General features: G+C 35.5%; 2 protein-coding genes across 6 annotated transcripts in view; one reads left to right on the top strand and one right to left on the bottom strand.

The window, feature by feature from the left end:
- Window positions 1-8,752: 8,752 nt before the first annotated feature.
- On the bottom strand, window positions 8,753-86,858 carry LOC150107783 (WAP four-disulfide core domain protein 1-like). Its single transcript, XM_090392187.1, has 8 exons — window positions 86,724-86,858; window positions 50,084-50,285; window positions 43,242-43,295; window positions 33,092-33,130; window positions 26,178-26,321; window positions 25,775-25,831; window positions 18,588-18,672; window positions 8,753-11,975 (listed from the first exon to the last, which is right to left on the bottom strand). The coding sequence occupies exons 1-8, from the start codon at window positions 86,856-86,858 to the stop codon at window positions 11,933-11,935; spliced, it is 759 nt and encodes a 252-aa protein (XP_090248313.1). The 3' UTR covers window positions 8,753-11,932.
- A 37,331-nt stretch (window positions 86,859-124,189) lies between these two features.
- The window catches only part of LOC150107782 (eukaryotic translation initiation factor 4 gamma 3-like), a 949,069-nt gene continuing 942,941 nt past the window's right edge, over window positions 124,190-130,317 (top strand). For 2 of the 5 annotated variants that reach the window (XM_090392050.1, XM_090392046.1), the window contains exon 1: window positions 124,191-124,407. The gene's annotated coding sequence lies outside the window, so the exon portion shown is untranslated. Of the gene's footprint in view, window positions 124,453-124,635; window positions 124,836-130,317 lie in introns of those variants that run through there. The other 3 variants (XM_090392049.1, XM_090392048.1, XM_090392047.1) reach the window with 3 other exon arrangements.

Below are 130,317 nucleotides of genomic sequence, written 5' to 3'. Positions count from 1 at the left end.
GCTACAGGTTGGTGATGCAGGAATGTCATTTCTTGCAGGCTACTCTCTCAAGCTTTGACCACAATTTAAAGTCCAATGGATTCAGATGAGAACTTTCAGACAGCCAATCAGATAGTGATATGTGGTCAGGCACATTTGTCTCCATTGTTGTGTGGTCCTCGCCTTGTTTTCAGAGTCCGAGTCCTGTTGGAAGGTCCGCTGCCTACCATAAAACAAGGTATTGTTCAGGGACCATACCACAGATTCCAGCATGTTGTCTTGATACACTTTGGCATTTGACTCCTTTCTCACAGAAATGCAACTTTGATACCACCAATACTCTTACATCATCTCTTCTCTCCTACGACCAAACCCATCACTGACACAGAGTGATAACCTCTCTGAATCTTGGGTGCTATGCCACATGCTGTGCAACCATCTGGTGCATACACCCAATCATATGGTGGTTAAATGATCTTTTCAATAGTGAAAATCTTCTCATCTGTGAAGAGGATATCTGTGTGTTGTTTGCATACCACCAGAAAAGTGCCTTGGATTTTACCACCCTCTGCTGCTTAAGTTGTAGTGTTAGGAAGTGTCCAGTAAAACGACGATAGGCTCTCAACTCGAGGTCATCAGCTAGTACATGTTCTCTGAAAAACTTTCATCTCTTGTGATGTCACTTTCTGCATTCTCACAGGATTATGGCAGAAATGTGCCTTCACAAATTGTTGCGTCTTAATGCAGTGGCAGTCAGATGCATCTTCTGTATCATTATAATGGTTAATAGTCTGATAAATATCCTGCTGATTCATAGCACTTTTTAGCATGTTGAAAATAACAGATGCCTGCATTCCAACCTTGCAAGGTGCTATTATAGCTACACAGTCCTAATAATCTCCTCACAGCATATTAACCCATACAGATAGATAACTCTCTCCCTACTGATAAATAAGTGAATGTTGGTTGTGCAGAGCATCACTAACAGAACCGAGCTCACAGTTCTGTAGGCAGCCAGCATGGCAGTGTGCAGAAGTTATAACAGTATTTATAAGCAAGACTGTGTATACTGCAGTAAAAAAATAATAACAACACTGCCATTATTTTGTAATTAATTTTTTTTTTGGGGGGGGGGGGGGTCATGATGAAATTTAGCAAGCATTCAATTATGCCAGTATTCTTCCTCTTGAAGATTAAATGAATGTTTTGAATTTTAAAGCAGGTACTAGTTGTGACCTGTCAGTCCTATATTTCAGTGTTTTTCATGAATTTTATGGTAGCCTGCTTTTCTGTTATATCAAATATATGTGGTTTTTTTTTTTTTTAAATGTGAATCCCACTCACAAATGGCTGTTGGCCTATTACTGTTAGATGGCTAAGGGTTAAATAATCTGGAAACTCTTACTCTAGTGACTTTATAAATATGAAGCTTTCAAGCTACTTCAGCCTTCCAAATAAGTTCGCTGGTCTCACACTGGGCAATGAAATTCACCTCCTACATAAAAGATGGTATGAAGCTCTAATGTACAATGGTATGAAGAAAGACCATTGTACATTAGAGCTTGTTATTTGTACAACATCTGTTGTACAATAGATGTTACCACACTGGTGTGTGTGTGCGTATATATATATATATATATATATATATAAAATAATTATTATATTATTCCAAACTGCATTATTCAAAGTAAATAGGTCTCATTAGTACATGTAAACAGTTTCATAATAAATGAAAGTCAGACTAAAAGGTTTTAGTTGAGCATGCATTATGGCAGATATATTTATGTTCAAGACAGATGCTGGCAGGTTTTCATTTGTCCATAATGCAGTAAGTTGTTCTTGAAACTTGTTAAACATGAAGACCTTCCACCATCCATCGTGAACATAAATAGATCTACCACCACAATTATTGTCAGTCAGGTCCAGCATACCATGCCTCTTATGCCACGTGAATCAAATGGGGTAAAAACTACTCTGCTTCTCATAGCAAATCCAAACATCAAACATTTGGAACTAGCAGCTCATCTAAAAAAAACCGACTGCAAAAGACATTCTTGGCTGTGGGATTGCATGAAGCTTCCCAAGATACAAAAACAGTATTTCTTAGATCATGCTTAACAGTCAATGCCACCTACCAACAGCCATCGAGGTTAGGTTGGTGTAGTTTGCGAGAGTTACAGGTTTTATATTGTATCCCATAGAATTGAAATATTGGGAACATTAACCTATTTAATTCATTTAAGCCATAAGCCTAAACACACAGTTCGCCCACTACATCCATTACTCTGAATTTGGCCAAGACTGCCATAGAGTGACTTGTTTTGTCATGGGTGAAGTGCTGGCCTCGGAGGCAATTATATAATAAGATATTCCACTCTTGCTGAAGCTGAAATTAATTAGTGCATGAATTCCAGATGTTGTAAATGTCTATATATTTAAAGTTTTAATTCAGACTTACTCAAACAGAAGTTTGAGTTATTTTTTCATCTTTTGATGTATGTGCTCATATATTTGTATTTTACATTCTTGGCCTTTTAATAAAGAGGTTATTAATTGCAATCTTGAGTTATGTGAAATTGAGAATGTTTGAAATGTAATATCCTGCACAGAGTTAGGTATCTGCCCTCCCACCCATTGAGAATCACATTGCCAGTAGTACAATCAGACCACCTTGTCACACCTGATAAGCAGCCATTAATGTGCTTAGTGTGATGTGAAATTGGGATTTATCAGGTTTCTAGTAGTGTATAAAATTTTTGTTCTGGTTTAAGCAGCATTGTTAAAGTAAATGAAGGCTATAAAGCATTAGGTTTATATTTGTCATATTGTGAACATACCGCATTAGAGTTGGCCCTATAATTTTTTTTCTACTGAAGTGTGTGTATAAACATGAATTAAGAAGCAAAGTTATAAGTCTGTATTTCATCCAAATAGTAAATTTTGGAATCAAAACATACAGATATTCCATCAAATTCCAACCTTGAATGTAATAAGAAGTTTGTTTCTCAACAGGTTGATCTACATTTTATCAAAAGCTTAGGAATGCTCTCAAAAATGTCAGTGTAATGATTTCTAGAAATCAAAGTGATATAAAAGAAATTTAGAACAAAGATTTTTTTTTTTTTTTGCACATTATTAATTCACAGTAATTCAGAATTCATTCATTATTAATTTAGACAGAATGGTACAGGAGTGTTTGCCTAGAGGAACTATAATGTGACTATGGCAATTAAGCAAGGTGAAAGAGGGGATGAGATGATTGTGATGGTGGGCATGAACGGCTTGAGAGGCAGTGTGAATCAGGTTGCAAGAGATCTGAGGTTCGTGCTTGAAGTTGTATGGAAGAAGACAGAGAGAAAACATAGCATGTTGCTCAGGTATGGTAATGATAGTATAATAGCCAGAATGTGTTGAAAGAGAGGCTTGCATTATTATTACAACACCTCTAGGGAGTCCAAACACTCATCGAGGGAGGATACCTTCTCTATAATTGTCCATCTCCAACTACCTTCATCATCTACACCAATGCCATTTACCGCTCACCACCACTAGTATTTTCACAAACAAACATCCATGCCCACAGCGGGATTTGAACCCGCAGCCTTTTGGCTGGAGAGCAGATACGCTAACCACTCTGATTATGTGGATGATTGGAGGGAATTTGAGGGCAGAAAGGAACTGTATGTGAGAGACTATATTTGAGAGTTGGTAAGTTCATTATGTTGCCCATCCAACTCTTTTGTGGTCTTCCTCTTCTCTTTTCAATGATTCATCAGCTCGCATAATATGTCAAAATTACATTAACTTCTATTTAGTGATAATCGCCTAAAAGGAGCATTCTGGTCTTTATACTTTCTAAAATCTTATTGGTCATTCTCAAAGTCCACAGGATTCTTAATAATCTCTATATCCATATTTCAAAATAAATCAATTCACTTTGTCTTTCTTCTTAATAATCTTATATAAGAATATTCTTTCTTATAAAGAAGAAATATTTTTTATAAATATTTCTTCTCCATAATCTAGCACAAATGCATCAATTCCTCAGCCACCAGAAAACTACTTTTCTCCTGCTCAGCTTTCAACTCTGTAAATCCCAACCAATCTATTTAACCATAGAATATTGTTATTGCATTTGAGAAAGTATATCCAAAACCTCCCTAAGAATTCTCATTGTACCTGTTAAATAAAAAGACAAAATGTGTATAAAAATCCATGTAGTAGTGGGTTTCAAATCCTGTTTCATGTTACCAAAGTTATGCTTTGCTAATATCAAACAGGATGTTTTGTTACTAATAAGCTGATATTTTTGAACAGTGTCTGCCTTCTAGTATATCTCTTATCCTTGTGCCTGTAAAAATATCAGGTTCTGATAACAAAAATTAATTTTCACTAGATGTTTATTTTTTTCTATTAACAAAAAAAATCTTGGCAATGGTGGGATTCAAATCAAATCCCATCTTCTGGTAGCAAAGCTGATATGTTTTGCTACCATCAAACAGGTCTGCACAGTTAGCCTAGTGGCTTTGCACTTCGCAACCATATGCCTGGTGAAGGAGTGTCCTAGGTTCGATTCCCATCAATGACGCGAGAAGCTCAAGGATCTTCCTCAATCAGTCAAGTTAGCCGGTCTTGGGTGTGGACAGAAGGGTTTTTTCCGCCAATTTATCTGGTTTTTTTCATCCTGCAAGCAGGCAAACTGGTCCAAGGACACACACACATGGATTACAGTCAGGAATACTGACCCAGCCATAGGTCTGATTCGTCAGCCTATGCCAGTTCCGGAGCCCAGATAAAATTTGGGGGGGGGGGAACTAGATGGTACTGTGAACTCCCATATAAAGGGGGAACACTGTATCATCACACAGAATTTATTTATTTACCATCAAACAGAATTTGGGTCCCACTGTTGCATAGATATTTTTGAAGATCTTTTAGGTGTCTTAGATGTAATTTTTTTTATGAATATTCTCAAGAGAATTGAATTGGTGCATTTTAATATTCTCAAGTCAGTCTTATTTCCCAGGAGAAAGAGTTTACTTTATTCTCTCTTACTTTCGATAGTTCCAATTTTCTCTTGCATTGACTCACATCCAGCTTATCCTAGCACAAACATTATTCCTCAGACTTCAAAAAACTACTTTTCTTCTGCTCAGTTCCCAACTCTAAATTCCAAATCCATCCAATCTTGCACTCGAAAAAGTATATCCAAAATCTCTCTAAGAGTTCTCATTGTGCCTGTTAAATAATGAGAAAAAAAATTGTATAAAAAAATAAAGAGCAACTACAAGAAAATAATTTTCAAGATCTCCCTTAACTTAAACTATGAATGATGTAAACATTCGATTTACCTCAAAACATCGCTGTAGACACCTAGAGGTACAATAATCTGTTTATCCTTTGAACATTTTCAATTTCAGAAACAAAAAAAAGTCTGCTGGTGGCAAATATGATGTGTGTTCAAACATTGTAGTACATATGAAAGCAAGAAACTTTCATATTTAAGGCAATATTGTCATGCAGTACCAGCCAGCTATTTGGTTCTCCTTTTACTCATCTTGTGCATTGTTTCAGACATAGTACTGATGAACTGTTTAATCCTCCAGAACAATCTTCAGCTATGTGGCCAGTTGGTGGAGAAACGATTGTGGAAGAATGACATTGCAGGAAAAAATGGGAATAGAGCGACTGATGCAGAGGACATAGTGGAGTTGTTCAATGAGCACTTTATTGGAGGATTTCATCCTGGAGGAGGTTTTAATACTAGAGGGATAGGGCAGGTTCGGGGTTTAGAGGAGAGTGCATTTCAAATACTGAGTACTCTGGATACCAGTAAAGCTGTTGGATTGGATGGTATTTCACAATGGGTTTTGAGAGAATGTGCTAAAGAACTGACAGCTCTGTTGACCTGGCTTTTCAATAAAAGTCTGGCTGTGGGAAAGGCACCCAGGGAATGGAAGGAAGGTAAGATAGTGCTGCTGCATAAAGGTGGTAGCAGACTGGAAGTGTCTAATTATAGGCCTGTTTGTGTGTCATCAGTAGTTGTTAGTAGTTGTTTAGTGAGGGACTATATACAGCATTGGGCAGATGAGGGTAATGTTATCTGTGAGAATCAACATGGATTTGTTAAGGGGCGCTCTTGCTTTAGTAATATGATTGCCTTTTATAATAAAGTGACAAGAGCAGTTGATGAGGGGAAAGGCATATACTGCCATTTTTTTGGATTTTGCAAAGGCATTTGACAGGGTGCCACATGATAAGCTGATATCTAAGTTGCAGCACATGGGTTTAAATGTTTGGTTAGTCAAATGGATTCAGGATTGGCTGACTGATAGGTATCAGAGAGTTGTGTATGGTGGGGCAATATCAAGGAAGCATAAGGTTACAAGTGGAACCCCACTTGTAACCGGGGTTCCACAGGGCTCAGTACTGGGACCTGTGTTGTTCAACCTTTATATCAATAATATTGTCAATGGATTGCAAAGGGACATTAAGTTGTTTGTGGATGATGTGAAGGGTTATCAGTAATAGTGCAGATGTGGCAGCCCTGCAAGAGGTTTTCAATAAACTAGACATATGGGCAAATGAATGAGGTATCAGTTTAATGCAGTAAAAGTAAAATGTAAAGTCTTGAGGTTTGGGATCCATTGATGAGAGGATGCATACTCGATTGGAGGAGGTAGGGGAGACAAGAGATCTGGGGGTGATGATTGATAGAAAACTGAAATTCAGGAAGCATATTGCAAAGGTGGTGAGGGTAACTCAGAGGATTGCTGCAATACTGAGAAGGACGCTGACCTGCAGAGATAAAAGAGTTATCATTCCATTGTATAAGGCCCTGATTAGACCACACTTAGACTATTGTTCTCAAATTTGGTGCCCAGGATTTGAATGGGATAAATTGACTGTGGAAAGGGTACAGAGGTGGATAACAAAGATGGTTTCAGGACTGTACAATATGAGTTACGAGGATTGACTGAGGGAATGTGGACTGCAGAGTTTGGTGGATAGAAGGAGAGGTGATATGATTGAGGCTTTTAAACTGTTGAGAGGCAGTTACAGGGCAGACATTGGAGAGTTTTTTCACTTGGTGGAACAGCGGGAAGAAGCAATGACAAGGGGCCATCCCTGGAAGTTACGAAAGGAGGCTGTGTGCAAGAGGGCGAGGAGTGGTTTCTTTGCATGGAGGGTGGTTGGACCTTGGAATGCATTGCCTGAGAGAGTGGTTGGAGCAGGAACGGTCAATGGGTTCAAGGAGTAGTATGATAAACTTTGTGTTTCCTAAAAACGACCTCCCACGATGATTCTTTCGACTCCATGGAGGCCTGAATAATAATAATATGAAAAAGAATATGACAAACACCATATTCTCAAAATACCAAATCCATTGAAATAAAGTACAAATTCCTTTATTTAAATCATCCCACATATTCACATATTGCATGTTGTTTCTCCTATATGTGGGATATGTCCAATCACATGCAATAGTCCTTCACAATTGATCTAAAATCTAAACTTACTGCAATAGTAGGCCCAAACTTGGCTATTACTTTTCTTTCTCACTTTTTTTAGTAACTATCATCTTTAATATGCAATAATAGGTTTGAAGGTTGGTGAGTTACAAAGTTTGATGGTATGCAGAAAAGAGGATACAATATTGTATGTCCACAGTTTATAGAACTGGGGCTGACAGATCGCCAAGAATAGTCAATTCATGTTGAAGGGAAGAAAGAAATAGAGGATGTATGAATTGGTCACCAACATGTGAAATCGCATGCTTTATATATAAAATTTTCCAACTGTTGTACAAGCAAAATAGTTGCTACTTTAAAAACTAGAATGTTCATAAAAGAAAAGCTAATTTTCCGACCTGTAATAATAAACTCATCCCACGAAACTGATCGATTACCCTATTATCAGATATCGGAATGGATTCTCCTTCTGTCATGCAGAGAAGTGTCTAAGGGTCTCACATCTGTGGGCATACAGTAGAAACATAGCAAGTGGAGTGGTTTTATTGAGTAGGTGAAATTTTTCTACATGACAGAAAAAGATAGGAGAGAGAAAGAGAGGTCAATCCAATGGAATGTATAAAAATTTAGTCCAATCTTATCAAGAATGAAGACATTTCTTTTATTATACACATGTATTCACAAAAATATAGTAATTTTATTACTGCAAATATTTCAACCAGAAACTGGTCATCAGTATGTCATTACAATCATAAGGTGAAGCTATAACAAAAAAACATTAATCCTATTTACAGAATTGAGCCACATGCCACCTAGCAGGTAGTTGCAATGATATAAGATTATAATTAAGGCCCAAATTTAAAAATTAAGTGATTTGAAATAGAAATAAATTTAATTACATAATGAAATGGCAAAGCATTATATTAAATGTTAAAAAAATTAAAAAGAATGAAGACTATTTTTTGCTTGGAAAGTGGAAAAGGTTGCTAGAGATGATCAGTGCTGTCAGTGAATGAAATATATTGTATGAATACTGTGAGTCTCCTGGGATAAATGTTTTGCGATTTCTACTTTAATGTATCTCCCAGAGAATGATTGTTATGAATTAAAATCATTATCAGCTGTAACTGTCAGAAAATCAACCTTCCTGTTTAAAAGAAGCACACACTCCATTTAAGATGTACAATTTGAAAGTGCTGGATTTAAGCTGCTAAGATATGCTCATCCCCTTTTCTCAGACATATGAGTTAATGCATATTAAGAAATCAATTTCAACGATCTTAAAACTGGAATCTGTGATGCTTTTGGTTAAAGACTTTTTTTTTTTTTTTGCCAATACAGTACTTGTTATAATGTTGAGCAGTTTTAATCCTTCAAGAAGGCTTTATACAATGTTAAATTACAGAATTTTTCTCCATAAGGACTACATGAGGCTGTGATAAACTAAAGTGTTTGTGAAAAAAAAGTTGCTCTATAAAAGTGCTCTGTACAGAAATATAATACACATTAATTATATGAATGGATTATGTTTTAATTCAAGTATTATGAAGATGCCTATTTAAAACATTTAATTTATAACAATAAAATTACTCAAATATAGAAGAAAGCTTAAGTAAAAACAGATATGCCATATTAAATATATATACACATATATACACAGATGAAAAATGATATGTGGTCTGGTCTCGTTCAGTAGTCTAACCAATTCACTTTGCTCATATGAGGACAGCAGTTGGTTTTTATATTTACCAACTCGAAAATGACTAATTTCAAAGCTGCTAGTCTGAATAACTGAGCAGATAGCATCTCCACTCTTCAACAGGCTGTGGGGATTCCAGTCCCACTATAGTCACAGATGTTTGGGGATGTCTTTAGGTAACAAATGATTTATTACCTAGCACAAGGCAACCACCCTGCATATTTAACATATCTGCAATGATTTGTTTGCAGTGAAAGTGTTCCATATTTGGTCTCTAGAGCAGGAGAGGTTTTGTTTATCCGATTCTTAACCCATCCATAATACTACGCTAATGTACTTAGAACTTTTCATTCGTGGGATTTACATTAAAATTTCAGGATCCTTGATTATCTTATTTTACAAATGCAGATGAGCCATTAGTAAATCATCAAGTTTAGATTTTTTTTTCCTGGGTTTTGTGCAGTAATCTGAAAATTTTTTAATTTGACTAAGATTCCATTCAAGATACCAAGTAATTTTATATAAACTTGGTTTTTAATCCTATTTCCCAAGTGAGCAAACAGACAAGTAAATCAAGTTTGCACCTGCATGTAGTGCAAGTCTGAGGCAACTCATGGTAGTGCCACTCTAGGCAACTTGTGGTAAAGGTGGATTAAGCTCTGATCACTTTCCTTAGTATTTTTCCCTTAATGTAAAGCACATCCGCTTTGCAGAGATGTATGATGCTATGCATTAAAGGCATAGCATCAAACGGGGTCCGTGAAATAATGAAAAATTTTAAATGTTTTAAGATTAAATAGATTTTTTTTATTTTAAAAGAAAAATGTTTAATTTTTATAATTTATTTCTTTTTTGCTTTTTTTTATATTTTAATGGAAAAAAAAATTGGACATTGGTGCAGGTTCACAAATTTTGCTTCCTACATATTTCGATGCTTAATGAATATTAGTAAATATATGCTTATTCATATAAGTTTCATTTCAAAGCAGAAATCTAAGAATTGCAGTTTCACCTGATATTGGTGTAGCAGTGTTGAAACATATCCATCAAATTAAATTGTTATTAAACTTCTTTTATGTTGTTTAAGAGAAAAAAAAAAAAAAAAAAAAAAAAAAAAAAAAATCAGCTAACATCTTTTTATTCCCGCATATAGGGAGTAGGCGAGGCTGTTTTTAGCCCTATCTAATTTTTGGAGACTGAGTGGGCAGTTCAATCTCCACCGGTAGCCAGAGTTAGCTGGCCCAAGGCTATCACTAATTAAGCAGCACGCAGTGAAGAGAGACGGCTCTACGGGTGCCGCCATCTCATGGTCCCTAACCCTAACACTCGTATTTAATGTCTGAAATAATGTGGGTTTCGGTCAATTTTCTTGAGTTTACGGGGCGAAAAACCCAAGTTCTGGGAGAAAAAACCCACTTGCCCATTCCAGAGATCGACTAACTCGGGAACCAGTCGAAAAAATGCTCAGAAAAATTTCTTCTAGTCACCGATTAGACTCGAAACCAAGTCTTCCTTCATGCAGTCAAGCGGCGTGGTATGCAAACGCCACATCCACTGAGCTACACAGGCTCATAATTCTTTTTTTCTTACTAATCATTTTACGTTTCATGTGCTTGTACTGCAAATGTTCAATAACAATACATCTATCTATACACAAATATGAAATAATGTTCCATGTCAAATGTGTATGTAAGATGCTAAAATGTAATATTTGCATTTGATTTTTGCAATATTTGCTGCGTATGTTTTGTACTGAATATAAATACAATAAATATTATAATATTATATATCCATATTATGATTTTTTTTCGAGGGGGCCATGAAATATTTTAATTTTTCCAAAGGGGCCCTGACATCCAGAAGTGTGGGAAGCACTGTGTTACTGCATCTATATTTAAAAATACTGTATCTAGAAATTTGTTCATTATCACACAACTTGCTGTCCTCATTTGAAACTGGTATATAATTTATGCAAGTGCAAGGTTTAATTTTCAAAATATTAAACCTTGCTACTCTTGGAAAGACAGACCAACAAAATACATGATAAATGTGATAAAATACATCAGGTTATATATTGCTTTTGTCAAGATGTCCAAGTTAAAGCTGTTTAATTTAAATCTTGTTTTTTAAAAAGGAGCGAGGGAAAAAAAAATTAAAGCTTGGCATATTCTGTGAATAGCAAATTATGCTTTAAGATGAGACTATTAAATAGTTTCTCATGATTACTCTTGTAGATGAACTTATACGTTGGTAATACATAATTGTCAATTTTTAGGGAAAGACAACGTATACCGTTATATTAATTTAGAAAAAAAATTCTCATGATTAGGTGTGAGAGTGCACCAGAGGGGGATAGAGAAAAAGATCTTTGTAGAAGTGAATTTAAACTATAGGGTATTTAAGTGATCAATTCTCTAATCAAAGTGTAACTGAGATTGCAGCTTTTCAGTTAGCTACCCCTACCCTATCACTTGGACCCATTTATGCCAGTTAAGCATTTGAAAAAAAAAAAAAGAAAAAAAAAAAAAAGCGATTTTAACAGTGAAATAGCATAACATTATGACTAAAGTGAAAAATTGCAGTGTTTTTTTTTTTTTTTTTTTTTTAAGGGAAGGGGGGGGGTGTTAAGAAAACGCCAACATCCTCAGCACACAGTGTTAAAACAAATTGCAGTCTTTCCTAATTGCACAGCATAAAGAGACATTCATCTCAATTTAATGACTCACTATTGATTATGACTTATTCCACTGTATGGTCAGTATTTACAGATGGTAGAATTTACTCATAATGATACTTGACATTCTACAGACCCTTCAATACAGAAGCTACAAACAAAAACAAGAAATATTAAGTTAGTGAAATTGATCATTGATATAGATACTTTTATGAATCAAAAGCATTTGAATGTTGTTATAAATATGGTTAAGTTTAAATTAAATTAATAAATAAAAGTTGGAGTTTTATAAACTTTATATATAAAGAGGAAGAATTTGCTCCCAAATCACTGATATTAGTGAAACATGAAGGATAAGGTTAATGTTACTGATGAGAACAGAGATGGAGGTATATGGGGTTTACCATTAGGACAGAAAGGATAAATGTGTTGGGGAGGATTGCCAGTGATAGAAGAATTAGTTATTATTATTACTATTATTTCGTGACACCTATAAGGAGTCCAAAGATTCATTAAGGGAGAGCACCTACTCTACAACTCTGTGTCCACCACATAATCCACCAAACTTCCACTACCATCATCATCTTCAAGAACACCATCTACTGCCCACCGCGACCTATTTTTTGTTTGTAAATTGCGTGTGTTCTCAAGGCAGATTTGTCTATATTCAGGATGAAAAATTCGCGTTTCCAGGAGAAAAATCCTGCCACCTCCGTATGAGTTCGGCTAACTTGCCTTTAATTGGGAAAAAAAAAAAAAAATTAAGATTCCTCCCCCATCACAACGAGAATCAAACTTAGGCCTTTTCCAATCGAAGGGTGCAATGTACCGTCATTGAAGGTTGGTTGATTGGTAGAGCCTCTGTTACTAATGGCTCAGTTAAGTAAGTTTGAGCGTGGTTAGTAGTTGGAAGGGGTACAATCATTCGATGCTGTTGGCACACTCTCCCCAAGTCTTTGCACTCCCTGGAGGTGTCAAATAATAAAAAAATAATAATTTCAATTGTGCTATGGAAGTGTTTAGAGGCAATTATCTGAGGTGGACATAAGAGGCAAGGGAAGTGGCACTAGCTTTAAAGTAAAATGGTGCATAGATGTGTAAGTATAGGCCTGAAAATGTGGACAAGAAAATAAAGAAAATTGATGTAGCAGATAAAGAGGATGATTATTTTTATGTAAATTGTAGAAATAATATCAGAATGAAGAAACAGCATCAGGTAAATAAATTCGAGAAACAACTGTTGGCAATACATTATGGAGGACAAATGAAAGTTAAGAGTCTTGGATTTTTATCACTGATAAATCAATCAGCCAATCCTTACAGGGAACTCTGCATATTATTATTATTATTCCTGATACCTTCAAGGAGTCCGAAAATTCATCACGGGAGGACACCTACAGCTGTCTCAACCACTACACTGAACCTCTACTACGAATCGTCTCCATCAACGCCATCTACCACCCACCTCCACCATCACAACTAGCATTTTTTGTCTGCAAATTGCGCGTGTTCTGAAGGGCCGATTTGTCTGTATGCGGGATGAAAAACCAGAGTTTCCAGGAGAAAAAACCCTGCTACCTCCTATATTACACCATTGTTCTCAATCCTCCAGGACTCCACGTCCCTAAGAAACTCAGACAATTACATCTGTAGACAGTGATCCAGATGTGGGGCTGTATCAAAACCTTAGAAGAATAATCTCTCCTTGTCAGTGTTCTTCAACATCCAAGTGATTCTTTGTTATTTTGTGCAAATTTGCAGTATGCTCTCTGAACTTTGATTTCCTCTCCATTGCCACTCATTAGTCCTGCCTCGATTTATTACAATCCAGTGCAATCATAATACACAACATGCAATCTTTTTACCCAAAGTATGTAACTTTTACACTTTGCAACACACGTTAACAACCATTATCCTTTGAGCACACTGCCAGTCTAAGTCATCTTGCAAATATTTCTACACACTCTTTATTTACTCTCCTCAGTTTTGCATCACCAGAAAAAAAAAAAATGGATATTTTCCTTCAAATCATTCCCTATATCATTAAGTAGCCAATCCAATAAGTATTTTGTCTCTGTCACCTCACTCATGTAATGGTTCATAATTTGGAAACATGGCATATGTAAGTAAGAAGATAGCAAAAGAGAGCATTGCATACATACAGAATTCTGTTTTCATGTAGGAAGTACCTAAAGTTATGCAGTGTTGGAATAGTTTCAATACCTGTTAATTTCAATAACTCAAAGGTTTTAAAAATTGGCTCCGGAGCAAACTGGTTTGAGGTTGGATAATAGGAAAAAAGGCCAGTTATGGATTTCATTGCAGGTATTCTCTGGCAGTTTGTGATTGAGAAGCCTTATTACTTTCATGTGAGACTCTCAACTAATCTTCAAATGACTCGCCTTCAACTAAAAAAGTTCCTGGTGTTTTAAATTACATTCAAGCCCGTTTTTTCTTTTCACTCAGAATAATGTGTTGGGATCTTCACTATGCTATAGATGCTTTTGAATGAATGATTTAGGTTCTGTAGGCACATTAGTGGAAAGGAATATAACATCAAAGGAAGCTAATATATCTGACAACTCTTTGATCTATATTTCCTTTATTGTGCATTTATGTTATTATTATTCTGTGACATCTCCAAGGAGCCCAAAAACTCATCGAGAGAGGGCACCTACTCTACAACTCTGTCTCCACCACTCACAATCCACCAACTACAACGAAACCATAACCTCTAAACCAGCGCCATCTGCCGCCCACCACCACTAGTATTTTCATAGACAATCACAAACATCCATGCCCATGGATGTTTGTGATCGTCTATGGTGGGATTCGAACCCGCAGCCTTTTGGCTAAAGAGCAGATACACTAACCACTTGGTCAACCAGGCTGGCATATATAAAGCAGACAATATTTTTTGCATATGATGAATTTTTTTAAATATTTTTATAGTAATCCTATTAATGATTATATTTTAGAAAATATGCAAGAGGGAAGTTTTTTCCCAAAAAAGCAATAAAAGGAACTAACAGGAAGAAAATTTTGTTCAAACTTTGGAGGGTGCAACTGTTTAGTATTGATTAGTTTTTTTTTTTGTTTTTTTTTTTAACAGATTTAGTGGATAGAGAGAGAGTAATTGCCAAATAATGATTCTAATGAACAAGAATAATCTAAATATTTGCAAAAAAAAAATACAAGCAGAAGAAACACTTTGTGGATGTGGTAAACAACAGTTCATTAATCTAACTGCTCTTACCAAGTGAAAATTATTATTTTCTTGAGCTTTTAGGGGCACCAGCACAAATGAGAGAATCATATTCAAATTGTTGGACAGTTTAGTTAATATTTTTCATTTACAAAATGAAAAATATTACAAGCAAAACACAAAAGGGCTAATTTTTTGGAATGCTAAAAAGCAAAAATGATTAAAAAGATTAATTAATCATTAATTATAATCATTAAAGTTTGTTTTTTTTTTAAATTTTATTTCGTATCCAAATACAAGTGGTACAACATAATGTACAACAAATCAGGATACATTACAATGAGATTAGCTTAGATGTCGTAGATGAATTATACAGGGAAATAATAATTAAATATGAAAAAAAGGAAACTATACATAACTTATATACAATCATTAAAGTAAAAATGGTTAAATTATCAAAATCCTACTGAACAATGGTTTGGAGATCAGAATTAAGGATTGGAGGATGATATTCAAGTTAGTTCATGGTCCTTAGATTAGAAACAATAGTAATTATGCTGGAGAAAGTGCAGAGGAAAGCGACCAGATTGATGTCTGGAAATAGTGGTTACTCTTATGAAGAGTAATAACTTTAGAAAAAGTGGGCTTTTGATTGAACAGTTAAGGGAATCAATAAGTTAATTATAAAGATATTCTCCTGAAAAAAAAAAAAAAAAAAAAAGTACTAGGGTACAGTTTTACACCAATAAAGGATTCTTCTAGGTTAAACTGAAGTACTGCACAAGCAGATAATACTTTCAACAAATTTATGAAAACAGCAGAAAAGTATTTCTAAAGCATTAAACGTGCATAACACTCATCATTGTTAATACTTTGATTTTTTTCTTAAAAAAATTTTTTTTTTGGAAAAAAAGTACAATAATTTTGCTAGGAATGGTTTTATTTTGATGCAGTATTTATTATAAACATGTAGCATTACTTTTATTTTTACTATTAATTATAAGAGACCATTAAAAAGGTCAGTTTGCTTCTAAGGATTGTGTCCTGAAGCTGTTATATGCTTTATTTTCTTGAATAAGATTTTTACTTAAGAGCGATTTCATTACATCCAAAAATGCATTGGCAATTTGTTCAATATTCTTGCACGAGGATTTTCAACAAGCCAAAAAAAGGTCCTTACGAGTACCATTATTATTACAATGTGACACCTCCAAGGAGTCATCGCAGGAGGATATGCAAAACCTCTTTGCCGCACTCATCTTGCCGTCTCCCCTACTATTTGATTCTCCAAATTAAAACAATGACACTACTACCACCATCAACGCTATCTATCGTCCATCACTAACAATTATTTTATCTGTAAAATGCGCGTGTTCTCATGTGTATATTCTCTCGACTCTGGAGTTCGAATTCAAAATAGGATTATCAAAATAAGGGGTAGAAGGGTTTCCCCCTCCAGGGAAACCCTTCTACCCCCCCCCCACAACACCAGGATTTTTATCATGATAAGAGACCATTAAAAAAAGGACAGTTTGCTTCTGAGGACTGTGTCCACAAAAGACTAGAAAATGCACGCTATTAAGAAATAATACAGTGGTCCTGCAGAAGTAATTGCTTGAATCACAATTCCAGACAATGCAATCCATCAGGCACTTACAAGGATAAGTTTCTTTTGCCGAATAAAGTCCCTGGCTTTATTCACTACATCAGTGTTTGCAAATACCCAACTCCAAAAAAGTCACTCCCAGCTCACATAAAGCAAATATTCCATTACGTCCTATGGTGAATTGCATTGGCTCCCCATGCTACAAAATTGCTAAACACCTTTCTGAACTAGATTACTAAAATTGAACCTATAATGGTCTTGGTGATAGTTTCCATGATCGTAGGTCTGGACCTTAACTAGCTGCATGAGTAAGTTTCAGTTTCTCTGAAATACTGCTGCTCCTCATTTACGAGTATTAACTCGATTCTTACAATCACTCAGAGCTGTCCACTTTTTCGCAAGAAAGTCGCAATGGAAGGATAGTAAACATGACTTGTAGGTAACTTTTTAATCTCAGAATGCTGTCTTGTCTGGATGTGTCAAGTGAATAACACATCTCCTTTCTATAACCAGCCTATTCAGATCATACTCTGGCATGAACATGCAAGTTTTTAGGTTAAAAATTTTCATTCTTCCTTTCAGTGGCTACATCTGGAGTTCTGTGCACAGAAATATCGTGAAAATATCTGGTGATAAGCAAACAGATAAATGTCCATGACTAACTGTCTGAAGTCTGTGAACAGCATGTTGAATACAAGGACAGATTAAGGACCGCCCCCCCCCCCTCTGGAGAGTTTGAAAGTTAAAAAGATGGTATGATTTTGGCAGAAGTTAGTGAAAGGAAACATCAAATAGATATTGAGAAATTATTGCATAAGGGAATTAGTGGTGGGAGAATGAGAGTCATCCATTAAGGATAATAAAACGTAAATTTATTATTATTATTTGATACCTCCAGGGAGTCCTAAGACTCATCGAGAGAGGGCACCTACTCTACAACTCTCCGTCTCAACCTCATCCACAAACCGCCTCATCTACACCAACGCCCCTCTACTGTCCACCATCACCACTATTATTTTCACAGACAATCACAAACATCCATGCCCATGGTGGGATTCGAACCCAAAGCCTTTTAGCTGGACAGTGGATACGCTAACTACTCAGCCAACCAGGCTGGCAAATTTTGCATGGAAAGTGATCAGTGAAATGCATTGCTGGAGCTGATAGTGAGTGCACCAGCACTTAATGTATTTAAAAACAGGACACTGGATGTATCGTGGCCTGTATAAAAGTTATCACTGGCGATGAGCCTTGCGACTCCATGAATGCTTGGATAATACCAGTACTTTTAATGAAATAAAAAAAAGTAGTCAGTGTGATCAGTGATGTTGGTAAGGTGGTACATTCTTTGCGCGAGTTGAATTTTTTTTAAATCTCATTTAAGAGCTTTATTATGAACATGTATTTAAAAAAAAAAAAAAAAAATCAGCTAATGCCTTTTTGTTCCCATATAGGGAGTAGGCAAGGCTGTTTTTAGCCCTATCTAACTTTTGGAGACCAAGTGGGAAGTTCAATCTCCACTGGTAGCCAATCAGAGATAGCTGGCCCAAGGCTATCACTAATTAATCGGCATGCAGTGAAAGGTGGCGGCTAGCAAGTGCCACCATCTGGTGGTCCCTAACCCTAACACAATTTTTTTTAATGTCTGAAAATAGTGTGGGTTCGACGGCCAATTTTCTTGGGTTTACAGGACGAAAAACCAGAGTTTCCTGGAGAAAAAACCTGCTAGCCCGTGCCAGAGATAGACTAACTCTGGAACCGGTCGAGAAAAGGCTTAGAAAAAGTTCTAGTCGGCGACTAGATTCGAACTCCTTTCGTCGTGCGGTCAAGTGCTGTAGAGTGCAAACGCCACATCTACTGAGCTACACAGGCTCTCCTAAATTTATATGTATTTTAAGATTAAAGTACAGAAACTTAATTTTTAATCAAAATCAGTATTAAAGGCTGCTTACCAATCAACTACATAACTACGAAGTAGAAAATCTTGCATATGTTTATACTGTTCTCCAGTAAGAGCACATCCACCAGGTAGATAAACTGTAAGAATAATCACCAGTTAAGATTTCAGTCAAAAAGTCTCCAAGTAATTTTTTTTTAAAAAAGGTCTGCATTGTTTCTGATAAAAGCTATAATTTAAAAGATAGGAGTAAAAATCGTTTTATTCTACTAGTTTATTCAACATGATAGCATACTTCATCAGGAATAAAGGATTTTATTGTGAAAACAAATAATAATAAAAAAATAGGCATGTGTCCCAAGAACTATTTTAAATGCCATCCAGGGAAGAGGGTGACCACGAGATTGGGGTAGACAACTGCAGCAATCTTGTGGTCACCAACTCTATATTGATGTCTGAAACAATGAGTACTGTCGATTTCTTGAGTTAATGGATGAAAAACCCGAGTTTCTGGGAAGAAAAATCCTACATGTCCAGCGATTGACTAACTCGGTAACCGGTCGAAGAAAGACTTAGAAACGTTGCTCCAGCCGGTGACTAGTACTATAGATGCAAACGCCATTTCCACAGGGATATACAGGCATACGTGTAAACTTTTTAAAAAAGATGACTATCAAAAGATATTACACAAAACCAAAAATATGGCTATGTCAATATTTGTCTCATCTGGATCTGAAGAATACAAAGAAAGATTATGGCTTTAATAGCTTAAATCCTAAAATCCCTTTCACAGAGGAAACTGGAGAAAATCGGACAATTTCTTTTCGGGATGTCGTAATCTCTGGACAAAAACTCTCTGTACACAGAACTTCAACACAGGCAAATACTTATATAGTACTTTTTACTCATCCAGCTCATGTTATACACTATATGGCATGGATCTCAAATATATAGTGCATGTTTTGATAAGGGAACAAATGGATTGTTTTAGTGTGGCTTTAGAAGTAAGCCATTCTTGACTGTAACCAAAAACTATCAATATTGTGCTAAAATCACCAAATATCTCTGCAGACATGCAGGAAAATATAAAGTATACATAGGTGCAGTTATTTTACCACATAAAAATGTAACTGATAAACTAATATTTTAAGACAGTATGACGTAATGGTTGCTTTCATACCTATTACAAGTGTTCATGTTACTTTGCTCACCAAAACAACCTTATTCACGGATTAACACCAATTACCATCTTAGCGATATAGTAAGTGGCTCCCTTATAAACAATCAGCTAGTCTCTTCTCAAACCACACCTTTTCTTTCTTTACCATGCTTATCTTAATAGCCTGCACTTCAAAATGATTATCAAGTAGGACATTACTGTTGTAACAATTTGTTTGCCTTTCAGCTAGACTTATTTTTGCTGTCAAAATATTTCCTTATTGATTCATCCACTGAATTCACTGTTGCTTTTAGTGATTTTTCTGTTTCTTTGAAAGTCATTAACATCACCGTCATCCTGTGGTATTCGTGGTTGCTATGATGTGCGTATGCATACAGGTATAAAATACCAACTGCAACACGATAACTTAGTAAAAATTGCATACAAATTTATACTACGTTATCGTGTTGCAGTTGGTATTGAATTGATGTTCAATAATAGATAGCAACAAGAATAGCCAATTCCCCAAGTTTTCTCCTCCCTCTCTCTCACACAAAAAATCTGTAGATCTATGAGAAGGCTGAGGGAAGCATAGTTTTTCAATTATTCAAATTTACTAACAGTTTGTAAATCTTGGCCTATTTCAAAAAATACTTGATTTCCATCTTTGTATACTTTTGGTTTATTATTTTTGAATAAATTATATTTAGTTTCATTTAACAAAAAGGTATGCAGTTCTAGCCACTTTCGAGAACACTCGAAAAGTAAGGCTACGATCTTAAAAGGGGTGGAGCTACTGGCTCCTTCAAAAACTCAGCCGCGTGTAATTCGAGAGAACTCATTCAAAATGTTAAACTATTTTGTGACCATGGTTTGGTGAGAACTTAATTGAAGTATAAAGATAATCCAGATAATATGTTAAAATTTCAGTTTTTAATTGTACTTGCATTTAAAAAAATTGTCCACAATTTTTAAAACTATGTATTATCCCCCCCCCTGCAATGTTACGAAACATTTTTATCTTCCGATACGCTTAATCATCTCTCAAATACGATTTAATACTCCCTAACCCATCTATTAATGCATTTGGCATGCTACATTTACAAATACGGGCTGAGAGCTGCATGCTGGCGTTGCAGAAAAACAGCCTTCCCTTTAAAAACTGGTTAGGAAAAGTCACTCCTTTGTCCCTGACCTGATCTGTGTGTGGGTTTCAGGTGACAGTACAGCTTTTCGCTTAGTTTACCAAGACACAAATTGTCTGAAATAGGGTTAACCCAGTGCTCTAATTTGAGACAGGATATTAACTGCATTTGCCGTTGGACTGTCTTGTTAACAGTTTGTGTGTGGTGAAAACTGCACACTTGCTTTGTTTTGGTAAAAGTGGCAGGATAATGGAATTTTACTTTGTAAACAGCACCCACAAGTTAGCTTGTTTTTTTTTCCCTTTCCCTCCCTGGGGTTGTTTCTGTTACCAATTATCGACATTCCCATCGAGTTACGAGACTGTTTTTCTTTTTTTCCCATTAATATTTATATGAACAAAGAATAGCTATGTGCAATTTCAAATAATTTAAAAATGAGTTTTTAGAAAGCTCATGATATTTTTGAAATGGTTAATTTCAAAAACTAGAAAGCAAATTACAGACAATAAATAATGCGAAAACAGATAATCTTGACCTGAAATCAACTCCTATCCTCTTCGCCTATGCTATTGGACTGTATACTACCGCCTCTAGTGGTCAATGAAGCGAAGCAGAAATCATCGGTTTGGATCGAAGAAAAGGACTGCGTGTAACAGTACAATTTATCTGGGCCGAGAGCATAAATTAGGTTGAAATTCATTATCGAATATGTGAATAATCACAATGCAGTCTGATATATGGTGGAGGTAGTTGAAAGAATACCAGAACGAAATATTTGGAGACATGAATTTAAGATACCAGACGAGACTTTAGTTTCTTATTTTGAGTTCAAAAGTCAACTTCGAAGTGTGGAATGAAAAAAAAGTCATTTGAGGCTGTTTATGGGCTAATTCCGACGCATTTAATGACACGATTAGTCAAGTAAAGAACATTTCACAAAGCGTTCTTTAACGTCATGAAACGCTCTTCCCATCCCTTCCCCCCACCTCCCTTGTAGAAAGTTTTCTGCTTGGTTACAGAGTAAATCATCTTTGTTTTATACTGGAGTACTGTATAAGTAAAGTTTGCGCGTTAAGTATCTTCGCGAGTATTCCACTGTAACAGGGCTGTTAATTTTGCATCGATAGCACTATTGCAAAGTACACTTAATTTCGTTAGTCCATATTGCTATGCATTATGGGAAGGGTCACTACCCAGACTAAGTTCCACTTGGGATACAGCATTTTATTACTTGTATATGGAAAATTACTCGTGCATTGATTTAACTTGGTTCCTTCGTGGGTGTAGCCTCCCACGGATGAGAACTCAATGAAGTCGAGATTAATCTGGGTAGTGACCTTAGTCATAAAGTTATTTCATATGCAAATTTTAAAAAAGCCTCGTTAACAAATGTAATAAATCTCAGTAAAATTTGCATATCGATAAGTAAACTTATCAAAAGCCAAAGTCATTGCAACTGGTGACATATCCCTATTCCACTGACATCAAAGCACGTAGTGCGACGTTATGCATTGGATGTTTGTCCTGGTTATCCTCTGGTTCATTATCGTGTCCTATTAAAAGGAAAAGTGACATGCCGCGAAATCTCGCACTGCGGAATTACTCGATTTGTGCCGGTTGCAGGGAAGTCTAACAATCATAGTTGAGTTTCATTAAGTTCAAGCTCAGAGAATATGCCCATCTTATTCATTAGTATAATTTCTTTATACTAATATTGTAGCTGACGGCGATAAAATATAAGAGCTCTATATGACTTCATCTTATCAGATGCATTTTAATTAATAAAAAATATCGCGTTAATGCCGTGTTTAAAATCACGATTGTTTTCTTTCGTGAAATGTGAATATGTTAAAAGTGATAACATTTGTTTCAACAACATTTTGTTACTTATTGTTAGAGACAACAAGATAGCGGGTGTTGTCTGCTGCACTTCTCCTCGATGTACTCCTCACTAAGTTCAAATTATTGATAGTCTTGGGCTAGCTATCTGTGACTGGCTAATATCGGAGAGATTGGTCGCCTTCAGTTTCTAACTGTTAGGGCTAAACGGCCTCGCCTACTTCCTTTAGGGAATAATAGGCATTAGCGTATTTTATTTTTTGTGTAATAGTATTGGTGTATAAATTAATTTTGTCTTGCATGCCATTTTAAAAATAAAGATTCATCTAAAGAATGACCCTTCGATTACAAATGAAGATTTACCTGACGAGTGATTATTTTAGTTACGTATAGTAGTAGAATTCATGACAGAAAAACTGCATTCTAATTATATTAAGGGTGTGCTGGAAGACTGAACATCTGGAAGTGGGAGACATCTAAAAGGGGAAAAAAGGTTCCTCTACCACACCCAAGCAAGCGTCTGTTGGTTTTGAAAGATGAGCATTCCATTATACGATATTTTTGTAATAGCATATATGATTCCCATTTTAGAAGAATCTGGAATAACAAAATGTGATAGTGACTTAATTAAACTAAAAGCAACTAGGATATTTTATATTTATTTATTATTGTTTTTTTTTTTTTTTGCGAAAACCACTTTGGACAGTGAAGCTGTGAAAACAGACATTTCGATTAGGCTTCGCAAAGAAAGACATTCACGATTTAAGATTTCTTGGAAGTAGAGGATTGATCAATCCATACCCGCTATTCCCAGTTGTGGAATCTTTCATAAAAGAAGCTCGAACAGTAGTTCATTTATTTATTTGAAAACAGATGTATGCTGACGCTGTCAACAGCTTCATTTCAAGGCTCCTTTGGTTGCTTCTACATATTCAGGAAGTTCCGAGTAAACAGCTAGCTCTCTCACAAAAATGCTTCCGGAGTTCAGATACGAAGATCTATTTCCATGCAGTGATAATCATTAAATTGTAGGCTCAGCGCCAGTTCTAAATAGTAAGCACTGCGTTGGGGATGCCTACCTACGTTTAGGTTTTGGTTTTTAATGTTTTGGGTTAGGTTTTTAAAAAGTACAAAAAAAGTTCTTTTAAAAACCAAAACCTAAAAGTTCTTTTAGGTTTTGGTTTTTGAAAAGTACAAAAATCTTTTGAATAATTTTAAGGGATACTTTTTTCAAGTTTTAAATTGATGATGCTCTTATGAGGACAACATTTACATTAAATGAGTAAGTATTCCCTAAGTTAACATTAAGATTCATTAATTTATAATAATGGAATCGCAAGAAATATTAAAAGCGACTACGAACAGTGGAACAAGGATGCAGTGCCCCCCCCCCCCAATTGATTGCAGACGTTTATGTGGAAGTGGGCTTGCTGAAGCGAATATTCCAATTGTTACTAATTTTAGAAAATTCCTCTAGTGATTGCGAGTGGACGTTGATAATGTGAAAACTTTGCATGGAATCCAAAGTGGCGTTTTAATAAAATAAAATGCATTACATATTAAATTTGGCTTGATTCGGAATAAATTATTAAGTTTACTTCCGTATGATTTCTTTAAACATTAAACGACTCTTCAAGTAGAATCGTTTAATGTTTAACGATTAACCTCAGGGAGACAGACAAAAACGACATTCAGGGAACAAATTACAAAGACAATCCAGCGAATTATTATAATGGGAATGCTAGAGAAGGGTATAGTGGCTCATTTATGTGAAGTCGTGACCACAGAATACTGAGCATAGATCTAGAGCTTTATTCTTGTAAGGAATAAAGCTTTAGAAAAGAACGGTGGGTAACAAAGATGATAGATATTGCAATGTTTGGCTATGAGGGTACATGTGGAGAGTATAATCAGATGAGTTTGGTGAATGAGAGAAGCAACAGTAATATTAACCCGTGTAAAGTTGAGGCACTTAATGGATACTGGAGAGATATGGGGAGGACCATCAGAAGTAGATTTTTTTTGTTTGGGTTTGTGTATATGTGTGTGTATTAAGTGGTGCGTGAAGTACATTTACTTGAATGGAGACGATGAGAATACAGATGGTGACAAGTTTAAAAAGCAGTACGATATATTGTGCTTCTTGGAGTGGACCTTCTGAGTTAAGTCCCTTGATCCGAGGAGGTCCTCTGATTATCAATGACTATTCAAAACAAATACATATAAATAGGAATTTATGTAAATGATGCTTATATTTTAAAAGGGAATGCCGTACGATGCATTTCGTGAGGTGGCAATAATATTTGTGGCAACTAAAGTTTTAATTAGCTCCTCCCCGCCCTCCGAAGAGATCAAAACGACTATGGAAACTGAAATAAGGAAAAGATATACATTTCTCACACCGTCTTAACCTATGTGGTTTTTGGGTCCTTCTGCAAAGTGTCCCTTGCAAGCCCTTGTTGCCTCCCCCACCCGCTATTTGCAAGGTACATTAGCGAATTGCGCGTGGCAATCTTGTATAAGATCATGGGAATATTAAATTATGAATCTATTTTAATATTGTACACTGTTTATTGTCATTTGTAAATATTTCGTGTTTTGCCTAATTCTGAGACTAAAAGTGCATCTATTTAAACCAAAACAGAATTACGGCAGAAGCAACTAACGTTGGTTATGAAGCCAGTGGATTATGGGTGTAAAATTACGTGTTCCAACAGATTTACCTATGTTGTGGAATGAAAACCAAATTTGCGGAAGAAAATCGCTGTCACCACGTGTCTGAAACTGGGTAACTTACTTTCGGTTCAAAACGTCCTTAAAAGGTTCCTCGCATCTTAGATGGGGAATTCAACCTTAGGCATATATAGAAAGGATTCGCAAATATTGTAGAGATCCCAATAACAGAATTTTCTTCAATCACTCTGGCTGGGAAAGAGACGAAATCCTTCCAGACAGAGTGGATTATTATATGCATATGTACGTAAGGAGACAAAAGAATTGTAATAGCACTTATGCATTTCGAAAAATATACTTAAATAGGAAAACAAAAAACATTTATTCCAGCCATAATGCAGAATATTAAAGCGATATTTTTATTACCGGTTTCAGTCCGAGTTTTTTCTTTAAAAGGATTCCCATCTTCTTTCAATTGCTGCTCTGTAATAAAACAGAGTTAGAGAATCAGAGAACGAATTCAAATTTTCAAACAATTGTCAGCCATGAATTATTTACATTAAAATACAAACAGTTTCATTACAAATCTAAATGTGAATTTAGCTTTAAAAAAAGTACATAGAAATGGGTTCTTTTAGAAAGAAAAGGGCTAAAACTATTACAACTGATCTAAATTGGTAGAAACAAATATTCATATTCAAAATTTTACTGCAAAGTGAAGGGCATGCTGGCAACAAATATTCGCTCAGCTTAGGATAATTGAGTTTTAACTATTATTTTACTGATTAAAAATGAATTAATCTGATGCAGGCCCTGTGATCCTACTCACCCCTATGAATATCCGGGACACAAATTCCTCGACTCAAAATTCCATTTAATGGATCGCCTGGTTCCTGAATCCTGCAGGCATATCCTACTGGACATCCAACTGGTTCCGAGGGCGCCGGTCGGGGGGACGTTGTACACCATCGTACTACTCAGTAGTGTTTTTCAGGATAAAAAAAAAGGTAAAAAATACTGAAAATTATGCTTAGCATTTCATTACAGGCATGTACAGTTAAAATACAATACATAAAAGTATAATTCTAACTAAAGAGAATTACTGCCTCCCCTGGAATTGCAGGGTTCTCTTTTTTAGGAACCGAGGGAGAAAATACTTTATATATGAGCACTCCTGGTACATCTCTTAGCTGCAGTTATTCTATGCTCATGTATTTATTTTTTTTTAAATTCTTCTACAGTAATTATTGTGTTATTATTTTAACTGATATACTTGCATTAATATTTCGTTTGAGTCACCTTTGAGTCAAATGATATGAAACAATATTTATACCTTGTATTTATACAACAGATCTGGGGAAAATTTGCCCACCCTTACAACGCCCATATTCAAACACTGTACTGTATTTCCTCTCGCAGAAAATACACAATCGTTAGAACAACGTAAATAAGTTGGTTCCCAAGAGACGTCTCTGAATTTTACCCCTCCTTTGTAGTAGTATTATACACTACTTGGAAAGACGTCAAGAAACACTATATGATGAGGGAACAAATAACCATGGAACTCACCTTAAGATGTAGAACCTGCTTTCGCTGAGATGATTGCATCAATCCTATAGGTTTTTGACCATTCTTCCATTAGGCATGTAATGAGGTCCTGGAATGTTGTGGAACGGACATCTCTCGACGCTCCTGTTCATCCTACAGATGTTCAATAGGGTTGAGATCAAAAGCTCCGTGGAGGCCAATCAAGTGTGGTGATGTTCAATATCTGAAAACCACGCAATTACAGCAGTACCTTATGACGCAGTGCATTGTCTTGCTGAAATAGACAATGTTTGAGGTCCTACCACGGAACCCATGTTGTGAGTCTCGGTTCTGAATGTTTTGGGGCAGATTCGTGTTACAGTCTATGGACAGAACTCTGTAATTCAATGTCTTTCATAGTACCTCTAGGGTCACGTTCGGTAAGTATGGTGGGTCGCACTTATAGTTCACTACCTACAGTTCTATCCCGGTATGGTATCACTGATTGTTTACCTGGAATGACCCAATTTGTTAACAATTTGCCGAACAGATACACCTGCAACATGGCATCCTATCACAATGTCTCTCTCAAATTCCTCAGTTCCCTCCTCGCGGGCAAGTCTGTGCGATCCGGACACAGTTGCACCGCGTTGGGAGCATCGTATTCCAATTTATACAGACTACAAACACTTGACTCGTTACATGGCACGATGCATCTTGCCCATGAAGATGTCCGTTGACTTCTTTCCAAGCAGTATAACATGTGAGAAAAAGTCAGAGTCCAGAACTTACCAGTATCCTTTATCACTGTTCTTACCATAAAATCTTATCGATGTCCATTCCCATCTCCAATCTGTCAAATTACAATTTTCTTTTTCTTTTAAATAGAAATTTCGGCTTCTGGGGTCTCCAATCATTTTATTTTTTTTTCCCAATTACAGATTTCTTGAACACTTTTCTTGTAAAAAGGTAGATTTTCTTGTAAATACACCGGTCCAAAAGTGTCGAACTTAATCTCATTCTGTCAGATTCATTTGCTCTCTCTATTGCACTACCATTCTGAACTTTATGATTTTTTTCTTTAAATGCTGATTTTCTCTAGTCTAATTTCCCTAATAAGTAAGGTCATCTTGAATATTTTGATGTTTACAACTTCAGCTAGCTGTCATTTTCCATTTATGCTGACTTTGCAAGTAGAGATGCTGAAACATTCATCATCAGCAGTGATATTACACAAATTGTTCACTTGCCTCCCAGAATACCAGATAAACCTCATCACTCTCTGAACACTAAATATCTTTAAAAGTATGCTGTGAATATTGTTTCTCCTCCAGACAGTAAAGATCACACTTTCGTGTCATGAATGTCTCAATAACTTGGAAGCCATTTATTAAAAAAGATAAATGAGTAATGGTAGTTATTTATATACTGTGTAGATGAGTATATACGGGGGGGGGGGGTTCTGATAAACATCTGGAACAAAATATGATATGAAAGCAACTGATATAACCACAAGAAAGAACATACTAGTAGCAGGTAACTTATGCTCTTATATCCTCGTATGTTCAAGAAAGAACATATGAGGATATAAGAGCTATTTTGATATTAATTTGATATGATGTTATTTCTTGTTTTTAGGTGTTTATCAGAACTTTCCAGGCCTCCTCCTCGCGTGGGCACGTTCACGGAGTGAAAGAGGCATCGAGAAGTTAGCCATTATGAATTTAAAGAACTAGAATTGCGTAATAGTAGATTGACAAATATACAACACCGCTATGGGAATTCGTTTAATGATTGCAATTTCCTCTTCAGACATTCGAGACTTCTTTGACTCTTCTGAAATAGATAGAAAGACTGAATCGCACTACACCAGACCCTAACATTTAGAATACCCGGCATCCAGTCAATTCCTAAAGTGCTGAAATAACCTATTCGAATTGAATTCCTCCAATCTCAATCCTGTGTTTTTTCGTATTTCTACTCTATCCGTTCTCATTTCTAATAACACCCACATTTCAAGAATTTCCCTTCACGAAATAGTGATAAGACGTCTGACCATCAGTAGCTGCCTGAATCTAAAAAAAAAAAAAAAAAAAAAAAAAACTGGGCTTTATTCTTTTGGATGTTTTTCTTCGTTCGAACAGCTTTTCATCCACTATGAATTCAAATTTTCCAAACTGATAAAATACAGTTCTCACATTTGTGGAGTCCCCCCCCCCCCTTCAATTTTTGCTTAATCTTAATATTCTGTTCGACGGCGGAAATAAACTTTTATTCGTTTAGTTTTCTCTACGGAGAAATTCCTTCCCCACCCTGAAGCCGACGAAAAGGTTACGGCAACCAGTCATTCATTCTAAATCCATCATCTAACTCTTGGTATTGACCACTTCTGCAGAAGCTCTCCCCCTACCGACATTTTGCATAACAACAAACTGCAGTCATTTTACTCGACTGTAACTTCCTAACTGTTGGACTAACCATGGTAATACAAGTCGCGAAACCCTCTATGGGGTAAATAGAACTCTCAAGAAAAGTTTCGTGGGTACACTTCATAACGGCACTGAACAACGATCCATGGAGATAAGTACCATCAATAATCTTAGTTCTATAGGATGGTCCTTTGCTAATAACCAGTTTGCATAAGTCATCACGAAAGTTAATTAATCCTTTATGCTGTAGTGTAGATCTGCTAAGTCACGAAATTCTAATGGATCTTTTCTCGCAGCATTCAGCAATACGTGTTCATCAGTAACACCGTGCAAAATTTTAATTACAAAACATGCCCTTTGATGCAGGACTTTATATTCGCAGGAGACATGATTATCGCTGAAGAAGTGAGGTGCCTGTATTATCGTAGGCTCATTATATATTTTTTAGCCTATTTTGCCGAGTTAAAACTCCGCAGAGCTCAAAGAGAGCTAACGCCAAAAAGACAGTATTAATTTCGCTGGCCACTGCCGCTTCGAAAGGGGTTTCGCGATAGTGCGAGACTTAACGTAGGTAAATGATATGCGTGTTAAACTTCGGAGTTGGAAAATCTGATTCTAAGACGGTTTGATTACAATAAAATCAAATGGATACAGTTTAAATCATAAAAGGGATACAAACTATTTCTTTGATTTAAGAGGGATAGTTTGTATTTAAGAATATTTGTTTAAGCTTTTAAAAATACATTTTACGGTACAAATGAACGTATGCTAGTTCCTTGCAATTCCTTTTTTTTTCCCCCGAATGTTTAAAGCTGGCTTCTAAAATTAGTGATTTGTTTGGCCAAGGACAGAAACTTGCAAGGATCTTCTGGGGAGGGGGGGGGGGAGAAAAACAGGAAACAGCGAAGTATTTGAAAAGGAGGACAACAAAACGAGTTATTTGCATAACTTTCAAAGACAGAAGAGTGAACAAGGCTGAAGTACTTGAAATAAAAATTATAGCTGCTATCGGGATACAAGATTACAGTGCACGCTATCTGCGATATTTCTTTTTCATCCTAAGTTGTCAGCGTATTGTTTGTGATTCACTAAATTTTTGCGCAGTAAAAGAAAATCTTACGTAATCTTTGAGTGTAGCATTTAAAAATCGTAGAATTCTAATATGTTAGAAACGTATACTATTCTAATATGTTAGAAACATCTAACTCAAAATGATTTCCTTCTTTAAGTTGCTGTAGATGCAACTGACACAGATTCAAATCCCAGTAAATCCCAGTTGGTCGATTGGTAGCGCCTCTGCTACTAATGGCTCGCAAAAAGTTAGCAAGTTTGAGCGTGGTTAGTAGTCGGTCAATCTCCCACGATGAGTCTTTGGACTCCCTGGAGGTGTCACATAATAATAATTTAGGAAGCGAAGAACCCCCCCCTTCTCCTCAAGGACTTTTCTGCTGAAAGTGAATTTAGTTATACGAAAGCGGGCAGGATTTCTTCTCGGTAGACCTCATTTTCATCCCGTTTAACAGTAGTTAAACTGACAAATCAGTCAGAAAATACACGCATTTCGCTTCCATTTCGAGATTTTCAATGCAATTACTTCTCTCCCCCTCCTTCAGTGTACTTGGTAAGCATCCATACTAATAAGACGTGCTGAAAACATGCAGAAACAAAAGTTAGCTGTTGAATATTGACCAGATTTCTCTGAAATGCACTATCAAACAGCTTTCAAACGAACTGCAATAGCTTCCCCAAATATTTCCCTCGGAAAATTTCCTAGTTAGAACTAGAATATCTTGTTTGGTTTAGGTTAGTTAAGGTCTATCAGACTTTTCAACCACGTTAACCCCTTTGAACTGCTCGCTTTATAAAATACTATAAGTATGACAGTAGTTAAACGAGTTTACATGTTTAAAAAAAAAAATAAAAAAAAAAAGCTGTTGAAATGAAGGGTTGTGTAGTCTTGTGGCTGTTATTGATTCTATAATGCTAGGCCAGAATAGAATGACCGTTACAGGATCCATTCTAATTGCCGACTACAGCTTTTTCTAGGCTTCAGTCGGATCCCTAGTTAATCCATCTGGTGTAGGCAAGTTTTTTTTTGTGTATGTTAGCTTATACAGGCCTTCTGCTCATAACTAGACCCATGTCTCGCTACGTGCAGTTAACGGTTGCCATTCCTTTCAGTAAATCAGTTTGCGATGCGTACACAGGATCTGTTCCAACCTGCAACAGACGGTACGTACTGTCAGAGCATTTTTAAATTCGGCAACAAAAAGTAATTTATTCATGCTCTACAGCAATCCAGATCTGATCATCTGGAGATCAGTCTGCATCGTTCCCATGCTCGATGGAGGGGGTGGGGTCTTAAAAACACACGATTCTTTTGCCATGTTATCGGATGTTTCCAACAATAGTAGAGTACTTTTAAAATGTATATTCAATGAGTATATTAGAGACACTGGTAAATGTTTTATGGTTGAAAAGGAAAACTTATTCAGATGTGAAGGGAAATTCTTTGTTTTCAATGTAGAACTTTCTGAATAAAAGACATTCGGTGTTCATGCTAATCATTGAACCTCAAGTGCAGATGACGCATAATTTCTTTTAAGGAAGCGTAGCTAAATGAGGAAAAAAATGGACCTAAAACAACTGCGCACACAATGTGTGCGCAGTTAGAAGTGAGTGGGAAGGGAGGATGTACATCACTTACTGATTAGCAATCACAGAACCACGATTCAGAAGGGTAAAACTCTGGAAATCAGCTAATCTTGGGTGTGTTCATGCTAATCATTGAACGTCAATGATTAGCATGAACGAGATTAGAATTCACCCAAATAGCTTCTTACTTGAAGATTCCACAGCTAAATTCTGAAATCCGTTTTCTAGGCGGAAAGGGTTAATTGGATCGGTATTTAACAGAAGATATCAGCGATGTCTAGAAAAGAGGATTTTCCGATATTTTGCTCTTCAGAAAAAAAAAAAAAAATTCTGAAACGAAGCGCTCGTATCAAAAGGGAAAAAACAATTACACTCGAAACAGGACATTAAACAGAAGGTTAGTAATTACAAGGGGGAATAGTAATTGAAATCATAAGAATAGGAACTGTCAAAGTTGTCTGAAAATAAAATATGGTGTTTAAATACCATTAATGTTCTTGATAATGAAGTTAAGTAGTTCAAACCACATTTCAGAAGACTCACGAATGACTACACTTGATAGCCAGAATGACGTCTAAATAGAATGCAAATATTTCTATTCTTGAAACATTACCGGAAATTATTCTCTGAAAGATGAAAGAAAATTCATTACGAAGCCCAGTTCATTATACTTACGGAAGAAGGCGATTGACTAAGTTGTAGTGAATCATATTTTAAGTAAATATAAGGATAGTAAAATAACATGCATCTTAAAATTAGCGCCAAGTATTGATAGATGAACACAGAAACTTAAAGACAATAAGAGGGAAAGTTGTTATACTTGTGTTTTGGCCACTTACCAAGCACTACACTTCTGAATGCTCTGTGGTTTTGTCCAACTTTTAAATTTGAAAAAAATTATTTTTGAAAAATTCATATTATATCAAAGACTACTTTTTTCCAGTGATGTCATGTAACTTTATCGGTGTGTTTGTCCCAGTTTTGAGAGAACCCTTCATTCTCATTTGTAATTCCCTAGTGTGTGTGTGTGAGAAAGTGCTGTTTAAACAGTCACGAATGAGTGGCGGAGCTGCATAATACCAGTTACAGAGACAGCTCTTGAAGCTATATATGAATATAATGTGCCTCTTACCTCCAATAGGGGTCATTTTACTTTGCTCCTCTTGCGTTCCTAAGAAGAAAAGAATAAACGTTAGAATGCCAACGTGGTATTTACGACTGTAAGGGAAATAAGCAGCTATTAAAAACAGGTTGAACGAACACAGAAACACGTTCCTTTGTATGTGGCTTGTCAAGTTCTTCAAATAGCACAACTGCAGGTTATTGAGACTCCAGATATTCGTGTTAATTTTATTACAATATTTTGCACATTGAGCAATCAGCCAAGTAATTACTTGGTTCTCTCAGCAAAATAAATTTGTTTTACGGTCTACTAAAGGACACTAAAGTCAGTTATATCGAGAAATCACATACATATACAAAAAATGGGAGTGGATTCTTAAGAATATTAGTTATAAACAAAGATTTGGAAAGGTAAAATCCTCTCCCACCAGAATAGAGAACAGTACCTTGGTAAGTTTGCTATGCAAGTTAAATCTCGCCGACACTTTACATTCTTTTGATCAAAAAAAAAAAAAAAAAAAAAAAAAAAAAAAAAAAAAAAAAACATTTACAGGTTTAATATTGCGCAAATTCGTACCTGATATGTTAGCGCAACTTGGTGCAAGATGAACAAAGACAACCAGCAAAATCCAAGGAACAGTCGAAAATAAATGCATTACTGATGAAAATAAGTGGTAGCGATTAAGGGGTGGTTCCTCTTTGGAAAACACAATACCGTTCATGTTGATGACTTTAGTTGTCAAATCAGTCCTCAGTGAAGTTCATACCAAAGAAGCGAGAGGGTAGAGAAAGTACCGCTTTATCCCCTCCGTGGCTCGTCACTAAACATTGAGATTACCTTTCTTTGTACGGCATTCAGATATAACCGAACGAGACTTAGAGGTTACAGAATAAATTGCACTCATTAACAAAAACAGCTATGATTGTGACGCGTCTATTCATTTCTCCTTAAATCGCTACGTTGGACTATTACTGTGTTTCCCAAGTTAGTTGTTTTATATGAACATTAAATTAAGCAATCAGTGAATATATTCCCCATGAATTTTTCATTTCTAGCTTTGAATATAACAAAACTGAATTGATCCAACTAGTATTGGATCTTACCCTTTCACGGATAGCACAAAGACATTCATCTAAATTCAACAACGATTATTCTTGTTGTTCATATTTGAAAAAAAAAAAAAAAAACACTGAATTTGTATTATGCATTCATAGGTAGTTTTAATATACCGTTGAATTATATGTAATGGGAAAAATTAATTTTAAAATCATTTTTCGAAATCGGATTGTTTTTATTCTTAAATGTAAGCTCAGGAACGAACATTGCGTTAATTAGTTTAAAATTTTTCAAACTAAAATAAAATAAAAATAAATAAAAAAACATTCTAAAGGTTCGCGTTCTAGACGAGAATCGTAATAGGATTCCTTGTGTGTGTGTGTGTATATATATATATATATATATATCGAAAAGATGTTCGTGTCTTTACCGCGAACCTTTAGAATGGTTTTTTATTTATTTTTATTTTATTATATTGAGGGTAGTACTTGGGCACTTACGGAGGTGGGAAAAGAAACCATCCCTCTCGAAAACTTACTTCCTCCAAAATAGGGAGGCATGCATCACCTGCATTTGACAGATGAAGTGCACTCTTTAGTTGTATCAATATTTCCAACCAACCCAGTTAATTGAATCCTCTGATGGACTTAGCAGAATCTAAATGTCATCTGGAGAGCTCTGTTCTTAAACAGAGGACGAATAATCGACAACCGTTCATGTGTTACTTCAGATTTCTAAAAGCGATTTTCCATAACATCAAATGATGGAGCGGGGACTACTAATTGTACCAACCTTTATCGATTCTCCAAAAATAAATAAGCAGCTGCTGTACCAGTGAAGAATGTCGTAACAGAACGTTCTAGAAACATCGAACAAGTCTCCCTGTTAACGGCAGTTCATTTTGGTTCGTTATTACTGATGTGATTCTCGTTACTTCGGTCTCTATTTTGACCCCCCCCCCAGCCCCGTAATTTACGATTAATGAATTTGGATAATGAAAGAGATGTGTGTATGTGTTGAGTAAGCTCAAGAATGTAATACAATAAGATGAGGGATGTGAAACTAATGAAAAAGTAGGCGTTTTTTTCATTAAAAATGCTCTTCAAAAATTGACTATATTAGAACTACACAAGCAGCTAAGTCGGTGAGGCGAGTATTATGTTAACTGCCCCCCACAGTTTGCTTTGCTGGGATTTAAAAAAGAGTGTGCGGATTGGGGGGGAGGGGCTCGCATCCACATGGGAGCTACCTAACTCGTCTTCAGTAAAACATCCGAAATGAGCAAAAATTTATACGATTTGCTTTCCATATGTGATCAACTAACGTAATTTTATCTGCTTTGACTTTCATTTTAAATATAATCTCATCAAGCCTGTGATGTAACGGATTTCACGCAGTGTTTTTGAATGCAACCTTCAAACAATTCGGTGTAGTCAAAGACTGTTGACTAATCTAGAGTCAACACTGCTGAAGCATCCCTTTCGCTTCACACCAACATATTCCGTATCCTTGAAAAAAAGCAGAGGACTTTTGAAATCCATCGAGACTCATACCTTTCAACTTTGCTATGCACATTCGAACTCAAATAAGTTCCCTTCGTCAAATTTTAGGTGCAAATAAATTACGTACATTCCATGTTTTTTTTTGTTTTTTTTTTTTACTATACACACACACACCTTTATGCTCACGTGACTTATTATTTCAGAAACAACATGGTGGCAAAAACTTGACAGACTAAAGTTCCTTTTTAAGAGGCACAAGCTATCAAAATTGCACGTGCACACAGAATTTTGTTGTCGCTTTCTACATATGTAATCATACATTTACAACTCCAGATGGGATGAAACTTAACAAATATAATTATCTGCATGAAAAAAAATTATGAAATTCTGTCCGCTAGAAGGCGCTGACAATATGAAATTTTCATATTTTAATATTATTTAGAAAGGTGTTTATTATCAGGAGATGTAAATGCATGTACATTGTTAGGAAATGCTAACAGCGTATACTGTAGGTGCGAAACTTTTATAGGATTTTAAAACCATATGTTATTGCTGGTTATTTGAAGATGACGTTGAACATTCAACTGCTCTTTTATATAACGTAATCCAAAGAAGACCTTGAATGTGTGTGTGTAGATACGTTAGCTGACTATCTTGAGCGTGACTGCATCACAAATGCTGTATCATTTTAGAAAAGAAATAATTCACATGCAAAGTAAATAAGAAAACAGCCTTTGCCTTGACAACTGTGATATCTTCATGACGCTGAAGGAGGGGGAAGTCACGTCTGCTTTTGCATCTCTTCGCTGGAAAAAAGAAATTTGCCGTGTTTAAATTGAAACTTAATCGAATTTTAATTCGTTTATCGTGCATTTATCTGATGAACTAGCTACGGTTATCTGGCAGCAGAAAAGTGAATAAATGAGGCCGTCATAACATTGCACGCCAGCACGTCTCCATTCTCACCCTTTGAGACTTACTGTTAGAGCAGTTTGCTAAGCACTTCGGGGAAAGACTCCCAGGTTTATGCTTTTAAGTTATGTGTGGCCTAATTATCTAAGAGTGGAAGTGGTGACAAAAATAAGCGTTAAACTCCAGTCCTTTCTTAGATAAACAGAAGGAATCTGTATGTAGAATGAGAGTAAAGAAAATGGGATGTTGAGAAGAGGCTTACACTGAATGTAGAAATGTTTCAAAAATCGAAGGAAAGTAACATTTTTTTCCTTCTATACTTCTTTCAGCATAATCAGTGTCCATCTGTATAACACTTTTTTCCCCCAGTCGTTCCAATTTGAAAAATTATATGAAGGGCAATGTTTGCAAGAGGTGTGCGTAAGACAACCTGTTTGTAGCTGTCATCATTTTTGCGAAGAGGTCAACAAGTCATGCGTTCCGCTTTCATGACAGGGACTCGTGTCAACGGAGTAGGGCGGACACTCCAGTGCTTCGCCATCCGTTAAGTTGCCTGACAGGTCTTTCGTGCACTGTCATATTACATGATGAGCAGAGTGACAGTTTATCTCTGTTTGTGATATGACTTAAGTCGTACGCAGTACCGGAAGAAAGCAAAGGGTACAGTACTTTGACTAGTGCCCAGGCATGTAAAAAAAAAAAAAAAAATCACCTGCAAACGGAGGCGGATTCAGGTTATTAGATGCGTGGAGGGAGAAAGATTGACAAAGATTTGGAGGGCGCTTGATATCTGATTAGAGATGAAATATTGATGATTTTGTTATGTTAATAAATTGTCATTAACATTCAGAATTTCCTTCGTTTGGTTTCTTAAATGGGGTGATCCTTTGTTCCATTCTCAGATCACCTATTAATAGCTCTACAAGTAATACATTAAGCAAATATCGATGCTTTATAAAGAATTCTGCACAAATAATGTGCAAATAATATTTCATTGTGGTCGTTAATTTTTTTTTAAAATTATCTATTTTAATCGTACTCACACTTCAATTGATTCTGATAGTATCGGATTTAACCTGGCTGTCTCGCGACCGCATATTATTTATTATTATAAATAATAAATTATTATTTATTATATGAGCACCTTCGTGGAGTCTGAAGACTCATCTCGGGAGACCCAATCTATCACAACTCTCCTTGAACCATTGACAGAACAAAGCACTCACAACTGACTCTGGCAACCCATTCACAACTCTCAAAGCAAAAAATCTAGTCCTCACATCCCTACTAACAACACCTTATTCAACTTTCATGGATGACCTCTTGTTATGGCTCCTGTAGCAGAGTGCTGAAACATTTCCCTTGCATCAATCCTATAAATCCCTATAAGCAACTTGAATGTTTCCATCACATTTTTCATGTTTCTATCATCTCTTTTCCTCCTGTTAACCAACTTCTGCATCCACACACCTTCAATCTATCCTCATAGGGAACATTCCACAGACCACTCACCATCTTGGTCACTCACCTTTGAATCCTCTCAACCGCTTCCTCATCCCCAAGAAACCCAGGGGACCAGACTTGAGCACAGTAATCCAGATGTGGGCGTATCAAGGCCTTATAAAAAATTAACTTATCTACATCCCATATAATGAGAGATTCCATTCTCCATATACGAGGCTCGTTCAGAAGGTCCGTTCTGAATTTACTGCCAAATAAGGCATGGGAGAGGGGGATCGCGCATGCGTGATAGCAGAGTTATTCATTAGCTAGCTGTTGATCATTTTACGAGTACTTTCGTTCCATTATCGCTTGTTGTCTTCTGCGAATAATTTATGAGTACTGTGATAAAACAATCCCACCAGTTGCAAGCTTTGTAGCGTGATCCGGTTTCTGTTGGCGGAAAACAATAGTGCTGCAGAAATCCCCCGACGACTGTGTAAGGTTTACGGGCCTAACGTAATGAGTGTCAGTAAAGTTAGGCCAGTGATGGCAAACCTATGACACGCCATGCCGTTTTGGGTAGCATGCCAGCGTTCACTACAACATGACAAAAATAAATTTCAATAAAGGATCAGTTTGGCGGAAGATTTAATCAATTTAGAACACACAGTTAAAATAATCAAGTATCCGGATGTAGCAGCATAGACTACTATGGAATTAAATTTTTTCCAATGGCTACAAATTGAAGAATTAGAGCTGCAGTTAGCAGAGTTCCAGGCCAGCATCTGGACTCAAGTGTTTGTTGACCTGGGGGGCTCAACTAGAGGATCTGGAAACAAATCGCCTGCAGAATGCCAATACGAACAAGAAATTTTGAATGCTTTTGAATCTTGGATGTTTTATTCCTCACTGCGTGTCCTCCACCCCCACAACAATTCAGTATCTTAATTCATGCATGGGACCGCTGATAGTTTTGATTACTTTACAGTTTTTATTAAATGCAATAACACTTAAAGTCCCATCGAATAACGAGTTGTTTTTATTGAACTACAGTTTCGCCCTCTGATGCGAAGTTTTGATTGATTTGTCAACATACGAAAACATTGAAGAACAATGGACTTCACGACAGATAGTGATCGAAACCACCTACAGTCACAGCACTTTTTCCCCTTATCCAGTGGCTTCAATTCCTGAACTGATCCAAGTACTGCCACACGACATACCTGCGTGTGCAGAGAGTTTTCCAAGACTCTTTGAAGGTGAACGTTACAACACATCGTGTACTACAGTCACTTTAGCCTCAGTCAAAACGGAAGGTTCTCCATGCCGCTGTTTGACTGCAACTGATCCAGTTTCCCAAAAGCGTTTGATTCATCTCGTAATCGTGGAATTTTGAGGAACAACAGAGTCGGGATACTTCTGAAAATCCTCCACAACATTTGTGTAAGACCAATAGCAAAATAACTCGTTGCTCCTGGGAAAGTACCATTTTGCTTTCCTCATAAACAAAAGTACGCAATGGCCCCCAATGCCCGACACGTGGTGGATATATTACACGATAGCGGCATGCAGTCCTCGTGCGCCATCTATAGGAGAAACGAATAATTAGAATTGAAACACTTCGATGCAGCTCAGCTTCAACTTTGATCAGCGCAAAAAATTCTTAATTTTCACTCCATTCTCCAAATTTAAAATTATACATTTCACATTTTAATTATAAACATGATTAAGATTTTAATTCATGCAAAATAAAGAATTACGTGTTTTTTTTTTCTTCAAACGTTTTAAGCTTGGAGTTTCATACTGAAGAGCCGTTCTCCCCTCCCCGTCGAGGTTCAGCACAAATATTAGGTGAAAGTCGATAGTTCAAAACTCACATAATTTTCTACTCTGCCTTTTACTGTCTGACCATAGATCCGAGAACCTAGTCTGGCAACCTCCCAAGAAGAGTCAATTCATGCTGAAGGGGAGAAAGAAATAAAAGATGTACGAATTGGTCACCAACACGCAAAACCACGTGCTTTATACGTGAAATTTCCAGCTGTTATGCAAGCAAAATAGTTATCGCTTTAAAAACTAGAATGATCATAAAAGAAAAGTTAATTTTCCGACGTGTAATAATAAACAACTCATCCCACAAGATGGATTGATTACCGTATTATCGGAATGGATTCTCCTTCTGACATGCGCAGAAGTGTAGACGAGGTCTCGCATCTGTGGGCATACAGTAATGTAAAAGGAACAGATCCTTAAAATATGCAACTATTGAGTGTTGGGTCTCATTTCAAAGAAAGTTGGCACTTCTTATTCCGAAATGATGGGAACCGCTCTTCTAAGGCATCTTTCGTGATTAAATTCGTTTCCCTGCTTAGATGGATGCGACTGTTTATTTTCCTCTGATTCGTATTCAAAATACAAAACGCTTAGCTTTCTTCAAATCAGTGTTCCTAAGGTGACCATTTGAAGCCGATGCTGAGAAAAGTGAAAGGGTTGGTTTCGTGAGTGCGAAACCGTCTTGTTAAAGTACTGCAAAGAACCGAAAAAATCCCAACCCACATTTCAGAACGGAAATGTGTTTTGGCATTGTATGTGCACCCAAACACGTACTCAAGCCGATTTAATCTGACTGCAAGTATTATTAACTGGAAGGATGGTGCTGACGATTTCCACGGACGGTATGTACGGAGTATAACGAGCGATCCTTACTCATTATGAACGAACAGTTGGATATTCTTTGAATATCGTTGTGTCATCTTCAGACTCCGTTCTGAGTAACCCAATCTGTGGGTCGGATCTACTTATAATATAAAGAGAACTGTGCTCCACGCTTGTTACTTGAAACTGGGAGATCCTCGAGACCAGAGTCCTCTCGTATAACATTACTGATTCGGCTCCGTTTACGGATCTGAGGTTGTCTTGAAGGGACAGAAAGAAAATTTGACAGAGCGATTTCTTTATTTCTTGCAGGTAATCTTAACAAGTGAGGTAGACGAACTTCCTGAACTTTCTTCTGGATTAAACTGATAACTGTATTTCTGAATTTGTAATTTAGAACGGAGCTTAATAGTTAAAATATGCCTAATAAACAGCAACTCTTTATTAAAATTCCTTTGCGATAACAAATAGAGCAATCCGTTGTTTTTGCAATTTCGAGCACAAAGTTTTACAAGAATTTATAAAGCAGTCAAGTATATTCGCAAATGCACAGATAATATGGAAGGAGTTAAAAGCCGAAACAATTTATGAATCGTTTAACGAACGCACTATTAACAAGAAGGAAAAGTGCACTCTATAAATAAACTCTCGCTTTAATGGAGTAATAGGAGATAAGGGTCCGTTAAATCGCGAATTTTTTTTTCAAATAAAAATATTATTAACATTATACTGCAATTTTATCAATAACAAAAAAAATGTTTTACACACACTTTTAGATATATAAATCCTTTATATTGTTTTTTTTTTTCTGATGAAGTCTACAAATCGGTAACATTGACACAACTTGATAGCTGAAGGTTACTGTGAACGTGTCGGCTGGAAGAATGAATCAATCTTCAGTTGCTTCTCACTCGCATGTTCTTTCTTAATAATAACTGGACGAAACAAAAGAACCAATTACAGCACGATTGGTGTGATCACTTGCTAATCAATCGCCGAACATATTTTGTGAGCGGTGACTCATTTATGTCGGCTAAATTACTACAGTGTTTTTCCAACATATGATGGCCTATTCGCCAAAATTTGTCAAAAATAACAGGAAATTAATTTAATTATAAGAAAATCTTGGTTAAAAGCATTTTAAAATTAACAGGGTGTTAATTTTCACATGTGACATTTCGTTAAATCGAGAGTTTACTGTATACAGAGCTCTCAAAAGGAATTTTAATACATTATTTTATTCTCGCTTTGTGAAACTTGTGCGGCTTGTTAAAACTTCCTTCTGGATTTTGATTATTGTAATATCGAGCTTTTATTAGGAAAAAAAGCTTTCGTTTCTCTTACACAATAAGAATGAAGACCTTCAACTTTGCATTTGCTCAGGTAACAGCTTACGCGGCATCTATCCAGATAAACGGTTTCTCATTTGATTGATTTTTAATAACATTAAAAATATATTGATTTTTATTTATCGAATTTACTTTCTACAATATTGCCAGTGATCTCGACGAATCTGTTTTATACTTCCTCCTTCCCTACCCCGAATAATAAAACCACCAAAAAATAGAATATCGTAAGAAATTCACAGAAACTAAATCTCAGCTAATTTCTCGTTGGAGTCGATATTCTGACCTAATAAATAATACTTGCCCTTAGTTCGTGATACTGAGGCGAGGAAAAAGATTTGCTCACAACTTCGCTCATTGATCATAACAAAGATGTTGCGCCTTTCTGTTATTACCACAATGCAAAGCAGTGAACCCAAGGAAGGCTCTGAGGGGAGCAATGAAAATTTTGCTTTCAGACCGTATCGAAAACTTGCGGAGGTGAAAATTGTAGCTACGCCACTCGTACGAATCCCCCCCCCCCCCACACACACACTTTATAAGTCATCTCCCATAATAGCCTGGGAAGCGACTTGACTTTTTTCAATTTACAGTTTTGGATCCGTTTAGGTAAGAAGGTGCATAATAATTCTCACTCACCCACAGATTGCTTTGGCTTTCTTTTTATCTGGCAAATTCATTTTTATTATAAAAAAAACTAAACTGCAATAAACCACATTAATCACGGTTAATATGAACTGGTATTTCTGTATATACAGCAAGCAAGTACTGGGAGACATTTTCTTTTAAATTTTTCATTTAAAAGAGAATTTTTAACCTCAAAAGGGGTTTGAAGAGGAGTACATATCCCTTAAAACGTTTGCATATTTGAGATATATATTCTATTCATTTCTTATGAGAAACAAACTGCAAAGCTAATATACATCCACCGCGACAGGGGAAGAAAGAATCGAGAGCTTTGAAAAAAGCCTTGAGAAGGTGTCTATTGAAAGCTTGATGTTACGGAAGGAGATGTTTGTCCTCCCACAACATCAAGCTTTCAATAAACACCTTCTCAAGGCTTTTTTTTTTTTTTTTTTTTTTTTTTTTTTTTTTTTTTGAGTCTAAGCTCTCGATTTTTCCCTCCTCCTCTCGCAGTGCATATTTTCAATACGGCAGTTACGCCACTTGATGCACGGAAGTATCATGTAGTAATTAGAAAGCAAGAAATTCAGAAATAAAAGGATTAAACATTTAACATCTTACCTGACTTCTCTCTCTGCAGTGGTGCTGGAGACGGTTCCTCTAGCCAATCAATTACTAAAAAAGAGTAAAATATGTAAAAACATTAAATTAATAATGTTAAGAGTTGATCTCTTTTTACCGAAATCATTTTAAAATAACATAATGTGTAACATTTTCAACCGCCTCGAGTGAATATCCAAAAGAAAAATTTACTCAACTTTTAATCTAATATCGCTGGAAGTGGGAGCAAAATAAAATGATAAATCTAATCTAATCTATCTATCTAAAAATATTAATATAATACAATATTTTGTCACAAAGTACTAAAATAGACGATAGTTGGCTTGTATTTAGATATTTACGTAATTACAATAGGCCAACTATTGATGCATTTCTCTCCAAGGATTTACAGTTAAGTGGGAATCATAAGAAAGCTGAAGAGACGAGATGGGATCCATTTGTATGTTATCAAGGTAACATAACTTTGAAAATGTTTCTCGTATCAGAAACTTGGTATTAAGACGTCCATAATAACCCATTGAAGGAAGAATTTTCTACAAAGTTCTGATGTCTAAAGAAAATTAAGACGTAATGCTTTACAATGAACAGGATGTTAACGAAGTGCAATCAGAAAGTCTCATTAGGAAATAAGATATCTTCCAACAATAGGCTAGTCACGGACAAGTAAGTTGACTACTCATAAACATAATTGCTAATCAAAGAGAGGATGAGAAGGGAGATCGTAGCTGCGATGGCTGGAAATTGCATGTTCATCTGGCCGGGTTGCCTGTTTTGCTGGATTAAAACCCTCCACCTCCGTATGAGACCGACTGATTCACCTTCAGTCGAAAAGCCCTGATCAAAGTTTCTTCGCACATCCTAAACGAGATTCGAATCCAGTCTTTTCCACCAAAGGTCTTCGTCCATACCGATTGAGCTATGAAGGTTCTCCCTAACGAAGTTAGCTATGTTGATGTAATTTAAACGACTGCGGATAGACCGGTCATTCTTTGGAAGTTAGAAGAGAAAAACTAGAGCACATCCCTCTCGCGTGAAAGTCATGCTTTGGGTAAGAATTATATAAAGTGATTAACACCGTAGCTGTTTCCAGTTTACATATCCTGGATCATTTTTAGATTCGAATTTTTATTATCCGTAATAAGACAAAGTAAATTATTTCTTTCAATTACAAACACTAATAATTTGCCTCTCTTATTTTTCTGCAAAAACGCTGCTGCTATTGGGGGAAGCCCCCAATAGCAGCAGCATTTTCTTGGCGTGGCCACCGAAATAAATTTTGTTATTCAAGTGAAGCTAACTGCTAAAAAATATAAGCAAGTAATTAGAAAAAAAATTAGTGTCTTGTACCGTTAAATTAGTCATTTTCAGACACATCAGCGTTAAGCTATGTATGTATAAAGATTTTGAAATTTGGATTCTCTTAATTCTAGGTTGTTGGCATAAATTCTCTTTTGGAACTAATTTCTACAAACGAATTTTTTCAATTTATTTTCAAAAGGAAACCACTGACATCACGCAGAGGTTGATAAGCAACTTAAAGGAAATGCAGAATGTTTTCTGCCTGAGGATTTCAAATAACCGGTAAAAAATGGGTCACAACTTGTTTAATAGGCGAAATGAGTTTTAGATAAAACTCATTTCGCCTTACTAAACGAATCCAAATTCTTTTTATTTATTTATTATTATCAAACTTCCATGCAGGTCAAGCCTCATTAGGGAAAGGAAAACGTAGGAAAGAGATAAGATAATGCTGGTTAAATATTATTGCGCGAAGGTCAGCCTAAATATCGCTGTATGCGTGCTTTTTTTTTTTTTTAAGATAAAATAAGAGACGGGAGAAAGCGACAGTAGATGAAATGATTAATTATCGTGCCTTTACTACAAAAGATAGTTCACCAAAATTCGAAGTAGTAGATGAATGAATAAAAATGTTATACAAAAAAGTTATTTTATAACTTAATCAAAAAGCTTCAGAATTAATATCCGAATCGAATAAATATATTCAATGAATAGCCAGAATGATGTATTATAATACGCTTAATAATACATTTAATATATATACACTGACAAGTAATGATGTCATGATGTTGTTTGTATAAAAGATGATGAGGCCACACTTCGACTACTACATACAGTCTTATATTCTGAAGACATATCTAGAAGACACGATCAAGTGACATCGTATGAAAGTTGCCGAGTATAAGGTTCGAGTGAGAAAGTGAGGTTTGCACAGCTTATCAAAAAGACACAGGGGAAGTGGGCGATAAGAGAACAAGAAGTCCTCTCCAGAAGCTGTGTAAAAGGTGCTGTAAACAAGGTAGTGAGCAGAAGTTTCGATACATGCGTTAGTGAAATTGACTGATAACTAACGACACCTTCGAGAGAATAACGAGAGGGATGATGAGTGTTGTGTAGAATCGAAGAACTTCTCGTAATGAGTTTCTAATTATAATACCTGTAGTGAATTCCCGTTAATCCAAAATCTGTGGTCAAGTAGATAACTCAACTGTTATGAGAAGTTTCAAGTTCGCATCCCACAGATGTCATAGACAATGGATGATTTCCGTTGTTGTTTATAACACTAGCATCTTTCTTATCGGAAAGATGTGCCTAGTAAAAAAAAAAAAAAGTCTCTAGAACAGCGTTTCACAGGTTATCTAACTCTTGGCCAAGCTGCGGTAATAAACAAGGTTCCTTATCTTTCTCTTGGGATCATTGAAAAGGTCTTATTAGTGAATGATGATAGCACTCAAAACAAGTTTTTGAAAACGATCTCTATGATAACTATTTGAGAAAGTACAGAAATAAATGAAATATTTAAATAGATCTAATATATAAAATATCTGAAATAAAATGAATTTTCCACCCATATTTTTTCCCGAGGGTAATAAGTGTTTCTTGTCGATAAAACAGGCTGCGTAGGACCTCTTACTCCAGCTGATAAATATTTAATACGCAGTTTACCAGATGTTAATTTCGACCGCAAACTGCTTCAAGCTTGTCACCTTAGACCTGTCGAACTTAATACTGAGCCTTTATAAATTATTGTAATTTATATCGATAACGAATATAATATCGAAAATTATTACAATAACTATTTTCTGAATTTAAAATTTTGAGAAAGTCCACGAATAGAGGGCGGAAGATGGCGTAGTGTGTGTGTGTTTGGTGGATTAAAAAGTGAAGATGGTAAGTAGAATATTCTCCTGGTGAGCCCTTAAAAGTAGGACGTAACAGTAATAAATATGGAGATTCAATCCTGATAATCATACTTTTCATTTAAGTGCGCTCTAGTTTGAACAAGCACTAGAAGGAATCGTTCCGGGATCAAGGGTTAGGGGACGACCTCGATTAAAATGGGCTGATAACATCAAAAAATGGACAAATTCCTCCCTTTCTCAACCGACATCAAGAACAACAGACCAAGATGATTGGAGGAGGATAACAAAGAATATCACTTACCAGCCATGAGTGACCCAATTGTTGATTTAGGACTGCGGGAGAGAAGAGTTTGAACTTCAAGAATCTTTTCAAGAAAGTGTACACAATCTATGGGAAAATCCTTCTGGCTCTTATTAGATGAGTCATTATCCTAACAGAGCGAGTCTTTTTCTAAGTAGGCTGTCAAAATCACAAAATTTGAAAGTGGGGAATCGAAATATATCTCTATATAGTATATATATATCTTAATGTCATATATTGTAACTGCATGTTTACATTTTTAAACCGATTAAATTTTCATTTTAGTTTATAAAATGAAGAACAAAAAATCTGAGTACGAAAAATCTGCTTCCCCTTCAGATATTGAGATATAATCGAGGGAAATATTTAAATCTAACAGAGAACTTTAAATAATAATAAAACTGGAAATATCAAGTTATCCTTATAATCACATAATATCCACCGCAGTCTGTACGTACAGTCGAGTATCCGAATAATTATTACATTTTCTGAAAAAATTTTCATACTGAATTACTTTCAAAAAGTTTCGTTCACTTAAGTAAACTAACCTTTAGAAATTTTGAATATGCAAATTTTAATAAGAATAATATTCTTGACTGAGCTCCCGAAGGGACGCTACATTAGTTCAGAATTTGGAAAATTTTACTGTACGCAAATTGAAACAAACCAGTAATTTATATGATGGCTTTTTAATCAAGTTTGATTTTGTCAAAATCAAATTAAACACGTATAATTACTGGACTTAGTTAATTAGTACTATTTAATTTTATTAATTTTTATGGCTATTTTGCCTATTACTATTTATTTAGAGAAGTAACATGGAAAATTTCCAGAAATAATATCTATAGTACTATTTAATATTTCGATTCCTGCAATTAAATTAGTTAAGTGTGTTATCTTTTAGTTCTTTAGGACATCAAAAAACAGGAATGAAATAAACAGGAAATGAAAACGGGAACAAGTTGAAAAGCCGAAGGAAATAAATACCTGTAAGATGTGAACGAGGTTGGAAAAGAGGCCACGAAGATGAACTCTCTGGCTTGCTAAGACTAACTCAGAACAAAATACTCTAGAAAAGACGAGGATGGAATAAATCTAATAATGTTCGTAAGATACCAACTAAAATAACGAGCCAAAAGGCATCACTTCGGCAATGGAAAATTATCTTCGTAAGATACGCCTATAGAGCTTTTAATATAAAAGCAAAAGTTCCGAGTTATGATTGCGGCTAGATTTGAAAGAATGGTGCTACGTACAATTTTATTCTCTCTCGCATAGTAATCATGAAGTTAAGGCTCGGATTTCATTGGGGATTAAGGAGAGATTCAAGGGTAGTGATAATACAAACTGCTGTTGAATGATATATGCACGTAAACACAAGAAAGATATTTAATTAACTAAATATTTCGGTCTGGAAATAGCAGACCATCCTCAGTGGTATTACAAGAACAGTTTTAAAAAATACAAGCTAGAATACTTACAATAGATCGTTAAAAAAAAACGGGAAAAAAAGCACAAACTGCTGTTTTTTTTTTGTTTTTTTTTCCCTCAGATAGAAGAGGTAAAGAAATTAAAGATGCAATAAATATTGAAACCTTTATGAAATTAATACATTACAGAAGATTATCAACTTATATAGGAAAAAATACAAAGCAATTACATTAAACAAGAGCAGAGGAAGATGCAAGAAGAAATGCATCAATGCAGATCCCATGTCGAGAGGCTTGGCAGTTGCTGAAACACCGACCATTCCAGGACAATAAAAAGAAAATATGTACAGGAAGAGGAAGGACGAAATGGATACTAGAGTAGAAAAGATATGGAAGTTTAAAAAGACAGAACCATATGGCCCTCTATAGAGTGCCTAAACTCTGAATGCTAATAGAACCATAATTAGGACTATCATATTTCGAAATCATTGAGATGAATCAGATTCTGTTTGTATTCACACATCCTCGCTGCCCATTTATTTATTGTTTCAGGTGTTAAAATTGTTAAAGGAACCACGCTTTTCTGATCACGAAAGGTTTTAATTCAATTTATTATTAAATCTAAAGGTTGACAATTGAAACAGTTTCGCTGAGAACGCATTTTAAATAAGCTGTCTTGATAACCAAGAAACTTCCGTAGATTGCCATTATTTTGGGATGCCACTTCCCATCGTAAGATGTTTAAATTAGTTCTATAAACAGACCAATCTTTTCTTAACCTTTAATTAATGATTTTCCAGAACTTTTAAAAAGAAATTCTATATCAGGGAGAACAGCTCCTCCTCTTCTTCTCCCCCCCCCCAAAAAAATACCCCCGACTCCATATGGAAGAAGCAATTAAATTGATTAATGACTTCTTCCCACTGCATCTCCCACCGAACTCGTTCAGGGTTTTTACAAATAGTCCCTGTTCATCAGTAATTTCCCCTCAATCTCTTAAACAGCAACTAGCCACCATCCATTTATAATTTAAATTTCAACATCAAGCAAGAGAAAACTTTCTCCTAGTTCCTTTTTTTCTCTGTCTGGTATACCTGGATAATTATTTATTAACAGGGGTCAGATTAAACAAGACAAAACAATCTATTGCGTGTTGTACTAGAAGAGAAAAAAAAAGTGATTTTCTAATATTATTCCAAAACTTCTCATTAGAAACATCAGAAAATATTCAATTTTACAATTAGAAATATACAGCAATATCTCTAATCGCCTAAGCATTCTGTCCACACACAGCACTTTGCCCTTATGGATTTTGTTTTCTGTGCGAGAATGATATTAAGACCGCGTGACATTCTTTCTAGAATCATCACGAAGTACACGATAGAGAGTTGTTCCAATTCTCATTTAGGAGTACAAAATATGAGTTCTTAAACATTTTCAATTTAACTTAATTTAATCAACTGATGAAATCCGGATAAGAAGACTATGTACGGATATCGCATGAATATCGTAAGAGACATCCGAGAGGTTAACATGTATAAAATGAATTAAAATATGTCAGTGATAAGAATGAAGTAGAACAAACGTATCGAAGAATAACAGAAGCATAAAAAAAAAAAAAAAAAAAAAAAAAAAAAAAAAAAAAAAAAGGTAAGGGAGTTTTTAATCAGGCCAAAAAGAAACGAAGGCCATGAGCAGTATATTATGTTAGTATCGTGATTACCTGTTAGTTCGTTTAGCAAGAGTAAAAACAATCGCTTATCGATCGTGATCGGAGCGATTCGTAAAGATACTGTAGACAGGCAAAATAGGAGCAGAAAAATAGAAAATGAGATGGACATCAATAAATAATAATAAAATTTCCGGATTATGTCAATTAACATGATTTTTAGTGCCTAAAAAATCCCAAGTTGGAAGCCTCAAAATCTGAACCCGGTTTTGGACAATTACCTGGAGGGGGCTCCACTTTAGAAAGGCACGTGAAAACACACCCATTGAAGCAACAACTCTCGTTGGTGGAAGGGCAGTCGCTGTCGTTGTTGCACTGTTTGATTTCGCACTCCAGAGGAGAGACGGGCACACGAGGAGCAGGACACCGCCACGACGTAAGGTTGCGACCGATGATTCTTGTTAAATAACTCTTCGTTTCTTTCTGAAAAATAGAAGAATTTTAAATTCTGGATCCAGGAAGGCTCTAAAAAAATTTAAAAATAAAATCAATACTCCTGTTATTTGCGAATTCCTTACGGAGCAGGAACGAACTTTCAAATGTTTTTTTTTCAAATTAATGAACTTTCAAAAGTTTAAAAATATCAAAGGAATACAAAACAGTACTTAATGGGTTTTATTTCATATTTTCATCATTTTAATGATGAAAGCAACTGCTCTTCTAAACACTGAGTATTTTTAAACGCTATAACTTTTCTTCCGAACATCAGTTCACGGTACTCCTTGTCTTATTAATTTTAATAGAAAAGCTTTAACACATCGCCACCTGCCCGTGGCAATCAAGCAAGGTTGGTTGACCATCACAAGTCATTATTGAATATATTTTAATATTTTTTTTTAACCTCAGATGTAGGTACGTTGATAACATGCAAGACCACGCGCTTTTCATACATTTCCTCTAGCTGTTACTTTAATATTCGTGTCAATGCTGAGCACTGTCCTCAAAACAAGGAATTCAAGTCGGAACAACCAGTCACTTTTTTTCCTCCATATCTTCGTTAAAGAGTCCCTGAACACTTTCCTCCAGAGAACGAGACCTGCTCTATTAATGCAGATAATTATCAATACAGATTGATGTCTGGTTGGCTCAAGGACTGAAATCTCACTGAACGGTTCAGGGACTTGGGAATTCTACAAAGTAAATAGTTGATGGAATAAATGCTCTTACCGGTCAGGCATTCATATTAGACACGACTGATTTTTTTAATTTTAATTTTTTTTTGGGGGGGGGGACAAACCACGTCGATGCATTTAGCTTAAGAAATAAATGAATAACTATAAATATATAATACATTAAGACATCTTGAGGAACTTTGAAAGTTACAAAAGTTTAAAGTCGACTAAATCTTTTGTGAATACATCCACATTTAAGGAAAACTTCTGCTTTAAAATAACGAAAAAATTTGAAATGCTAAATTAAAATAAAATGTTATACTATTTTTGTCGTGTTATATTCAAAGGCAAATCTTAAAAACGGATTCGCAGAGAACTATTATGTACAAGTCTGATAGTGCATTGTTCAAAATTTTCACCCATTTTGCTTGTTGGCTTCAATGCTTGATAATACAAAACTCCCTCATTTATTTTGAAAAGTTGATTCTAAAATTATTTTAGAATCGACCAACAAAAGCACGTTTCCTGTGTTACCCTACAATCATCTTTAGTTGGTTTAAGACTAAGAAAGCGACACGGAAGGTCATTTCATGCGATTAATTGCTGTGTGAACTAAATTTAGAATTTCAGGAAGTTAGAAATAAGTCATTGCACGTTGTTAACATAATTAGAGTGCGATGATTGCTTAAAAAATAAATAAATACAAGCCAAGAATACATCTAATGTTTAGCAAACTAATGGTAAAATAACATTTAAAAATAAAGTTGTTACCGCTTACACCTAGACATCTCACGATCTCTAGGATGTCAAGGCCCTCTCTTAAAGGACCTTTTGAATTCTAGAGATCATACGATCACCAGTCTTCCCCATCGTCAGTATCAGCTGAGATCGTAAAGCCAGGAAACTAGCCATTCTGAGAATAAAAAACGACAGGCGAAAAAGACAGCAGAGACGAACCAAGTAGTTATTCAATTAGCAAACACCAGATAAACAAGTAAATTTCACACATTTTAATTATCCCCGCAAATTACTTTCCTTCGTGTGCAAAAAAAAAAAAAAAATTATAAATTTCATGTATCACTGGTTGCAGTTGTGACAAGGGAGATACGCTGATAATATCAACACTCGCGTAATGGTAGCATCAAACAGGATTTGGAAAGGTAAATTACTATCATCTTAAATCAGGGAGTGAGAGGTATGATTGAAGTCTGATTAACAGACTAATGAATTACTGACCATTTAAAACTATATATGTAGAAATGTATGTACATTTAATCATACAAATACAACATTTATTTTACAAATGATATTCTATCTTTTGCAATTTAGCTACTTGAATACAAATTCTACCCTACGGTTCTTCTTTATGAACTGGTCAATAACATCGTCATAAAAAGTTGGTTGCAACTTAATTTTCCCAAGCAACACGCACACTTGTAAAAGCTGGCTGAAGCTCACTGGCTAGAGCTACGTTGACTGCGTATGCCTGTATTTAAGACGACGTGAAGGGAGCGGAAATGGCTATGCGCGCGCATGAAATCACAGTGTTGCTGCGAGGACCTGGAAGCTCCTACAACCGAACAAGCCTATTTAGCTTTGACTAGACGAGCAAGCATCGGCCTTCGATACAGAACGCAAAGCTCAATTATTGCCGGGCAAGTTTAAGACGTCTTCTGTCTACAAAAATAAAAGCCTAAATGGAATGCTTATAAATGCATGCATTTATTAACAAATAAATATGACTTCTTTCTCAATTAATGAGCTTGCGGAGCAAACATGGAGAATTCGCTCCTGATGAAGTGCAGCTTCGGTGAGCATGTGATCATTAATACTGGATAGGTGACGACTGGAAAAATGCCGTCAGGTCTGACGAGTCCTAGTTTGTGCTGTATCATGCTGATAGCAGAACTAGAACATAGCAGCAACAACATGAGGCCTGGACCCAGTAGTGGGCTATGAAAATTTTAACAAAGGGCTCGCATCGTCGAGGAAGAAAAAAAAAAAAGTCTAACTTAGCCCGTATAATACTTATATTGCGACTTTGTAGAGCTTCTGACAGATATGATAATTCCTGTAGGGCATCAATCATTAATGCTAGTTCTTTTAAAAATTCCAAATTGAGAAGTCGGTTTAAAAAGCCCTTATATTTATCGTTCGATGCAAAATGATTGCATAAAGCTCGGTAATTTCTCCACAAAGCAAGAGTTGTTCGTAAACTCGAAGCTGCCCATCGTGGTCCAAACACACAGCTAAGATCTTTAAAATTTCGATACCAAGGTCTTTTGCAATCGTATTTAATTCTCGTTGATTTCTTGGTGACTAATGATAAAAAGCATATAATTTATCCGCAAATATTTCAAACTGATTTATTTCTTTAATGTTTTTTATCGAATCATCTAATGCTAATTGTAAACGATGAGCGCAATGCCAAATCACAATGTTGGGAAATCTTTGTAGAAGTTTGATTGCAACCTGATTTGTTTCCTAACATTACACTAGCTCCATCAGAACAAAATGCAATGAGATGATTTTTTAAATAGTTATCAAAAAATCCATATGAATTTAAAGTAGCAATTATAGTACCATGTATACATTCTGCGGTGGTATTTTCTAGTTCTACAAGATTATTAAACAAAAAGAACAAGGAGCTCGCAAATTTGAGAAAAATTTAACAAAGGGCTCGCGCGAGCCCTTTATAGCTCACCACTACCTGGAACCTTCCTGCCAAGTAGCGACACCTGAGATTGGTTGCAGGGACGTAATGGTATAGGGAATGTGTTTCTTGGCGCACGTTAGGTTCCCTAATACCACCCGAATGATATAGACTACCTTAACATCGCTGCAATTTACCCATTATCAAATGGGTACTAAAGTAAGATAATGGGCAGCAACAGCAACGTGCCACCATCCAATCTGTAACAATTAAGCAAGGCCATGGAATAGCGTGGACAAACATCCCAAAGGAACGTTTTGACAGTTGAATCAATGCCACAGAGAATAAGGCAAAAGGGATATTTCGCTCGCTATTAAATGCTTTTCTCAATAAAGTGGCCACTCAGTGTATACTGAATCGTGATAAGTCACCTATTAGCGACTTTTCACGAAGAAAGTTTTATTTCTTTCATCGCAATAATGATATTTATGTTCCTAATTAGGAACAGTGATTCTATTAACAAAATACAAATCGTGTTATAATATACTGTAGCTGCATGTTGAGAAACAGAAGGCACGCACCTAGAAGTAAGACAGCTGAAAGACATTAACCGTGGTCACTGCCTGAAGTATTTATCTGCTGCAAATTCCGGCTACAACTAAAAAAATAAATAATAAAAAAAATAAATAAAAAAAAAAGCCAATAGTCGGAAGCGAAATTTAATGAATCTAAACATCATATAAAAATAAACAAAAAACAAGTTAAAAATAGCAGACGCGCGGTGAAAGGCTTAACGCACTGTACTTGGTTACGCGAAACTGCTACAAATCACTCTTGAACCGATGTTATGCTTTCATCCGCAGACAGCGCGGAATTATTTTAATTTTTATTACTTGCCGAGAGTTTACGAGAGCAGTGATGACAGCTACCTTAAGGGTTGTCTGAAATCACGACAACGTTTATGTACGATCTGTTTGTGTTCATTGCGCCAAACGCAATTAACGATTTGCTTACGAGAAATCAGGCCATGAATAGAAAGAAACAACAAAAGTGATCGAAAATGTAAGAAAAGATAGTGTGGACCAATAGCCGTTCCTTAGTAAAGTATCTTAACCCTGCGGAGGTCGCGGTCGAAAAAATTGCAGCGTAGTTCGCGTGTATCTGAGAGATACGTTCATTACTAGTATGTGCTAAAATGCGATAAAACTTAAAAAAAAAAAAAAAAACTGCAAATATCATGCATGATGGTTTATTTATTTTCAGTTACAATCTAGAAATTATTGAACAAAGAAACAAAAGAAAAAGAACTAAACCAATACTATACTAACATCGGAGCTCGCGGTATCTTTCAGATACAATTTACTATCAAATATCACATACCCTTACATGACACGTGTTAAGTCAAAACTGACTGCATAAACAGTGTGGAATATCACTCGTAATATATGCATGCGCAGCTACTCATGACCTCCAAGCTATACACTGGACATGTGTAAGAATATATATATAAACAATTTGTTTGTATCTGTCAGATCAGCCGCGACCTCTGCAGGGTTAAAACAATTATATAAGTATAAAAAATATACAAGTTCAATAACTACAAGTGATTATTTTTGAATAATTAATTTTACTCATTTTCATTTAAATTGATTAATTTCTTTAATTATAATTTTTCAAATTCTAAAAACTAAGCTAAGGTGGCGCAGTGAACTTGCTTAGATTCCCAAAGTCTTAAAACTTATTTAAAAAAACTCACACCTGAAACTCGGATAATAAATTTAGCAACAAAACAAGTTCTCAGGTTAAACTTTTTTTTTTTTTTTTTTTTTTTTTTTGGCGTCAGATGCTTCAGAATGCTATTCAGAAACTATGCCAGACAAAATAATATATTAGTCTGGGCAATTGTTTGAATTGATCGTGCAATTTAAGCTCTTTGGTGCATTCTCCATTTCCTTCCCCCAGACGGGGTGAGGGATAGGAAACTCGCCCCACATAAGGGAGCTGAAGTCAGTGACACCATCTCTTATCCTCTGTGACCGTAGTAATAGTGCCGTATAACTGCTTGACCTTGGCTTCAAACATGAAGTAATTTTATCTACGAGTTCTACGTAAGGGGTTAGGTTACGTAAGATGAAAAAAAGACAGAATCATTAATAAGACAGGCTTATTGTGAACTTTGCTGAAATGCATCTTTATTTTCACCCGTTAATCAAAGAAAATACCATGAAGGATGAGGAAGCAGAGAGAGGAATTACTTGGGAGCGAATTATAGGGAAAAACCAGCACGCATATCAATTCTTTGTAGAACTTCCAAATACATATTTCGAATGCTACTCCGCTTGTTGAAAACGAAATCGTTTAATTCGAAAATTTTCATCGGAATTTCGACGTTACCAACCAACGAACATTTCATTTCATTTGCGGTCTATGTGTGTGTGATTATATAATTTTTGCTGTTGTTTGGTTGGAATTATGTGATCGCTGAAGCAGCTAATGCGTTATACGACCAGCGTAGACTTTAATAGACTGCAAATGAATTTAAATGTTCGTTGGCTGGTAACGTCGGAATTCCGATGAAAATTTTACGAATTAAACGATTTTGTTTTCACCAAGTGGAGTAGCAAAAAATATAATTATTTGAAATTGGGTCATTCTCTTTGAAACACCCTGTACTACAAGCCTATAACAGGTGCTTCAAAGAGAATTTCAAATAATTATATTTAATAATTAAAATGTGGTACAGTTATGAAACAAAAACTATGAAGTAAGGCCTAAAGTTTCACTCACCACAATTACAAATGCTCAATGTGCCCTCCACCTGCTGCACCATAGCTAAATTCATCCCAAACGCGTCTGAGAGTGTCTCCTGTCACAGAATTTAATGCAGCCGTGATTCTGGTTCTGAGCTCATGCAAGTCAGCGGGTAATGGAGGAACATAAACAGTCTTTTACGTCTAACATTGCCTCAGCGTTGGTTTCTGGAGATCTTGGAGGCCAAGAGTGTAGTGCCAAGTCGTGGGGGTCCAGTGCGTCGAATCCAACGCTGAGGCAATGTTTCGTTTAGAAACTGACGAACTTGGAGGTTCCAATGTGGCGGTGCTCCGTCTTGCTGAAAAATGTGATCTTCAGATTCTTCATTCAGCTGTGGAAGTAGCCAGTCCTGCAGCATTTCAAGACAGGAGTTTCCAGTAACAGTGTTTTCCTCAAAAAAGAAAGGGCCATAAACTTCTGACAGAAACCGCGCAAAAAACATCAAGTTTTGGTGAATCACGTTCATGTACAATTTCATGTGGATTCTCAAGTCCCCATATGCGAACATTGTGGAGCGAAACTTTACCGCTTAGATGAAAGGTTGCTTCATCACTAAAAATCAACCTTTGTAGGAAGGAGTCGTCCTCCATGTTCTCTAACAGATTAGCACAAAAATCTGTTCGTTTTTTTTTTTTTTGGTCACCTACACGATGAACCAGGGGAGAATGCTGGTCGTGAAATTTACGCTTGCTCTTGTTATCATTCAGGGAATGAGAGGTGTGATTGAAGTCTGATTAGCAGAATAATGAATTACTGACCATTTAAAACTATATATTTAGAAATTTATGTACATTTAATCATACAAATACAACATTTATTTTACAAATGATACTCTACCTTTTGCAATTTAGCTACTTGAGTGCAAATTCTACCCTACGGTTCTTTATGAACTGGTCAATAACATCGTCATAAAAAGTTGGTTGCAACTTAATTTTCCCAAGCAACACGCACACTTATAAAGGGTGGCTGAAGCTCACTGGCTAGAGCTACGTTGACAGCGTATGGCCTGTGTTTAAGACGACGTGAAGGAAGCGGAAATGGCTATGCGCGCGCATGAAATCAGTGTTACTGCGAGGACCTGGAAGCTCCTACAACTGAGCAAGCCAAGATAGCTTTGATTAGACTAGCAAGGCACAACGCAAAGCGCAATTATTGCCGCGCAAGCTTAAACGTCTTGTGATTACAAAAATAAAAGCCTAAATGGAATGCATGCATTTATTAACAAATAAATAGTACTTCTTTCTCATTTAATGAGCTTGCGCAGCAAGCAGAGCAAGCATGGAGAATTCGCCCCTGGTAAGTTCTCGGCTAGCACGACGAGTGAACTTGCGCGGGCTTCGCTGAGAAGCCTCTTGAATTCGTTGCACATTCCCCTCTGATGTACGTGGTCGTCCGGGACCGTTTTCCTTATATAAACACCCTGTTTCTTGAAATTGTCGATACCAACGACGAATGTGTTTTGTCCAGTGGTGGATCAATTCCGTAATCATGGACTCAGTCTTCCTAAATTCGAGAACACAAAACGCCTTCTGTTGACTAGCGCCATCTTCTCATTAACTAAGAAATACAGGGCGTTTCAAAAAGAATGTCCCGATTTGAAAATTGTATATCTTTGCAACCACAAACGAATGAGACTTTCTTCTGGTCTTATAATAGACCAGAAGAAAGCGTTGTACAATAGGTTCGATTTAGTTTGTCGACTACACAAACTTTTTCTAATTTTTTTATTTTATTTTTATTATTATTATTTTAGTGCAGCCAATTCTCCAGTTAGTTGAACTGTGCATACAAGTTAGGGTTTACAGAGAACTAATTTCCAACCACGGATCTCAGAAAAAAAAATCGACTGCACAATTTACTATTTTAAGAAATACTAGCATTACGGTTTAGGATCACAAGATGGCAACAGCCGACCAATTTCCAAAAAAAAAAAAAAAAAGTTCTACATATACTTCCTCTGAGGAATAATAAGTTAAGATTAATTTTCAGGCTGCATGACCCAACTAAGAACAGTTCGGTGCATAGGAATAATGATACGTACAAAAAAAAAACGTTTAACTAGGTGGATGCATTTCTTTCATCTGAGAGTTCATTAGGTAATTAGAATTATTATGAAACGTATATTTCAATGGGATATTGATTCGAACACTCCGAGAAGAATGGGTTGAATAAAAAACCCACATAAATCAGAGGTAAAAGACAAAAATTATTTAAATTTAAAATGCTAATGTTTAAAAAATTACATAAATTTAAATTGCTTAAAGTTTCTTTAATACATGATTTTCGTTTGAAAACAGGTTGGCAACCAACACTAACAAGAAATTCATCAATAAACGTAATATTTATTATTATAAAAGGCCTATGCCGACCCGTTCGGTCAGACCACGACGAACACCAGAAACTTGTTAACGAAAAAGTGATTAAGTTTCTGATGTCCGTTCATAGATCAGTTTGTCTACCAAGCAGACAAACTGATCTATGAACACACTTGACTTAAGCGGTATCTGCATTAATTTAAAAACTTTCAACCAATCCACCTTTCTGACAGTGTCTTATGGCAATGTTTGTCAATAACTTTTCTAATCATGACCCACTGCAGAAAATATATTTTCCACTGCTACCTAAATTTTGTCTTATGAAGATATAACAGAAGGTTAATATCACACATGTATTTATTAATAATTGAATCACAATGCCAAAAAGAGTCGATAAAAAAATTAATTTTTTTTTAATGTCATATTTTCTGCCGCTTCTGTCAAACAGCAAGAGTCATGCGAGAGTTTGTAGATCGATTCTGAAACTTTTTTTTTTTTTACCAAGTGATTGCGATGTCCCATTTAAAAAGAACGAAAATATCACTGGTCCTTCCAATTAATGAATAAGACCTGTATAAAAATTCATTTTTGGTAACCAATACAAGCTGGCGTGACCTGTAGGAGACCTTGACTTTCTCTTTAAAGTTGCACCACCTGGTGCCAGATATTTCGACAATAAGGGAACGATCATCTTTGTATAACTGAAGATTTCAAAAAGACAAAACTGTACCCAAATATAATTATGGCAGTATTTTTGATTAATTCCTGATTCTGTTACATTTCAATCGTGTCAGTAGTTTCATGGTAAAATGTGAGCATACAGCGGAGCTGAGTTGGGTTTAGTTTATGGAATGAGTTAAAATAGAAATGCCAAAATCAGCATGAGGTAAAGTGAAAAATCAACTTAGTAAAGGAAGGCAGTAAAGGTGTTTTCCCACATGGGAAAAGTCTCGTTTTCTTTGGGAACTTATGTTTATCTATCTTCTTATTCCTTTCTCCAATCCGTAATTTTCTTTGATTTTAACTTATCCATCTGTCTGTTCGCGAAAATAACAGAGCTGTTCTGGATGGACAGATTTCGATGAAATTTCGTATTTTTTATATAATATTAAGTTTGTGAAGTCGTTTCAGTTTTGGTTTCGATGAAAAAACAGAAAATTGCACATTTTATAATAACAAGTAATATTTCATTCACTGTTTAATATGTGGATAAAATTATGCAAGACCAATAATTAGAACGCCATTAAGGAGAAAAAAAAAAGTTCTGTCAGGACATAAACGGTGGTTCCAAACGTTTGAGTGCATCTTAGGCAGTCGAGCATGTGCGGAACAACTTCTTATTCAGTTCGGCGAAGTCTGCTGTTAACTGAAGAGAATGCTGCTGCAATAAAATGTTCACCACCTTGTCAAGAAAAAAAAAAAAAAAAGAAGTTACACTTGGAAAGCGAGTACTCCAAATTTTACCAGACATTCTTGTAGATCCAGTGAACAGCCGTGCTTTCCTGAATTTTCATGAAAGCCGTTTTAAAATCAACCGATTCCTGGAGGTGAGGAGGAATGGATGTTTTATCACAAATGTTTAAGCGTTGTCATAGCGAGTTGCGCAAGAAGAATCCTTAATACCACGTTTCGTGGAATATTCATGGTGAGATTTGCTGTTATTGCCTACTGAATTTATCACATCCGAATTCTATTGTCGTCAGCGCCTTCAACGATTGAGCTCCGCATCTCAAGAAAAACTACCACCGTTCACAAGGTCACTGTAAAGTGACATATTCGTGGATAATGAAAAAAATAGAAATATATTTGAAAAGTTGATTCGATGCGGTTATGTGCATCGAATCAAACATTGGGGAGAGAGAAGAAATCCCCAAGTAATATGTTTTTTTTTTTGGGGTTTTTTTGTTTTTAAGGGCTACTTTTATAATGAGATACGAGTGGAGGGGAGAAATTCGGTTTAGACTTTTGGCACTAAAATTGAAACCTTTAAAAGTAAAACTCCTGCACAGAAGTTTTACCATCTTAAGGAGATACCATCTTTTCAAATTCCTGTTGCAGAAATTTTCAGTTAACTATTCAAGGCTAGCCTAACTTCGCATATATTTGACTGATGACCTGCGTTACTTTCAATATTTTTTCTAGAAATAGCGTAGAAATGCCTGTAAATTCGATGTTAGTTACAAGAGTTGATTTAAGGAGCATTCAGAGAAGTACTTTTTAAAGTAATATCGAATTTATTTTCAGCGTGTCTTAAATAAAATTGAAGAATGGAGAAGGTCTTGTAATCATAATACTGCAACCTTGGTGTATTTTTCTTCCGTTCAGGGCTGTTTTAGTACAAGATTCTTCCCCATTTATGTATTACGTTTCGCAGACGTCTCGTAGAAAGTACGTGGGTCACAGAACACTTTGTTCTGTTTATCTTTCTTACACGAGAGTTCAGCACGTGTGAGAAAGATCAACAAAAGGGTGACGATACACGGCACAAGAAGCGAACAGTTTCTGCAAACTCGCTGCGAGTGCTCCAAATCCTGAACTTTAGAGAATATCAGCACACTCAAAAAATTTATGAAAAGGAAAAACTTCATAAGATGGTAATAAAAACACTTCCTTCAAATGATTTTTTTAAAGATGAATTTGTTGGCAATTCTATCGTAATGTAACCAGATCAGTGGTTAACTTTTACTTGAAAGTTGATACTGCTTAGCAGGGAAAAAAAAAAAAAAAAAAAAAAAAAAAAAAAAAAAAAAAACGATTTTTCATAAGATAAAATAAAACTGAAGACTTATCAAAACAACTATAGAAATAGTTTTCGTAGTAGCCTCCTTAATGTTGGATCGGTAGGAGAAAATTGTAGGTTCGGGTCACCTATTAAAGGAAATTCTGCTACACCCTTCATGTCTTGTACCAGTGTCCCAGCTGTCATAGCATTTAACCTTGCGGAGGTCGCACTCGAAAAAATTACAGCGTAAGTCGCGTGTACCAGCAAAGATTGGTCGAGCCTCTGCTACTAATGGCTCGCGTAAAAAGTTAAACAAGTGTGAGAGCGGTTAGTTGGAAGGGAATCATTCGTTCGATGTTGTTGGCACACTCTCCCTCGATGAGTCTTTGGACTCCCTGGAGGTGTCACATAATAATAATAATAATCTGAGAAATACATTCATTACTAATATGTGCTAAAATGCGACCTACGCTGCAATTTTTTACGCTGCAAATATAATACATGATGGTTTATTTATTTTTAATTACAATCTAGAGATTATTGAACAAAGAAAAAAAAAAACAACTAAACCAATACTATACTGACATCGGAGGTCGCGGTATCTCTCAGATACCATTTACTATCAAATATCACACACCTTTACATAACGTGTTAAACCAAAACTGACCGCATAAACAGTGTGGAATATCACTCGTAATATATGCATGAGCAGCTACTCATGACCTCCAAGCTATACACTGGATATGTGTAAGAATATTTATATAAACAATTTGCATGTATCTGTTAGATCAGCTGCGACCTCCGCATGGTTAAATCCCACAGCTCAGGAGGTCCAGTGCAAGCATTAAGAGAGCTCAAGAAAAGCACTTGAGAATCTAAGAGCAGGCAGGTCGATAATTTTTGGCTAGCCAACCTCAGAAAATGGATACGTCATTACTTCACATGTTTACAAAAACGATTCAATATAAATGATGCACGTCTACCCTTCCGATGGAATGTCAGTCATCGAAGAAAACACGAATAAAAATTTTGCAACTGACGTCATGAATATTTTAGTAAACATCCAATTCTTTCTTTTTGAAAGCTTGAGAGTGCGGTCCCGTATCACCTTTGATAGTGACGGGAATGGCATTTCCTTCTTAGCACATACCGGAAATTTATGTTCTCGCAACACCACCAGAATCGCTGCTCTGGTAGCAACAAAAGCAACATTTTATGACGAACATAAAAATGTGTCCAATAATTAAATTGTCCTCCCTTTCTCCAAGAAGTGGCAGTTCTCCCCGTCACACGCACTCATTCCACTTCAGAGGAATGACACATGACAAATTCAATGCTCGTATTAAATAGTTCTGCCGTTGTGCGTAGAAAGGGCCCAGATGTTTTTACGAGTATTAAATGTAGATAGAAACCAATTAGGAAGATTTATAAACATCCAGGAATGGAAGTGGTCCAGTTAGATGTCAAACAAGCTGCTCTGATATTTTGGGGAGAGCATTCTCGGAATTTTGGAGGATGCATATCCAACTATAGGTTGGTGCATTAAAAAAAAATACCAACTGTTTGTTGTAGCTATTAAGATCTTTCGATTCTATGTTGGTTAACGGCATGTAATTTTTTAATGTATTTTTTTTATTGTAATGTACCCGATAAAATGCATATCGGTAACTCGCTTGTTGGCTAAATGTTTCGTAACATGTAAGAAAAAAATCTCGTGATCAGATGCAGTGCTGAACTTTTATTGCACCTTTCTTTCATTCGGTGTCTCACAGGCATCCTCCTGCGGCTGGAAATTCCACTCGCACTTGAGAAATCAAGAAATGAAGGAAAGGCTTAAGCAAGTTTCTCATTATAATACAATTGAGTGTTTGAAGATTTTTTTTAAATTTAAATATCCCGAATTAAATTCTAAAAATAATTTTAAAATTAACGAAAAGGAAAGAAAAAAAAACAGCGGAAGAGAATGTCGCTCATTAAAAAAAAAAAAAAAAGTGACATGATTATAATTTACAGACGGAACTCTCCCTTCTTTTAATAGGAGTATCCCTATAAACCGACTAGCTTCGTTCGGCAAGATCTTCGTTTCTTACTTCTGGACATCTTCCTCACAGCCCATGATTTCAAAACACCAACTTTCGTAACCCCCTGAACTCCCTTCTTTCCCCATTAGTCACGTAACCAAAGCAACATAACTTTATTTATCGCTGTCCCTTTAATTCCTTGTAGGAATTTCTTGCAAGGAAAAGCATCTAACCTTCAACTCGCTCGAAATAAACATCAAGGAAATGTATGTGGAAATAAAACCTCAGAGAAATCCTATTCAAACAATAAAAAAATAAAATAAAATAGGAAATGCGGCTGTTAGGTCAGCCAATTGACGCAGGTTTATGAACACCAAGTTCAAGAATCTGTGGTCCCACTGCTTAAGAGCATGCGCAGTAGGTTTAAGATTCGTAATTCCTTAAAAAGAAAAAGAAAATCTAGTAGGTGATTTATATCACTCTTTTGCCTCCTGTCCCTTTAACTTACTCTGAGCATTTTATCGTCGGAGTTTACCCCAGACGGACAAGCAGTAAATGTACGCTCTTGAAGGTGCAGCAGACGATTACGATAAAGCTCCCATCTGATAAGACATTTCTGGCACCTCAGCAAGGAAAATTCAGACTTCTTACAGCTGTCTGTGGGATTAGCCAAGAAATTGTGAGCGAACAAAGCTGTTTTTATTCCGTCAGCGTCTGCAAGGTCTTTTTCTCCTTCCCCTCCAGCTTTAGATCGCAGTGTATGCCTAAAACGTTATTAATGGATGCAGAGCTAACTCTGCATTGCTACCAAATCGGATGTGAAAAAGAAAATTAGTGTAACATCTTTGAAGAAATGGTGATTTCATGTTCGAAAATTCTGATTATATGCTTTGAAAAAATCTTGCGTGTTTTAAGATTTTGTTAATAATCATTCTCTATTAGATTAAAAAAAAAAAACACGATATGATACGCAAGTTTATGACTATAATAGCAATATTCTCTGTGTGACAGTGGAACAATGTATAAATTCATCGTCTGCCTTTATGCAAATAAGCGTATAAAAAGGCAGACGAAAACTTATGTCTAAATAAAATTTCAGCCGTGTTGGGTAGTGGCTTCACGTTTACAACCATAAATGTTGTAAATTTGATATTCTTTTAAAACGTACTGCATTTGATGACTTCTGTACTCTACCGAAATATTAAAGAAGCCATTGCTTTACTTTCTTTCCGCGCATGCGCAAAGTTCAGTGAAGCGAAGCAAGTGTTTTGTTGCTTCAGAGGAGTAGTTACATGTTCTAGTGCAGTATAAATTCCAAATTGGGATTGCTGATTAATTATTTTATTGAGTCTAATGCATGCAAAGCTGGAGGTTTACATCCGTTCCTCGTCCGAAATAAAATACCTCGAGAACGGACACAATAACACAGATGGAAGATAAAATGGTGAGTGCGAGCGATTCCAGTTATTTTTATGATGGCAAGCGATGTGGTGGGAAGAGTGTCTGCGATCACAGGTTTTTGGGAAAGATGACTAGACGTGATATAGGATCATACTTCGTTTCTTATTATACTGATTAAGATTTAACATTTCCGATGACTCTTTGAATGCTCTGACGAAGTCAATGCAGGCCATTTTTTTGTATGCTGCTATAGCACCTGATGTTTTGTTTCGAATATACATGCAACCAGTTTTTTTTTTTTTTTTTTTAAAACACGTGCCTAATGACCGGCCTGTTTGTGACACAAACAGGCCGGTCAGGGTAGAAAGTTAATTTATGGGTAGAAAGCTAATTTAAGTTAACGTATTATGTTCGATATCCTGTCTGTTACAGACAAATATAATGGAGCGATACCCCTCTTTTATATTCTTGTTTTCTGTTTGTGGAGCCTCCTTTAAAACTTTGAAAAAAAATTATTATAAATATTTTTTGGAATGATAATACTAGTTTCTTCGCCGTAACCCTCCCCCCCCCTGCCCAGAAAGAAAAACAAGAATATAGAGGAACGGTATTGTTGTTCCCTTATATGCAGTCCGTTACGGACAAGATCTCCAAGATTCGTTAAACAGGTCTCCTTGACCTCCGAAATCTCCCATTCACCATTCAAAAAGCCAGGGGTATACAAGTTCACGTAGAATTTGCTATGGCACAAACAGACGGTCAGGAGTACGCATATCAGAACATATCAAGGACGTGGAGGGAAAAAGATTAGCAGAACATACGTAGGTTCTTTTTTTTACCTGGAAACTCAGGTTTTTCGTCCCCCAGAACAAATAACCGGCCCCGTGAATACACGCATAGGACACAACGGGAGGCACAGGGCTAACCACTTTATCTACCGTTAGATTCGAAACCGGTCGCGGTTTCGAATCGTAACGGGCCATTAGACCTAATACGTAATGGAAGAAGAAGAAATGAGACAACCGAGACAAAATATGAAGTGCTCTTGGCGTACAAAAATGGCCCAGCCTGACTCTGTAGTTTCTTTGTCAGAGCATTCAGAGTCATCGGAAATGCTTGTATACACATTCATGTAAACAGGTTTGATTGCACATCAGGTTTGTTTATCTTTTGCCAGCACGCACATCTCGGAATGCTCTTCACATCACGTTGCAAGCCGCCATAAATATCAATCGCGCACTCACCATCGTTAATCACGAACGGTATCAAGACCACAAATGTAATTTGTTCATGATACCGTTAATTGTTCATTTTATTTTATTTTTTAGTCTCCCGATGACTTGTACTACAAATCTAAACTCGCGTACTATTAGACTCAACAAAATTTGTCAAACACTCTCCAAGTGAATTTATACCCCGCTTAAAACGGTTAACATTACGTGTTTGATCCACATGTCAGTTTTTCTATTTAATTTCTCATTTCGGTGTGAATATCCACAGATCTGAAAGGAAGTGCCCACCATCTAATGAGGTAGCAGGATAGAAACGGTTCATAGTAAATAAGAAATACGCTTTTTAGATTTTTGTTTTTGACAGTATAAAAAAGTCTAGAGTAGAAAGTATGAGAGGTGTAAAGACCATATTTGCATTTCTGAATGGAACCGAAATAACAAAAATGACTTCACAATTTAAAACCACGGAACCGAATTCATCCCTAAATATGCTCGAGATCCCCATTCGATTGTGAAAGCCTCTTCTATTCGCCAGTAGAAAAGAGTGAAGTGATATTTTCGTTTTCTGCAGTAGTTCATAAACTTGTAGGATGAGTTCCCAAATCTTTGCATTGCGTTGAGAATTTAATCGACGCTTCCAACAATATCAGCGAGTTTTCTAGAGAAGGCCTAGCAATCGAAAAGAAAATAAACTGATCAATTCATCTTCATTCGCTCAGGGCTGAAAGGCTTCAAAGGAAAATTTTGAAGACTACATTTTTGTTTAATTTGTAATTTTGGCAGATATTATTTCTTACACGTTTTTCATTGCTTGAAATACAAAAACACACTGATTAAAAAAAAAAAAGTTATAAAGTTTGAAACGCGATGATAGGGGGACAAAAATTGATCTTTGCCTTTCAGATGTTTTGCACATCCAACCCTGTACACTCAAGTTTAGAAAAGAATCGAAAGTGGAACAATTTTCAGATTACGAACAATGCTTAAGTATATAAATATTACTGGGTAAAGAGTGAAAGTTTGGAAATAAGAATAAAATAGTCTGATAGGAAAAGACGATTGCCTCGGGACATGCAGGCAAGGATGAAAAGAGACGCTCGTGAAAAGAAGAAATAACTTCGTGGCTGGCAACTCGAGTATTCAAAAAAAAAAAAAAAATTAATTATAGGAAAAAGGTAGCTAACAACAAAAAAAAAAAGTATGGAAAGAAAGAATACAAAAAACAATGAAAATAGCAAAGCTGTTTATGGACTACAAATCATCTTAAGAACGCAGAAAAGTGACAAAAGAACTGACTATTGTTAAGCTGATGTCAAAGTGATGAATGTGTTGGATGTCTGAAGAAGTTTGCCGGCCGAGTTGACACAGTAGATAGCGTTCTCACTCTTCAACCGATTGATTGCTTCCGGGATCGAATCTCACACGAAGGCAAAGATGTCGGTGGAATACCTTCAGGAAGATTGATATTACCAGGTGCGAGTCCATACCGACCCTGCTTATTCAAGTGCTGATGAGGTTTGAAAATGTTCCATATTTGAAGTGTCTATATACTCGTACATAAAACTAAGGTCCATCTACGGTACTACAGGTTTATTTACGAGCTTTCGTGGGAGTCCAAAACGCTTGAAAAAAAAAAAAAGTAGAAAGACTTTAGGCGGAATACAAATTGATACGTTAACATTTTAGGTAGGAAACCATCAGAACTCTGAAACCTATTAAAAAGGCAGTTGGAGTAGATATTTGACCGAATGCTAAATGAGATATCCAATGATTGTGGTATGATAATATCAACAGAAAAATCAAAACCTATGGCCTTTAAAGAACAAGATCCAGCAAGAACTAAAATAGTAATAGATAACAAGATCTTAGAACAGGTGAATTCATTTAACTACTTAGGATGTATGATCACTTATGAAAATGAAAAAGATATTAACCTAAAAATTGCAAAATATTTAAAAATAACAGGTGTAATTAACTCTATATTTAAACCAAACCTAGTTCAAAAACAAACCAGACTAAAAGTATACAATACATTAGCCCTACTGGTCTTAATGTATGGAAGCGAAATCTGAACAATAAAACAAAAAGACAAACAAAGATTAATAACAGCTGAAAGGAAGTTTATCAGAAAAACTGATAAGTATACCCTATTTGATCACAAAAGAAACGAAGAAATTATGAAAGGATTAAACCAAGAACCAGTAATAGAAAAAATTAAAAAAAAATAAACATAAAAGGATGGAACATGTTCAAAGAATGAAAACAAAAAGATTACCAAAACAAGCCTTAAAGTACAAGCCATTAGGAAAAAGAAAACCAGGACGTCCTCTAAAGAGATTCAACGATGGCTTCTGAAGTCGGAACAGGCCATGCTAAGCCTAAATCCTTGATATGCATGATGATGATGCAATATTGCTTTAGCCGTATATTACTGAACAGCTATACTATTTTCAAAAATGGGATTCTTTTGTGCGCTTCCGATAATTTTCCTAACACGAAGTTCGCAGATGCTAAAGATTCTATATTTTTTTTAATTGCCATTGTTCTTCCTAGAGTTTGAAATTATTAATCGCATCCAAGCGCTATGTGAGTAAATACCGTCATTTTAAAGTTCTTAATATGGTGATAAGTTTATTCTATTTCTTAAAGTCTTGAGTTAACTTAGAGATGAGGAAGTGGTAGAAAGGATTCAGAGGCGAGCGATCAAGTTGGTGAGTGGTATAAGGAATGCTCCCCTATTGATAGATTGGGAGTTTGTGGATTGTAGAAGTTGGTGGATAGGCGGAGAAGAGGGAATGTGATTAGGGATCCTAGATACATTGGAAAAAAATAGGACACTTATGACTGAGGATGAAAGTTTAGCATGCGCATCCATCACATATGCCAGTCTTACAAAATGATTCTAAAACTTTCCAAGTGTGTGCGTGGTAAGGTTTACTATGCGCACACTTTACTAAGTATAAGTAAACAAATAGTAAATCAAATTGTTAGGCTGCATATTTTCATTAGGCCACTTCAAGTTGCCTTCAAATGTTTTTTACTTACTATTATAGATACAAAATAGATTGTTAATACAGTAATGCTCTTCTCACCTGACAAAATTCTTATTAATCAATCAGTCTTGCTCACTCTTGCAATACTTTTCTCAAGAATGAATTTCGTAAAACGCCCGTAAAATATGGGACGATCCCGTGGGACGTCTGGGATCCCTAAATATGATAGAAACATTTAAGTTGCTAAAAAATGTTGTTATAAGATTGATGCAGAGAAAATATTGCAGCAGTGAGATAGTGGTGGTCATCCTTGGAAATTAAGTAAGAGTATGGTTATCAAAAGGTGTGAGGACAAGATTTTTCGTTTGGAGAGTGGCGAATGAATGGAATGAGTTGCGTGAGTCAGTTGTGAGTGCTTCGTCTGTCAATGAGCTCAAGAGGAGGTATGATAGATATTGCGTGGATAGTTTGGGTCTCTTGCGATGAGTCTACTGACTCCATAGAGATACCCGTGTAATAAAAGTAATAACTTTTCTTTTAAATGTTTATTTAAAGTTTGCTTTCCAAAGTATCGAGATCAGAAGGTTCCACTTTTAAAATTTCTGCGTTTCCATTTATACAGTACACCTTTTCTACTTAGTGAGGCTTGTTTCTAAGACTTATAAGTGGTAAGGCGAGGAGAAAAGGGCTATGACCTCTTTCTGAACAAGGCGAAAAAATGCATTACTTTATAAACGATTTTTCCATGCCATTAACCAATGTTTACACTTTTTAAGAGATAAAATCCGTGTATGCTACGCCAATGAGGCCATTTCCACGTCTCAGGGGTTCCGTTTTCGCCACATTATTTACTCTCGAGATTTACGTAATACTTATGAATTTATGTAAGACGACACAAACAAGCGAAAACAAAATCAAAGTCCTGTTCTTTGCGTGTAAATATGGACAGGATTAAAACGAAATGAAATTGAAACAATACTGATTTTGCCAGTGAATTCTTCTGCTGATTTAAATTAAGACGTCATATGACTGACTGAAGATGGCGCTACCACTGCAGAATGATTAAATAAAGGAACAAAAAAGTCATCTTATGTAAATCAAGGTCGTTAAGTGAGTCACCCGAAATATTTATCTCCATCAGGAGCAGCTGACGATTCCTACCGTAATTTTAGCCGCTTACAGAATATTCTTAGCGTAATGAACAAAGAGAAACAGTTCGTTGTGGTTCCTATGGACATAAAAAACTGAAGGATTTATTTTCATAAATATAACAAGAAAAAATCGCCCAGATCCGGGGGGGGTACAAGACCCCCATATATTTTCCCCTCACATGTGTATATGTCAAAGAGCGTTTAATCTGAAATTCTCTTTTTGACCTTCCTTTGACTCAAAATTTAATTCCATTTTGGTAGTCGTAATAACTGGAAGTGAGACTAGGGGAAAAATTGTCTTTCTTCAGTACTTTAAGTTTTCTTACCTGCGAACGTAAAAAAAATATTCCTCGGAACTTTTAATGCTATAATTTCAATACGAAGCAGTTTTTATTTTTCTTTTTTAAATCAAGTTGAGCTGTCAGTCCAACATGTACAGACTTCCACAATTATTTTTAGATTATCCCCTCAAAGACTTTCATAATTCCAATGAATCAAAGATGCAATTCACCTACGGGCGGCATATTTCCATGTTGTTATCGTACTTCAAGCAATCAGAATAACTTTAATGAAATAAATTTGGATCCAAAATGATTCGGTGAACATGACTTCAAAGAACAATTAATGGAAACATGAAAACAATTGTTATATGATTCGATCACTGAATTCAGTAATCCATTCCATCTCATTAAATTTTATTGATTTGATTTTAGCTGAGATTAAATAATTTTATTTAATCTAAATATTATACTTCACTGCTAACACTGGATTTGCTGACCGCAAGCCTACGCTACCGAAATCAGTTAGAGCCTACTTATATTTCTACAGACAGGCAAACTACTTTATTATTTAGCCCTTATCAAGTGCGACCGAGAATTTTTGGATACTCCAACCCAAATGCAAGCAGATACTGATAACTCCTCCCATAAAAAATATTAAAAACAAATTATTCGCTAATGTAAACGATACTATTCTCCTTAAAGGATGTGGGGGGGGGGGGAGCGGAAGAGTGTATGAAGTTTTGTAGTCGTCCTCAGAGACAGACAATGAGCATCTTTGTTCTACAGGATTGAATCGGTTATCCGTATTGGAGAACTCTACTCGACCAAGTACCATTAATTAGCTTCTTCTAATTTTCTGGAATTCTAAACTATTAATGTTCCTTCACTCTGCTCAAGTCTTGAATTTTTATTATAAGTTTCCGGACAGGGAAGATGTTGGGTACATATGACATCAATAAAGCAGCATTTGATACAGGTGTTGTCAATTTATATTTAATACTAGGGACTCCTCCCCCTGGCGCCCAACTCCCCGTGTTCCGGACTGGTAGGCCGGTTCTCCTTGAATTCTGATGACTCGAATTTTGAAGACTCGACACTTAGGGTAGCCCCTGAGTTTCAAAATGTTTCAAATAACTTGACAAAAAACGTGATACACAAAAACGTTACATGAAAAGGCTTATCATTTTATATATGTAGGATAGATTTATCAAAATTAGGTGTTTAATTTAAACTTACAGATGGGATGAGCAAAGTGGAATTTTATAATTGGCGACGGCTGACAATTAGTTTACTGTTTCCGGTAATTGCTTAATACGATGCTGGCTACGGAAGTAATTAAGCAATTATTCGCTTCACGTAATTTAGATTAAAAAACAGCTAATGGTATTAAGTTACTGAGATTAATAACAGATTGCTGCTCTAATTATAAGAAAAGGTAAAAACGAAACAGGTCTGGAAATGATCGCGGATAGTCATTTAAAAAAGTCTACTCGTAGTCTTTTGTCTGTTAGCCCTTTTAAAAAAAAGGCACGATTAAGATTTAAATTGCCTCTATAGGAAGCCAGGCGCATCACTCCGTTGACTGCCGTAGATGCGTCAGAGCGTAAACACATTACTGTTACATGAGGAGTATTACTGTGGTAAGCTATAAAGGGCTCGCGCGAGCCCTTTGTTGAATTTTTCTCAAATTTGCGAGCCCCTTATTCTTCTTGTTTACTTTTATATTTTTTCAAAAAAAAAATTTTTTTTGAAACATTAAGCGGTACTCATACGGTAACCTAACAAAAATTAGTCTATTCGGCAGTGTATAAGATTATTTGGAATTATTGTTTCAACTCCTCTATAACGAATGCGTCCAAGTTTGAAAATAAAATAAGGGCATGCGCTATCTTTACCCTTCTCCCTTCTGGTAGCCAATCGTATGGTAAAACAAGTAGCCAATCAAATGTTTTATAAAAGGTTTCATTCTTATTATATTTTGATAGTTAAAAAATGTTTTTCTTATGTAAGATAAATTAACACAGTTGACTACTGTGTGCAAATATTTCATGTTTAGATCATGAAATATTTGTTTAAAAATGATAGCCTTGAGGTTGATTGTCCTCTCATACGTTTTGATTGGAATTTCTACATAAGCTGTATTAATAAAAGTTGTGTGAAATACGGCTTTTTTTTTTTTTTTTTTTTGCTTGACGATGTTAAAATTTCCATAGCTCAATAGGCAAAAATATATTTGTAAGCAGCAAGAATTTTTAAAAGGCGTTTTTATACAGCCAACTGTGCATGTAAAAAATGCAAAAGTAATTTTTGTGTCAAGGTTGCTGTTTCAACAAGGCTGTAACTATATTCCGATTTAAAGGAAAAGTTTACCAATCGTGGATGAATTTAGATAATCATGTGTTAGCACTCTTATCATACTTTACGCAAATCTGATCGGGATCAAGAACTCAATAGACACACTAGTTCTTGATCCCGATCAGATTTGTGTTAAGAACATCATCGAGATTTGGCTTGAACTACGAGCCAAATAGCAGGAACACGAGACAGAGTAATTCATTTAAGTTATTGCATTGATTACGTCATTTGAGTCATCCTGGATATTCTTCAATCGGATTGCGTACTCCATCTCGTTATTGCTTCTGCTCTTTTTGTTATTCCAGATGAAATCATAGAAGAGACTAAAGCTGTCTATCTTTAAGATTTTTATGAAAGAGAGTTTTTCTCATTTTATCCTTTAAGATGGGAGAAATTTTAGACCTTTTCCCGACACGCTATTGGTGGCTATCTTTATTTAGCGGATCCACAGATTTTCCTTAGTTTCAGAGGGATTTTATGTTGTCTAATTTCTGATTTTCTGTCATTTTAATGTTTAAGGTGTGTATTTTGATTTTTTATTTGTATTTTCAGACAATGAAGATGGCAGCCACCAGTTTAAGGTGTTCTAATATATATATATATATATATATATATATATATATATATATATATATTTATTTTATTTATTTTTTTTTAAATCTATCCCATAAGACAGATTGAATCCACAAATCTGATTTTATGTGTGTTTTACGTAAATATATAGTGGAATACTAATGACGCAAAATAATTTTGATTGAAGAGCTTCCATGGGGAAAAAAAAATCGAAATTTACAAGAAAATTAAAAACTGCTAGATTTGAAGTAAAAAAAAAAAAAAGTCGTTAGTTTTCTTGGCTTTCTTTATACAGCTTGCCTTAATATTCAATATTATAACACAGGATTAAATCAGAACTTGTGTATTCAACTTAGGGTATACAGAATAAGTAGAAAATGGGGGAAACACTAAAAACAGCTAAAGCAGGTGGCTGCGATCATGAAAAAAAAAAAAGTTTCTGAAAAATAGAATTAAATTGTAAAGTATATGCTGAACTTTAAAATAGCAGTAAAACAAATTAGAAATTAGAAAATCTGGAAATAAGTTGCGATTAATTTGTAACCCTCCGAGATCCGTCGATTAAAATAGGATGCCAGAAAGAAAAAAAATCCATCTAAAGGATAAGATAACGAGATTACTAGCCTAGCTCCCAAATATAATATTATGCAGCTCCAATTTGATAATTTCACATGGAATTACTGCTTGAGAACGAAAAATCACAAACGATCCAATGAATTTCATTTCCGGTTCTTGTTGACATATAATTGTTTACGTGTATTTCAACGTCTCATTGTTCGCACTCTCGATATACATTATTTTAACTATCATGCATGATAATTTACATCATTGAGAGAACTATTGAGTGTGTCGAAGTTATAGCGTAAGGCTTATGTATACAGTTCAAAAACTGAACGTGTCTATATAGAAATTACTTTGGCTTAATTGAAACCAAAATGAGAAATTTTATCGCAGATCCTAAAGAGGGGATGGTTAAATCGCATCTAACCAGAGATGGCTATTATAGTGTACAATTTCCACACTTCGCTAAATCTTTTGTTGACGCCCCTGCAAATGATTGTACAAAAACAATTGGAATTTATCGATTTTGTAAGAAATCGAAATAATTAATATTTCAGTAAATTTTACTAGTCAAAGTCTGAGATTAGACTAAGAAAATCCATCTAAATAGATGGGATGAATTTTGCAAAACACACCCAAAAAGGAAAAACATGAAATAGTGGATTGATGTACGTTTAACTTTTCTTCGGGGGAGGGGGGGGATAATGACAGTGACATTAAGTCTGATGCTATTAAGTTTGTAAAAATGAAATTCAAAATCTTCGATTTATTTCGTAACGATTATTACTGTTTTCATTTTAACCGAACTGTGGCTATTCGCTTTAAGAATTTAATTTTAAATTCTTTTATGAATTTTAATTTAAAACAGGCTTTCAGGAACTGGCAACATGACATCGCGCCTAATGGAAATAACTATTCGCATGTTTCTAGGAACGCATTATGTGATTAAGGAGTGTTAATGTTATACGATCCAAGGCATCAGGGACGACATTCGACATTTCTTTTTCATTAGCCAAGTATTTGAGTTTTAAATAAAATATCACTGTGGAAATAAATAAATAAATAAATAAATAAAGTAGGCTTTGGTCATTCTTTGTAGCGGAAAACTGTATTAATTAGGATTCATCAAGCGAGCTCAATTTTCCAGATTTTAGATTTCCCCTTCCCAAATGTTTCAAGTTACAAATCCTCTCAAACACTGTTACAATAAACACCTCTCCTCTAAGGAGATTCATTAAAAAAAGCCAAAACAATGATATTCGAATATCTTGGTTTTATAATATAAAAATGCTATTAATCTGTTGGTAACGACTATTAATAGTTATAGATATAAACTAATAATTAAGCAACAGATTAAACTAATTTTTTTGCTTTAAAAAGTCACCCAGTTTATCTCTGAGTTCCAAAATAAGCCACAAAAAAAAAAAAAAAAAAATTTATTTATATTTTTTTTTAACAAGATCACAGAATGGAATTAAAGATTAAAAGACCATTCTAAAAAAAGCGCCACCTAAGTAGCTAATGTAAGATAAAAGGTCAATAATTTCCTAATTTTTTAGAGCCAGCCTTTGTAGATGTTTTAATTCTTCGTCAACCAGATGACAGACTACATTTTTCAGAAGACTCATACTGGCGGTTATGTTCATGCCGAATCTCATCACCATCCTAGTCAAAAGGCTGGAACTATTCAAACATAGTGCATGGTGACCATTCTTTATGTTCTTCAGATGAACTGCTACAGAAAGAATTACAACATATTAATTCCACCTTTCTATCTAACGATTTTAAAGATTTTCTCATCAAAAGGACGTCTAACAGTTTTGGTATCTCTACTTCTTCAAATTCAGAAGAAATAACTCGCATTCCTATCCCTTATGTGCAAGGCATTAGTGAACGCATAACGAAAGTTTTGAAACCACCGAAGATTTTTGTTGCCTTTCGCCCCATCAGAAAATTTTCCACCTTTCTGTATTCTTCTAAGGAGAAGCTTCCACTTCTCAATTATCCAGGTGTCTACCAGATTCCTTGATCTTGTGGGTTGCCTTATTTCGGTCAAACAGAAAGACCTGTTTTTTTTCGGCTAGAAGAACGAGTCTTATATTAAATGCCATGAAATTGAACAGCGCAGTTGAGAAGCATGCTATCAACATTAAACAGAGTTCATTGGAACAAGACAAGAGTTCTTCACAAAAGTCGGTTCCTCATAGGACGGCTTTAAAGAAACGTGTGAAACTTTACTTCACAGACCACAGGATCGTTTATTCCCTTTGTGGGAGATAGGAAAGATTAGCTGATTTAAAAAGTACTAACTTTATATTGTCTAAATATATTTTTTTAAGTAATTAGGAAATTACTGACCTTTTATAGTTATCTACTTAGGTGGCGCTTTTTAGAATTGCCTGTTATAATAATGTTTAATTCCATTCTGTGATCTTGTCATGACGATGCATATGATACTTTAGCGAAAATTCTACGCTAATAAAGTTTTTTTTTATTTTATTACACGAGTTTCCTCCTGTGTTATAATTCTTTTCAATTCCATAAAATCCTTACAAAAAAAATAGTGGCAGTTTTTGCCAACATTTCTCATTACAGAGATCATCGGGGTTATAATTCGACCTTCTGAAAGGCGAATATTATCGATCAGCTACTGTTATTCGAACGAATACAACCTGATCATGGGAAGCGTTGAATAATGAAAGAAACGGATCAATAATATTCGACTTCCAGCAGGTCGAATTATAACTTCGAATCCCTCTAATGAGATTAGCGACCCGCTACAGTACTTGGTTTAAGACTCGTTACCGCGATTCTTGATAAATTCATTACCACCACAAGTATGTTTTCATTGCATCCTGAAGACGGCTGTTAAAGATGCCCATCTAAGTGCGAATATTTTTGGCCCTGATGAAAAAATGCACCAAGATCTGCAGTTCGGCAAACAAAGCTAATGCTCTTTCTTTTCTCGCAACTAAATGAGAATCATTTCGTCAACTCAACTAGCAAAATACTTCAATTTCATTGCAAAATTCATGAAAAAGATAGCGATAAGATCTGTCAGGTGTTGATCTTTCTGGAAAAAGTAGATATCCAGCTCAAGGGATTAAAAAAACAACAACAGTGAAATTGATTGTTTGTTAATTTATTTTATTTATTTATTCATAGAGTTTCTTCCCTTTTCTCCCCTGTCCCTATTGGGACGAGTTGAGTCCCCTCATGGGGGGGGGTTACGTATTTATGGCTGTAAATCCGTGTGTTCACGGGGCCGGTTTGCGGGATGAAAAACCCCAGATAAACTGGGAGAAAAACCCTGCTGTCCACGCCCAAGACCGGCTAACTTGACTATGGCTGAGGAAGATCCTTAAGCTCCTCACGTCGGCGACGGGAATCGAACCCAGGACATTCCTTCTCCAGGCATATGGTTGCGAAGCGCAAAGCCACTAAGCTAACCGTGCGGACTGTTTGTTAATACCACACACACTTAAAAATATTAAAGGCGAACACGTTGTTCAAGACCTAGAATTTAAGATCCAGGTTTGAATTCCTTCTTACTTAGGATACGTTTTGCCTTTCAAGTGAATGCAAGTCAAGTAAGATCTCGAAGAAAACTGATGCGCTTCAACAATCTAAATGAATCTTCGAAATACTTTAGCTCGTTTCCATCCACTGCTGAATACAGGGGCCTCCCCCATTTAACTTTCCATTTCCTTCTATCTTTCTTAGGTAATATCCACATCTCGTGTCAAACCTTATAGTTGTTCTTTGGCGACCTTTTCTTCTCTTGGTATCCACCACTTCGTCATCTCTCTAATTCTGTCTTTTTTTTCATTTTTTTTTAATGGAGTATTAGTCGTTGTCCATTTTTCACTTCCATAAGCGACCACTGGAATAATGCACATTAAATATACGCCTTCTTTTTAAGCATCCAGGCAAAATCTCTCGACAGATAATCTTTATACATTCAAAAGAATGCTTTGTTTCCTTGTGTGTCATATTTTTCCTTAATGAATTAAGTGATAGAGACCTGCACAAATTCAACAGTATTATCTATTAATTTTTAGCTCGATTTAGTCTGAATCTGTCATAAATTCTGTTTTAGTTATGTTAATTTTTAAACACTTTTTCTTATTTTTTTCTGTCGAGGTCTTTTAGCATTTTCTGAGCTACCTTTTAAATTTTAGCTAAGAATAGTCTCATCTGCGAAACTTAAATGATTTAGATTTCTTCGAGTGATGTTAATTCCATAATTTTGCTATGGTTTCTTCTTAAACACTTCTGTGGCAGAAAACAATTTGGATAACGCTGGATCTCCTCATCTCACTTCTCTCTCAATACCAAATTTCTTTCTCTGATGTTCTAGCACCACACTGGCGGTTGAGTTTTGTTATAATTTTCAATTCATCTGATATTTTGCTCGCATAGCTTCTTGTTTGTTATTTCTGACCGACATTAAATTGCATCAAATTCTGTCTAGCTAGGTTTGATTTATGTTTTTTAATGGGGCAAAGACATCAAAAGGTCATACTGAACCAGGACTAGGGTTCTAGCAGTGCATATAGTAAATGGTTAGCAGGACAATCTCAAATATCCATACCTTTGGCAGGAATCGAACCCGCAGCGTCTTGGTTGGAGAGCGGATACGCGAACCATTCTTCTAGCTAGAGTGAAGTTACTTCGGATTAAAACCGAACCGATTAAAACTATGAAGAAAGTTCTGAGGGAAGAAATACCGAATTACCGAAGGGGGGAAAACTGCATATGAGACAGACTAACTCATTTTCAGCTGAAAAACCCTTAAAGAAGATTCTTCTCGTCTTAGATACGATCCGAACACCGAATCTTTCCAACCAAAGGGCATTGTCGATACAGACCGAATTACAAAGGTTCGGTCGACAAGCAAACATACAAAAACGAAGCCTAAAAAAAGGTATTTTTTTTTATTCGTTTCTTTCTCAGGATGAAACCTTGGAAAGTAACGCTGATCTCTGCAGCATGTTTGTGAGAATCTTGCAGAGAGCAACTGACTGAATTTTCAGCAAAACTTGCAACCAAAATCGCCTTGTAAATGTAGATAAACATTTCTCCTTTTGTGTGTAGCAAGCCATGGAGCTGTACCTCTAAAAAAAAGGTAACTTCCTAACTGATCGAACTAGGAAAGTGAGCATCCATCCAGCCTTGCATGTACAACATGGGATTGCACGTTAAAGATTCTCTTTAAAACGCAAGCATATTCAGCACATCTTAACTGTTCGTCATATGCGCTTCTTTATGGATTTTCAGAAGCATTCTGCAGATAGCATCCGATTGCGAGGAGGGTTTGCACAGCCGACAGCTGCAGTGCAGACCGTTAATTGGACTGATGAATTTCATGAAAATAAAATACAAAAATCAACGGAAGAAACCTTATTTTTCATTATCCCGCGTAATAGTCCTATTAAAAATCAAATAGTCAAACCCCAGATCTTAATTATAGCAGTGTATACCAAAGATCACGGGTATGGCAAGCGCGGAGCAAGTTTCAAGCAACACTTAGCTATTGTTCTCCTGCAGCTAAATTCAGTTTCTTAGAGAGAAAAAAAAAAAACACTCGCTGTGATATGATTGACACTTGTGGTGATGAAATAAAAAAAATAAAAAATAAACTGACATATGTATTGACTATGACGACATGAGAAGGTTACTTCTACGAACGAAGATAGGAATTATTTCCTTTTACTGTATTACGCTGGGATATCTTGCGAGATAAAGCTCCTACAGTCATCAAACATGAGGTTGTTTTTTTTTAGGCAGTTGCTGCATTGGTTCCTTATTTTAATTTCCTTCCCGATTTCGGGAACTTCATTATTCCAAAGCTTCGTTGGCAGTAGAATCCCTCAGTTAGAGACAAAAATGGCAAGTTGAGGCGTTTTTTCGCAGTTCAGAAGAACGCCAAAGTTCACGTCATTCTATCTGCACATAAGGGAGTCTAAACACGTGTCGAGTATTTTTTAATGCCGTAGCGAGGCCTCTGGCAGTTAAAGGGTGGGGTTAATTCTTATAAGGCGATGTGCCAAAAGGTCACCTTTAACGTCTTGGTTTCCCATCCCCGTTTAGGACATTTACAGACCAAACTAAGAAATCTACATATTTAAGAAGGTAAAATGTATTTGGAGTTGACACGTGATTGAAAGTGGCATGAACTGGGGATTTAACACAACATTCATGGGCAAAAATATTTGCTACACATTATGCCAAAGAAGAATCGATATTATTTGCCACTCATTAAATATAAACTGGTATAATTTGCATTATTAGCCGAGACCCGTTTCTTAATTTTTAATCCAAACTTAACTTGTTTGGATTAAAAATGGAGTGTATTTCCCAGTTTCGATGAATTTAAATGGACTTGAAGCTAAATAATAATAAAAAAGAATTTTTTTTTTTTTTCCTTTGCTATTTTAACTGAAATAAGTTTCAAAACGTACACTGCCCTTTTGTTCCTAAACGGGTTAGTCTGAAATGGGTAGGAGTCGGGGTGCAGGAGGTAAACGTGTATTCCATTATTTGTTAAGTGGACCGCTGATAAGGTAACTAGGAAATGAGTCCGAGAAAGATGTATGGCAAACACACATATTGTGCTCTGTTTTGCCTTTTTTTTTTTTTTGTATTCTCCGCCTCCATTAACGGTTAAAATGGCAACTTTCCGCTATTTCAAGCTTTTCAATTAAAAGCCCTCATTTTATAAGCCCTTTCAATTAAGAAAAATCCTTGTAAAATGAGTGCTTTTATCAGCCAGAGCTGTTTAAAAAAAAAAAAAAGCAAAAAAGATCAGCTCTTAGTCTACAAACAAACAAATTAATTTCCGAGGACCGAGTTTGATGCTACGGAGACGATGGTGCAGAGTGACGAATTGAATGATCAAAAAGAGGAAGAAGTGTTAGAATTACAAGTCTACGTCTTACCCAACCCACGTCATTAGCAAGGTAAAACAGCATTTTTCTCATTCAAAAACAACCACTCCCAGTTTCGATTATGCTTTTTTCTTCTTACATAAATTGGCACGTGCACGAAATTTTTATATAAAAAAGTTCGTGTTCGTTGTGTTGTTTCTCCTCAAAACCAAGAGAAACATCAAGTGAAAAAAAAAGTTTCCAATCCATTTAATAACGATCGGATTCAGATTATTCAGCAGACAAGCGGTACGCTAAGGCTGCACTTTAAGCTGTAAGCGAGATCAATAAATAAAGTTGAACCAGGCATTGCTTTCGAGGAAAGCGATTTGAGTTTCTTTTAAGTAATGATTCCCAGTTGTGAGCATTTCCTTCGCTACTCCACTAGTTTGTAACTGAGGAAAGAGCCTCTGCTCTGTAGCTCAATCGGAATAGAAGTCCTTAGATTAGAAAGACGCGACTTCGAATTCCGAAAGAAAAAAAACTTTATCGGGATTTTAACTGAGGGTGAGGTGGCCAGTCTCATGCGGAGGAGGTGGAAGGATCTCCATCCCCGTGAACACACTTCAACAAACATACTCTTAGAGGGATGCAGCAGAGGATGGCAGGTCGGATGCATTAAATTGCCTAAACTCCACAGTGAGGGGATCTGAGTCTGTCTTGGATCACGGACGAGAAAGGAATGGAATGAGGAAGATTTGAAATGAAGAAATTTAAGAAAGGGGGACCGGCGTAGCACAGTAGCGCAGAAGTAACGCGCGGTTTTAGAAGTGTAAAATGTGCTTATCTATGAAACATTCAACTCAAAACCATACAAAGCATGATGACTGTTAATGTCTACATTAATGCTCCACAAATTTCAGCGCCCCCTGTTATCGGTCTTAGTTTCTGGAAATCCCTCGCCTGAATATGAGACCGAGTAATTCATTTTCAGTTGAAGAGCCCTTAAAACATTCTTCGCGTTCAACGTGGAATACAAACTTAGGTCGTGCCAACAAAAGCGCAGCATCGTTACAGAGTGAGCTACGGAAGTGTCCAAGGGACGAAGTCTTATCATCTCTTCTTGAAGGCACTAAATCTTCTGAATGTAGCGCCGATTGCTATATTCGAGGTAATTTCGCCTCATCATCTTTGTTCACCCTGTAGATAGGTTTCGATACCCAAGCAGTTAAGTTAAGAAAGCCATTCAGTGGGCTACTCCGTATCTCAGGTAGTCCTCCGCGACTTTATGCAAAGCTAGCCTTAAAGATGAGAGTTCATTCGGTAAAAGTAGTCTTTTAAACATATAAGATGTCTTCCAGTTTTACAGAAGTTGGCAAAGCAGGACGGCAAAATGCTAATTTATCAACTTTCGCTATAAAGCAAATCTCATCCTTAAGGACCGATGGTTTCTATATTTAGTGAATGACGGGGACTATTTGAAAGGACAATCTAAAATAAAAGGCATCGCCTGTTCGCGTAAAAAAGAAAAATAAAATAAAGAAAAAACTGACTTGTTTGGAGGTTATTGCTGAGGCAGAGTGTTAATTTTTTTGGTTTGTGTGCATAAATTATCTATGAAGAGAAGAAAATGTTAAATATAATTTTAAAAAATGCAGCACAGGACTGAAATATGATGATATACGCATTACGCCTCCCATAACTGAAACTGTTTCATACCAAAATGGATCTCAGTCCATAAAAACGAGAGGGCACCACCTATTGTTCGAATGGTGAACTTCTACTTTTCTTATTTCGTTATGATAGGAAAAAAAAAAAAAAAAAAAGATGGAGGTTTCTACTGAAACCAGATTCCGCATCCACTTCCAAACGTTTTGCATTTGGGTTCGATATGCGGCAATATTGAACGCGTTCACTTCCGGCCGTATTTCACAAGGGATGCGCATCAGGTGAGAAATCACGTCATTATATATGACGTATCTGCTGCATCAAACTAGCATATTTTATATACATACAGCATGCTAATTTCCCTTCCTGCGTAGAAAGTTAATATTTATAAACTATCTTGATGGAACCACAAGCCTGAAAGTAATTTTTTTTTATTTCAAGTAAAAAATGCTTTTGAGAATGAATTACGTAAATCTGACGGCTTCCCTACCTAGTGAACTAAATTCTATGTGAATATCTGATTATCTACGCATACAGAAGGAAAATCCTAATGAGTAGCTCCCTTGCTGCAGCGATATCAAAATAGCATAGTAGTGTATATATTCCAGTTGTGAACCGCTATAACGGCTTATTTTCTACAAGTTCAGTTTATAAAAAATAAATGTTGCTTTGAGGAAGGGAGGGGGGATGCGAACCGCGTGGAAGGAAAAATGTGCATGTGTCTATACCTATAAATACAAAGGGGAAAACTAATGGACAAAATTCTCTCTCTGTCACCGAAAATATACATTATGTCAAAACACACAATAGGCATGGTTACTTTCATAAAATACAAATAAATCTTATCTTGATTGCATTTTCACATGTTTCAGTGTCAAATTTCTTGGTATAATCAACTGGCTTCAACATGCACATGAGAAATTGACTATTATGAATAAGACCATATTGCCACCAATTGGTGAGAGTGATCATAAGGTCTCGAACTGAGAAGTGGCTAAATGTGTGGAATTTTCAATTAAGACAGGGTACATGTGGAATTACCGGGCTGGTAAGTATGAAGAGCATAGGGGATTGCTTGGATCAGTGCCATGGCATGTTAAACTGCAAGGGCTGGATGTTGATAATGCATGGGAAGGTTAAGGCGCGTTTGAGGGAGGTAATGGCTGATTGCATACCTAGAGTCCAGAGTTGGGATAAAAAAGTAGCAAGATGATCGAAAATTCTTAGAATGAATTTTCTTTCGAAAACTGACTAAAAGGCGTTGCACTATACATAGTGCTACAATATATATAATATATTATTATTATTGTTTTGTTATACGGTTTGAGAAAGGGTAGTTATTCGCTATACGTTTTCATTCTGGTGACGTAAAAAAACAAAGTGGAGATAAATGGTTAGCGTATCTGCTCCCAAGCCCGAGGGTTCGAATCCCTCCGTGGGCATATATGTTTGTCTTGAGGTGGAAGATGAATTTCATTGTCCGATGTAAGACCACTGCCCCGCCTATTGAAAACCTGAAGTGGCTTGAAAAACGTTCTATATTTGATTTCTAGAGCGGGGGTTTCCGGAGCTCCGCTCTAGAAAAATGTATATAAAATCAATAAAAATAGGGTGGAAATCCTTAACTTATCCATAGTACGAACGTGTGATAGATTTATAGAAGCCTTCTGTTGGTGGGACCACATAAAAAAAAAATGTACTCCGATAAGTGAATAAAATTATTCTTTTAAAACAATTTAAAACCCGCCAAAATATTTTTACCGGCCTGGTTGGCCGAGTGGGTAGCGTGTCCACTTTCCGACCAACAGGTTGCGGGTTCGAATCCCGCCGTGGGCGCGGATGTTTCTGATCGTCTTTAGGCAGGAGATGAACTTCATCGCTCGATAAAAGATCATCATCCTGCTTATTGAAGGCGTGAAGTGGTTTGGTGTCTAGAGCGGGGTAAGTAAAAAATAAACAAATAGAAAAAAAATCCTTAGCCAACCATGGTGCTAGAGTATTATAGATTTCCAACACTTTCGTAAGTGGGAGTTATAAAAACAATTGGTTTGCCAAGCGCTGAATCAAACAGGTGTAATCAGGCCACGCCCAGTTGAATCATGTGATCATATATTAGAATTCGACGATTTTCTCGCTCAATCAGTAAGGAATGCCTTAATAATCATGCCTGTTGGTCAAATCATACGCCAATGGTTCATGTCTCAATGAAAGTTCAAATAATCCATGCACATTTAATAATTTAAACGTATTACTCGAGTACAGAATTTCTTAATTATCGGTTACTTATAAGTCCTGTAACAGATTACTTTCCCTTCTACACAGAATTAGTTTCTCTGGAAAGCACACGTAACGATTTGTCGCGCTCATCTGATACGTAGACAGATTTGTCGCGTCCTGCTCCACCACCGACCGATACAAATTTGTTGGGTGCCCATCGTTAGCGTGTTAAGAATTAGTGCTCCAGGGGCAGTTATGATTACAAAAATCAAATGATGACTGGACGTTTGGCAATATTCAAGTGCAATGTTTAGACATACTCAAGTTGTTTGCAGCTGTAAACACGAAAGGGCTGCCTTTATCATATTCCACGTTTGATAGTAAAGGAGATCAAAGCAGCTAAGTCCGATGCCATTAGAAACATCAAGGTATGCATCCAATCGTTTCTAACACGAAATAATGTACTGAACACTATACTTTTTATTTTTATTATTCCTTCAGAAAAAAAAAAAAAAAAACTATTTCCATTTTCTCTGGAAATTATAGAAGACCAAGAAGTGCACTAAAATCCTCGGAGTTTTGAGGGGAGCTTTAGACTAGTCACCTGATAAAAATACGAACCGAAGGGCAGGAGAAAAAAAAACAAACAAACAGAAGTGAAATGAAATTAACTTTCTCCGAGGAATATCCTAACTTTAAAACGCTTCTCCCATTTCATAGCAGTTGCTACGATAGTTCGATAACCAACATAAGAACACCACCCTCTCCTCTTTCACATGTGCCTTGGCAGCTCAGAGCTGGTGACATATCTTCTCCTCCGAAACTAATTGTTCAATAACAATAATGAATAAGAGACTGGGTGTTGGTGCCTCTTTAAACTGCCAGCAAAGCAAGCCAATATTAAAGCATGTTTTGACCCACCAAAATCGATAACATTGCCGGTATTAAGGCGTCGCAATTAGAAGCTGCAGTTGCAATGGTTTGACGACCACAACTTATCAAGAGCCGCTTTATTATTTGATTTGTGTCGATAACGTGAATCATTAAATATTTGAAATTATGGACCGTTTGTATTTTATTATTTTCAAGCTACCTCAAATTGGCTTTGAGCATTAATGATTGAAGTAGGTTGGAAAACCACCGTCTAAAGAATTTGACTTTGAAGCTAAACAAGGACAAACAGCGCTGAACTATTATGACTAGGCATCGATTATGCAAGCTTCGATATAACCTGCGAAATCCCTGCGCACGCACACACACACAAGTGCAGGTGAAAGGAAATGAGAAAGAACTGAACTGAAACCCCCCCCCCTGTAAATCGGGGGGGGGGGATAATGCATTTGTAACGTTTGTTCATAAACAGATGTCTCCTTTCAGCAATAGGAATTATGATAAATGATGACACATAGACATCATAACTGATGTTTGGCATGTAGAAGTTACGTTTTACTTGTTTGCAAGTGAGAATTAGCAACAGTCTTATGAAGGACTGAATTGTTTGTTTTATGAATCTGTAATCTGAATTATATATATATATAAAAAAAAAAAATAAAAAAAAAAGTGAAGGGAAAAAACTTAGGAATACTCACTTCTCTAAATATATTTGCATATTGATTACTGAATACAAATTTGTAGAATAAAATTTCTGACATGATCGAAGTTCTGTCAGACTTACTTTCCTCCTGCTTTGTAGACTCTCATCAAAAATTGCAAAACAAAACAATCAAAGTGTTTTTAATGATCATCCGCTTTTGAACAGAACGTATCACTGCCATCTATGAAAAAAGCAGAAACCTCAAAGAGTTAAAAAAATAGAATTGTATATTGATGCCAGTCTATAACCGCCAGCAAAGCAAGCATTAGGTAAACACGTTTTTAAAACATGCTAAGATCAATGACATTAATGTTGTCAAAACTTTTACTCACTGGAGACAACGGTCTACTGACACTTGTTTGCCGGCCTGTCCACTTGGAATGTCCAGAAGAAGGACGCTTTGCACAACATAATGCAAAAAACGACAGCACTAAGAACAGAGATATTGCCAAAATTTTTGCTAACATGATCGGAAACGAGGACAGCACGTGAAGTCGGTTAGACGCACGGTTTCTAGCCGCTCAACACCTAACTTTACTGCTGTTGCTACAGCAAATAATTTGAGATCTGCTCCTATTTAACAAACTATACAGACGCTCCCGCCATCTCGTGGCATTAATAAGTAAAATAACTATAATATCGAGCTATTTCTTGATTCATTTTTAAAAAAAAAATCAAATAAGTCATCTTAACGATAGACTCACGTAATAAACGAAAGGAGTAGATAAATGTCTCACTGATAAATTGATATTCGTTCCCAAAATGTAATCTGGGATGCAAACCAAAGTGCATTTGAATATCTTTTATTACATCAGTGAAGGCCATCTGTTACCAAACATTTCCAAAAGTTAAAGAACTGAATACTAATACTTTCAGCGATAAATATAGTAACCTGTCGTCCCATTTTCTTATATAAAGACAAGACTTGGTTTTCAGATATTTTATTTTTTTTTAATTTCTTTCTTTTATTTTAAACCTCTTGTTCCAAATTGGAAATGACACTCAGCACCACTTAATATTCATAGATTTGTAACGTATTAAAGAAAACATTTGGGCAAAAACGCAGAAAATTGCTTATTTATATTTATTTATTTAATATAAATGAAGTTAACGCACAAAGTTACATAAATAAATCAAATAGACATTACTATTTCTATCGTAAGATTGTTAATTTTAGCTATTTTTTTCGTTATATTCAATATTACAGAACAAGCCTATTTTAATTAGTTAGAGCATTTATAAGATCGTCTTGAATCACAAAGCTTCATATTCCCCTCCCCCATCTTCATATCATAGCATTTTCTACCTAATTATATTAAATATGCGTGACATTTTGCCTAAAATTCGTAAATAAATTTCTATTCAACTTTATAGCTTCAAAGGACGCAATAATACTCCCACCACCAAATTTGAATCCAGACCAAATACACTGGACTCATAGTCTTAATTGCTTCTGCCCTAAATCTAAATCACAAACAAACGAACTACCAAATTTTGACATCTATAAGTTAAGGATCGTGATCCTCCATAGCTCAGTCATTTTCGACGATGCCCTTCGGTTGTAAGGAGCTGGGTTTGAATCCTGTTTAGGAAGTCAAGAAACCTTTATTGGAGCTGAAGGTGAGTTAGCCAGTCTAATATGGTGGTGGAAGCGTTTTTCCTCCCTGAAGTCGGTTTTTCATCCTGCTTACAGGCAAACCGGTCAGGAGAACACACGCAATTTGCGCACAAGTATACTTATAGGACTAATCACCTTATCCTGGAATCATGGTTACGAAATTCTTTGACGATTATGGAAAAATTAGGGGCCAGTTAAGAGCCGTAGAGGAAAAGTTAAATAGATAACTCGATTCTGTTTGTATTAAGCACTTTTTTTGGATTTTTTTTAAACCATCATAATGCAGAACAGTTTCTAGTAGCCTTCTTCGACTTATCAAATAAAACTTATGTAGTTTACGGTCCCTCTCTTCCCCCCCCCCCCGTCTCAGGAATGAAGAAATCGGCGTTGGTTACTAAGAACAATTTACTTAGTAAGCCCCACTTACTACTTTTAAAATATGTTAGGGTGGTCGTTTCTATGTGAAAAATTCAAAATTTTCTAACTAAATGCCAAAACATTGAGCTTGTAATATCTCCTCTTCCTACTGGTGAAGCCTACCTGTTGTACAGTCCCCCCCCCCCCTCTTTCTCTGAAAATGTGGCATCATTTAAAGATGACCTCAAACTAGTCGTAGATGCAGAAGAGATGCCATAGGGCAATAACCTCTCCCTCTCCTGAGAAAGATGGATTCGTTAAAAATGGCAAAAAAAAAAAAAAAAAAAAAAAGGATTCTTTTTTTTTTTTTTTTTTTTTTTTTTGAGCTATGAAAGTTAGAATTTGGAAGGAATAAATTTTAACGAAAAGAAAATTTAATTACATTAATTCATAAACACAAAATTTGTCCTTGACCAAATAGATCTGGACTTCAGATTTTTGCTTTTAGTTTATTTATTTTATTCATTTTTCAATCTCGAATGTTTGATAAGTGTTTAAGTGAGTCGAAAAATATGCTAATTAAAATAAAATACGTGAAATATATTGAGAATTGAAATTAAATGTTCGAATCGGTAAGAAATTGTTCGACCACCTCAAAAAATAAATTAATACAAAAATAAAATAAAAATAAGACAGGCTTTTCAAAACTATAAAACTAAGATTTACAAATAATTTATTTGTGTTGCATTCTACGAATTAGGGAATTCGTTTTTCGTAATTCCTACACATCATTCCAGTTGCAGTCATTCAATAGCTGCTGCGGAAAAATCGCTTTCCTTCATTGTCAGTAACTTTAAAACTGAAAGTAATGATAAATTATATATAAAACTTGAAGAGAAGGGTGGAGTGAGGATTCAAATTTTGTGATATTAGGCTTAGAGCCCTTTATATTACAGGTGTATATGTTATGTCTTCAGTACACAGGGATAAGTCATACTATTTATTTATAAATACTATTACTCATCCTTTGTGTTTTTTTTTTCGCGTATTTATTATATATATATATATATATATATATATATATATATATATATATATATATACATACAGATATACAGAGCCGGCGCTAGGGGCGTGTGTGGTTCTTTTACAATAATAAAAATTTTAATTATTTGAAATTTCTTAAATAAATTTTGACAGAACAGCCACACGTTGGTTCACTAAATGTAACGAACCGGGGGTGTTGACTAGGTAGGATAATCGTTAAAAACTGAAATATTCAAAAAATTCTCAAAAGTTAAAGCAAATTTTGATAAAGCCACTTCACTTTAATCGTTGAATATAATGATACAGGGATTAAAGCCTTCTCACCGATCCGAATCGCCAACAAAATTAAAATGAATTTTAATTAAAGTTAAAATTTATTTGAACTAAAGTTTAAAAATTCTTGCATTTTACAAGTTACTAAATTCTTAGTAACTTGTAAAAAAATTTTAATAATTTTTATAAGTGGAACTATCTTTTAGGAAAATAAAAGAAACTCAAGATAGATGAGAAAATAAGAAAAGAATTCAGAAATAATTAGAACATTTAATATAAGTATTCAAATAATGACATCTTTACAGAATAACAGAAAATAAATAAAATTACATAAATATACTTGACATTTTTTTAATTAAAATTTTAGGGTTTTTGATTGCATATTCATAAAATTAGAAAGTTAATGGTCTTAATGTCTAATTCAGCACATATCATTTTCAATAGCTATTAACGCCAAACTAACAAGCCTTTTTTGTGACATACTTGTTCTTAAGTAGGTTTTAATCAATTTCAACTTGGAAAAGGAACGTTCACCGCTCGCTACACTAACAGGTAAGGTTAATCGTATTCTTAAAGCAATTGAAAAGTTAGGGAAAGATAAATTATTGGACACAATAAAATTAAGAATATCGAAAGGGCTTTTGAATATTTAAATTATCCTTCCGAAATATATCCCGGAAAGCACATAACTCTAAATCGTCACAATTTTTTCGTAAATATTCGTTATTAATTTGTAGTAATCTATACAAGAAATTGAAATTATCAAATATGTTTTTAGTTGTTCAAAACGTTCTATTAATGAACACATTGCAACGTCTAGAAGGGTATAAAACACATTCACTCTAAATTTATCTTCTAGAGATTATGGCGTTTCGTCATGAAGCTCGTAGTCCAATTGTCATGTCTTCTTTCGTCGTCGAACTTCCGTATAACAGTTTTAAATTCTTGTTCTCCATCCACCTCTTCACTCAGTTCTTTTGAGTTTTTAGACTTCTTTTAAAATTTGTATCTGACCGATACTCTTGTAAGAATATTTTGAAGTTTTCGATAGATTCTAAAGCAAGTGTAATGTTCATATCTTTGTCTTGAAGCATTTTACTCACAGGGTTTATTCTGTTAAGTAAATCAAGCCAGTTATAAGAGAGCAAATAAATTTGTAGTCCTTTATTTTAGCACATAATGTTTGTGCTTTATGCTGAGTTTCTTTATTAAAATTTTCATTATTTAAAATTTCAAAAGGTGCATCGTAAATTTCTCCTAACTGATATCGTACAGGGCGGATTGCATTAATTTTACTTTCCCATCGCGTTTCTGATGGCTATTTCAATGTTAATTTTTTACGTACTTTAAAAGGATTGCCCAAAGTCTGTAAGAGAATGAAAATAAATTGTATATTTCTTGAATAATTGCAAAGAAGCTAATTGTATCTGCATTCACTTTGGCTGCATCGTTAATGATTAAATTTAGAGTATGAGCAGCACATGGCACGTAAAAAGCTCGAGACTTTTTGGTTCAAAAGCAAATTTTGGAGCTCATATTTTTTTCCTTTTATATTTGCCCTATTTTCATACCCTTGACCTCGCATGTCTTCAATGGGAATGTTCCATTTTTTCAGTTGTTCCATTATTGTTACACATAAACCACGTCCGTTCGAATCTGATATATCTGCAAAACCTAAAACGTTTTCCCTGATCTTGACAATTCCATTGTCACAGGAAACAAAGCGAATAATAATGGTCATTTGTTCTGTTTTACTTGCATCAGGTGTGCAGTCTAAAATTATGGAATAATATTTAGATTTGCGAATTGATAATAAAATTGTATCCCTGATTGCGTTACTTAAAGTTTCCAATATTTCATTTTGACTGTCTTTAGTGTACTCTATTGTTTCATTGTAGGACACTTTCAACATGATTTTCCATAACGGGATCAAACATAGCAAACAGTTCGACTAATTTTAAAAAATTGCCGTTATTCCTTTCATATAATTTATCAGATGATCGGCGAAAATCTAAATTTTGGCTACCAAGGAATTTTATAATTTCAATCAAGCGTTCTAAAACGCTCATCCAATGTTTCTTTTCCATTTCATACATGCATTGAGTCTGGCAATCAATAGCAGTTTTGTTTTTTAAATTTTTATCAAGTTCCTTCCATTTTAAGAAATTTTTCATGTGAGTTAAACTAGCCTCATTTCTATGCAAAGTTGTACTTACATTTCTCCATTCGTTATAACCTTCTACAAGACTACTTGAGTAGTCTTGTAGAAGGTTATAACGAATAGAGGGAATTGTAGGTGCGAAAAGTTTGCAACAAAAGCAAAAAACAGAATTTAAAGTTTCGGAATAAATGAGCCATGTTCTTGGCAAGAGCTCCCGTTTTCCATTTTTCTATTATAATACGTGTCGCCAAATTTACGACCATATGTATCTCTGGGATATATTATACTTTTCTTTTGAACAGACCCCATTTCAATTAAAACAACTCGTAATTTTTCATCAATATTTCCCCATTCACCTGGGTCTTCTAAATTTACAGAGACCAAGAATGTGTTAGTTTTACAACTAAATCTTCTCCTAACTGTTTTTCACTTAAATCATGCGTCTTGTTATCTTGTTCAATAGTTGCAATAGTACTTTCATGCAAACTGGATTGATGTGCACGGTTCTTCCTCTCTGATTTCTGATGTATCGAGTTGGTTACAATCTGCATCAGAATATTTTAATATTTTAAAACATTTATTAAGAGACCCAGTTTGTTTCTTAATATCATCTTCTTTCGCAGCATGACGCTTACGATTTTGTGCACCGGATAACTTTTTTTTAATTTTTGATTCCAATTCTATTTTATACCCACAAGAAATTATTACACAACACGACACAGAGACGAAATAATAGTCCGCACTGAGCTACTGTCAATAACCTACTGAAATGCGTACCACATGACTGGTTAACTAGCAACAAATGTTTTGTACGAAAATTCGTTTTTGCGCATAAAAACCGTCGACCGTTTCACTTTAGATAGACTGCAGTAGACACAACATTCTGCAGCCAAGTATTTAGATCTCGGTGCGAAATTGTAACAGTCGGGCGATCAAAGAGGCAGCAATATACAATTTTTTAAAAATTTTTATTCGGTGTATCCAGCCTTATTTATTTTAATATTGATCATTCTAAGAATTTTTTGTTTTTATGATAAAAATTTTGTTTCTTAAAAATGAACTTATGAACTATGCCCTGGCGGCGGCGCCCCCTTCGTAGCGGCGCCCGCATGCACTGCATGCTCGCTTCCGTCGGCCCTATATATATATATATATATGAATAAGCTTTAATGACTGATTAAAGCTTATTCATAATATTCCAACCGAGTAAAAATGAATTCTGAAAAAAAAAAATAAAAATAAAAAAAAAATAAATAAATAAATAAATATATATATATATATATATATATATATATATATATATAATACGGTGTATCATCTTTGTAACTGAAAAGCGTTTAAAAATCTGAAGTACCTCATATGTAACTGATGATGGATTCCAAATAAGATTTTTCTAAATATAACGTTAATGGAATCAAAAGTAAACCCAATGAAAAACGGCGAAGCTTATTCAGTAGAAGAAGCTTACGGTCCTCACAGGGACTTTTTTTTTTTAATCACGTAAAAGACCGGCAAGACCGGTCATAATTTCAGAAGAAACTCTGACTTCAAGTAATTTGTTTTTGTTATTCCTGCTTTTATATTTCTCTCCCACCATATACAAATTGGAGATGTGGATATCACGTTTATTTATTTATTTTTTTCCCCCCACTTTTACTTTATCGTTCTCGTTTTCCTTTATACTGTACTATCAAAAAGCAATATGTTCGTCTGCTCTCTCTCTCTCTCTCTCTGTCTCTCTCTCTCTCTCTCTCTCTCTCTCTCTCTCTCTCTCTCTCTCTCTCTCTCTCTCTCTCTTTATTTTAATAATGGCAGTGTCTTAATGCCAAAAGTATAATATTGTAAAAATTATTTTTAAATCGCTACAGTTAACCAGAACATCAAAATTTCGAGATAGAATTATATAAAATAAAGAGAAAGCAATATTTGTAATGAAAATTATGAAATGTCGTTTATTGTATTTGCATGCTTCTCGTAAGACTTTAGAAAATCGATATTTATTAATTGTAAACTAATTTTTAAAAAATCAAGATTTTAATAGCATTTATAAAATTATTCAGTTTCTTAAAATAATTTTAAATTTAGTTTTGCAGATTTGGGCTAAATGTTTTAAGGATTAATTTCGACAAATCTACAAATTATAAGAAACAGTTGGAGAGCATTTGGTGCGAAATGATACGAGCTAAACTGCTGAAATGATAACAAAGAAACTAAATATCAACAGAACGACTTTTAATAGGAAATTTGTGAACGAAGATTCTAGAAATATCTCTCGGTAAAACACTAATTGCTCCTCAGACGCTGCCTGACTTTTATTCCTAATAGGAATATTTATATTTATAATCAGAGAACCATAATCTGAAATTATGGTTCTCTGATTAAAAAAAAAAATGGTAAGCAATAAATGAATAAAATAACAAAATTAAAATACTTATTCGGTTTTCTCTTATATCTGTTGTGACAACAGCTCGTCCTGTTACTTCCGATGTTGAGCAAGTATTGCTTTTTAATTTGATATTCGAGTATCGCTTATCAATCATTATTTATTTTATTTTATTATTATTTTCGCAGATTTTGATAAATCCTTTTCAATACCGACTATCGAAACATTCACAAAATAAAATATAGTCATTAAAAAAAAAGTTTAAAACAACTTTCGGCAATAACATTGGTAACGAGTCTTTTGACTCCATTGAGACACCGTTATAATAATAATAATAATTATTATTATTATAACGGAAAATAATAATTTCCTAGCGCGCCACCTGAAGGATGAACCGTCTGTGTCTTCCTGTTCATTAAACCCACTAAGCATACAAGCCTATCTAAATTGGATTTGCTTGATTCATTCTCGTTTGACTTTTAGCTCTTTTCTTTTAAAAAATGAGTCTTTTAATTAAAAAATCGCCTCGCAACTATGAGTTTAACTGAAAGTTATTTCAACTTTTTTTTTAAATATTAAAACAAACAAACATAAAACATCTGTTGCCCTGTTTTATATTCGGTATAACAGGAAGGAGAAAAAAGAATGATTATTAATGGTTGATTATTTCATATTTTTAAGCGTTATTTTTAAGTTTCAAATCAAGGCTACCTTGATTTGAAAAGTAAGATAAGATTGTCTATAGCTTCTTGAAAACACTGTTGCTATTTCCAGAAGTGGTTTTACCTCTTGCATAATATGAATATAAGATGGAGAAAATCCAACTAGATCTTCTTAGTAGTGCTTAATGGTCCAATGTTGCAAAACTACCTTGCTTATTGGAGGATGGCTTCAACCACGTTTGAACACCACAGGAAAGTTCGAACTCTCTTTTATCTTGACGATTGGTTTTTAATGGGGGGTCTTTGGTGTGGGTTGGGTAAGGGAGCATTTCATTTGCACACCATAAGAGAGGGAAAGAAAATTGCTTTTTCCCTTAAAACACTTATATAATTATCATTTATTTCTCGCATTTTCATGATTTTAGGCGTTCACATTTGTCATTATTAACATCTTTTGTTTCTTGAGAGAAGACTTGACGCATTTTAAAAACACTGCCTAGAAGTGGCATCATCTTCGTAAATATGATTTAGCATTTCAAAATTTTAAGTTTTTCCCAAATTCACTAAAAACGAATGCTGATTCACGTATTTGTCCTTTTCGTTCACACTACCTCAATAAAGGCAACGTCATTCCTAATTACACTAATGCTAGCCAAGAAACCTTACTACTGAATACACACATGTGAACATGGAACAGCTACAGCTACTGAATTCAAAGGTTGCTACGCACTAAGTAGTAAAATCACTCAAACAAGTCCGACGATATTATTTCATTGCGACTCTGAGTGACAATAAAATAATATCTTCTACAATTTTCTTCTCTTAAAGAGAAGAAGACTAAATAAAAACACATCATTAGCAATTCATTATTAAACCACTAATGATGTGTTTTTATTCAGTTCAAATCACTTTAATGTACGATTCTGGCAAAATTGCAGTTGACAACTCCAATAGATGAGTCAGCCAAGTTTTTTCCATTCCTTACCTTTTGTGGGCGTTTCTACGTTGTGTTAGAGGTTGCCAACTTCATTTGAATTTGAATACACAACACACACACACACACACACACACACACACACACACACACACACACACACACACACACACACACACACACACACTACACGAAAAAAAAAAAAAACACTACACGAAACATTGAATAATTCTTTGCAGTTGATGCTGCTGCTGTGTATGTTTTAAATTTAGTCTCTTTATACTCATTCGATTCGTAGAAGTTAAGCATCGTTGTTTAGAAAAATGCTAACGTTTGCACTCCAAGAAATAAAATGAAGTAATAAAAAAAGGTAAAGAGGAAAAAACACGTCCATTTTTGGGATTTGAAACTTGGAGCACATGAAAGAATTTCTTCTTTCCATGTAGAGAAAACTTTTTTGTTGTTGTTGTTTTGTTTTTCTTTTCTTACTTCAGTGAGCCATTTCGATTAGAACCTGTCTTAAGCACTTCATATATATATATATAATCTGGTCGATCTAAAAGAAATAGAAGCGAATCTCCGTTTTTAATATAATAATCCCTCGATTAATGCGCCCCTGATTAGTGCGTTTTCGATTAGTGCGTTTTTCGATACCCAAATTCGATTAGTGCACCTCTAAAATTCGATTAGTGCGCCTATATACATCTTAAAAATGAATGTTACAGATTTTAAAAATTTAATATCTATACATTTTTTTATGGCTAACTATTTTAAAAAATCACTCACCAGAATGAAATAATGTAGTTACCAATTTAACACACATTTTACAAAGTTATTTTTAATGGCATACTACACTACTTCCATGTCACTATGCATACTATGTTCCAAATTTTTACAGCCAAAATTTATGTCGTCTGCTATAGTACGCCCGCAGATTCGAGACCATTCGACACTTCTGCGCATGTCACAAAAAGGAGAATCCATTCCGATAATACGGTAATCAATCCGTCTTGTGGGATGAGTTGTTTATTATTACACGTTGGAAAATTAACTTCTCTTTTATGATCATTGTAGTTTTTTAAAGTGGTAACTATTTTGCTTGTATAACAGTTGGGAAATTTTATCTATAAAGCACGTGATTTCGCGTGTTGGCGACCAATTCCTACGTCCTTCATTTCTTTCTCCCCTTCAATGATAACGTCTAAGAGTTCATTAAATCTCATTCTGAAGAATTGAGTGACTCCGAACTGCTAAATTTAGATGCACAGCGGGAAGATCCCGAAGAATATGAAGAAAATTTAACCACTGATAGTCAGCCAAAAGCGATTTCACAGAAACAATTTAAAAATAGTTTTCATACAATCGAAGTTTTTAAGCAGCAAAGCTTAGGAAATGACCCTGATGAAGAGAGAAGCAGTAAAATATGCAGAAGAATAGAAGAGACAATAGGGCCATACCGTCGGTTGTATGAAAAAAAAAAACCAAAATGCCCGCCAAGCTACGTTAGCTCAATTCTTTGTTAAGAAGTAGAATAATAAAATTTATATACTGAATATGTTTTATTGTCTTTCAGCTTCATGGTTTTCCTTTAACTAAGCCCTGAGATATACCTTAATTCTTTTATAAAAAATTAAGATTCAAAAAAAAAATTTGAGGAACGAATTATACTGTTTCCCATAGGTTATTATATTCGATTAGTGCGATTTCGATTAATGCGCCTGTTTTTAAGAACGCATTAGGCGCACTAATCGAGGGATTACTGTACAAATATTTACGATGGCAGACCCGTTAGTTTAATACCTATTAGTGATGACGAAGCACGGAAGTAATACAAAAAAGGGGCATATAGCTTTACGGTACAAGGCTGTGTTTTATTTCATGTGCCATCAAGCGAAAGAATTATTACAGGCCATTGAGCAAGACGGAAGCGAAATATTTGAGGGCATTCTGCATTAGAAAAGGAAAGGAGATAACCGTGCACCTCTCCACGAACTCTCTGAGGGGCCTTTGAGTGCTGTGTTGCCTCTTTATCTTTGAATATTAAAGAAAGGATTGTTTAACAGCGAGACTTGATTGAGCTCGGAATGAAATTAAAACAAAACTGGATATCAAAAATATTTTCGTATGGTCGAAAAGTTTTGAGAAATTCATAATTTTTTTTATTGCATTCAATCAAGAATACTCACTGATGAATAGAACAGAAGGTTTATGGTATTAACTAATTCAATAGAACATTTTTATTTATGTTTGGAAAATAGAGCCTGTGTAGCTCAGTGGATGTGGCGTTTGCTAACCACGGCGCTTGGCCGCACGAAGGAAGACTTGGTTTCGAGTCTAGTCGGCGACTAGAGGAAATTTTGCTAAGCCTTTTTTCGACCGGTTCCCGAGTTAGTCGATCTCTGGCACGGGCAAGCAGGTTTTTCCTCCCGGAAACTCGGGTTTTTCGTCCTGTAAACTCAAGAAAATCGACCGTAGAACCCACATTATTTCAGACATTAAATATATTGTGTTAGGGTTAGGGACCACGAGATGGCGGCACATTTGAGCCGTTTCTCTTCACTGCGTACCGCTTAATTAGTGATAGCCTTGGGCCATCTATCTCTGATTGGTTCCAGTGGAGATTGAACTGCCCACTCAGTCTCCAAAAGTTAGATAGGGCTAAATGGCCTCGCCTACTCCCCGTATACGGGAATAAAAAGGCGTTAGCTGATTTTTTTTTTTAATGTTTAGAAAATATTAATACATTACTTAAGAACACGTTTCCATATTAAGAACAAATAATATTGCTTGCAAGTGTATAGTAAAATACACGAATAATTGTATTGAATTGTCTGTAACGAATAATGCTTCGTTAAAGATAAATTAAAGATACTAAGAAATTATATACTTGATTTAATCCTTTATCCAAGTGTAAGCAAACAAAGTTTGCACCTGAAGAATTTTCAGGACTGGGGCAACTCGTGGTAAAGATGGTATTATTTCACATCACTTGCCTTAGTATCCCATAATGCAAAGCACATATCCTTACGGGTATGTATAATGCTATGAATTATGGGAAGGGTCACTACCCGGACCAAGGCAAGTGATGTGAAATCATTAGCTTCTATATACGAGTTTCCTTTCATTCAAACATACAGAACATAAAAACAAACTCATACAAAAAGTTTAGATAAGAGAAATTTCAAAAAAGAATATTAAAAGTGGCATCAATGTCTTGCTTACTGGAAGGGGCATTTCTGAGGCAAGAAGAGGGTAACATTAACACTATGCATTATGGGAAGGGTCACTACCCAGACCAAGGCAAGTGATGTGAAATCATTAGCTTCTATATACGAGTTGCCACAGTCCTGATTATATTTCAGGTGCAAACTCTGTTTGCTTACACTTGGATAAAGGATTAAACTAGGTATATGATTTCTTGGTATCTTTAATTTATAGTATAACCAAGTGGGAAAAATTCCAACAAATATCTATAATTCGGAGTATCTTAATAATAAGGTGTGACACTTTTTGACTACTCATATATGAAAATTTGACTTCGGCATTACTTCAACTGTGGGTCTGGCTCACACTGATGATATCTCAATAAAGGTTGAAATCGGTTGGTGGTTTGATTCCATGGGGCAGAGTTTTTGCTCCCTTAAGGTTTTTTTGCCTTAGGGAACTTTTGAACATCCAGGGATTTGGATCCGTTGGGGTGGTCTGCATTAGGGCTTCCTTGGCTTATGCTATTCCTGGAATATGAACGGTTCTGCTTGGTGGTAGGGGAGCCTGTCACTGAGTAGTGCCACCGCTGAGTTAAATAATCGCTCAGGTCGCTCATTGTTGGGTGATCTGAGTGATCGTAAAGAGTTTTTGAGAGGTAACTCGCACTTAAACAGGGAAACCGGTCTGGATAGTGACCCTTCCCATAATTCATAGCATTATACATTACACATATCCTTACGGGTATGTACACATTATACATACACATACCCGTAAGGATATGTGTATGTATGTATGTGTATGTGTAAGGCAATTGATGTGAAGTTATTAGCTTCTATATACGAGTCGCCCCAATACTGATTATATTTTATGTGCAAACTTGTTTGCTTACACTTGGATATAGGATTAAACCAAGTACAGGCAGTCACCGGGTTACGAAAGACATACGTTCCTGAGAACGTCCTTGAGTTGGATTTGTATGTAACTCGGATCCGTGATGCAGTGCATATGCGGTAATAATAATAATAAAACTACTATAATGACTCATATGTGGCAATAATACAGTATAAATCCTGTAATAATAATAATATCCCTATTCTGTAATAATAAGTTACAGAAACTATTGTGCTCTTTCTTTCATTCAAACATACAGAACATAAAAGCAAACTCATACAGAAAGTTTAGATAAGAGAAATTTCAAAAAAGAATATTAAAAGTGGCATCAATGTCTTGCTTACTGGAAGGGGCATTTCTGAGGCAAGAAGAGGGTAACATTAATCGGAAGATGATGATGGAGATGGTGCTGGAGAATCAGGATTTGATTCTGTTTCTGGAGGAGGGAAGCTTACCACTGAAGTCGGTTTCTTGAAAAAGGTATCTAGGGTTGTTTCCACAGCCTAATAACATAATAGTGCTTTGATATACAAAGTACAGAGTCTGTACACTTATTATTCTTTTTTTCGCAACCATAAATGATTAATGTTATAACTTAATTTGCGAATTAAATTATTGTATATTATTATTTTTACTTATAGTACAGTACCTTCTTCTATGGAAAAGAGGCACTGAGAAAAAAAAAAAAAACTTCAATTTTAGCTATTATTTTAATTTTTTTTTTTTTTTTTTATCATTGCAAATTGCGAATCCGTTGATCTAATATACTGCCAAAATATTAGAAATATAGACAAGGATCTTCTTCCTATCATGGGTGGGAAGGTCTCATGCCATTGCTTTCTTGGTCTTTCAATTCTTCTTTTTCCATTTATCCATATAGTATTTTTGGCAGTCTGATATTGTCCATTCGATTTAGATATTATTATTATTTCGTGACATCCCCAAGGAATCCAAAGACTCATCGCGGGAGGGCACTTAGTCTACAGCTCTTCGTCTCCACCAATTACAGCCAACTGCATCATCTACACCAACGCCATCTACTGCCCACCACCACTGATGTTTTCATAGACAATCACAGACATCGACGGCAGGATTCGAACCCGTAGCCTTTTGACCGGAGAGCGGATACGCTAACCACTAGTAAACCGATCAAGTAAAGTAAACCGGCTAGAATATGTCGGTCAACCAGGCCGGCATATTCTAGCCAGATATTCTAGCTATTTTTGTAGTTAATTGTTAATTGGTTTTATATTCAGAAATTGTAAAATTTCTTCATTTGTTTTATGGTCACAATTGGTATGTTGAAGTGTTTTGTTTGAATCTGTTTTTAATTCTTTTTTTTTATGGTCCATGTTACACTTTCATATAATGAAGCTGGTTTAGACAGAACATTACAGTATATAGTCTGATTCTGGTGTGTTTTTGTACAAGGAATGGCTTAAATATGTTATTTATTATGCCGTTTACTTTAACAAATGAAATTTTAATGTGCATGTCTTTTTCATCTTCATATGATAAGTGGCATCCTAGGTATTTGAAAGTATTCACTTTTAATATTTTATTATCCACCACTATGTTACTTCTTATTGGGTTTTCAAAGGAGAAAATCTAATAACATTTCAAAGAAGAAAGCCATTATTTTTGTCTTTACTTTTGATATTCTCATTTTATACTGTTCTAAAATTTCATTTAATAATTTTACTGATCTCTGTAGATCATCTTCTGATGTAGCTAACAGAATTTGATCATTTGTAAATAATAGTGTATTTATCTTTATTTGTGGGTTTATTTGTATACCAAATGGGTCACTGCGTGTTTTTTTTTTTTTTTTAAAGCATAGGTGATAGGGAATGCTTTGCATTCTGATATTTGTTGTAATTTGTTTATGTTATTTTATTTTCCATGTATATTTCTTGAATAGACTGTAAGATCTGATGTGATATATTTTGATCGGTTAATATTTTAATAATTTTTGTCTATTAATTTTTTCAAAGGCTTTTTCATAAATAATGAAGGCTATGGTTCTTTCTTTTTGAAATTTTTTTTCTTTTTATTAATACTTTTAGCGTAAATATTGAGCCTATGCAAAATCGGTCTTTTCAGAATCGGAATCCATTCTGTTCTTCTATAGACAAATATAAAATACACATTAAATAAGGGGTCATTCCACATTACACCTATATCACAGCATTTGATAAACGAAACTTTCCACATACTTCGGAAAAGTCTCATGGAAAGTTACCTCATTCTTGACCCAGTCTTGTCTTGAGTTCTGCAAGTGATTTCCATATCCAGGAATGATAACTTATACGATGTTCCACTTTATCCCATAAGTGTTCGACCGGGTTTTAAATCTAGATTCTAGGCTGCCAAATTCATAGACGTAAGCTATTATCCTCAATGTAAGGCATAATAGACTTTGAACAGAAGATATTGTCTTGCTGGCTTGGTTGATTCTTCATTGTAGAATTCCACAATTGCGGAATTCTACAGTGAACATGTTACAAGAGGTGCTCTTCTAGGCTTTGGATAACGCAGGACTTTCTCCAAATCCTAGGGGAGCACCTCTTGTAATAACAATAAAAACCAGTAGGCCAATATGATATCATAAAGGAACATCTCCACACTGTCACACTTCCACCACCATTTATCTCTCAATATAACTTCTAAGATCCAAGGGAAACAGACTATAGCGAGATCATCGTTCCAAAGTACAGTTTTTCGGGTTAACGCAACGACCATCGCTTCAAGGATTTCTTCATCATTCCATTTTTTAATAATTTTTCTTCAGAAATACGCACGCGTGTTTGGAGGTGTACAACAACTAACAACGGCCCTTATTTGCCCGTGCTACGTGGTGGACTGACTCAGTGGTAACTGGGACGGTGCAGAGAACAAGTTCGAGTGTTTCCCCACTATTAGACGAACGTTAAGGGTTAAGGACAACCGACTGGCATTCATAAGCGGTAGCTACGTTCTGACCTACTCTCCCTCTAAACTAAAAGCTTCACGTAAAGCCCTGTTTCCAATTTTGAAGTTGAGTGCTTTTCTACATATGCACACGTTCAAAGCTTTCATTTGAAACATTTTTAAATTCAAGTAAATAATATCAACTATTAATATTCAATACTGGTTGTTGAAAGAACTCAGGCCCACTCTTAATATATCAAGAATTTTTTGTATGTTAACACAAGGCATAAATGCGTTGTGTGCATATATTTATATATTTGCATATTTATACATATATTTATATACCTATATATTTATACATATACGCGCATGTTTATAAAGGTTCAATTTAAAAGTAATGCATTTAATTTTATATTATATACAAAATGTTAAAATTAGAATATTCGCTTTTTTTGTGTGTGAAACCTGTGTTCATGGGAGGAGAGGTGATATCTATTTATACAATTTCTGAGAGGTGGGTTTATAACGTATGATGGTTTGTGACAGAGGGGCTGATGAAAATCTGGAAAATAAATCCATTTATTTTTTAAATAATTTTTCAAATGTTGATAGTATAAAATTAAATCACTCGATAGTTGTGCAACTATAGGTATATAATTAAAAGGATTAAAGAATTTAATTTAAAATATTGATAAGTAGATTTATTCGATCTTTGAAGAAGTCAGACAGGGTTTTTTCCCTTCTCGGAAGTTCGTGATTTTTTCATCCCATAAAATAAAAAAAATTGATGGAAAACACACCATTTAATACTAGTTAGGGGGCTTAGGAACTCAAAATGAGGACCATGTTTGCTGTACTCTCTTCCTTAAGTTTTCAAATCATTGGTAGCCATTCAGTTAGCTATCGATGAGAAACAGGAGGTGGATAACGGCAACCGATTGATTTCTAAAAGTTATTTAAAGTCAAAGGTGATCATGTCTACTTCCTCTGAGAAATAACAAGTGTTAGAAGAGAATCTTATAATTAATGTTACCGAACATAAAAAATGATGAGTGTGAATTAATTTTTTTTGCCTATTCAATGTTGCCATACAATGAAGGGAAGCAAACTCTTAGAAATGTTACCCACAGATAGCATCCGATCTAAGAGATTACCTCATCTTACTGCATAGTCCTAAACTTAAATGATTCTAAAACACCACTTATGATGACGATGAAAAAAAAAAAAAAACTATCCAAGCAATGAAAAGAAGCAAGCTTCAAAAAACATACCAATTTATTTTTTTGAAAAACGTAAAAAAAAGTCATTTTTTTTACCTAAGAAATTTTTTCACATTCACTTAACAAACTTCTTTTGTTAAGTGAATGTGGAAAACACTCAAACTTAAATTATGTGCATCACTACTTAAACAAATTCACACCTATGCCAAATACAGCCATAACTGTCTATCCTAACTGTCGAAAGCACAATGTGGTATTTCTTCATCCGCAATGGTAGCAAAAGGAATCATTCTGTAACATTCGTCTGCTGTCGATAAGAAATAGAGGTGGATATAGGCAGCTGATTGATAAAGTCAAAGGTGATCATGTCTACTTCCTTTGAGAAATCACAAGTGTTAGAAGAGAATTTTGTAATTAATGTTACTGAACATAAAAAATGTCTGTACTACTTCCCTAATTCTGAAAAATCACGTCATCTCTAACTTTATATCTTTGAAGCTTAATTTCGTGTACTCGAACTATACTACGAGTGTTATTTTCCATGGTGACTTGAATGTACAAAACTCATTGGCTACATTTTTCCATTTTCACTGACCACACTGGAAGAAGAGCAGCGGTATAAACTGCATAAAGGAGGTTCCAAGACTGCTGTTGTAAATTACCGACCGATTAGCATATCAGGAATCGCCGTTTCAAGGTCTTGGAGAAATTAGTCAAGAGAAAAATACAGGATTAGATAGATGAGGGATACTATGGGGAACAACATGGGTTTTGTGAAGGGTAGATCATGCCTCAGTAACTTGCTCACGTTTTATAACACTGTGACGGCTGAACTGGATAAGGGTAATGGGTTTACAGTGATTCTACTGGACCTTGCTAAGGCCTTTGACAAGATACCACATGGGATTCTAATCAGTAAACTGCAGCATATGGGGATGGATATAGGGTTGGTGAGATGGATAGGAGGGTGGTTGATGGAGAGATATCAGAGAGTAGTTTATTCAGGAGTATAGTCCAAAAGATGGCCTGTGACTAGTGGTGTTCCGTAGGGTTCTGTTCTCGGACCACTACTATTTAATTTGTTCATTAATGATATCGGAAAGGATCTAAGAGGAACTATTCATTTGTTTGCTGATGAAGCAAAGTTGGGTAGAGCTATAGTGAATGCACATGATGTCAAAATTTTGCAAGATGATTTGGATATTTTGGAAGACTGGGCTAAGGAAAATGGATGTCAATTTAATGTGGCAAAGTGTAAGGTTATGCATTTTGGGGTGAAAAGATTAGCAGTAGTATATCACATTAGTGGAACCATACTCCAGGAGATTGATGAGGCCAGGGATTTGGGAGTGTTAGTGAATAGGGAGTTGAAGTTTAGGGGGCACATTGCAAAAGTGGCTAAATCAGGTCACCAAATCACTTGGTTGCTGAAAAATACTTTAACAAGCAGAGGCAAACAAGTTATCGTTCGTCTGTATCGAGCCTTGATAAGAAACCATCTAGACTACTGTGCCCAGATATGGGCGCCAGGGTTTCTTCTTGATGGGGAGGAGGTGGAGAGGATCCAGAGATGAGTGACCAAGATGATAGCAGGTCTATGGAATGAACCTTATGAGAACAGGTTGAAGATTTGTGGGTAGTAGAAATTGGTTGATAGGCGGAAAATGGGGTGATATGATTGAGACATTCGAATTACTTCAGGGTTTCTATAAGATTAATTCAGAAGATACTTTTTTGAGAATAGGACTGGTGGTGGAAGGACTAGGGGCTATACATGGAAGCTGGGCAAGAGTGTGGTTAGCAAGGGTGTTAGAGCTAGGTTTTTTACTTGGAGAGTGGTGAATGAGTGGAATAAGCTGCCAGAGTCTGTTGTGGGTGCCATGACTGTGCATGAGTTCAAGGCGAGGTATGATAGATACTGTGTGAATGTCGAATAGTTGTTCTTGACATGATGTGAGGGCCTCCCTCGATGAGTCTGTCGACTCCCTGGAGTTGCCCGAAATAATAATAATAAATTGTAAGCAGTGAGATAATTCAAATCAGAAATGCAAGAAAACCGGCCAACTCTAACCATTCACATAGAACTCTACGTTTTCATAACCATTTCTGTTTTGAAGTATATTATTGCGGGTAACTTAGACTATAATCCTGTATGACTTTCATCTCCTGTGCAATGCTCTATCCTCAGTCATACTCATTCACATGTTTCTTGGCATTACAAACATCTCCTTGGATGACCTCTGGGAGTTCTATTCCACCTTTGAAAGGACAGATTGCAGTTTGCATTCTCCAAATTTCAAATACTTGCTCTGATCGAGTTACAGAAATTTTCCGTATTGAAACGAATGCCATTATCTCCATTCCATTCCATTCAAAATCTGCTTTCTACAGATTTTGAATGGAATGGAAAAAATTGGTTTGGACACTGTCTTTCATTATTATTATTATTATTATTATTATTATTATTATTATTATTATTATTATTATTATTATTATTATTATTATTATTATTATGTGCGCTGTGTAGGCATATGAACGGTCGCACGGTGATATCGCTGCTCCAGTTTTTTATAGTTTTAAAGTGGTTCCAACTCCTGTTTTCAGTTGAAAGTGCTCCCAAGTAACCCTACTTATCACGCCGAAGACAGTGATATAAAATTCGACGAGATCGGCTAAGAAGAAACAAAATTTTGGAGTGTTGAAAAGGGAACAGAGAGAACCGTGGTCAACAACCAGCGAAGAACAAAGGACGCCGCCATCTTTATAATCACGCCTCACTGCCTAAGGGAAGAAAGGTGAGTCATGAAGTGTATCAAATGTCTGGAAGAGTTATCGTCCAACGGAAATAATATAACTTGTACGAAATGCAGTAGGATTCTACACTTTAAATGTGCCGGCTTTTCAGAAACAACCGGGCAACATAAATATGAACCCGATGTAACACGTGAGGAATGGAAGTGTGTAATCTGCATGAGGAACAAAGAAACGCGCGTAAGGCAGCCACCTACGATGCAGCCGATTATACCGGAGGCAAAATCAGATGACGAACTGAACAGACAAAAAAACGCAGGTGAGTCCTATAATTTAAACTCTTTAAGTATACTAATAGAAAACGGTCTAGTGACTATAAAAGCCAGCTTAGTAGATCTTGTGCAAGAACTCTTTAAGAAACAGAACGAACAAATAACAAAAAAATCTAGCGAATATAAAGATTTGGTAAAACATAATAATTTAACAGTTATAGAAGTGTTGCAAACGGTAAAAGACATTAAAATGAGCATTAACGCACTAAAAGACAGGCAACACAATTTGATGAAAGAGACATCCGAACTCCGTCAAGAACTTCATTCTCTAAAACTACAATACGAACGTTTAAATCAGCAACAACATAAAAAAGATCTTGTCTTAAACGGTCTTCCTGAAACTGCACCTACAGAAAACCTCAGAGACGTGGTTTTAAAATTAGACCATGTAATTGATATCCCCCTGCAGCTTAACGACATTCAGACCGCAAATCGGATTCCTAGGAAGAGCAAAAACCAAGGCTTCCCACGACCTGCACCAGTCATAATTCGTCTTAAGAGCAAGTCCACAAGAGACAATCTCATAAAAGCCAGCAGGCAGAAAAAACCAGTTGCCAAGGACTTGAACGCACAGCAAGACAATACGTCAATCTTCCTATCCGAATTTTTAACACCATTCAACCAGAATCTGTTGTACCAAACAAGAAAAGCAAAAATGGAAACAAATTACCAATATTTGTGGACCAGAGATGCCAAGATATTCATAAGGAAGTCACAAACTTCAAAGCCGATACAAATTAAAAGCACAGAAGACATAGAAAGGCTGCCACTGTGAAGAAAAAAGTCTCCTAAATAGTTCAAAAAGAAGCCCACAATAAAAAAAGAACGTGAACCATCAAGACAGATGCAATAACACAGGATATATCGGCAATTTCACTTTGATCCGACCTTTCAGATCATTCATTTGACCTCCCAAAGATCTGCCTACTTCCAACACAGCAACCAAATCAATAACAAATATATGTATATATAACCAGTATCACCCTCAGATAAGCTAATTACAAAGCTTCGAGGGTGCAGTTGAGTTACATCCCAGTAGTAGTATTTATCTAACATTATTCACTTAACATTCTGTAATGAATTCTAGTAGTAAACAGAAAATGTGATAGTAATATTTCAGTTATATATTTAAGTTTAAAATTATATATTTAATTTACAATTTAAATTTAAAAAATGATTATTATGTAAACTGCAACATAAATAATATTGTTTAACTTGTGAGTCATTAATAATAAACACGATTACTATGATTATTATTAATGGTAATAATACACACTTTTTACTCTTGTGTCAATGAGAAATTCTGCAAATGATAATGATATTAAGAGTAATTATAATTCTTACTGAACCATTTTGCAAGAAAAAGATGCATTGTTGCCTAAATATATTAGTATATTCATGTAATTATTTGAGAGATAATAAACTATAAAAAAATTTATTATTATTATTATTATTATTATCATTATTATTATTAAGAGCGACCAAGTCAAGAACTCATCAAGGGAGGTCACATAGCACACACACACCAGCTATCATACTTGTTCTTGAATTAATTAACACTTGCACACATAACATCCAAATGGCAATCCATCAATCATGCACTGCTCTAGGATTTTGACCGATTTCTCTCTTATTCCATATAAATTGATTTGTTTAATTGACTCACTATATATATATATATATATATTCAAAAATTCAATTACTACCTTGCCTAAAAAAAGAAAAGTTTAACCAGTGTATTCTTTTTTCTATATTAACACATGGCTGTAAAATATGGACATTAAAATAAACTCAAAAATAAGAACAACACAATTTAATATGGAAAGCTGTATGCTTGTAATAACAAGACTGAATTCAAAATGGATAACTGGATAAGAAATGATTTAAGATGCTGACATTAAGAAAGACCGAAACATCTGAAGTGGCAATGGATTGAGAAGACAAGATCAGTGATAGACAAAAGAAGTACTGGAATGGATTCTATGGGAAGAAATCGCCAGCGTAAATTAGAATAGATTGATGAAATGATCAGATATGAACCTCATGTCGTTCATACAGATATGTATGAACGACATGAGGTTCATATCTGATCATTTCATCAATCTATTCTAATTTACGCTGGCGATTTCTTCCCATAGAATCCATTCCAGTACTTCTTTTGTCTATCACTGATCTTGTCTTCTCAATCCATTGCCACTTCAAATGTTTCGGTCTTTCTTAATGTCAGAATCTTAAGTCATTTCTTATCCAGTTATCCATTTTGGATTCAGTCTTGTTATTCCAAGCATACATCTTTCCATATTAAATTGTGTTGTTCTTATTTTCGAGTTTATTTTAATGTCCATATTTTACAGCCATGTTTCTATATAGAAAAAAGAATGGACTGGTTAAAACTTTTCTTTTTTTAGGCACGGTAGTAATTGACTTTTTGAATATCGATTGCAGTTATCCAAATGCTTTACACCTACTGTTTTTCGAGTTTTGACTTCTTCCATGGTATTTTGATCCATTGATATATCCGTTTCTCCTAAGTATAGGTAATAATTAATTTGTTCAATTTTACGATCATTAATTTTTATTATTTCTGGTTGCACATAGCTATTGAACATAACTTGGGTCTATTTAAGTTTATCTTTAAGTCGGCTGTTTTGTTAACAATTTGGTGTTCTCAGATATGTGTCTGTACTTCACGTGTTCTTGAAATAATGAAAGCTCTCATTTGTGAAACGCAAATGGCTTAAATATTTCCAGTTTATCTTCAAGTCTTTTTCACTCCCGGTTAAGAAGTTTGAACATTTCTTCTAAACAGGTTTTAAATAGCTTTGAAGATGCTGTCACCTGATATTATGCCTCTCTTTCTCTATTTCCATAGTGAAGATGTTTCCACTGAAATGAATTGTTTCTGTTGCATTGGGGTTTGCTGATTTGATGGTCTTTATATACAGCTCCTCCACTTGTTTATTTCGTTGTGCCTTAAGTTTTTCAAAAGTTTCTTTTACGGAATCAAAGGCGTTCTCATAATGAATAAAACCGACGTAATGGGTTGGTATTCATTTTTCTGTTCAATGATCCGTTGTACAACTTGACTGTGTTCCTGTTGGCAGAGGGTTTTGTAAACACTTTGTGCACATCATAGCAGATGGGTCGACAGTTCTTCGAGTCTTTTACTTTTTTTTGTGCATCAGAATAAGAGTAGCATTTTTCAATGCTCTTGATGCATAATTTCTCTTCAAGCATACACATTGTGCTCGTTAAGTAATCAGACTGATTTTTTTCTACATGACAGCGCTTTGAATAAAAGTAACAAACGTGTTTATAATTTTGACCGCTACAGTGTATTGTAAGAGCCTGCATAGCTCAGTCGGTGTAGACCAAGCCCTTTGGTCGGAAAGACCTGGGTTCGATTTTCGTCCAAGACGTAAGGAACCTTTATCTTGTCTCTAAAGGAGAGTTAGCCGGTCTCGTACGGAGGTAGGGGTATTTCACCCGGAAACTTGTGTTTTTCGTTTCCTATAACAGGCAAACCGCTCCCCCCCCTGAACACACGCATTGACAGACATAGGAAATACCAGGAGGCATAGGGCCAAAAACCTTATCCTCGAGACGGTCGCAGTTGTGAAGTCCACAGTTAAAGAACCTTAACGGTTCGTGAAAAACTTAAGACAAGACAGTATGCTGTAATCGCAGGTGTAACCTTCGAGTCGGGTGACGGGTTTTGGTGTGGCAACTTTTGAAGTAAGAGTTGGTGTGAGTGGAGAATATCAGAAGTTGCGTTATGGGCAAAGAGCTGTGATAAAATTTTACTTAAATTAGAAAAAAACTTCTACAGAATTGTACCAAGACCTAAACAAATTTATCCCGATGACTGTCTGAACTGTGCGCAGGTGTTCCGCTGGTTTTTAACGTTAAAGAAGGTGAGGATGAACCACGTTGTGGATGGCCAGTTTCTGCACAGACAAATGAAAATGCGGTGAAAGTTAGGGAAATTGTTACTCATGACAGGTGAATAACCACTAGGTTACTCGTTGTACAGTTTGTTGTCGGTAAGGAAACGGCCCGATTAATCTTAGAAAGAGATTTGCACAAGAGGAAGATTGTTCGATTTTTTTGCCGCATATGTTGACACACAAACAGCGAGAGAGAGAGAGAGAGAGAGAGAGAGAGAGAGCACTGGGTTGCATGTTGTCAGAATTTCATCCATGCAGTTGGTCAGGATCGTGAATGTGTTGCAAAGAATTGTCTCCGGTGATGAAAGTTAGTGTTTTCAGTTTGATTCGAAAAAGAAGCGCCAGAGCATGGAATGGCGTGAACATCTTCTCCCTGACAGAAGAAAAGTTTCAAAAATCACGTGTGAAGACAATCATCATGAGTTTTTTCGACTCTACTGGAATTATTCACCTGGAATTTGTTCCTAATGGCACCACAGTGAACGATCAGTATTATTTAGGAGTAATGCAACGTCTGTACGCCCGAATATGTGTACGTGCCAGGAAAGACCTATTCAACAACAGCAATTGGTTTCTGTTGCAAAACGAAGCACCCATTCACTGGACACTGTCTTTGAAACAGTTTCTGCTCCGACACTGCCTTTGAAAGAGTTTCTGCTCCGAAGTTGATCTATGTGGTCGAACATTCCTCCTACTCTCCAGATTTGGCTCCAGCAGACTTTTTCCTCTTCCCAACTTGTGCCTTGAAAGAGGAGCGCTTCAGAGACATTGAGGACATTCAACGTGGTGTGACCTAGACACTGAATGAGGTTCCTGTTCAGGACTTCCACTGTGTCTTCGAACACCTGTACCACAGATGCAAACGTTGTGTTGAGTTGGAAGGAAATTATTTTGAATATGTGTAATCGACAATTCCAAATATAGATCTTTGTTTTTATATAATAATTGTTGTCACATTATTTAATGGGCACACCGCGTAAGAAGTTATGCTCCACATCACGGGCGAATTCTACATGCTTGCTATGCTTTGCTGTGCATGCACATTAATTGAGAAAGAGGTAATATTTATTTGTTAATAAATGCATGCATTTATTAATTATTCAATTATTCCCTCACAAAAGACTGTGCGGGAATAATTGAGCTTTGCGTTCTGTATCGAAGGCCGATGCTTGCTCGTCTAGTCAAAGCTACCTTAGCTTGCTCGGTTGTAGGAGCTTCCAGGTCCTTGCAGCAGCAGCACTGTGATTACATGTGCGCGCATAGCCATTTCACGTCTTCTCACTTTGTTGCTTAAATACAGGCCATACGCAGTCAACGTAGCGGAACGCCAGTGAGCTTCAGCCCACCTTTACAAGTGTGCGTGTTGCTTGGGAAAATTAAGTTACAACCAACTTTTTATGACGATGTAATTGACCAGTTCGTAAAGAATAACCGTAGGGTAGAATTTGTATTCAAGTAGCTACATTGAAAACGATAGAATATCATTTGTAAAATAAATGTTGTATTTGTATGATTAAATGTACATAAATTTCTAAATATATAGTTTTAAATGGATAGTAATTCATTATTCTGATAATCAGACTTCAATCACCTCTCACTCCCTGAATGGTAACAAGTGCAAGCGTGAATTTCAAGACCAGCATTCGCCCCTGCTCCATATAACTTCTAGTAAAATATGTAGCATCAGTTTCACAGAATTTTTTTTTTTATTTGTCATACTGATATAATGCTGAGTATAATTCTTCAGTTCATTTTGCTATAGACCTCCACATATCTGCAAACGATTCTAGGCAATAATGTCGTTACTTTCTCATAGATTAGTGTTGTCGTCTCTATTATGATTTATAAATATATATATATAGGTGAACAAATTTTCCTTACAGAAATAAAATAATACGTATTATAAAGCAAACATTCAGTGTGGTTATATGTTCATTTTATGTAATATATTTTCTACCTCAAAGATATTCACGACGGACAGAATATTAACTTTGCTGTTGTTCACAATAGGGAAGTTATTTCTTCTGGCCGTGCATATCGTTGAGGTTTAAAACACTAGACAATAATATAATTTTATTCTGGAATGAGGATATACCAACAATATCTCTTATCTCTATACCTGAATGAAATTTATAAAATCAGTTTCCATACAAAAGAGTACCTGAATACATTTTATGATAAGGTGCATGACATTAGATCAGCAGAAAGAAAACTTTTGTTGGTTCGATTTTATTCACAATCTAAGGAACTTTTATTAGATCGTTATTCAGCCAATTACTGAGTTAGTCAATGTTTGATGTATGTAAGTGCAGTATTTAATCCCAGAATCTTAGGTTTACAACCCCATATCTTATCGTGCTGGCATAAACAGCAACTGAACACGCATGACATTTCAGAGAATAATAGTTTAAAATTAGGACCAAGAGAAGGCAGTGGTTGTATGTCATATCCTTGCACTCTTTGATCTGTACTTGCTGTTGTCACTACAGTAATCATTGAGATGAAGATAAAGGTGGGAACTTTTGATATCTAAATAAGATTAGCGTTAACGAGTGCTGCCAACGACCTTGGGTATAAAAAGTATCGATGATTTATTTATTACTTAGAAGGAAGAAGTTGAAGACCAGTTGCCGACCGATTTCATAAGATTAAAGAGTACTGCCAGCTACCTTTTGAGAATTAAAAGGCAAAAAAAAAAAAAAACCATAATTAGTGGAGTTTTATTTATCATAGTTAAATTCTTACCCAGAGATAACATGTTTTGTGATGATTCGCAGAGCATCACACACTGGTTGCATGTGAACTCTGTAAAACTCTACTTTGGTGCAGAAATAGAGCCTAGAATTAAGCTACATTGCAGTCGAACATGAAGTTGTTTATCATTTGCCAAGTTGTTGAGTATAACCGACATTGTTGTGTACATTTACTTCTTATACAGTCCGTAACGTTAGTCACATTTAAGCTTCTAAAAGATTATCATTTGTTTAAAAAATAAAAAAAATAAATAAATCTACAAGCACCTTTTATTCCCTTATAAGGAGTAGGCAAGGACTTTATTTTCTAACCCTATCTAATATTTGGAGACTGTGCGGGCAGTTCAATCTCTACGGGTAGCCAATCAATATAAGTGGCTACCAATGAAGAGATTGGCAAACGTGATTGCCATCTTGTGGCACCTAACCCTAACAAGATATGTTATTGTCTGAAATAGTGTGGGTTCTATGGTCGGTTTTCTTGAATTTACAGGATGTAAAACCCGAGTTCCTGAAAAAAAAAAACCACTTGTCATGCCAGAGACTGACTAGCCCGAGAACGGGTCGAAGAAAGGCTTAGCAAAAGTACTCCAGTCGACGACTAGACTTTAACTTTAAAGTCTATCTTCAGTCGGCATAGTATAGATAATGCAAGCACCACTTCCACTTACAGGTCTCACAGGCTTATGAGTCTTTTGACTTCATGGAGATTTAATGATAATAAAAAATCAGCTAATACCTTTCATTCACTTATGGGGAGTAAGCGAGGCCTTTTTACCCTATCTAGTTTTCGAAGACTGAGTGGGCAGTTCAATCTCCACCACTAACCAATCAGAGATATTTGCCCAAAACTCTCACTAATTATAAGTGAGAACCGATGAAGAGACTTGAAAACAAGTGCTGCCATTTCTTAGTACTTAAAATTAACAGGATATGTTCTTGTCTGAATTCGTGTGGATTCTAGTGACTAGACTTGAACTGAAGTCTATATTCGGACAGATTAGTGCAGTGGATGCAAGCACCCCCTTCCACAGAGCTACAGAGGCTTATTATTATTTAAGCCTGTGAAATTTTTTCTAGATCTACAAAACTTGAATGCGGATCGTTCTGATATTTCTATGACATCTCAGCTATTTGCTTAAAGTGAAAATCTGATTCTGACACCCTCTCTTTGGTCTAAACTCGTGTTCTTCTTCAAAATTCCAAAATCTACAATTTTTCTTAGCCTTTTCGCAAGTATGCTTGCATAAACTGTATCAGGAAAACTCAGTATTGAAATTTCTCCGCAATTCTCACATTCAGTTTTATTTTCATTTTTCTAGATGTGTATCGAGAGCTCCTCTCCAATCATCTGGAATTCGACCCACGGATCAGGACTTCTGAATTATGCAGTGTCTGGACTGTGAAGATTTTATAACTTTCAATTTATGTATTTCTAGTCGAATATTATCTACTACAGTTGCCTTTCTACATTCCAGGTTTTTGGCAGCTTTATCTATCCAATTTTCTATACAGGTTGTTTCATTTTGCAATCTTTCAATGTGATTACTCCAGTGATCTAGAATATCTTATCTTTTGTTTTTATGCCATCTGTGTGATCTCTGGTTCATTTTACTCTTCTCTCTATTTCTAAGCTTTTTCAATAGCCTCGAAAGTATTTAGTCGCGTTCCTGATATTTATTTTCTTTGTTCTTATCAAAATCTTCCCATGGTTTTGTTCAGCAAGTTTCACACAGTAGTCTGCTTTCTTATATTTTTCACTGTATTCTCTGAGTGCAAGCTGATTTATTCGCTAAGAACTTTCGATACGCTTTCTTTCTTTTTTTCCCCCCCTTTAACTGCCTTTTAACTTCTCGAGTCTACTATGGATTTCTTCAATGACATGCATCTAGCCAAATCAATGTTTCATTTTGAGCGCTCACTGAATTCCCAAGGTTTAGATTTAATTTCAAATTTTCATTTTTCTTGAATAATATTAGTATATTTGAATCTACAGTTCATCTCCGAAAGCTGCTGAACTCTGATTCGTTTTTAAACTTACTTACACACAGTTTCTTCCATATAATATTCAATTATATCCTGCTGAAAACTATATACTAATCACTATAGCATGCATATTTGTGAATATCATTAGCGAAAGTTAATTTTCATAGTTCTCCATACGATCACTAATTGAGTATGTGTGAGTTGAATCATATTGAAAAACGTTCACGTCTGGTCTTACCTGCAGTATTCTAAGTTATCTGACCATTATTCTCCCCATACTAATGTAATTCTGGTTTCCAATCCTTCGTGAACGAGAATCACACAAAAATAAGAACAACCAAAAAATAGTACATGCACACGTTCAGCACATGAGGAATTGAACATAGGCTGTAACAATGATATATCCGAATATCCTAAATGCTCGTTACTGAACAAAGGCACGATACTTACACATTTCTACAAGTGGAAAGGAAAATAAGGTCATATTTCATTTTCTGTTTGTTACATTATGTTTCATTCATATTTGAAGTCCTAATTACTTTTAATGATAATTAGTAAACAAATGAAATACATGAGGTCTGCATAGTCCTGTGGAAATGACATTTATATCCACACCCCTAGGTAGCCTAACAAAAGTCAGCTCTTAGTTCGGTTCTAGTCTCCAACTAGAGGAACTTTTTCCATGAAAGTTGCAAATTTTCATATTCAAACTTTCTTAGACTGGTTTTCGAGTTAGTCGATCTCTTGATAGTAGTCTTTCACGAAGTTAATTGTGAAAAACTACTATGCCCGAGTACAATTTGGACAGACAGCCCGTAGTTTGGGAGTGGAGACATTGTCCACCTAGTTAATCAGAACGACAACTGCTGTTACTCTTTTAAACATTTTTAATATTTAAAAGCGTAGTAGCAGTTGTGTCCTATTATTTAAATACTTCCGTTATTTTCTCATGGTGTGGGAGCGAATAAATGAATGAATGAAAATTCCTTCATCTAAGAACGTAAAGACCGCTCAGGTGGACCTTAGGTTTTTAGATGGAAGTTTTTTTTTTCTATTTATTCCCAAAAGTACTTATTTTCAACTATCTGGTGACATCCAGAGACATATTGAGCTAAATGGGAGGAAACGATAGAGAGAGAGAGAGAGAGAGAGAGAGAGAGAGAGAGAGAGAGAGAGAGAGAGAGAGAAAGAGAAGGCAATGTTCTTCTCGATAGTTAATAATAATAATAATAGTAATAAAACATAAAGAGAAAAAGTAGGTCAGTCTTACTGGTGAATTGATATTCTCTCCGCTATCCACTTCAATTAAACTGTAGCATAAAAATATTTAGGTGGTTAAATCTAAAGCTTCTAGAGTGTGCAGCAATGAAACCTTTTGCTTTTTGACTGCTGAATTCAGAAGTAGGTCTCACACTTCTTTCGCTACTTGATTCATTGTTTTGCATTGTTTATCAGATAAATATGCTTCTTTTTCCAAATTATTAACCAATAGCTGACTCATCTGCTTTACAGGATCAAAATGGAGAAAACCATACTAATAGAAAAAGGATAGAAGAAATTGTGCACAATTTTTATAATGATCTCTATGCAACTAAGTGTCAAGTGTCAGAACCTATCATCCCAAAACCAAGTAATATACCAGATGCACTTCCAGAAGAAATAGAACATGCCCTAAAGAAATGAGTAAAGGTGAAGCCTCAGGACTTGATCATGTTAAGGCTGAAGAAATCCAACAAGCTGGACCAATTATTTTCAAAGCCTTGGCTTCCAGATTCACGTGGTACTTCAAAGAAAGAAAGATTCCAGAGGAATGTGAAACCTCTGGAAAGTTTTTTTTCAGAATACATTCTGAAAAAAAAATAGACTTAAACGGAGGAATAAGCATAGATGGTGAAAAGCTACAAATTCTTATGTTTGCCGATGATCTAGTACTGATATCCCACAACCCAAAAGACCTAGAAGAAATGGGTGAAAAAGTATACACAAACAGCAGTAAGATAGGCTTAGAAATGAATCTAGAAAAAACAAAATGGATCAAAAACATCTACACAAGTGACAGTCACCTATGTATTGATAACATCCCTATAGAACAAGTTGACTCATACAAGTACTTAGGACAAACAATAAAAATGAATAACGATTTATCTGAAGAACTAGCAAAAAGAAAGAATGCAGGATTTGTAACATCAGCAGAATGGAACATGTCAGAAACACGGAACTAAGAAAAAGTTCAGGCATAAAAGATGTAGTAACTGCAGTATATGAAAGCAAGATGAGATGGGCAAGTCACATAGCCAGACTCAAGGATAACAGATAGACATATAGAATACTCAACTGGCAACCAAGAATAAAGAGAAAACAAGGACGACCACCTACAAGATGGGAAGATCCACTAGTGAAATCTATGAGTATAACATGGAATAGAGTGGCTCAAGATCGAGATCGCTGGAAGCATCTTTGTGACCTGCACTCATGGAGAAATCCTGAGTGAAACATGGGTCCATCAAGGTAATCAAGTTAACCCATATTTGTACTTAGAAGTTTTTAAGAACCTTCGCACATTCATCCCCACTTCTGCAATTTTTGGCAATATTTCCTCTCATAATTCAATGCTATATTCCAACAAATAAATAAAATGCAAAGGAGCGTTATGATACTGAAAATTACATTTGAAATGTGTACTAGATGAGAGGCTAACAAAATTGCATCTCGAGCGCGCGCGCGCGTGTTTCACAATTCCCTGTGGTTTTCTCATCTGATGGGTTATAATCAGGTCTTGTGTACTGAAAAAAAAAAACTTTGACACTTTGTAAGACAACAAATTATACCCGAAATGTATGACTTATTTGTCAGCATTCACTAAGTATATGGCAAGGCCTAATAAATTTCACTCACTCTGTTACAAATAAAATAAAATAAATGTTTACTACTGCGAGTGTTTATTTAGTTTATAATAACTTTATAAAATTGGAATGGAATTTTATACCCTTTCAATTTTTTATGCAAACTTATTTTGTGATAAAGTTATTAAATCATGAGCTTAGTCATTTCATTACATTGTAAGGATATCTCATATATCCTTTTAGTATACACATCAGAAAATGATGATTATGATGATCCTCGCTGATTCCCTCTTTTCCACGTCAGACATAGTCAATTTTTGTTGCATACATTTCCTGTAGTTATTTAATGGTTACTTTAATCAGAACTGGCGTAGGTAGTTTCCATATTTATTCCAAATATTTTGAAATATAGACAATGGCTGTTACTGTTGATTCAAAGTAAATTTGCAGACGAATATTGTCTTGAAGTTTATCCCCTCCTGTTGCGTGTTATTATTAATTTCCTGTGCATTTCATAAATATAATTATACAGATATTCATATTTAATGTTACTAAGTTTCTTCTTGCTTCCAAACTTTCTGCTGATTCAGTATATACTGCAAGTGCTGGATAAATTTTCATATTTGTTTACAATAAAAAAAAATGTATATACCCTTGTATATATCAAGACGTGGACAGGAAAGAGCAGTGCACAACTGCTCAGATTAGCACAAAAGCGCAGTTTGTTCGCCAAGATGGTCGCTGACCTTCGATAGAAGATAGCACAATAAGAAGAAGATATACCCTTTGATATCTTCTGCCATCATTTCCAGCATTCTCGTGCAGTATTCATGAAACCTTTGCACTAGGTATGTTTTGAGAAAGTGAAGAAAACTACTCTACAGGAAATAGTTACTAATTACTTAAATTTTTTATTAGATTCGCTTTTTTGGTTCCCTGTTTAGCTGTTATGATTAATATCCTTAGCGCTATCGATCCAGTTTCTAACACGCTGGTTGATATCTCTTCAATGTAATACTCATGCTATCATAGTTGATTATTTCATTCCTGAAGCATATATTTTTCCCAAGTCTCTAATTTACCCTCCTGTATTTGGCAAAGAAGTCCATTAACTTATCTTTCCTCAGGACAAGAAGTAATCTCTCTTTCTGCTATGCTATGAAAAATCTCCTGCACATTTAATTGAGAAGATCGTTTTACCAATTTAAACGTGTATGTCATCTCCTCTTTTTCCCTAGGGACAAAAACTCTTTAACTACATGAATTCATCCACAGCCGACATTAGATACTTTTCTGAGTTTTAAGCATTATTTTCGTTTTAGACGAAACTGCTTTTCTTTATTTTATCATTTGTTTCACTTTACTTTTACGCTATCCTTGACTTTATAATATTTACATTCTGTATGATATTTACCATCTGTTGTAAACTGGTAAGTTTCACAAGAAATGTTACATTCATTTTAACGTATCATTGCTAAATTTGCAACACTAAATAGCATAGGTGTACACAGTGACATAGCTACAACAAAGATCCTTCACAACGTCCAGGATGTCAAAAATTCTCAAGATGCGTCGAAAGCATCTTGGGTTAGGGGGTAGGGACGTTAATGTTCCACGGATAATTTTATTTATGCAAAAGGAATTAGATTTTCTTTTCAACTCAGATTTATTTAAAATTTAATATTTATTTTAGTATAATCAGTGCTAAAGTTGAACTTTTGATGCGCACACGCTCTCATTTTCATACTATTCAGGACATTTTTAAAACAATATTTTAAACTGATACTCATTGTCTCTTGACCATACTGACAACCCATTTAAATCATCCTGTTAGCACTCAGTCTCCTTGATTAACAATTTCCCTATCTAATTTTGCATAATCAGCAAACAACTGAACATTTTCCTTTAAATTATTTCCTATATCATTTATGTACAAATTAAACAGTAGTGATATCCTAGCTAAGAGCCTTGTGGCACACCACTAGTCATCTGCTTTCTCTTGGATTCGGCTCTTCAAATTATAACAATCTAGCTTCAGGTAGTCAGATATTATAGAAGCAGAAACTATGCCACGAGGCTCTACACAACTCGGTTTATAGCATTGTTATATCAAAAAGTTTATTAACTTAAAATTACACTTTTTTTTCTATCCATCTTCAATGTAAGTGCCATATAGCTCTTTGTTAACTTTTGTGATGCTAAGAGAGAAGAAAGATGGTCATAATTTCAATTCTATTCGGAAATGTCTCTAGGACCTTCTACACCTAATTCCAAAGTTAATGAATTGCCGGCGAAGCAAATATGTAATGTACTCCCAGAAATCTGAGATTTTAATTCTGAAGTACAGAAAATTGACTATAGAACTCTCACCATTTCACGCAATGACACCTTGAGTTCGAAAAACTAGATTTCGCAGTCTGCCATTCTATTTTCACTTATAAGTATAAATCATAGGTAACAATGAACTACTGATGATGAAAAAAGGCAAAAACTGGCTGAATAGCGATTTCCAAAAGTTGGCGCTAAAACTCGCACTTCGATTTATTCGCGGATTATGAAAAGTCAGAGGATTTCTTTATTTTTTTACACCCACAAAGATCGAAAAAATGCGATACATCTTCAAACATTCAGACTAAAGCTTAAATGAACTTTACTCTAGAGGAGAAATAAGAAAATTTTGCAAGGCACTTCAGTATCAGTAAGCGAGATGGAGGTTGTGCATGACAAGAATCGTTTGTCACTTTAAGACCTTCGCAAACAACCATGAGCTTCAAACATACAACTTGTTTGAATGAAGAACAGACATGAATCAAAAGGCATCAATATCAGTCATCAATTGAAATGAAAATGATATAAGAAATAATCCGAAAGGAGGTATCGTTTAATGGCGAAACTGGGAATAACCTCCACCTCGGTGTTAAGAAATATGGATAACAGACTGGGGCTCTGACCTGATGTCCAATCCTCATCTTCATGAGGTGAATCCCATTAGTAAGTACCACTGCATACGGAACGAATGGGGATGATCTGGCAATTTGAAACTTAGACAACCAAATTGTACTATCTATTGTCTTAAACCAGAAATAAGTAGGCGAGGCCATGTAGCACAAACTAACTTTTTTTTTTTTTGGAAATTGGGAAAGCGATTCTCCACCTTTAGGCAATCAAAAAGAGATGACTCAAGACTGTCACTGATTATAAATGGGAAAGTGAGTATGACAATTATCCTGCCATCCTGTTGTGGTTTCTAACCCTAACATTACACATTATTGTCTGAAACAGTGTGCATTCTACGTTTGCTGTTCTTGAGTTCTAGGATTAAAAATCCCTCGTTTCTGAAAAAAAAAACACTTGGCCGTAAAATCAACAAACTTGGAAACTTGTCGAACTCGCTTTCTTCGAGTAGCTAGCACTATGAATGTAAACGTTGTTTCCACAGGGCTACACAAGCCCTGTAGAAAATGTAAAATTATACACAATTTTCAGGGATAACTCTTTGTTCTCTCCCTTCCTGTCACCTACTAAAAGTCTCCAATGTCAATTTTATTAATCCTTTTAATAACATATGCTTTTTTTATCATGTCTCCTCCCTTTCTCCTGTCATCTAGTTTTGCAGCCTACAGACCGTCAATCTATTTCTTACAGGGAACATTCTATAGACCTGTCACGATTTTTGTCACACTCTCTGGATCCTCTACACTAGTTCCTTATCTGAATGGTAACCAGATCTGTTTATAGCAGTCTAAATGTGGCCTTATTAAAATATTATAAAGGGGAACAATAACTTCACTATCTTTGGTTGTCAGTCTGTTCTTCAACTATGTAATCTGATATGCTGTTTTGATTATCTTTGAAATATGCCCTCTAAGCTTCAACTCCATGTCAATAATCATTCCTACGTCCCTGACTCATCAACATATTCGAGAAGTTGCGAAGCGCATAACACAAGAATGCTGCCTGTGAGAAAGGTCAGAAGAAAGACGGAATCCAGAATCTGTTGTATTTCTTAACAGTTGGAAGTTGTAATCCTTGCAGAAAATGGTATAGGAATATCTGTTCCAAAAAGCAGAGTTAGTTAGAATGAAAGGGTGGAAGAATTTGGTCTGATAAGTTGAAAGGCGAATCATAGACTTTGGCTGGCATTTGTGTTTTTACTTGTTTAGAGAGATAGATAGATAGATAGATAGATAGATAGAGAGAGAGAGAGAGAGAGAGAGAGAGAGAGAGAGAGAGAGAGGATGATACTCTCTCCTTAGGAAATCAGAAGAAAAGTTTTAAATAAATAACAAAAATGAAATTCACTGGTAATTATATGTGTATTATAATGATACATCATATCATATCAAATAACATTATGACATATAACTGCATCGTTTATCTCCATAGTGTTAGGCTTCCCTAAGAAAGATCTTTATAGATTCTATTATGTTTGCTAACTAGAGGAAATTTTTCTAGGCCATCCAATGAACGGGTACCCAGTTAGTCGATATTAGGCACAGGTAAGTAGGCTTTCTTTTTTCTTCTGGAAACTCGTGTCTTTAAACCACATCTCAATATAGACTGTAGAACGCATACCATTGCAGAGAAATACAAATGTTAGGGTTCACGTTTAGAGAGCGGAATTGTCTGAAGTACTCTCTCTCTTTCTCGCTCCTCAAAAGTGATAGCATGAACTGACTGTCAGTGAAGGTTTTATGGATGGAGGTTCGCTTTCCACTTGTCTTCAGGAAAAAAGTTAGAACTAAAGAAGCCTGCTCTTATTCTCTTTGAAGAATGAAACGCGTTGAAAAATTTTATTTATTACAATTATAATATAGATTGCAATTTTGAAATAAGTGTTTGTAGGAAAATTTTAAAGAAATTATATTACAATAATAAATGTTAAGAAGCATCATAGTCATTTCTCAATAATTTGTTCCCTTTCGTCTCATTTTTCTTTCTGAAAATTCAACTTTTCATCTTCTAAAACAGGCAAACAGACCAGAGACACACTCGTACTTAATAGACAAATGTAATGACATCATAACCCTAGTTATTTAACTGTTATTTCTCTTCGCAAATTCCAATCACCCCAAAGCAAAACTAAAGTTTGAATCCGCTACTAAGATCAACGGATATGTAAATAAAGTGATGATGGATAGCTGTTAAGTACTTATAGAATTTACGATATTTGTTCCATTTCAGACTATGAAGCCTCGTATTGAAGTTTCTGGTCAAATAAGATCGAAGATATTTTATACAAATAGCCAGTTCTTTAATAATGTGACATAATTTTTTATATTATAGAAATTTTAAAATATATAAAAACACAAAATACAAAATATGTGTGCAGTTTTCCTTTTTGATATGATGTTTATTTTTAGGATTTGATTGCATATCATCTGCTGAAACAGAAGCAAGTAGTGGAATTATAGTATTTTCGGTTTTCATGTAATATTTGGCTATAAAATAAAGCGTTGTTTTATTTTATTATTTTATTTTTTATTGCAACACATGTTTTGATAAAGTGACTCTGCTTTCTGTAGTTTCCCAATAACGAAGCATTACAGATTACAGTTAATATTCAATATTACCTTGAGAATTGTGTTGAAGTGGAATCAAAATTTGGTACGTTTGTGCCACAGGGTTCGATGCCTCGATCCCTATGAGGACTTATATAGTACTGCAATGAATAATTTTTCGAAAACAAAATTTTCTTCGCGTCATCAGAATATTCATCATCAGCAGAAAGGACCAACTAGGTATCCCATTGCATTATAACTACTAAATTTGAGCCTTCTATAATGGTACATATATTATAATTTTATGAAATTTTATAAAGTTATTTCTGTTTCGTTTCACTATGTACACCATGTTCACAAGCCCGTAGCAGCATATGTTAGGCTTATCGTTAAGCCTAAAGCCAGCACCTTAAACCACGTCATGCACAAAGTTAAGGTTTTATACCTGGACATTTTTTATATTATTGTTGTGATTGCCTCCTAGTGTATTTGTGATAGGAGTTTTCGGATTTTTGTTTTCAAGAATATTAGATGCTCTTTTATTATATAAATTTGTAAAATTGGACATGAACGATGTTTTCCACACCCTTCTAATATGAAGAAGAATATGATATTAAAGTGTTTCTCTTATTTCGGCGAGCCCGTCATCGTTGGATATTCATGGCAATGTATTTTAATAAATTCAGTAGAATATTATTTTTACATTGTATATTGTTGTAGGGATGTATAGCATTGCATGTTTATAGGCGTGAAGTTTTGACCCGCATAATTTTAATTTGGTCATATGGTATAGAGCATGAATTAAAGGGATATCTTACATGGATACGATCAAAGATTTATTATATTAAACGACCGCTTGCATTACTTTACAATTCCATGTAATGTTGATTTCATGGGCATGATAACATCTTAAAAATCATCTGGTTAATTAGCGATAACTAGTATATTTTGTAGGAAAGAAACAGAAACAAGTAGTGAATTTGTTTCTTAATTGTCAGCATCTGATATGCAGCTGTGTTCTGTAGGTTTATATATACAAGAAAGAGTCTTAGCTTACTAAATTTTTGGAAGTTAATTTTTGAATGGTCACTTGTTTTACAAACCATATTTGCATTGATTGACTTACTGTCAGCAAACATTTTCCCCCATTATGATTGACACTGTTTATCACTCCCCCCCTTCCTTCATTTGGCAGGGGGGGGTAAATTTATATACCTTACTTCAGTTATCTGAAGTAAGGTATATATATTTTGCAGTCATATGAGAGATATTTATTAAGCATCAATAAATATTTGAATATAATTAAAGCACTTAATTTCTCTTGTAATATTTCTTTGTATGATTCCTTGTTATGCTAATCCATAACAGTTCTTGGTGCCTGTTTTGCCTTTTTTTTTTTTTTTTTTAAATTCATTGAGTGTTGAGTTGCTTTGCCATCTGGTTTTTATCATTCATCATAAGAAAAATTACTAGGTTGTTAATCTCCATGGAGTCCACAGACTCATCGTGGATTTTCCTGGCTTCATATGCTGCTATGCTCTCATCATGATCATCAGTATATGTCCAGTTCATAAAAATATAGAAACGATTTCATACATTCTCATTTAGTTGTTTTACCGTTTGTGAGGATAGGTATATGCTTCTATGTTATTCTTTATCAGTAGGTTTCGTTTGTATTAATAGCATACAAAAGAGTGAACCTTCTTTCTGTTTTGGATGAACCTCTCATGAACTTATAGATCTCTCTAATTCCTTTCTTCCTATTTACTGAATTCTGTAACTTAATATTTGCTTAGCTCATAATGGATATTCCACAATCTGATTACTTTGATTATTTGATTACTTGTCTCTGAACCTTTGTTATTGCATCACCTTGTGGACCAGTGCATGCATGTAATTCAGATGAGGTTTTGTTCCAAGCCATGCATAAAGGTATAAATTCCTTATCCCTAAATTTCGGTGTCATTATTAATGCAGTAATCCTGTTTTGTGTGCCATTGTTTTGCATTCTGAACTCGCATAATTTTGTTCAAATCTACTCCATTATGACTGAATGACATTGTTCATGTTCCTTGCCTGGGAAAAGAAATGTGCGACAGAAGGATTGTAGTGCTGTTTAGTGGTGAGGGTAAGTTAGCCATTGTTAGGTAGATAAAAGTTTTTTTTCTTTTCTCTCGTAGCAACTGAAATTTTTCTCTTGCAATGCATACAGACTTGCCTGAGAATATACACAGTTGACAGATGTAGTACATTAATGCTTCATGGCCTGAGCTAACTTGCCGATAACTATGAACCAACCAGTTAACATCTGTAAATTCTTGATATAGTCTCACTGGGTGTGCCAACCATTCATTCCAAAACTAGGTGGCCAGATTTTGATATTTGTGAGCCAGGGTTAAAAAACAAATACATATTTGACAAAAATATGATATTTATGAATTCATTTATTATTTGAAATGTAATTTAAATGTTATTTTTATTGTTAACCTTAGAATGGCAAGTTTACATGGCAACACATTAATCATAAATGCTCATTAAAATTACTGCAGAAAGTAGCAATTTTAACTAATTTAGTAATTAAAAAAAACATTATATACTTCTCAAAATACTTCATTTATTATTTTTGTTTGAAGGACATGTTTTTTACACTTAATTGTTAATTATAATTATTATTATCATCATACTTCCATGGAGTCAAAAGATGTGTAGGAAGTTCCACTCTCTTGCACACAACTCATCATACTGTGACTTACAGTGTATTCACTGTCTCCATGTTCACCACACTTTCTGGGATGCATTCCAACTACCTAACACTCTCCATGCAAAAAACCTACTCTTCACCCCTTTGCTGACACCTTCTTTCTCTGCGCCCTTGTGTCCACCCATCCCATGAGAAAAATGTTATCCACATTAAATCTGGTAATAACCTCTTACCTGCTTATATCAGGATCATGTTCCCCCCCCCCCCCCCTTTCTATCCATTAGACTCTGCAGTTGCATTCCTGCAGCCTCTCTTCATATTCAACATTCCAGATACATGAATCAGCTATCTCTGAGTCATTGATCTCGTCATCCTTTTGAAAACAAGGTGACCAATCAGTGCATAGTAATCCATATGTGGTCTGATCAAAGCTTTATACAATTGAATCATAATATCCTTATACATATCAGTGTCCTTTGCATCATTGCTATAATCCACTGTGCTTCCCTCACAATTTTAGCAATGTCCCTAAAGTTTCATGCCACAGATCCTTCATCTCCTCTTAGATATCCCCACCAAGCTTATACTCTGCATTCCATCTGTCATCAATGTTTCATAAAATTTTAAAACCTTACACTTTGCTACATTGAAACTTTACCCCACTCATTTGCCCATTCACTCAGTCTATTCAAGTTCACTTGCAAGCTATATTTATTCTACTCCTTAATTTTCTCTAACTTTGCATCATCTGCAAAGAGCTGTATATCACCATTCAAGCCCTTTCCAATATATTTACTTACAAATTAAACAACACTGGCTCCAAAACAGACTTTTGGGGCACACCACTGGTGACTTTCCTCTTCTGGGATTTTGCTTTCCCAGATACAGTCTTCTAATATCTATCAGACAGTCATTCCTTCCAATGCACCAATCTACTATTCATCCCCATGTCTTCCAGTTTAATTACTAGCTTGTCATATGGTAGTCTATCAAAGATTTTTGCAAAATCTAAATTGCACTGTGTATGTATTCCCTTTGCCCAATGCATTTATTACCTTGTTATAATAAGTAAGTAGATTGCTAAAACATAATCTTCCTTTAGCAAACCCATGCTGTCCATCAAAGAAAATGCTGCTGTTGTCAATCCAATTCCGAATCCTGGTCCTCGCTAGACTCATGTTAAAGAGGTATGGTAATGCTGTTAACTCCCTGAAACATTCCCTCTTCACATGTAATATACCATCATCAGGTCGATTCAGTTCCACGTGTACCTCCTCATTCAGCATCAGTAGCTCCCCCCCCCTGCACTCTCTCTCTCTCTCTCAAGTTCTGTATGTTACTTTGATGAGGATGAAATACCTTTATGAATTGCTCATTTAATATCTCCACCTCAGTGGTTATCATTCTATCATTTTCACTAACTGGTATCAGTATTGCCGGCCTGGTTGGCCGAGTGCTCAGCATATACGCTCTCCAGCCAAAAGACTGTGGGTTTGAATCCTGCTGTGGGCATGGATGTTTGTGATTGTCTGTGAAAATACTAGTGATGGTGGTCAGCGGTAGATGGCATTGGTGTAGATGATGAAGGTAGTTGCGGTTGGTGGAGACGGAGAGTTGTGGAGTAGGTGCCCTCCCTCGATGAGTCTTTGGACTCCCTGGAGGTGTTATAAAATAATAATAATAAATTATTCTGTAATCATTCTTCTACTTTTTTTATTTTTTATGTGTGGTTCCCACTCATGAAAGGTTATTATAAACATATAGTACATTTTGTACTGTGGGCGGGCTAAGGATTTTTTTGCCATTTTTATCAATTTATATAGTTACATAATCAGGAAACCTTGAACTAGAGACCAAACATGGAATCTTTTCAAGCCACTTCAGGCCTCCAATAAGCAGGGAGGTGGTTTCACACTGGACAATGAAATTCATCTTCCACCTAAAGATAATCGCAAACATCCACGCCTATGGCAGGATTCGAACCTGTGACTTGTTGGTTGACGAGTAAGTATGCAAACCATTTAACCAAACAGTCTGGTCATGTATTGAAAAAAAAAAAAAAAAAAAACACTCCCTAAGATTTCTTTTAGCTTCATTAGCTAACTGCTGTTCATTCTTCACATCTGCTACCCTTACTAAGTGAATTGCTTTTTTTTTTCTTGCTTGCTCTTTGTACTCATGCAACTGACTATTAACACATCTCATGCTACCTCCATAATGTTTTCTTCCAAACAGTGTTTTGCCTCTTCATTCATCCATTTCATACCTATCTTATTTGACCTCCTGACCTTGGGAATGAATTTACACATTGCCTCTGCCAGACAGTTCCTGGCCAGATCCTAAGCAGTATTGATCTCCTTTCCATCCAATTTATCATTCCCTGATATAGCTGTAAGCCATTTCCTGATCTTGTCATATAATCATCAACTTTATAGTTGTTTCATGTATATATTTCTTTCACACAGAAGTCCTCATATGGCTGGCACCAACAAGTAATCATGGTTACCTTCACCAACTGGAGGGAGAGTTACAATAACATCCTCTAATGAGAATCAAATCCAAGACCCTTGATCCTTGTGTACCTTCTGTTATGTACTACCTAAGTTATCTCTCAAAAACTAAAAACATTCATTCTCTTTGCCTTCAGATACGGTTTGTTCATTCCAGGCTATATCACTATAATTAAAGTCAGCTATGATTGCTTTTTTTGTATTAGCCAGACTAATTTGCCTATACATCTCCTTCTCACTTCCCTCATTACCAGACCTATAGCAACACCCAACTAGATATTTCATCCTATTAACTCTCCCTCACACCACACTGCTTTAAACCACTGTTCCTATTTGTGCCTTGCATCTTTCCCTTTACTCCTCACCCCTTCCTGTCCTGTCTATTCATGAACAACATATCCCTCCATCTCTATTCCTGTCAGAGTGTTATCCTCATCCAACCATGTCTCATTCATTCCAACAATTTTTGGACAAATAAACTATCAGTACTACAATTTCATTCTGTGTAATTTGACTACTTTTGACATATTTGTAAGCATATGTACTAGCTTTATTTCTGGTTCTCTAACAAGGCCCACTGACCCCACTTCTTGATTATGACTCCTCCGTACCATCCCCGGCCATTGTTCTTTATTGAATCTTACACCTCTCTTCAGACCTAAATGTTCTTTGTTCCTTGGCAACAAATATGACATTGATCCCCCACATATCCCTGGTTATGTGAATCATGTACATCACATATCTACTACCTCTTACTTCTTCAGTCATTATTCTCTTGCAGCAACAGTTTCTTCACTGATGCACAAGAAATCCATTTAAATGTAGCCTGTCTCTTTTATACAGCTCTCTATCCCTCAAATTCATTTCCATGTTCACAAAATGAATTTCTTTTTCCTTGTACAAATCCTCTGCTAGCATCTCATTTATAATCTTTGCTTT

Source organism: Typopeltis vanoorti, chromosome 4 (assembly GCF_054136105.1).
Source record: "Typopeltis vanoorti isolate ZY-2024b chromosome 4, IOZ_Tvanoo_1.0, whole genome shotgun sequence".
Classification (NCBI taxonomy): Eukaryota; Metazoa; Arthropoda; class Arachnida; order Uropygi; family Thelyphonidae; genus Typopeltis; species Typopeltis vanoorti.
Note: the sequence above shows the minus strand (reverse complement) of the source record. Positions and strands in the feature narration are given on the sequence as shown.

Excerpts from the sequence above, each read along its gene's own strand:
- LOC150107783 (XM_090392187.1), bottom strand. The coding sequence starts at position 86,858 with ATGTTAGCAAAAATTTTGGCAATATCTCTGTTCTTAGTGCTGTCGTTT. Across the intron at positions 43,296-50,083 it reads TAAAGTGGAGCCCCCTCCAG|TAATTGATTGGCTAGAGGAA; the intron begins GTAATTGTCCAA and ends ACTCTTTTTTAG. Across the intron at positions 11,976-18,587 it reads CGTAGTTATGTAGTTGATTG|CTTCTGTATTGAAGGGTCTG; the intron begins GTAAGCAGCCTT and ends TTTTGTTTGTAG.